Source organism: Colossoma macropomum, unplaced genomic scaffold (assembly GCF_904425465.1).
Source record: "Colossoma macropomum unplaced genomic scaffold, Colossoma_macropomum, whole genome shotgun sequence".
NCBI classification, from domain to species: domain Eukaryota; kingdom Metazoa; phylum Chordata; class Actinopteri; order Characiformes; family Serrasalmidae; genus Colossoma; species Colossoma macropomum.
Window position 1 is genome coordinate 32478289 of NW_023494790.1, and position 135910 is coordinate 32614198.

The 135910-nt window shown below is 40.2% G+C and overlaps 2 protein-coding genes across 2 annotated transcripts in view; one reads left to right on the forward strand and one right to left on the reverse strand.

Moving 5' to 3' along the window:
- Window positions 1-19859, reverse strand: part of LOC118809636 (synaptic vesicle membrane protein VAT-1 homolog) — a 33422-nt gene extending 13563 nt beyond the window's left edge. The window contains exons 1-2 of the mRNA XM_036573112.1: window positions 19229-19859; window positions 9825-10032 (exon numbers count right to left, since the gene is read on the reverse strand). Coding sequence (XP_036429005.1) covers window positions 9825-10032; window positions 19229-19675 — 655 coding nt within the window. The 5' untranslated portion in view covers window positions 19676-19859. The remainder of the gene's footprint in view (window positions 1-9824; window positions 10033-19228) is intronic.
- A 5941-nt stretch (window positions 19860-25800) lies between these two features.
- Window positions 25801-97522, forward strand: LOC118809637 (rho-related GTP-binding protein RhoN-like). Its single transcript, XM_036573114.1, has 5 exons — window positions 25801-26163; window positions 26796-26883; window positions 72514-72623; window positions 84347-84481; window positions 96477-97522. The coding sequence occupies exons 1-5, from the start codon at window positions 26062-26064 to the stop codon at window positions 96729-96731; spliced, it is 690 nt and encodes a 229-aa protein (XP_036429007.1). The 5' UTR covers window positions 25801-26061; the 3' UTR covers window positions 96732-97522.
- The last annotated feature ends 38388 nt before the right edge of the window (window positions 97523-135910 follow it).

A 135910-nucleotide genomic window follows, 5' to 3' on the forward strand; every position in this document is an offset into this window, starting at 1 on the left:
AATAATTAGAAAGAAAAAGTAAAATAGTACCAAATTCCAGATTTGTTCAGATTTCAAATAATGCTATAAAATATTAAGAATTAAACCTTAATAACATTAATATCCAGAATGAAGTTCTAATAAAATTAATAGGCAGCATAAAGTTTAAGAAAAAATAAAAAATATATGTATTCAGAATGAAGTTGTAATAGAATTAATATCCAAGATGTATTTATAAAAAAGGACCATCTAGAATAAATTCATAATAAAACTAGTACACTGAATGAAGTAATAATGTAATAATGAAATTAATATATAGGCTGAAGTTCTAATTAAAATTAATACCCAGAAAGAAATTACAATAAAATGAATATCCAGAAGGAAATTCTAATAAGATTACTATCCAGAATGAAGTTCCACTAAAATTAATATTCAGAAGGAAATTCTAATACGATTAATGTCCAGAATGAAGTTCTAATAAAATTCTTGTCCAGAATGAAATTATAATAAATCTAATATCAAGAATGAAGTTCCAATAAAATTAATAACTGTGAAAAAATCAATACCAGAATGTATTTCAAAAGTGGTGATTAAATCTCTGATAACTTCACAAGAAAGGACTGTAAATATATAATTACAACACATTATTTAATGATAATTAATCATTATTCCAAATTACCTGAAATATGGAATAAAACGTCAAATGCCTTCTGGAATCTAGTTTGTAATATCTACAATTTCCAATCTACATTTATAAGTTATTATTGTGCACGCAAATACAACAGTTATGAATATGAGAAGTGATTCCACACTTTTGAACAGTCTTATTGTACAGAAAAGAGTTAATATCAGCAGAAACAAATATGAAAGAGGATCTATTACACTAAAGAAAGAGAAAGTATGAAGAAATGCTGTGGTAAGAGAAAGAGAGGGAGAGTGAGGGAGAGTGAGGGAGAGTGAGGGAGAGTGAGTCAGTGAAGCTAAAAAGCTGCTGAAATCCAAAACAGTCCCGTGAGCATTACTCAGCATCCAGTACTGACCAGAGAAAGCACTCAGAGCACTCAGAGTCCGGTCAGTCTCTGCTTAGCTCTGCACCAACACAACAGCCTCATACTGACATCAGCTGAGATTTCACACCCAGACTTAGCAGCTCACTGAACCGACAACACTGCATCTTCACAGTACAAAGAACACCAGTAATACAAGTGGGTGAAATCATCATATCATTATCATAATAAATAATATAGATATCTTGTATATGTATATATTAAATAGGAGGTTTTGTTACTGTGCCTTTAAGACTGATATATGTAATTGACCTCTGTTCTGATTGGCTGCCCTGTGTATATATATATATATATATATATATATATATATATATATATGTACAATTTTTTCTGTTAAAATTTTTCCGTTCCACCTTAAATGGTGCAGCAGTTACATTCTGGCACGTCAGGCACCAGTTAAGGTGGAATGGGAAACTTTGAACAAGAAGCTGGTGAATGAGAAGCAACTTCAGTCTCATGAAAAAATCGAATGTTGAGAGACATTTTGCAAGAAACTATTCTAATTTGCGGAAAAGTTTCCTCCCGAAGATGCGAGAAAAGCAGCTATATCTGAGCTAAAGCTTAAAGCAGAGCAATGTAAGTCTGTGTTTTTGTTTATATTATAATTATTAGCCTACACTAGCACATTAGCACATACTGAGACATATTTACAGGCAAGACAGTAAAATGGACATAAAATGTTGTGGCTCCCAAGGTGGTTGGAGTTTTGCTGAAAGGACAAAATGGCTCTTCTTAACATTTGGGTTGTCGAAATATAACATGATATGTGTCATGTACTGTGAAAATGTGATACGCTTTTTCTATATTTTTGCCATTTCATTATTTACTGAAAATTTTTTATTAAACACATTTCATAACATTTCATCATACTGTATGTTGTTGCCATTTTTAGAAAACAATAAGCCACTCGAGGCCATGTTTTACAGTGATTTAACTTGTGCAAAGGGTTTTTAACAAGTGTGGCTTATTGCTTTATCAAATTACAGTTCAAATTTATTTGTTTTCTGATCAATTCTAAAGAAAACATCCTTTTTCTATATTAAGATAATTGAAAAATGCCATTTTCATGTTTCAAATACTAACATCATATCCAGAATAATGAACCTAATATGGAACAAATGGCGACAAACCCAACTATTGAAAGGTAAATGTCAGTATTCCAGTTGGTTTCAAATGTCTTTACATTCAAAACTACAAAAACAAAAGAGCTCTAATGACCAAAGACGCTAAGTCACGTTACTGTAAGTAGGTGACTAATAGCTGAGTCACTGCACATTCAGCTGATTCAAAACCACATCGCTTAATCATATTAGTAGTTTTCTATGCACAAGCAGTTTTAAAATCTGCAGATGGACACAGTGCCTCGCATGTGATGGGAAGTTGAGAAGATCATGTTCTTCATGGATGAGCTGTGAACGCATGTCTTGTGAGTGAACGTTTGTTAAGCATGAAGGAAAAATCAGGCCTCTCAGTGGAAGATAAGTTACAGTATCTTTCTTTTTTCCCCACTTCCAGATCAATACAATATACTTATTCAGGACAAATGTTCTCCATCGATAATCCCATTAGAGCAGTAATGGCACTGGCTGTTCTCGCATAATCAGACAGGAATGGGCTTTTTCAGTGTGTTTGTAGTTAAAATTAAATTACACTGTGTTATAATATATAATTTAGAGGTGCAGATAATGGGAGAACAGAAAAGAACATAAAAAACAATGCTAACTAGGCCTCTATAGCTTCTATTATATGCTAGCCATTATAAGCTTTGAGCATAGAGCCCTGGGCTGGAGAGAACCTTAACTAAGGGCAGGCTAACCATTTAATGAGGATTAAAAAGCCTCAGGGAAAATAGCTTCATGGGAAATCAATGGGGGTAATCTGTCCATCCAAAGCATAGCTGTCAGATCAAGGCCTTTTTAAAAGAGAATTACCCTTGTGATACACTGGTCACTCTGAGACTGCAGAAATCTTCCCCAACTACATTCTAAATGATGATTCATTTTTCATTTTCTTAAAAATGATGACTTTGTTATACAACCTCTTTTGCAAAAAATTTAGGATGCTGTGCAAATTGTAAAATTAAATAATGAGCAAATAATTTAAACTCTATATATCTACAACATATCAAATGTTGAAAAGAGAAATGTGTTTGTTTTTTTTAAATATATGCCCATTTTGAATTTTATGCCAGCCCTTGTGGATTTTATCATCTACAGTGCATATTATCATTAAATGTTTCAGAGAATCCAGAGAAGTCTCTGTATAAAAGGGACAAGGATAAAAACCAATATTATCTGGCTGTGATCTTCGGGACCTCAGGTGGCACTGCATTAAAAACAGACAAGATTCTGTAGTGAAAATCACTGCATGGGCTCAGGAACACTTCTGAAAACCACTGTCTGGGAAAACAGTTCATCACTGCATCCACAAATGCGAGTTAAAACTCTACCATGCAAAGAAGAAATCATATATAAACAGGATCCAGAAACGCCACTGCCTTCTCTGGGCCTGAGCTCATTGAGACTGGGCTGAGACGAAGTGGAAAAGTGTTCTGTTTCAAAATTTGAAATTTTTTTTGGAAATCATGGACACTGCATCCTTTGAACTAAAGGCCACCCGGTTTGTTATCAGTGCAGAACTGTTGAGCAGCTGAAATCCTATATAAAGCAAGAATGGGAAAACATTTCACTTTCAAAACTACAGCAATTGGTCTCCTCAGTTCCCAAATGCTTATAGAGTGTTAAGAGTGTTGTAGAAAGAAGAGGTGATGAAACACAGTGGTAAACATGCCCCTGTCCCAACTTCTTTGGAATGTGTTGCTGGCATGAAATTCAAAATGGGCATATATTTTTCAAAAAAAACAACGACATTTCTCAGTTTCAACATTTTCAACATTTGACATGTTGAAAATATGCTATTTTCAATTAAATGCAGAGTTTACTTAAATAAACATAATGTATTCTATTGTTATTTACATTTTATACAATGTCCCAACTTTTTTGGAAACAGTGTTATATTTTGGGTACACTTGGGATAAGAGGAATATTCCAGAGTCACATACATATATTTGGCTTGCTCACCTTTGAATAACCTTTGTGCTAACTGCTTGTTCACTTGACACCCGAACACATTTTGGAGAGCAAAACATGCAAACATGCTCTTTCATTACAATGCTCAACATCCACAAGCCAACAGAAAGTTTCTATAAATATTTAAAATATTTCAGCACATCCATTATAAATGTCAGCGGGGATATGAAATCACTTCCTGTGAAACAGGAAAATAAGTCTGCAATTCTTTAAGAACAATGTGTTTATTTTTGCAGAGTCCTGTCATGGTGTATCTGTTGGGAAGAGGGTTTTCACGTAGAGGCGAAAACCTGCTGAAAAAGACTACATCAAGTCCTCATAGGAAGGTCTGTCCACTCGGCGGCCTCTCAGCAGTTATTTCCAGATGCACTTGAATTAGGAAAAACCATTTGGCTCAAAAAATGCTCAAGAAATGTGTTTTTTCAGGTTGTTTTGGCTCCTATGCATGCACAGAACAGCACAATGAGGGAGTCCTTTTCCCGCTTGTGGCTTTACCAGCAAATTAACTGGCTCTTTTTATTGAAGGGTAGGACTTTCAGCAGCCATCCTGAGTGTTACAAGCGATTCCGTTCATATTTCAACCAGGGAACCGTCTCCCCAGCTAAATTAAAGGCAAATGTTGCATTGAAGTAAATTAAAAGAAAACGTTGTGCTGAAGTAAATTACTTTGGAGGCTCAAGATTTGACTTGCAGTTTAGAGACTCAGACTTACAGCTAAGACACTCAAGACTCAGACTCGCACCTCAAAGGCTCAACTTGGACTTGCACCACAGAAACTCGAGACTCGCCTCGTACTCGTACCTCAGAGACTCGAGACTTGCCTCTGACTCACACATCAAAGACTCGGGTTAACCACAGACTCCCACCTCAGACTCACGACCTGATTCGGACTTGCACCACAGAAACTCGAGACTCGCCTCGTACTTGCACCTAAGAGACTCAAGACTTGACTCGGATTTGCACCTCAGAGACTCAAGACTCGACCCACGCTTGCACCTCAGAGGCTCAAGACTTGACTCAGACTCGCACCTCAGACACTTGAGACTGGACCCCTACTTGCACCTCAAAGACTTGAGACTCGAGACTTGCAGTTGTGGTAACACTGCAAAAGTAAGTGCACTAAGACCATTTTTTGGACTTCTGGACTTCACAACATCTTTTTTGGAATTCTGAAAAGTTTTCCTTCAGTGTTAATCATAAGCAGTTCCCTTAACAGAAGGTTGTTAAACAACCTGGAAGGGGGAAAGCTAGCATATGGTTCCTCCATTGCTAGCCTATTACCACCCACTTATTATTATAGCAAAAATAGATTTAGTTTGATTTGATGCTAAACGCTATATACAATATGTTGGCTAGCATTCCACTGCATGAATGATTAGAGACAAACTAAGACATCTCTCCCACCTACTGACAGCTTGTCCAGCTGTGGATGGCAGTGGCATTGACGCAAACAATTTCAGAGGCATGATCTTTATTTTGGCCATGCTACTCACAAACTGACCAATCACAAGCTTAAAAAAAGAAAAAAAAGGAGTATAGCAATTTTGAATGTCGTAAAAAGTTTGAGTAAATTCATCCCAGAGCACATAAAAACATTTCACCAAAATATTTAAACACAGCCATGTCATCAAGGTCCATAAAGCTCTCAAGCTGGATGGCCCTCAGTATCTGACGTAGTGAAGCACGAGCACAACATCTGCATAAATTACAGCGCTAATTCCTCGTAGCAGTTCTTAGCGGATAGAGCCTGCTCCAGGCAGAGGCTGGACTGCCTCTATAACTCATGTGGATGTTTGAGGATCCTGTGGTTTCAGAGCTAAAGCCGAAGCCGAGGGTTCTACGTCTCCGCCGAAGAATGAGGGGCTGACCTAGATCCGCCGGCCAAGACAAACGGAAATGTGGCAAAAACACACCACTCTCTGGTGGAAACCAGAGGCCTAGCGCTGCAGACGGACACTCAAACACAGAGATATATGAACACACACAAGCAAAAATACCAAATGTGACCGCCACCCAGAGAAAACATCAACATCTATTCAGTGATCTATTCAGCTTTTGTTTACTTTCCTTCCCCATAGGCTTTCTGTGGTCAGTAATGTAAGCATGTAGTGGATATTACTTATCAACAAATGGACATAGCTACCATATGTTGATATCTAAGCAATAGAACCTGAGAGGGAGTGTGTTATCGCGAAATAACATCACGGCTGTGATTTGGTTGCGATAACACACAACCTTGAGTGTTCTATTGCTTTTATACAACAGTTAAATAAATAAAGTAAGAAATTAATAAACTGGGCTGTGAACACAGCGTTTAATATGTTTTAATGTTCGCAGTTCCTTCCACCAAATTATAGTTCCTTAAGAAGCAGGTTGTTGCTACGTCAGAGTAACGAACTCCGCTAACTCGCTGCACAGTCTGCTGTAAGCCTCGCCCTCTGAAGTACGGACTGAGCCATAAAACTACCGCAATATCAGGTTTAGCTCAGTTTTGTCAATTTTTACTAGATCAGTCTTAATGTTGTTTTGTTCCAGCCAGTCTGTAAAGCATTTTACAGCCCATTTTGTTTGGCGAATGGTATTCCATTAATTTCTGGCTAATTCCAGGTTGTTTAGGTTGTCACAGCTGCCAACTGAAAAGCTGCTCAGTGGTGATGACAGTTTGGGAATTTAGTGTAGTCTCATTTTCAGAGTCTGACCAAATTGGCTGTCGGTCAAATGTGATTCTAAAAGTGTCCATTTTCTGTTTGTGGCAAAGTAAGAAGTAAAAACACTGAAATGGCTTGAGCATCTCCTACAGCTGTCAAAGTCGTTGCTTAGCAACGGCGTCTCAGTGGAGTGATACAGTGTTTTTGAAAAAACTGTGCTGTTATGGCAAAATATCAGTATGGTTAGAACGTTTCTCAACCAATCAGCTTGCGTGGCCGGAGCTAATTGTTGTATAAATTATTGTAAAGATTCATAATTGGGCCATTACCAGACACAAACACACTCTCCCTGCTAGCAGACTATCCTAGCTAGCTAGCATGGTAAGCATCCTTACTTTACAGTATTACTAGATGTCAGTCCTTTTAGCTAACTAAACTTACAGCTAACCCCAGCTTGTCACCTGACCTTAACCAAATGCCAAACTCCATTAACCTTTACCCATTACCACTTTGTATTTGGTCCTCCTTAAGGTTCACTTATAACATTTGTGCGGTTCTAGGTACCACAGTCATAATTCACTATAATTTTCTTTATACCTTTCAACTAAACTGCTTTTGTTGCTGTGCCTTTAAGACTGATCTCTGTTTTGATTGGCTGTTCTGTATTTTGCCAACTGCAAAAAGCTGTCCAGGCTGAAATGGACGATCATTGTAAACGTGTTCATGGTTGTGATGAACTTAAACCACGGCAGCTTAGTGTCCATAAGAACTGAGAACTGAAGAGTATATTTTAACTTTGGCTTCTTTTCCACTGTAGAGCCAAATGGTTCTCAGGGCCTTACTGTTCCGTTCTGCGCTAGTCCAGACTCATCAGACTGGTTAGGGTTTCCATCTGCTGTTCTGTTAAACCAGAAACAGGAAATACAGAAAAAAACTATACAAAAGAGTGGCTAACTGCTAACAGGCTAATAACCATACACACACCACCCACCATTAATTCTGTCTGTCCCTCCGACACCAGTCTCTCAGCGCGCTCTCAGATTCTTTATCGCCTGAACTGGTGTTATTAAGTGTCAGTTACTGAAACCGAGCCTGCACTGCAGTAGGCGGCAACCTATGCTCACATTAGCTTAGCCTAGCAGTCTATAGCTTAAATCACGACAGAACAGGTTCGATTTCGGCTTTTTATCACACCAACACCAGTCAGCTGACTTTTCTCTCACTATTATAAGTTTTTATCATCTATATTTGTGATAGCAGAGCATCTGTTAGTTGAATCAGACCGTTCTGAGGTGTTTGAATCTCATTAGCTAAGGAGAGAGGCGCCAGCTAGCATTAGCTACAGCTCCAAACACCACAGAACAAGCTTTATTTGAGTTTTCTGTCTTTGTAACACAAGCCGCTCGACTTGGCTTCCTCAGAGTTGAGTTATTATCATCCAAACTTGTGTCAGTCAAGCGTTTGTTAGTCAGAATCGAACCTGTTCTGTGTAAGCAGATCCGGCAGCATGCTAGCTAAGCTAATACTAATCAGCTACTCTCTCCTGGTTAGCAGCACTGTTTAACATTTAGAAATTGGTGTTAGATTGAAACTTTGATGTTTATTGAATGATGGATTTAAAATTGTACACTGCTTTCATTTATTTGGCATCCATGTTAGCGAACTGAACTTATGGTGGCAAAATACCAACATAAATGGGAAACCGTGCTCAGAACCGTTTGGCCCTGCAGTGGAAAAGAGACCTATGTGTACTATTGTGACTCATGCAAAAAACTGTCTGAATTATACAGATTCTTCTTGGGTTGTGTAAGTTGTTGTACATGTGCTTTTCATGTTGAGAAGATAAATATGTGACCAAAACTCTAATAGATGGGATTTAAATCTGCTTTAAGCATGCCTTAGTTGTGCTCACCAGTCACATTGTTCCAGGGATGATAAAAACAGTTAAAAAACGTAACCAGAAACTGTTTCTAATTTAACTTTATAAGTGGCATTTTTAAAATCAAATTTCTACTGCCAACATAATGCTAATTTCCACTAGCCCGTCAATGGGAATTCCCATGTAAGCTAGCATTAAGCTAATGACTGTTATACATTTTGACTATAAGTACTATTGTGACTCATGCGAAAACAGTCTGGACTGCACTGATTCTTCTTGATTCTTCTTATATATTCCATATGGCACATATTCTTGTTATATATAGTCGGATGCAAAACCTCTGCACATTTTAAGGAAGAATCATTTGATTTTAGTTTATTTGCTAAATTGATCATATTGTATAAATACATGAAACATAAAATGTGGCCTTTGCAAAAGTTATAGCGCATTATTTCATAGAAGGGCCTGGGTCCGATTCCCGGCCGGGAAACCAGTCTCCTTTCTGTGTGGAGTTTGCATGTTCTCCCCGCGTCTGTGTGGGTTTCCTCCGGGTGCTCCAGTTTCTTCCCACAGGCCAAAGACATGTGGTCAGGCCGATTGGACAAGCTAAACTGCCCCTAGGTGTGAGTGTGTGTGTGAATGTATATGTCAGTCCGTCTGCACTGCAATGGACTGGCGACCTGTCCAGGGTGTTTTCTGCCTTACGTCCATTGACTGCTGGGATAGTCTCCAGCTCCCCCCACGACCCAGAAGGATACGCTGGGGGGGCTGGTTAGGTTAAACTCAGCAAATAATTTCAAATTGTGCTCTAAAACTAAAAATGCCATATTTAAGTTTCTAATTATGTGAATGTATGAAGAGTTTCACTACCAAATCCTCTGTATCCAATATGTAACAATATTGTAACAATTTTGGATATAACAAGTTTTTGAAAAGAATAATAGCTGATATATAATAAAAAAAATGAAATTCAGGTGGTATTAATCATAATGTAGCATTTATATTTCTTAAAGAAAATTCTTAAAAGTGGTCAGTAATGCATTTTGGAATTAAACACTTCATATGTACATATGGCATATTATTATTACATATGACATATATTATGTATGATGCCAGATCCTGACATGATATAAAAACAAATTGTGTGTAATTGTGTTCTTACCTGCTGCCATATGAATCAGGACACTTTTATTGGGTCTGATGTTGCCCATTTCGAACAGCATCATGTAAGCAGTGATGTAGTTTATGGGCAGAGCGGCGGCCTCCTCGTAGCTCATTCCATCTGGCATGAGGAAGCTGTGGTCAGCCTTGACCACGACCACTTCCTGCCACAGGCCACACCTACCCAGGACCAACACACTGTCTCCAACCTGCAGAGGAACATGGTGTTTTATGCTTTTTTAAACATTTCATTACACACTCACTATATAAAGTTCATATCTATCTCACAGAAGTTTTGGAATGAGTTTCTGTTGCAGGTAAACATGAATGTTTAAAGTTTTGTTGATTTTTAAAGGTAAAATAAGTTGACACATCCTCTACAGAGGGGCATTTTTCTTCAAAAGTGCACAGTTTCTGTTTATTTGCTGAGTTTAACATGTTGGAAGAGAATAAAATCTAAAATAATAAATGTGCATAACATTTATTTTATGCTATATTTTATGCCTTTTTGCCTATTTGATAAATTCAGCAAATAAACGTTTGCATATAACTGTATGGAACTTTAGCTGCTTTTAGCTCAATGTTTTTTAGCGTCATGAAACACATTTACATCCCATTATCACCCAATTCAGTGCACAGCAGCTTCCATTCACAGCGAAGTTATAAAGAGTGTTTCAGCTTGAACTGCTTTTTGAATGTGGCGCAATACAGGGCAGCCAATCAGAACAGAGCTCATTTACATATATCAGTCTTAAAGTCTCAATAACAAAAAACAGCCTGTTTAATTCTAAGGGTTAGAGAGAGAGGTTGGAAAATGGTCTTGATCCATTTTGATTGGTTGGTGTAATTCTGTGCTGATTTGAATGTAACCAAATAAGTGAGTGAGCGTGTGATGGGTGGGGAGGTGTTGATGCCTGACCCCCCCGCCCCTTAATTAAAAAAAAAAATTGTACGGTTCATGTGTTTGCGTGCGAAAACTGTTTATCCCTTTTACAATCCCACATTGTCTTTTTCGTCGAGATGCCTTTTGTGTCACGTCCCCGAGATGACAAATGAAACAAACAATGCCGGAAGGGAATTACAAAGAGAAAGGCGGAGAGAAAGTGTGTTTACTGCTCTGTGTGAAGGCGCTCCATCAGAGCTGAGTGTGCACTGCAGAGGAACAGTTTTTCTCGAAATGTGTTTTGTTCACAGGTCACAGGTGACTATGTCTATAATCACTTCCCCTAACGCCTCTACTGGGACTGGGACCAACAGCCAACAGACTACTGAGCCCAATGCTTCAGACCATGTGCTTCCTTTAAACACTCAACATCAGCCAAAAGCGCACGCAAAAACTTTTCTCAGGAATAGGGGTGGGTGATATGGCCAAAATCATACTGTCACAATCATATTGTCATATATTTCGTGATATAGGCAAGTTTATTTATGTAGCACCTTTCATACATGGCTGTCATTTAAAGTGTCTTGCAAATGAGAAAATACAGAGTCATTTAAAAAGTAAAGGAGAGTAGAAATAAACATGATTGAAACAATAGATTTAAAAAGAGAACTACTTTAAATTGAAAACCAAATTAGAAATTAAATTAGGATAATAAAGTGTCGTTACAGAGAAGGACTAGAAGAGTTAACAGTGTTTTAAACTGAGCGGAAACCTGCTCAAATAGGCACGTTTTAAGTCTGGATTTAAAAGTGTCTGGTGTTTGCAGCCCTTTCAAACGCTCTCTGTCAACCGGTTCCATTTAAGAGCAGCATAGTAGCTAAACGCTTCACCTTCACCTTTGGCAGGACTAGAGTTCTGCTTGGCTCATATCGCTGCAGCAGATCAGATAAGTACCCTGTAGATCTAAATATCATCTGCATAGCTGTGGTACGATATCCCATAGTCTTGTAGTATTTGGCCAAGAGGCAGCATGTATAAATTAAATAAGAGTGGCCCAAGAATTTAACCCTGTGGCACACCACAGTTCACTGGCACTCTCTCAGGTCAATATTATTTTCAATTTCCACAAAGTAGTCCCTTCCTTGCAGATATGAACTGAACCATTTTAGGACAGCTCCTGAGAGCCCATATACAATAGTGAATGATATTTTGACAACCAGGCACAATGCATTATTAGTGCCACATTTAAAAATCCTTGGTATAATGGTTTTTATTCAACTTTCCACATCCTGTACTGGATTAAACCCAATTTAACAAGCCTTATCACAATAACGATAAAATACTACATTGCCAGGTTCCAGGTTCATGCATGTATCTATAAGTAATAAATTATAATATGTCCCACTTGTGAAAACTAGATTGAAAAAGCTATTTATCTGAACATAAGCACATATTTGTTTAGAAAAAAAGTAATGTTACATTGAATACTAATAACTTTAATACTGTAATTATAATAATATAAACCCAAGTACTAGTTTATAAAGGTCAGTGTTTCTGTTTTTCCCTTGTGGCAGTGCAGCATGTACTGTAGTTATTATCCAATACCTGATTAATGATATTTAACAAATTCACGTTATGGGGTTTGAGGAGAAATCTGAGAGCAAACTTTTTTCTTCAAATTAGCTAACAAAATATCAACATTTTAAAAAGAGGAAGTGCATGTTGTTTTCACTGCATTTATGTTTCTTTGCATTTTTTTATTTCCTGTTAAAACAGCCAAGATATTCACTGTGAGATTTGATATAAGATAATCCACTTGAATACAAAAGAGGAAAATAACTAAACAGTGTCCAAAAGAAAAGTCGAAAACATTGTTGAAAGTTAGAGATAAAATGAGACTCCTAACAACTGCCTGCAAGACACTGGTAGACCACCGAAACTACCACCATCAGGTAAACAGCACTTAAAGCTTTCGTCTTGGAGAGAGAGGAGAAAATCAAGCAGCTTCAGATCTGAAAACATCCACAGGTGCTTCTGTCCATCCTTCCACTGTGAGAAGACGACTCAGAGCTATGAGACTGAAAGGATGTGTAGCTGTTAAGAAGCCATTAATGAGAAAAGGAAACAGATACAAAAATTTGCACAAGAACACCAAAACTGGACATTTGAGATTTGGAGTAAGGTTTTATGGACTGATAAATCTAAATTTGTAATTTGGGATTATTTTGGATTGTGAGAAGCAGAAAATGTAACCAACTTCTAAGATTGAACTTTGGAGGTGTGGCTGCAGATTTCTTTAAAAAACTGAAAGTGAGTCTCCTGAAAAGAATGGAAGCTGTAATAAAGATAAAGAGTGGACATATTAATACAGAACAAATTGATATTATATTTAATTGTTGAGGCTTCTGATTTGTCTGGAACTGAAATTCTAATACTTAATTGCTGTTTTGTCTGGAAGTTAAATAAATGAAAAGGTGTAATATGCCCTATATCTATTATATATCGCTGCTCTTGGAAACAAAACCTTGTATCAGCATTTTTGTCGTTTTTCAGTTTTTGACAAAATTTGAAGATGCCTGTTGGCCTGTATGTTGTGTGTAAATTTCGTGATGAATAGACCAAAAGAAATGACCCAAAATGACATGGAAAAAAGTCTGGTTCCATTGACTTACATTAAAAGTAAAGTATGTTTTTTCTTTCTCCTGTAAAGTTACCATTTTGGAGATGAGGTTTTGTTCCGACAGCAGCATGTATGTAAGCATCTATTAGTAGTAATAATATGCTTTATAATCTGACACTAACCTTCACCTCAGTAACCAACAAGAAATGATTTAGCTCTTGAAGTTTTAAAAAAGCAAAACATGGAGCATTTCTTTGTAAAAGCCCTTTACAAAATAATTTCAACGTCTCAAAAATATACAAAAACTCACAAAAAACGCAGGCCAAAGCCTCTGAGTAGGAAAAAGTGGAGAGGCAGATTGAACGGCAAGAGTGCAGCCACCTCCCACTAACCCGCACAGTCTCTCTCTCTCTCCCTCCCTCTCTCTCTTCTCCCTTCCTTCTCGTTACCCATCCATCAGCAGCCCTCCTTCCCACCAGCATTGCTTTCTTCTCCTCTTCCCTCTCTTAAGCAGCACACAAAGCGAGGAAACCCCGTCCTCCTCTGTTAGCTGCCAATGGGAAACTGTTCTTCAACGTTTGCTGTTCAGTCCCAGCGACCTTAAAGCGATAGTTCAGCCAAAAATCTAATTTACACAGTTTTCTCCCTCAGTCCAAACGTAGTCGATCAGCCAAGACATGTTTGGGGATGAAAGTTCGCTTCTCTAGTTTTGCACTGACGCTATGAGTATAATGTAGCTAACAAGTAATGGAAGCTTATGATCACCAATTAGCATAATGCGGACTAATGTGGCTTATTGCCTCAATCTGTGTCAACTTGTTAAGTAATCTCTATCAGACTTGCCTGTGTGGTTTCTGACGCTGTATGACACACTGTTATCTATAAACATGGACAAAAGCACCCTGGCGCCCCTGTTCAAATGACATATTCTATTGCTTATCTACATGAAAATAAGCAACTTGCTGCTTATTTACTGATTTTAACATACTAGAAAAAAACAAAACATCACATGTGGCCTGTGCCAAAGTAACGCCACATTTTATATTTTATTTTTTGTTAAACTCATAAAATAAACTGAAAACGTGCACTGAAATGCAAAGAAACGCCATATTTAAGTTGTAAAAATAGCCTCGATGGCTCAATGCAGCAGGATTTGCTGCTTATTCAAGCTTCTACCACCATTTCCAGGGGCCAGATCCATTACTCAATAATATTTTACCGTATCCAGATGAATGCAGACTGACTGGAATCGAGGCTAACCCCATTAGAACTGTACCCGTAATCACAGAAACAGCTGCAGCGGCCTCAGATCAGGGCTGGACGATACAGAGACCGCTCCAAAGGCCAAGACAAACATGACCATAGCGAAGCAAAGCCAAGGCTGCACTGCAGTGTGTTTTTGTTATTTTGTTTTTCGGCCCACTGTGTTTTTGTTTGTGCAGATCTTTCATGACACTGTGATCTACTGCGGCTCTTGCAAAGAAACGAGCAGAGAGAGAGAGAGAGAGAGAGAGAGAGAGAGAGACAGAGGTAGGGCGTCCAAAATCCTCGGGAACGTGACGTGCGCGGATAGCGATTTTGAGTGTGACGGCGCTCAGTGCGTGTGCAGTTGTGTGTGTGTGTGTGTAGGGGCGGGATAGGAAATACCAAACTGACAATGTTAGACAAAGGAGGATAATTATGCTCATATGGGACTGGGCTGTGCTCACTCACACACACTGAGTAATGGGGGGAGAGAGAGAGGGAGAAAGAGCGCAGTGTGACATTGAGTGATCGATCAAAATGATTAAAAATGTTTTATATATGGATAAGGTCAAAAAATAAATCAATATCATAAACTAGGGTTCATGTTTCTGTGCAGGACATTCCTCAATTCCTCAAAATCTGTGATTTAGTATCGCGAGAGTCCCTGCCTTTCGGTCAGCAACAGGTGTCAGCGCTCCAAATGCCTGTTTCTATCAGGAGACTCTTTGCCTCAGCTTCATCGTCTCTCCCATTTCCTCTCCGACTTTCTGTCGCCATGGCAACAGGTGTCATAAGGCAGATAATGGGATGTCATGGGAGGGTCTGCCATAGATGGGAGGCCCTGCTTCCTCAATATCAGCCCTACGGTATGAACGAGCTGTGACTGGTATCCAAGCAATATGGCGTAACCGAGTTGTGTAACCCGTAATATGACGCAACCAGGCGATATAAGCAACAATTTAGTATAACCATGAGGTGTAACCTGTAGCATCTTAACAAGTACTATGGCATAACTGAGTGTAATATGATGTCACCAGGTGGCATTACGAGTAATACAGTATAACCAAGTGGCATAACATGGAAGCGTAATAAGTAATACGGTGTAACTGGTAACATAGTATAAGTGGCACAACCTGTAATAGGGTGTAACTGAGCACCGTAACAAGTAATATGGCACAACTGAGTGGTGTAACCCATAATAAGATGTAACGACACCATATAACTGGTAATACAGTACAACTCCATTACCAAAAAAGTTGGGACGCTGTGCAAAATATAAATAAAAACAAAATTCAATGATGTGCAAATTATTTAAACCCTTTATTTAATTGAAAATAGTACAAAGACAACAAATCAAATGTTGAAACTGAGAAATTGTGTTATTTTTTGACAAATATATGCCTATTTTGAATTTGATACCAACAACACATGTTTACCACTGTGTTTCATCACCTCTTCTTTTGACAACACTCTGTAAGCGTCTGGGAACTGAGGAGACACTGCTGTAGTTTTGAAAGTGAAATTGTTTTCCCTTTTTTTCTTAACAGTTCAGGGTCTCCTTTGTCATATTTTTCACTTCATAATGTGCCAAACGCTTTCAGTGGTGACAGGACTGGACTGCAGGCAGGCCAGTTTAGCACCTGGACTCTTTTAATATGGAGCAATGCTGGTGTAATACATGCAGAATGTGGTTTGGCATCGTCTTGCTGAAATAATCAAGGCCTTCCCTGAAAAAGACGTCGTCTGGATGGCAGCATATGTTGCCAAAACATGTATATATCATTCAGCAATAATGGTGCCTTCACAGATGTGCACATCACCCTCGCCATGTGCACTAATGCACCCCTATACCTGGCTTTAGAACTGTGCACTGATAACAAGCTGAGTGGTTAGAGAAGGCGGCGGTGTTTCTGGATCCTGTTTATATAGGGTTTCTTCTTTGCATTTTAGAGTTTTAACTTGCATTTGTTGATGCAGCGACAAACTGTTTTCACAGGCAGTGGTTTTCAGAAGTGTTTCTGAGCCCATGCAGTGATTTTCACTACAGAATCATACCTGTTTTTAATGCTGTGCTGCCCAAAGGCCCAAAGATCACGGCCAGCAAATACTGTTTTTTGGTCTTGTTCCTTGCATCTGGAGTTTTCTGTAGATTCTCTGAATCTTTTAATGTTATTATGTACTTTAGATGAGGAAAACCAAACGTTCTTCGCATTGTTCTCAGACTCTCTGGGATGCTGTTTTATACCCAATCATGTTACTGACCTGTTGTCAATCAACCACCAGGTATTTCTTTTGCATTACACAACTTTACCAGCCATTTGTTGCCCGTGTCCCAACTTTTTTGGAACGTCTTGTTGGCATCAAATTCAAAATGGGCAAAATATTTTTCAAAAAACAATAAAATTTCTCAGTTTGTCCTTATTTTCAATTATCGTTTAAATGATTCGCACATAATTGCATTTTATTTTTATTTACATTTTTCACAGCGTCCCAACCTTTTCGGAAATGGGGTTGTAAAACCAAGCGGCACAACCTGCAATATGACGTAACCAGAAACTGTAACAAGTAATATGGCCTAACTGAGTTGTGTAACCTGTAACATAATGTAATATAATGTAATTTAATATAATGTAACCAGGCAGTATAAGTGGTAATGTGGTATAATCAAGTGGAATAACCTGTAATATGGCTAACCGAACAGTGTACTGAATAATATGATATAATCAAGTAGTGACACCCATAATATGGCACTGAGCATTGCACTAAGTAGTATGGCATGACTAAGCAGTATAACCTGTAACATCGAATAACAGCGCAAACTGTAATATGATGTAACCGAGCGATATTACATGTGATATAGCATAACCAAACATTGTAATACATAATATAACCTAACCATAACAAGTAATATGGCACAGTCAAGAAGTGTAACAAGTAACTTGACATAACCAAATGGCCTAACCTGTAATATGGTGGCCAAGCGGGATACTGCATAATTTTATATTATATACTATATATTATAAGAGATTATATATGGTAACTGAGTAAGTAACCCATAATATGCCGGAACAAAGCAGACTAACCTGTAATATTCCGTAACCGAGCTGCGTAACCCATAATATACCATATCTGTCTGGATATAAAGTAGACATTGTGGGAGTTTGTGTTGAAAGTTCAAACTTCGGCACTTTCTGCGAGACTAGACTTACAAAAAAGCCTTAAGATTGCTCTATTATGACAGTGTGCCATACAAATTATTATTATTATTGTTGTTATTAGCATCATAAAATGGAACACTGTCAAATAGGAGCTAAATGAATTAAGCTTCCATTCAAATTCTATACATATGCCTAAGTGAATCACCATACAGCTGGAGACAACATATTCCAGTAAGCTGCTATGGGTGTTCATTCTATAAACGTCTATAATTAGTCCATAAAAATTTTGGAGATGACAGACGAGGCCTTAAATGAAACCCTCTTACCCAACACATTTACAAAGAATACTGAAGAACATGCTGGAGAAAGGAGATGGTATTAAGATCTATTAAGGCACGGCCTATGAAAAGGAGCTGCTGGCTCCTATTGATGTTCTCTGAATGCAAACCTCGCCCATGCAGTCCCTCCCCAGAGCCCAGTGCCCGTTAAATATGATTACTGAGGATTAGTCAGCTCTGTTTATCTGATTCTCCTATACCACATCAATCGTTCATAAGAACTGGCTTTTTATTTAAAAGCAAGCCTATAAGCATATACAGCCGAATTAAAGAGTTTATATATGTCCAGCTACCTATATATGTTAATACAACACTATAGGTGTCCAAACTGAAGAGTTCATTTGACATATTCATTCAACATACATCAGATATATAAGGGCTGGGCCTTATTCTAAGTATTAAGATCTATTGATGTTAATTAATGTTAATACTATATACAGTGGTCAGCCATAACATTAAGACCACCTCTTTGTTTCTACACTCATTGTCCATTTTATCAGCTCCACTGACCATACAGGTGGGTTTTGTTGTTTTACAATTACAGACTGTAGTCCATCTGTTTACATACTTTGTTAGCCCCCTTTTACTCTGTTCTTCAATGGTCAGGACCCCCACAGGACCACCACAGAGTAGGTACTATTTGGGTGGTGGATCATTCTCAGCAATGCAGTGAGACTGACGTGGTGGTGGTGCTGTGCTGGTATGAGTGGATCAGACACAGCAGTGCTGCTGGACTGAGAATAATCCACCAAAAATATCCAGCCAACAGCGTCCTGTCACCACTGATGAAGGACTAGAGGATGACCAGCACAAACTGTGCAGCAGCAGATGAGCTATCGTCTCTGACTTTACATCTACAAGGTGGACCGACAAGGTAGGAGCGTCTAATAGAGTGGACAGTGAGTGGACACTGTTTAAAAACTCCAGCAGCACTGCTGTGTCTGATAGGGGGCTATAAAGTATGCAGAGAAGCAGATGGACTACAAAGTGCTCCTATATGGTAGGTGGAGCTGATAAAGCAGACAATGAGCGTGAAAACAAGGAGGTGATTTAAACACTGGATATGTGAATTCATCAACTCTGCTGCGCACTCCCAGCCCCCCATCCTCCCACCAGCCCACCCGCCAGAGCCCCTCCATCCTGGCTGTGCTCCACACTCACCTGCCGGTCCTGCACTCCCTCTCCCACAGCCTCGACCACCCCCGAGCACTCCATCCCCGGGGTGACGGGTGGAGACGGTAGCCGCTCATAGAGGCCCTGCCTGCCGAGCAGCTCGGCGAAGTTTAGCCCGCAGGCCTTCACTCGAACCCGCACTTCCCCTTCCCCGGGGCTCGGGAGGCCTTTCTTCAGCTGGAGCTTCACTTTGTCATAGCCGCCGTAGCCCGTTAGCACCAGGGCGCGGTACGTGAACGTATCCTCCTCCTTTTCTTCCTTCTTTTCCTCCTCTTTCACCTCCGGCGCCTTGTCTTCCGGCGCCGTCTCGGACACCGACTCGCTCTTCTGCTCTTGGGCGGGTTCGGGTGCCTGATCCGCGGCCTGCGGCTCCACCTCCGCCCGCTCCTCAGCCAGCGGCTGCTGGGCTGCTGCTGCTGCGTCTTCAGCGGACATACTAACGGCACGAATATGAAGGCAACGCGGAGGAAATAAAACGGAACAAACTCGGGTTTAATTCCAGAAAGCGGAGTTTAAATACGCGTAAACTGGAAATTAGAGAAGTTAGAGGCTGGAATCGGAGGGAGAAGCGAGGAGCGCCGTTGCTGGGAGACGCGGAGGCTCGAGCGCTCTGGCCAGATGTGAGAGCAGCAGGTCCGCGCGCTGCCAAAGGCGGCTCCTCATTGGCTGAGCGGACTGCGGGAGAGACGGAAATCCTGGAGACTGGAGTTTTAGGGGATTTTCCTGGGAAGCTTTGAATTAAAAATCCTTTGCCAAACAGCAGATTTCGTGTTTTATTTTTTTTACTTTAATTAATAATTTATTTAACATACTTACATTATCGTTATTTTTCACATGTAATGTAGATTAATTTAGTTATTGTTAGGAAAACAGAACCATTATTCTTAACCAAACAGGAAACACTTTTTTGTTTTTTCTTTTTCTTAACAAGATGAGATTACATGAACAGAGGAAATTATTCTGATTCTTTTATTATTTTTTAGAAGGAAACAAAACAACTGCTTTTTACCAAAGCCACTACATCTTTATTTAAATCATTTAAAAATAATTTTTACACAAGACGTTATCATTTGGAGAGGGGAAAATATCTATGGTGCTGTGCAAAATCAGAGATCACCCTTTTGTTTATTTGATTTCCAGTCAAAATGGCTAATTATTCATTTTTTGGTGTCAGGAAAAACATAGAAAAAGTACACACACACACACACACACACACACACACACACATACACATCTTCTAAGCCACTTATCCTTCTGGGGGGCGGGGGGTGCTGCAGCCTATCCCAGCTGTCATTAGGTGGAAGGCAGGATGCACCCTGGACAGGTGACCAGTCCATAGCAGGGCAGACTGACAGACATACATTCACACTCACTCACACCTAGGGGCAATTTAGCATGTCCAATTTTCTATAGTCCGGAAACCGGAGTATAGAAAAAGCGGAGAACACTTATTAAACAGAACATTTTTACACAGCCCACTTTATTTTCAGTATTTAGTGTGTCCACCTACCTTTATCACAGCTTCCATCTTCCATTCTTTTCAGGAAACTCATTCAGTTTTTCAGAGAAGTCTGCAGGGACTTATTTCCACACCTCCAAAGTTCAGTCTTGGAAGTTGGTTTTGCATTTTCTGTTTCTCATGATCCAAGCAATCCCAATGGCATTCAGTGATGTTGAGGTCTGGAGTGGTCAGTCCATAATTCTGAGAACACCAGCAGCTTTCTTTGTTTGACCAATAACACTTGACCCTCTCTGGGTCGTTGTCTTGCCGTAACATAAATTTCTTCCCAATCAAACATTTTTCCAGAGGGTTCTGCATGATGTACTAAAGTTTGTTTGTATGTCAGAATTCTTGATGCCTTCAGTCAAAAACAAACCACCAACTCCAGATGTTGTTACACATCGCCAAACCTGCACTTCCTCCACCATGCTAGACTGATGGTTGTAGGTGTGGTCTGAAGAATCTTTCATTGCTTTTGGTGACACATACTGCGTTCTGTTACCTCCAAAAGTCTCCAATTTGAACTCATCAGTCCATAAAACCTCACTCCACAGTTTCAGTGTTCTTGTGCAAATGTTCTTCTTTTGTGTCTGTCTCCTTTTCTCAGTGAGGCTCCTTGGCAGCTACACATCGTTTCAGACCCATAGCGCTGAGTCGTCATCTCACAGTGGAAGGATGGACAGAAACACCTGTGGATGTTTTCAGATCTGAAGCAGCTTGATTTTCTTCTCTCTCTCCAAGACGAAAGCTTTAAGTGCTGTTAATCTGATGTTGACAGTTTTGGAGTCACATTTTCAAGTATTGGGAAGTAATAAAATATAAAAAGTGCCATAACTTTTGCACAAATGTGTCATTTGACCAGGGGTGCCAAAAGCATACAACTGTCTTAAATGTTTTGACAGTAATAGGCCCGACCGGACCCCCTAAAATCTTTATTGAGGCACTCAACACCTTTGGGATGAACTGGAACATCAGTTGTGAGCCAGGCCTTCTTGTCCAACATCAGTGCCTGATCTCACGAAAGCTCTTTTGACTGGACACACATTCCCACAGACACACTCCAATATCTTGTGGAAAGCCTTCCCAGAAGAGTGGAAGCTGTGACAGCTGCAAAAGGGAAAACTCCAGCAGCTCTGCTGTGTCTGATCCACTCAGACCAGCGCAACACACGCTAACACACCACCACCACGTCAGTGTTACTGCAGTGCTGAGAATGATCCACCACCCAAATTGTACTTGCTCTGTGAGGGTCCTTGGGGGTCCTGACCACTGAAGAACAGGGTAAAAGGGGCTAACAAAGTATGCAGAGAAACAGATGGACTACAGTCTGTAACTGTAGAACTACAAAGTGCACCTATATAGTAAGTGGAGCTGATAAAATGGACAATGAGCGTAGAAACAAGGAGGTGGTCATAATGTTATGCCTGATCGGTGTATAAGTGTGATGGTCAGGTGTCCACATACATTTGGCCATATAGTGTAAGCAGACAAACTTAACTTTAGGTTAACTAGGTTAACGTTAGATGCTAGTGGATGGTATGGGTTGAGTGCAACGGCAATGGTGAATAAACAAACAAATTATGTGGTCATTTTTATGCAGTGAAAGTCTTTTTTATACAGGGCTGTAAATTGTTTGCACTGGGGCCCATAAGATCCTAGTTACGCCGTTGTGTCTTAATTAGAATCATCTGTTCTAAAACATAAAGCTGAACTCCTGAATGGTGCATTTGAGGGTGACAGTCATTAGTACAGAGGATGTAACTAGAACCGAGCTGTCGCTGTCACTCAGGCTAAAGGAAGTGTCTGAGAGCGATTACGATGCCTAAAGGGTGGGACAGGAAATGCCATAGCAAACAGAGAGAAAAGCCACTGTATCACTTCCTGCCATACAGTCTGATGTTACAGCTGATGTATGTCCCAGTCCAGCCTTACACTAATGTAGCCATCATCCACTTCCATATAGAGAAAAAAGAGCTCATATCCTGCGTTTTTCCTGTGTTCTGTTTACCCTCTGAGGTCTTCATTACAGCCAAAAAGTCAGAATTCACTTTTACATGCTATCTTTTTCAAAGAGTCTGTTTTTGTTACTGTGCATTTAAGACTTATGTATGTAAATGACCTCAGTTCTGATTAGCTGTGCTGTATTGTGCTTCATTGACTTCATCTCAGGAGCGGTCAGTTTATACACCGATCAGGCATAACATCAAGACTACCTCCTTGTTTCTACGCTCATTGTCCATTTTATCAGCTTCACTTACTATATAGGAGCACTTTGTAGTTCTACAGTTACAGACTGTAGTCCATCTGTTTCTCTGCATACTTTGTTAGCCCCCTTTTACCCTGTTCTTCAGTGGTCAGGACCCCCTTTGACAACCACAGAGCAGGTACTATTTTGGTGGTGGATCATTCTCAGCACTGCAGTAACACTGACGTGGTGGTGGTGTGTTAGTGTGTGTTGCGCTGGTACGAGTGGATCAGACACAGCAGTGCTGCTGGAGTTTTTAAACACTGTGTCCACTCACTGTCCACTCTATTAGACACTCCTACCTTGTCAGTCCACCTTGTAGATGTAAAGTCAGAGACGATAGCTCGTCTGCTGCTGCACAGTTTGTGTTGGTCATCCTCTAGTCCTTCATCAGTGGTCACAGGACGCTGTTGGCTAGATATTTTTGGTCGGTGGACTATTCTCAGTCCAGCAGTGACACTGAGGTGTTCAAGAACTTCAGCAGCACTGCTGTGTCTGATCCACTCAGACCAGCGCAACACACACTAACACACCACCACCACATCAGTGTTACTGCAGTGCTGAGAATGATCCGCCACCCAAATAGCACCTCCTCTGTGGTGGTCCTGTGGGCGTCCTGACCACTGAAGAACAGGGTAAAAGGGGGCTAACAAAGTATGCAGAGAAACAGATGGACTACAGTCTGTAACTGTAGAACTACAAAGTGCACCTATATAGTAAGTGGAGCTGATAAAATGGACAGTGAGCGTAGAAACAAGGAGGTGGTTTTAATGTTTTAAAGTGACCCCATACCGGTGCCAGCAGCAGGGATACTTCAGTAACTGTACTTTGTTAATATACCATTTTGGAAGATCTGTTTTTTACTGAAGTGTCACTGAATTTGAATGCAGACACGGCGCTCAGAAGAGGAGTCAGGAGAGGCCATGATCTATACTTAAAGTTGCTCTTTAAAAGAAAGGGAAAAACAAAAAACCTAACCCAGGCTAGGCTAGCTCTCTTTTTCTATCATAAAAACAATCCACTCTCTCTCAGAAGCCTTCGACCACCACACACACACTCCTAAAACAATAAAAGTCCCCAAAGTGAAACAGCTAAAGAGAAGCTACGACAGGGATAACTAAGCTAAAACAGAACGCAGGCGTAAAACGGCACCACAATACTTTTTACCTACATTACTTACAGTTTCAGTTACAGTTTTGGACCTTCAAAGTTATTTTTCTCTCGCTAAACTGTCGACTTCACTGTTATTATTATTATTTTTTTTTTAAACATTCAATGAATTTCACATCATGGTAAAATTAAACTGCCCACAACTGTGTTTTTAGGCTGTTCTTTCCACCTCTGAATATAACAGATTAGATTTTATTGCAAAAAACACTGCTATAAACATTTAATAGGCTCTATATGAACCACTTAATGAATAAACTATTAATTAAAGTCTTCAAATGTTTTAACACGCTAATTTATTACCTTTTGCATGTTTGGAAGACGCGCTCCAGCGCCCCATTGTTGTGGTAACGCTGACCTCTAGTGGCGAATGTGGGGCAGTGCAGCGTTCGCTCACATATTCATTCATTTCTATGTTATTTGGAAGTGCATTCATTTAATCACCAACACAAAACAGTATACAGAGACAGAAACAGAGCGTAATGAGCAATTCTGCCTGCACAATTCTATCTTTTATATGGTTCATTACTTTTTTGTTACAGATTAGTTCATTACACAGTGTTGAAACTGGCTGGGAAAAACATACATGACATAATGTTGGGTCTACAATGAAAAAAAAACAAACTAAAAATTGTTTCTGTTTAGTTTGACTGTAAATATTTTGTTGCTTTTCATATTTTTCGTTAAAAAAAAAAAGAAAATCCAAAATAATAATCTACAAATAGACTTGTGCGAGGACTGATGGGATTAAGATTTTGTTGATTCTATTGCTGCAAAATAATACAAAATACAATGTAGAGATTGTCTAGAGAAAAATTTGAATAGGGTAAATAACTCTGAACTGTTATACATCTTTCTAAATGTGAATATTTTAGAGTCCTGCATGTGGTTCATATTGATAGAAGACATTATTATTATTATTATTATTATTATTAAAGATTCTTCTACACAGACACATGTGATGAGAATAAGGTCCTAGAGGAAGATTTCAGAATTAAAAAAAGTATCTGCACAGGATTTCAAGGGATTAGGGTTGTAGATCTCATTAATCACATCCCTGGCCATGAAAATCGTGCTTACACTACGTGATCCACAGCCGTCCATCATCCACAGCCTAGAATATACACAATATCAGTGTCTACATTAGTGGAACATCAGCCTCCCAAGTCTTTCTTCTCGCCTAAAGACGCAGCTCTGCTGCCGCACAGCACTGTCAGTTCTGACTGCGGCCACTAGATGTCAGTAAACACCGCCATTTCACGGTGAGTCAGTGACGCCTGTTTTCTGTGCCTCAGTCGCTTTAATTCACCAAATAAAACATAAAACATTTTTCGAATATGATTTTAAACTAAAACGTAGACGATTCACACTGAAGACGTGAATATAAGTTTGTTTTTGTGAGGAAAAAACTCTGAAAAACACATTACCTACGTTTAAAGCTTCCCGTCGTTATTTACATACATGAATATTCAGCCAAAGTTCTGAGCGCGGCGTTTTCATTGGAGCCTCGTGAGAAAAGCGCCGCTCAGTGTGTTTGTACTCATTTAAATACATGAATATTCAACCTCGACGCCGCGTTTTCATTGGATGCAGGCGCACGGTGGGCGTGGCCTGTGGAAGATCCTCGGCTGATCTCTCCTGAGCGAGGTGGAGGTTTCACTCCCGAGCCGGAGTAGCTCCAGAAACGCATGTGAACGCGGGGAAACCGATTTTTGGGTGTTTTTGAAGGATTTTCACCCCAGAAACTGGAGCTGAAGAGCAGCGTGGTGGAGCTGCGCGGTCACGTGCGCGCGAACCGCTGGAGTTTTGTTTTGTTTACTTTTCTCTTTTTTTGGGCAGGGAGAGTAACGAAGTTTGCGCGGGAAAGCGGATGCCGATCGCGATCTTACTGTGAAGAGATTCGGATCGATGGAGGGCAAAGGTAGCCGCTGCAAAATTGTGGTGGTGGGCGATACGCAATGTGGGAAGACCGCTTTACTGCATGTGTTCGCCAAGGACTCCTACCCGGAGGTGGGCTTCAGGAGTTTTACCAGTTTTTAACCAGTTTTGATCAGTTTTATCATATTTTAACGTGTTTCAATGCTAGCCTGCTAAAGTTATAGTGTGCTAACGCATGAATAATTATAAATCATGGTCATAGTCATGTTTCAAACTCAAGATAAGACAAAAATAAAGGCTGGTGAAACAGTTTCACACTTTTGAGTGCTAAAATGTCTAATTCTGTTTAGTGTAAAACAGAGTTATGAGAAATTACAAAATGCTAATTATAAAATTATGTGATGAATATAATTATGTTAAAGGCTTTTGTCAGATCAGTGTTTATAGCCATGCTAAATTTGTGCAAAAATTGCTCAAAGCTGTTTAATGTTGATGCTTTATTTTGTTCATAGTGTTTAATTTGAAGAAACATGTTCATCTCAAGGTTTAATCCAAACTGGTAGAATTATGAAGAGCCTAAAAACTGCTGGCACGTTTTGCATTTTTGCTTACAGATGGTTCAGATGTTGTGATTTGTTCTCTAAGCCACCCTGAGGCACTTTCTCAAAGATTAGAAACTGCAGCGCAGATTAAATCAGGTAGCGCAGGGCTGTTTATCACCGTAATGGGATTCTAATCCGCTCCAGTGAATTGTCACATTTCAGACTTATGTGCCCACGGTGTTCGAGAACTACACGGCCAGCTTCGAAATCGACAAGCGGCGGATCGAGCTCAACATGTGGGACACTTCAGGTAAGTAAGAGATGTGGTCATTTCTGTGCACAAGAAAACACAATGCCCACAACCTTTTGCATATATCTACAGTAAGTATGCCAGCATAGTTCTCTAGAAAGATTAGTGTGTTTAAAACCGCAGTGTTCCTCAAACAGTAGATGCAAACAACCAGATGCTGAGCTACATTCGGTCAGGATCCAAAGTGTGTCAACACAGGACACTGTTCAGTCCCTTAATTCCAGCAGTACTGAGGGTCTGACTTCTGAGGCGGTCAACTTTGAGAGGATGGCAGAAACACTTAATAACAGGGTGTTGGACTGTTGTACTTTGTTTACATCATAACTGTTCAGAATTCTAACTACGTTTTTGCTTTATATGAATTCAAAGCTGTGGCACTTAAATGCTGTGTTTGAAGTAAGCAGGAATTCATCTGTGAATAAATTTGTATAAGAATGTAGTGTTGGGCCCAATCCCATTTCACCCCTTGCCCCCATCACTTAGCCCTTACCCCACCTTTTGCGTGTTCACACCTAGGGGGTAGGGTGTCCTGATGTGTGTTGAGATAGAGGGGTAGGGTGAAGTGTTAGGGCTACATGGCCCTCCAAACTCAGGTTTTTCTGAGAAATTACAGTAATCATTGTATTATTTTAGTTGTTATGAAGAAAAGAACCGTAATGTATTAAAATGACATTACGTTTTAATGTATCATGGTCCTTTTCTTCATAACAAGCTTGAAATGGCTAGTAGAGCTGATGTCTCCATAGCTAGCTAGCTGAATTTCCCGTTCCACCTTAAATGGTGCAGCAGTTACATTCTGGCGCCTCAGGTGTCAGAACTGCCGCTCCATTTAATGTGGAACGGGAAAACTCGAACAAGCAGCTGGTGAATATCTGACTTCAGCTTCATATCACTGAAGAATTAGGGGTGGGTGAGAATAAATAATTGTCACCCCTCTTTGAAAGCATATGATTCACTAAGTGTAACTAAAGTCCAGCAGTGAGGAGCTGAACTTTACCCTCCTCTGCTGTCGCTGCAGACTGTCGTCTACAGAGCAGCGCTAGTAGCTGTTAATGAAGTAATGCTCTTTTTTATTTGAGGGTCCCATTTCAGAGAGGAAGATTTCAACCACTACACCTGTAACTCAGTTCCAACGGCCAAGGTGACACTCGAAAACAAGGGGTAGGAGTCAAAATAAGAAATGGGATTGGGCCTTGGTTTCAGAAGTGGAGGGCCGCTATGCAACTTGGATGCTGTACGCATATTTGCATAGTTAAACAAAAGCAGTGATATTGACGTTAACACTGATAGAAAAAAAATATTCATCAAATAATTTACATCACCTTTCTGAATTTGTCCCTTCACCTTAATGATGTATGTCAGTACTTGTAAAGAAGTGTAGTCTAACCTTGGAAAAGACGGTAGTGTAAGTTTAGAAATGGCTGAAATGTAGCCATGGAAATGGCTATAGTGTAACCTTGGTAATGACTGTAGTGTAACTTTGGTAATGACTGTAGTGTAACTTTGGTAATGACTGTAGTGTAACTTTGGTAATGACTGTAGTGTGACTTTGGAAATGACTATAGTGTAACCTTGCAAATAGCTGTTACATAGGAAATGAAAAAATGGAGTGTACTGTAACCAAATTCTGTTTAAATCATCCAGATTATGACAGCTGGTTAGTAAGAGTAGACTTGCACTATTCAGCGATTCTTTGAGTGGGAGGGGGGCAAACACTGGATATAAAACGCCCCCCTACACTACACACTCATAAGTGTAGTCTCTATCGGGGAGGGGGGCGTTTTATATCCAGTGTTTGCCCCCCTCCCCGATAGAGACTACACTTATGAGTGTGTAGTGTAGATTTTATTGTATTTTGCATGCAGTTCACAGACTGTCAGTGAGTTGTTTTGGACCCCGGATGTGACGCAGGTGCACCAGTCTCAACACCGGCTGCAAGGCAGATGGTCCAGTTCTGGCGCTCTGAGCCACAGCGCAGGAGAAACAGATTAATCTCGGTGGCATTTTCTAAATGGAGCTGAAAGATAAAGTCTATCAGTTGAGTTCGTTGTAAAAAGTTTTACCACTGGCTGAACAGCATGCCAGTTGGACATCTGGCGCAAATCGTGCGTTGCTGTCACGTTGTTAGTCAGGCTATTATGAGAGAAAGTCCTGACAGCATGGCAGCTGACGTTGATTTATGGTGTGATTAATCATTCTGGTTCTTGCATGGCGCAGCCGTTCCTGTCTGGGCTGTATTAAGCGTATATATGTGTAAGTTAAAGCTAGTAATGTTAATATTAGAAGAAATCATAAACCAAGCTATTGCTAACTGAATGAACGTATAGTAATAGAGCATCTATTAAACTCTAATGGAAGATCAAATGTAAACCCCAAGTCATTGATATTTTTGGTTATTAAATGTCATAGTATGGGGATAAAACTATGTGCTAAAGCATAGGCTAAACCTACAGCCTAACAAATAGCCAGTAGTTCTAAGCTGCTTAAAACTGCTGTCTAAAACATAGGCTAAACCTGCAGGCTAGAAAATAGCTGAGAATTCTAAACTGTTTAAAACTGCCATTTAAAACATAGGCTAAATCTACAGACTAGAATATAGCCAGTAGTTCTAACCCTTGTGTGGTGTTCAGGTCTGGGGGACCCATTTTCAATGTTTACCAAAAGAAAAAAATGATGTGAAATATTCTTCTTTTTATACTTCAGCCATTTCATATATATGCTTAATACAACCCAGACAGGAACAGTTGCACCATTCCAACCCCTGATTTCTTGGCCTTTACTCATTTTCTGTGAAGAACATATAAATAACCCATTTTCAGTGTCTTCACTCTGTTCACCCCCCACACATTTATATTACACATGTGGTGTTGGGCTGAACCCGTGGGGAATGAAAGTGTGGAGGTGCTGTGTCCTTCACTCTGTTCTCCTCCTACATGGCCTGCTGTTAGTGTGTGTGTGTGTGTGTGTGTGAGGGTGGACAACATGGACAGGCTGCTGACTGGCTACAGCTGCTAAAGGAGAACCCTACGCTGGACACTTGCGATATTTTAAACATCTGGTATTTTTACATAAATTGTTGTGGCTGTATTGATTTAAATAAACAGTAATGTGGTGGATCCACCAGACCACTGAGTAACAAACACATCAGTTTACCATTAAAAACTATAGGCTAAACCTACAGCCGAAAACATAGACCATAGTTTTAACACCAGTTAAAAACTATAGGCCGAAACACAGGCTGAACCAACAGGTAATAGCAGCCTGCAGTTTTACCATACATGCTCTTTTGCCACCTAAAGGTGTGTCTGGATGGGATTTCCAAATTGTCTAAAAGACGTCTTTGCTTGCATGTAGACATTTGATTTCTATAGTCTGCCCCGTGCTGCCCTCCTGCCCCCAGTGTCTTTTAAAAACTAAAATGTGGCCATTTAAATCTACAGGTAGAAGTGCCGATATGGCAAAATGCAGTATTACAAGACTATACGATACATTTACGATACATGATGTGTCACAGTATTTATTATTTCTGACATCTCATAAGTTAGGACAGACAAAGTAGTGCTACGTTTTAGAAATACTATCAAAAACTATGAATCCAGTTACTTGTTTTCAACGTTTCACACACTGTGCTGCACTAAATCCAACTAAACAGGACTAATCATGCTCTATTTTAATCAAACAGTACAGTTTGGAAGTGATTTTTAAATACTGAGAATATCCACAATATGCTCAGAAAAGATTGTGATGTAATTTATCACAATAACAGTAAACATTGTCATATTGCCCAGCTTTGCCTACCGTCGAAAACAGTCTGTAAAACAGCACTTATAATGGTCTCTTTTAAAGAGCTTTGCGTTTACATCATTCCTCACTTGTCCCGTCACTAAGACACAACGTGAGATACCAGTGTGGATTGTGGGGCCAAACCCATTAACACATATGCAGCCTGTCAAGCCTTCAGTTTTGAACGTTGAATTCGGAAACAGGTTTGTCTTCATGCTAAAACTGGGTGTGTCACAGTAGCCAGCTGTAGTTCAATTTAGAGCCTTGTTTTTGCAGTTATATGATGAGAAGTTGGTCTGTCCAGTGTATGTATTGACCTCATGCATTTATATTAGAAAAGTCTAATTTAATTTTGATCAGTGGGCTTTTGGTTTAAGTTAATATTAATGTGAAATATCAGTTTTTAAGAGTCAGTAGTGTGTATAATGTGAAGTTGGTGCAATGGTGACGCAGCTCTAAAGGCATGTTTCTTCAAAACACACATGCACAAACTAGTGTGTATTAATGTACACACAGTACAAATGTGCTTCTGTGCTCCACCTAAACCAACCCTGACCCTGAGAATTTCTCTGTAACCGAATTAAATCATTAAGAAGTACTCAGAGTGGTTTGACTTGAAATGCTCAGTTCTAGAGAAACTTACAGAGGCGTTATTGTTCACAGTGGTGGTGATAGGAACCAGACGTCTGAAAAGCTCCTTCACAGCAACTTATTACCTGAAATTGTTGTGAATGCATTGCCTGATGCCTGACATGTCATGATAGTTTTGTCAGGTTTGGGGTTTTGGTCTAAAATGTATTTTGTAAAATACAGTGGTGGGTTTGTCACACTTAAATGTTTCAGATCACCAAACAAATTTAAATAGTAGACAAAGATAACACAAGCAAACACAAAATGCAGTTTAGAAATGAAGATCTTTATTATTAAGGGAAAAAGAAATCCAAACCTACAGGGGGCCTGTGTGAAAAAGTGATTGCCCCCTTAATCTAAAAACAGGTTGGGCCACCCTTAGCAGCAACAGCTGCAATCAAGCATTTGCGATAACTGGTCTTTTACAGCACTGTGGAGGAATTTTGGCCCACTCATCTTTGCAGAATTCAGCCACATTGGAGGGTTTCCGAGCATTAACCGCCTTTTTAAGGTCATGCCACGGCATCTCAATCGGATTCAGGTCAGGACTTTGACTAGGCCACTCCGAAGTCTTAATTTTGTTTTTCTTAAGCCATTCAGAGGTGGACTTGCTGGTGTGTTTTGGATCATTGTCCTGCTGCAGAACTCAAGTGCGCTTCAGCTTGAGGTCATGAACAGATGGCTGGACATTCTCCTTCAGGATTTTTTGGTAGACAGCAGAATTCATGGTTCCATTTACCACAGCAAGTCTTCCAGGTCCTGAAGCAGCAAAACAGCCCCAGACCACCACACTACCACCACCATATTTTACTGTTGGTATGACGTTCCTTTTCTGAAATGCTGTGTTACTTCTACGCCAGATGTAACGGGACATACACCTTCCAAAAAGTTCAACTTCTGTCTCGTCAGTCCACAGAGTATTCTCCCAAAAGTCTTGGGGATCATCAAGATGTTTTCCGGCAAAACTGAGACAAGCCTTTATGTTCTTTTTGCTCAGCAGTGGTTTTTGTCTTGGAACTCTGCCATGCAGGCCATTTTTGCCCAGTCTCTTTCTTATGGTGGAGTCATGAACCCTGACCTTAACTGAGGCAAGTGAGGCCTGCAGTTCTTTGGATGTTGTTGTGGGGTCTTTTGTGGCCTCTTGGATGAGTTGTCGCTGCGCTCTTAGGGTAATTTTGGTCGGCCGGCCACTCCTGGGAAGGTTCACCACTGTTCCATGTTTTCGCCATTTGTGGATAATGGCTCTCACTGTGGTTTGCTGGAGTCCCAAAGCTTTAGAAATGGCTTTATAACCTTTTCCAGACTGATAGATCTCAATCACTTTGTTTCTCATTTGTTCCTGAATTTCTTTGGATCGCAGCATGATGTCTAGCTTTTGAGGATCTTTTGGTCTACTTCACTTTGTCAGGCAGGTCCTATTTAAGTGATTTCTTGATTGAGAACAGGTGTGGCAGTAATCAGGCCTGGGTGTGGATAGGGAAATTGAACTCAGCTTTCCAAAGATGGGATAAACCACAGGGGGGCAATCACTTTTTCACACAGGGCCCTGTGGGTTTGGATTTCTTTTTCTCTTAATAATAAAGATCTTCATTTCTAAACTGCATTTTGTGTTTGCTTGTGTTATCTTTGTCTACTATTTAAATTTGTTTGGTGATCTGAAACATTTAAGTGTGACAAACATGCAAAAGAATAAGAAATCAGGAAGGGGGCAAACACTTTTTCACACCACTGTATATAAATACAAGTTAATTTTTCAGCAGACATTTCTGAAGACATTGGATATGAGATAGTCCACTTCATGTATGTGAAAAAAGAAAAGTTTCCAAATCTGGAGTTCAAAAAGTGGTTCAGAGATACTCTTAGCATCAGTGAAAGACCTGGAAGACCACCAACAGTGTCGCCATCTGATAAACAGAACATAAACAGTGATAAACAGCTTGCGTCTTTGGGAATAAGGAAAAAATCAAGCTCCACTCTTGCTTCAAATCTGCAAAAATCCTTTCCACTAGGAGAAGATGACCCAATGCTATGGGTCCGAAAGGAGGTGTCTGTGGTAAGAAGCCAAAATTGATAAAAAAAATGCACTAGACCAGGGGTCGGCAACATGCAGCTCTTTTACTGGCCTGTTGTGGCTCCGCAGCAGAATTCAAGTTTCAAGAATTCTCCTTTGCAGTAAAATAAAGCTCTGCTGATCATTCAACACAGTTTTAACAATAAATGCTGGAGTTAATATAGCCTACAACTGCTAATCCACTGACCTTTAACCCTGAAGATTGGCACGTAGACTGCTGGACACCATAGCAACACATACAACAGCTTGCCAAGCTAGTAGCTAACAAAAAGGCGAAGAGAGAGATTTAAGACAAACATCGGTAATTTAGAGATGAACAGACTGTTTGTGTTAATAATCACTCCAGCTGGTTTCCTGATACGTTTATTCAGCAGTGAGAAACTGACAAACACTAAAAAGTCATACAGCTGAAGTCAGTTTCTTGTTTGAATTTTCCTGTTCCGCCTTAAATGGTACAGCAGTCACATTCTGGCGCCTCAGGCACCATTTAAGGTGGAACCCGGAAAATACAAACAAGAAGCTGGTGAATGAGAAGTGACTTTAGCCTCATAAAAAGTTGAACGTTGAGAGACATTTTATAAGAAACTGTTCCACTTTTGTGGAAAAGTTTCCTGCCGGAGATGCGAGAAAAATGGCTAAAGCTGAGCTAAAGCTTAAAGCAGAGCAAAGTAAGTCTGCAGTTTCATTTACATTTTATTTTTTAGTCTATATTAGTACATCAGCACATACTGAGACATATTTACAGCCAGGACGGTAAAATGGACATAAAATGTTGTGGCTCCCAAGGTGGTTTGATTTTTGTTGGAAGAACTAAATGGCTCTTAGTGTTTGGGTGGCTGACCCCTGCACTAGACCGTCCAAACCAGACATATGAAATGAATTGCAGTTTTGTGGACTGATTAGTCTAAATGAGTAAGCTGATATTATTTGGTTTGCAAGGAATAGTAAAAGCAAACAAACTTCTAAGACTGAACTTTGGAGGTGTAAAAATTATAGATTTCTTTGAGAAACGGAAGAAAACAAGGCAAAAGACGAAGTGTGGCCACTAAATATTGAAATATTTGATGTTGTATTTAGTTGTTGAGGCTTCTGCGTAATTTACTGTGAAACATGTTTTCTTCTTTTCTCCTGATGCTGAACTTGTGTGTTACGTCAGTTTTGGCTGGTAATGAAATAAATGAAGGGTCTCTGACTTTTGCACAGTACCATGTATTTTGTCAGCCTTTTCACTGTGAAACCAACCAAACCGAATGAAAAATGTACAACGTTGCTAAAACTCAAAGGAGCTATGTGTGAAAACAGCCTAAAACACTCGTTCTTTGTTGCTCCTGTAGCGCTGCTGGGTCCCTGAATGCAGCTCCCATTCTAACACCCCTCACAGCTCTCTGGTGGCAGCTGATTTGTTCAATGTCAAACACATTAGTCTGGCAGGATATGATGTGCAGCGTGAATGTGTACTTGTTTTTGTGAGAGAAAGAGAGACAGACGTGTAACAGTGGTTTGTCAGGTAGTATACAGCTTTGGCCTTCGCCTTGACTTGCCATTACTGAGTGTTACGGGTATAAAAGGCAACAACGTGTCATGAATATTTAATGAAGGATGTGCATTTGCTGGTCAAACTATGCATATCTTCCAAACATCTTCATGTATTGTATTTATACTCTACATTCATCTGCTGTGTAGGCAGTACCTTCAGTCCCATTTATGTATTTGGTGTAAAAATCATTTTGAATTACACCGAAATAAAGCTGGAAGTGGAATGAATTAAATTGCATTGAATTGTTTACTTAAGAATTCTAGTCTAAATAATTGCGGTGATCCCCTCTTTGTGGATATGCTACCAGTCAAAAATTTGGACACATTATCATAGAACATTTTCCTTATTTTTAATCTTTTCCCACATTTTAGAACACGTGTCAGGCTCCAGTCCTCGTGGGCCAAAACTCTGCAGACTACAGCACACTGCCTCATTAAACACACCTGATTCAGCTCCTCAGCTAATTAGCAAGGCCCTCATGAACTGAATTCAGAGTGTTAGATGAGGGTAAATACTAATCTCCACAGCACTTTGGTGTGGAAGGTCCCCAGTTTGACATACCTGTTTTAGGATAATAGTGGACACCAGTACTGTGGAATAACATGGAGCGCCTGCAATGACCAAAGAAAGGTTCGAGCTAGCTTCTACTTTAGGTTCTTGTAGAAATAAACCCTCTTTGCCGCAATACAATCTCTGTCAGCTTTGTGAGGAGCCACCTGAGATGCTTTTCTAACAGAAATGAGGCCTTGTTGCTGAAAAAAAAGACACTTGTCGGGGGGGCATTATACAAATAAACATATATTTTTATGTCTTGAAGGGCAATTAAGATGTTTTCTTTTGGAAATCATTTTGTAAACTTAACTATTTCAAGGTTCTGTTTTAAATAAGAACATTTTATCATGTTACCATGTAATCGTTGGCCCTGTCATCAGGAGATCGCAAATTTGATCCCTGGTGATGCTACAGCCATCCATAGCCGGGAGTCCAAGAGAGCACAATTGGCCTCGCTCTCTCTGGGTGGGTCGGATGGCCCCCCATCTCCCCCATCAATCAATGCGATGCTAGTCAGCGCAGGCGACTGCTAGCTGACGTAACAGATGTGGCGGGTGGCGCTTTCCTCCGAGCGCGTTCGGCTGTCCAGTGACATTGTGCGAGCGGCAGTTCGAAAAGTAGGGTGGTGCTTCGCAGGTCTCGGAGGAAGCCTGTGTTAGCCTTCACCCTCCTAGCACAGGTAGTATTTTGTGACTGGGGGAGTCCTAACTAGCGGGTGGAATTGGAGACGACTAAATTGGTGAGAAAATTGGGTAAAAAAACAACATTTTCAAAAAATCCTTTAAAAAGTGTCAAGTTGTGGCGTTAAGCCACCAAGCTAACGTATTTTAGCATATCGCTGCTAATCCCCAGTTTGAGTATCCATTCATACGTTGTGTAGTTGGGAAAGCTGCAGTGTCGCCTGTTGACAGGTATGTGGGCGCTGTGTTTGAATGCCTGGTAGAGTGAAGTTAACGTGGGACCCTGCCGTGTTACGTCCACTGACGCACAGTACTGAGTGAACATTCTCTTCAGATGTCCCGATGTCCATAAATTGGTGGTAAAGCTAATGGCTGTAAGATCTTCTTCTACATAAGAAGTTAGGTGAGCAAGTGTTAGTCCTGAAACATGATCAACTCAAGTACACGAACGCAAATGACAGCGCTGTCTTTCTGTACAAACTAACCATGCTTTCTTACGTTGCTGTGGTGGTTAAAACACTCAGTACTCAAGGGGGCGATAGTGAGCTGCTTTACCTGTTCTGTTCGAATGGAAAGGTGATAGCGTGACATACGTTTGCTATATTTCCGTGAGACTCAACTGCTAGTCTGCAGCTGAGAAAGCATGCTGGCAGTACAAGACCCCTGTAAGGGTGCCCACACGCTGAAGGCTGACGCAGCATCAGAAACTCAGTCCTCCAGTATATTTCAGTTGGGACACTAGAAACGTGCCTGTATGTAGAAAAAAGTTCAAACCATTTCAACTTCTGTTGCAATGGATTCTGACGTGGCGGCACGTCAACCAATAGAAGCGTGGATGGGCGGGCACAGGCAGACAACGGATGAAAATCCGAGATGGAGGAGAGGCTAATCTTAGCAACACTGTGAACACTGCAGAAAATGGTCAAGTGAAATGATCTTAATTCTAGTCAATATATCTAACATTTCCCATTTTGAGATAGTTTTGCACTTATTCTAAGATTTTCTAGCTTATTTCCAGAAATTTCTTTACTTGTTTTGAGTTATTTTATCAAGTAAAATGATCTCACTATACTGGAAGATAATGTTGCTGGTTTCAAGCACGTCTCTCAAAACAAGCAAAATTATCTGCCAATATAGTGAAATAATTTACTTAATAAAATACTTAAAACAAGTAAAAAACGTTTAGTAATAAAGTAAATAATTTGAAATTAAGCTTACAACAATCTCAGTAGGAGAAATATTAGATTTCTTGACTAGATTTAAGATCATTTTACTTGACAAGATACCATTTTTTTGCAGTGAACTCTTTCCTGTTCTGTATGACTTTCTTGCCTTCATACTTGTTCTCTGCTTGGCTCTGCATACAGCCAGCGACAAAATTTTCTTTCGATGGTCCATTTTTCTTTTTTTCTCGTTTCTGGATTTCGAACTGTACAAACTCCAGCCCGCTCCAGCCGTTGTACATGCCTTATTGACGGACAAGATGTTCATGCACGTGTCTACAGCTCCACCCTAACCGTTCTGCGTACAATAAACGCCTCATCAAATATCGGTTTGAAATATTAAATCTAGACTTTGGCCCGATGCTGCATCCCTACATTTAAGCATAAGTCTTTGCTTTAAAATGTCTTTCAGATTATGCAAAAAAATGCATATTCAGTAAGGTGTGTTCCACCTTTTGTCTGGTGTTTTCTGCATGCATATTTAATACAAATCATGCTGAAGAAAGAAGCCACGTGTGAAGAGTTTTGCATTTGTTTTGCAGCCCATTCAGTGCAAGACGGACAGAGTGTGTCAGAATATGAATGTCAAAGCAGAGGCTAATTGCGGCAGCTAATTTTGCTTGTTGGAAGGTCATTCATTTTATTCAGTGTCAGGCTGATGTATGTGTGAGTGAGTGCAAAAGAGCGTGCGTGTTAATTTGGCATTAGCAAGTATAGCGGAGGCATTAATTGAGCGTTAGCGCATGTAGCCAAGGGAAGCAGAGCGCAGCAGTGAGTGTGTGGCCAGTCCAGAAAAGAGACTGTTGGGAAGCTACAGCCTAAACTCTGGGTGTGTGTGTTTGTGTGTGTGTGTGTGTGTGTGTGTGTGTGTGTTTGTGTGTGTGTCTTCTTTAATTGGATCGTTATGACTTCTGCTAGCAAGTGTATTAGCGCTTTTAAAGTATTTATAAGTGCGATTTATGTACTGGTTCACGGCTTAATTGCTACAATCCATGAATTTTTCACAGGCTGGGATTGAAGGGCTGGTCCAGCAGGGAAGTGGCCAGCTGTTAGCTGAATTAGCTCGTCCTGCGCCGCGGTCCTGAAGGACGGGTGTAGAATGATGACTAGCCGCTAACCTCTGCGTCTTTCACACTCGTCCGGCCTGCTCTCTGTCTCTCTCTCTCTCCTTTGGTTCATTAGTCTCGGAGGCAGTTGCAGGCGAAATGGCGCAGAGATGAGGAGCGGAGGGTGATAAGAGATGGATGTAGGGGACGAGTGTTGGAGTTGAGTTAATGCTGTCCGTAAATATGTTACCGTCCGATCAAAAAAAGTTGCTAAACTGTCAAAGGCAACGTCAGTGTATGTTTTCAGCACCGTTTGTTAGGGAACATGATCTAAAATACGTCCATGAACACCTCAGAATAGACTAGTCCGATTGAGGCCATTCGGAATTCCTATCTGATTGAACGAGGTGGGTAATCCTGTAAATAATCTGTTAAATAGAAGAATAATAACCGTGTAAACGCCTGTATCTGATTACATTCCCAATCGGAAAGTTTAAGTCCGTTCTGATCATGTTCGTTGCGTCATAGTGAAAGTTAATACCGTTCAACATGGCGCAGCAGAAACTGGTCTGCAGAGGAGACGAAGTTTATGTTCTCATCTTTTAAAGACGGCGGTGGGACGGACGTCCAGCTTATGTGTCTCAGAACACGACGTCTTCCTCTCGGCCTCCTTTAATAAGGACACGTAAAGGACGTTTTCCTGAGTCTGACATCATTTTAAAGTAATTAAAAACAGAAGCACTGCTCACTGCTGCTCATCTCACTCTGACTGGACTCACGAGATGCGCGTTGTCATGGTAACGCCTGCATTAGGCGGTTCTCCACGCATGCGTGTCATTTTGGATCTGATTACTTGTAGTGAGCATGTAAACAGCGATTTTCCTTCAGGTTGTTAAGTATAGTGAGCATATAAACACCTCAGTCTTAATCTATGATCGGAGTGAATTCAGTCGGATTGGCAAAAATCTTTTCCTATAAACAAAGCCAGTGCTAACTTTGTAGCTTGACCTTGCTGGTGCACAGTTAGAGACTGTAGCCTGTCTGTTGATCCACAGAGAGTGTTATCCATCCTTTAGCCTTCATTAATGATCAGTTTACGACCACTGAGATCCTTTTGACTGGATTTATTTGATAGTGGCCCACTCTGAATCTACCAGTGACACTGCTGTGCCTGATACACTCGTACCAGCGCCACAAAGTCGTCCGCTTGTGCACCTGCAGCATTAAAGTCAGTGAAATCTAGGTGGGTTTTAAGGTAGGGATGCAGATGATGTCGGAGAATAGAGCTAATATAGTGTAGGTGAATTGCAGCAGAGGGTCACACGCGGATATGAAAGGACTTTCAATAACGTGGCTTATGTCGAAGGGTGTTTGAGATAATTACCACCTAGTTTCATCGTGTAGTTAATTATCAGAGGGACAAGGGAGGAGAGAGAGAGAGAGTGGGAGAGAAAGATCGATGGGAGGAGTAAAAGAGAGGGACAGAAATAGAATACCCAGATCATGAAACAGAAAAGCAGAGTATAGATAGGTCCGTAAGTATTTGGGCAGTGATGCAGGGTAAGTTGTTTTGGCTCTGTATTCCAGCACAGTGGATTTAAAACAATGGTACTGAGGGTACAATGCTGAGCATCTGCTATAAAGTGAATTTTCACTGATTTTTAATTCAGGAAACTGACTTCTTTACAGTGGTGATGATAGGAACCAGGGGTCACAATGTCTACAATGCAAATATAGACATTTTAATTATTACTATTACTATAATGATAGTAAATTGGGGTTGGAGATACAGAAAAATTGGTATATTGCGATACTTTTTTCACCATGCATAATACATATCACAATATTTTAACACACAAACAAAATATGCTAGTTATGTAACGTTTAAAAACTGCTGAAAAAATCACAATTATTCACCATTTCACGCAGTGCACGGCGCTAAATCCTATTGAACAGGACTAATTATGCTGTCTTGGTAATAAAGCATGCAGGTGGTCAAGGCTTTTTAATTATTGACATTATATATAAATATATGACAAGCTCAGAAAAGGGTGTTGTGTATCATGTTAACAAAAATGATCTAAATAATGCTAAAATGTTATCATATTTCCCACTCCTAATAGGAAATCTGAAAAAAAAAAGTTTTTTCTTTGGATAATATTTTGCCATACAACACCCTGCATGTATTGCTCCACTTGACAATGAGTATTAAAAATGCACTGTAGGCCAAAACCTTCTCTCAAATCTATTGTAAGGAATCAGGCAGTGTATTTATAACCAGTTTGTATAAGATTTTTCTGTGAGGGAGCTTTTAGAGGCATTGAACGCATGTCTGGTTTCTAACACCACCACTTGAACAACTCTAATTGTAAGCTTCTTCTAGAACGTTTCACTTGGAATGAGTTGGTTTACAAATCTATGACATCTTGACGATTTAAAGTCTGGAATTATTCTTTAATTGGGGTGTATTTACATACATTTGAGCACAATTACTGTCACCAAAAGCTGGACAGCCATTACTAGATGCTAAGTACCTTCCCTAATGGTGCTTTGCCAACCTTTTTCCACTTACCACTTTCTACTGCCCTGAAAGACTCCTTAGACTGCATTATCATTGTACTGCTGCAAGGCAAAGCCACACCCACTGCTTTCTGAGGCATTTGGTTGGATCAGATGTTCAGTTCATTTTAGATGCTACATATGACATCTCTTGTAAGGAAAGTGAGCCAGTTACAGTGTCAGGGCCGTGACACTACCTCCGCCATGTTTCGCAATTAGACGGTATGCTTTAGATCATAAATAGCTCCTTTGTCATCCTCACTTTCCTCATTCCATCACTGAGACAGGTTAGTCTTTATCATGTCCATAGCATTTTGCTTCAGTGCTCTGTAGGGTGGTATGTGCTTCTTATCAGCCTCTGAGTTGTTTCTTTTCTGTTCTCAGGGCTTCCCAGTGATTTGTATCTTCTGGTAACTCTTCAGAGGTCATGTAGATGTATTTTTCTGTGTACATCCTGTACAGTGTTCTTTGTTCATGAGAAAGTTTTTCAGCCGTGGTCGTCTATGGCCTTTGTTTCTTAGCAGGAATACGACACAATGTTGCGGCTCCGTCTGAGATTGATTTATTGAGGTTCTTCAGCCTGATGATGGCTTGCTTTACTGACATTGACTTTCTGTGGTTCTCGGGTTGAGAGACAACAGCAGCAGACTTAAGACACAAATACTATACCTAGAATCATCTAGAGCTTTTCTTGTGCTCAAGAACTAGTTAGTAATGTATTGACACGCAGATAACTGAGCCGTCGAGTAACGTTAGGCCTCCTAAAATGGAGGAACGACATATAAAAGGGAAATATTTCCTGCACACGTTAACTGATGTGGACATAGATACTATTGAATTAATACTGACATTTTGAACTTTAACCACATGCTCATCATTTCATTTCAAATCCAATACTCTGGACTACAGAACTCTCTCTTGTCCACCTCCAAAACTCCCATCCATCTTTTGTTTTCTTCCTATTTTCTCATTATTTAACCTTTCGCTCTTTGTCTTACATGCTTACTTTGCCCTTGTGTTTCATTTTCATCTGTTTTGCCCACCCCATAGTCCTTTCCTTCTCACTCTTCCCTTGTATTGTTCAAACTCACCCCCTCTTTCTTCCTCTTCTCTAATTCTCGGAAAGTGTACCAACCTGTCCGTCCGTGAGAATTAGCCGTCGGTCTTGTCTGTGGGAATTCTACACCGGGCTGTATCCTCTTTGTAATTGGAGAGTGTTGGTCTGCTATAGTATTATAAAGCTCTCATTCGGAAGCCATTGTGTTGCATCCTAAGTGGTGGCCTGAAGTGCTGCTGGTGCAGAAGCTAAAGCTAATCCCACATTGGAATCCCCTTAGGGTCATGACCCTTTTGACCTCTGACGGCTGCCTTTAACTCAACGGCTTGAGGTACAGCCTTGGTCAGGCGCCAATTATGAGCATGAAAGGAAACGGTCGACACCATGACAGGTGATGTAAATTACAGCCCTGTGGACATACAGGAAAGGTGTGACTCACACGTGTAGCATAAAAATTAATGTGTTTACTTTCTTTTTAATCACATTAAAAAAGTTCAGTTCATATTTTAAGTAAAAAATAAATTATGGAACCCAAAACTTTGCCAGGCAAGGGAACACACCCTTTATTATAGTGAAGCTTTAGCAACAGCTAGAAAACTAAGATAGCTTAGTTAGCTCTTGTAGCCTTAACCTAGGGTTCATCTGAACGATGGGATCCACTTGCTTGCCAAAAAAAATATATTTGAGTTATATATATCCCTTAAACTCTGTAAATGTGTCTTAAATGTTGTAATTTACTTTGCTTAAAAACTATTTTGTTATTATGGTCAGAGCCAGACGTTCCTTCTACTAAGATGTGGTTAAATCAGATCTATGAATTTGGTCTCTTTTACAGTCTTATTGTCTTGTTTTTGTTCATTAGCATTTAGTAATTATTTCTCTTTTTTTTCATACAACCATTTTTATACACTGTGGCCAAAAGTATGTGGACACCTCTCCTAATTATTAGAAACACCCATTACTAACAGGTGTAAAAAATCAAGCGCATAGCCTTGCAACCTCCCTAGACAAACAGTGGTAGTAGAATGTGATTAGTCAATTTTTATCCAATAAAATTGTGTTATAATTTAAGCTCTGCAAGTTTTATTACTACTCTTGTGTTTTTGTAAAGTTTTGGATGGAAGCAAAAGGCTTAAAGTCTTGAAAAGCCCAGTGAAAAAGTGTCCAATCATGAATTTCTCTGTGGTATCTAGGTATCTATAACTAAGTGAGCTCTGCTATTGGTCAGGACCTCAGGAGCTGAAGAGAAGCCGTAGCATGTTAGATGTGAAGTGACAGAGGAACCAATCACGTTTTGATTTGTAATTTCATGAGAAAAAAGGTTACTCTAGACCTGCTGGAAGTTCTAGATACATCGCTGACTGAATATGAGCAGCAACCTAGAACAGCCTTTTTCGATGCTTTCTTCCCACCTTAAACGCTGCAGTAGTTACGTTCCTAAATTCGGCACAATGTGATCGCTGTGCTGTTTAAGGTGGAACGGAAAATTCAAGTTAACTTCAGCCTTGTCGTTAAGTGTTTATGTAAATTGCCATTAGCTTAGCGTTAAACAAACTATTCGAATCCTAGAGGTGTAGCATCAGGAAGGGTTCTGCTGTTGTTACAATGTCAAGCTTGTAACAATAGAAGAACCTTTTTGGTGCTAAATAGAATCATTGTCAAAAAGGTTCTATATAGAACCATACACAACACATTCTCCATCAATCTGAAGAACCATTTCACCATGCAAAGAGTCATTTAAGCTTAAAATGGTTTTATATAGAGCTCAGGGTTCTTAATTGAGCCATTACTTTGATTAAGGAACCCTTGAAGAACCATCTTTTTTGGTAGTGTACAGTGTCTGTGTGTCTTTCTCACGTTAAATGAATGTTTTACTCCAGAAAGGAAACCAGATATTAGCTATATGGCCCAGTTTCTGCTTCTTTGTGCCCAGACACCACACATACACACACACACATACACACACACACACACACACACAAACACACACACACACACACACACACACACACACACATACACACAGGAGGGGAAATGGTATCACAATATTGGCACAGCAGCCTATTATTAATTGATGAGGACGTTTTCCTGAGCTGTATCGGATGTTGCTCGCAGCTGCACCAGACACAGAGAGCGAGGGACAAAGACAGAGAGAGAGAGAGAGAGAGTGAGAGCGCACCTGGATCCATTACCACAAGAGTGGAAGGATGGGATTTAGATTAAAGTGGGGGTGTTGGGGAGTCGAGTGTTTGTGTGTGTGTGTGTGTGTGTGTGTGTGTGTGTTTGTGTGTGAAAGAGTGGGAAAGCTAAGTGCTCGTCTGTACTAACTCACTACAAAAAAGCAGACGGTGCAGCTAGAATTGTGTTTGGATGTAAATCTCTGACCTCACGACGGTTTTATTATAAATCTTTAGGAAACAGTTTGTCGTCTTAAACGTTATTTTAATTCACATTAATCACATTTTATTAGGTATGTTTTAGAATTATATTTAAAGTGAATTAAATATACAGTCACATCCTCCTTTCACCCTGGTCCACAATGGTCAGGACCACCACAGAGCAGGTACTATTATGAGCAGGTACTATGGTGTGTTAGTGTGTGTTGCGCTGGTACGAGTGGATCAGACACAGCAGTGCTGCTGGAGTTTTTAGTGTCCACTCACTGTCCACTTGATTAGACACTCCTACCTTGTCAGTCCACCTTCTAGATGTAAAGTCAGAGACGATAGCTCATCTGCTGCTGCACAGTTTGTGTTGGTCATCCTCTAGTCCTTCATCAGTGGTCACAGGAAGGCGTTGCCTGGATGTTTTTGGTTCTCAGTCCAGCAGTGACACTGAGGTGTTTAAAAACTCCAGCAGCACTGCTGTGTCTGATTCACTCAGACCAGCGCAACACACATTAACACACCACCACCACATCAGTGTTACTGCAGTGCTGAGAATGATCCACCACCCAAATAGTTCCTGCTCTGTGGTGGTCCTGTGGGGGTCCTGACCACTGAAGAACAGGGTGAAAGGGGACTAACAAAGTATTCAGAGAAACAGATGGACTACAGTCTGTAACTGTAGACATTCTAACATTCCAAAATTTATGCAGTTGAATCACCAACCCGATGAATTTTTATTTATTTATTTATTTATTTATTTATTTTTGCTCTCAGTAACGATCCTGATCTGGAGAGCACCATCCTCAGCCACTTGAGATCATATAGAGCACAAAATCAATGCTGCGCTCTTTCATTTTAAATCAGCATCATTAGCTTCCTTGTAGACCCCCTGACCCTCCCTGCCCCCCTTCCCATACACACACACACACACTTTGTGTAATCCACCCAGTAGCTCAGTGCTCAATAGTTAATCATCATCCCCCAGCCTTCGAGTGTAAGAGGCACTCAAAACCCAACAGGGACTTCAGCAGGCTCCTGCTGTCCGGCCACACGCACAGAGAGAAAGAGAGGGATCTGACTGATGGCTGTGCATCCTGCTTTACTTCATCTATAATTCAGCAGAAGTCAGGGAGCACCAGGCTACAGTGGCAGTGTCAGTGTCTGTATACTCCCATCAGCAACAATAGCAGGGGGAGTGATGGGCAGGGTGTCTGCAGGTTTCTTAAGGTTAAATTTAAAGGAGACAAAGCAAAGAAAACTGCATTTTTTTGCCAGATAGCAAACACATTACTTGTCATTGCATCTACCATCTGAGAAACTGTGAAATGTGAAGTCCCTGCTGGTTTGGTGTGTTTCTCTTTTACATGAAGCATGTGATTCTAAAGGCTGTTAGAAATTGCTGCTTAATTCTGCACAGGATTGGGATGTAGTGGAATACAGGGATTCAGAATACAAAAATGAAGTGTGTAGTGAGCTCTGCTAAAGCCTGAGTAGATTGATGAATCAATGTGATGATCAGTTATTAATCTCAGTGTTACAGAGCTCTGCTAAAGCCTGAGTAGACTGATAAATCAATGTGATGATCAGTTATTAATCTCAGTGTTACAGAGCTCTGCTAAAGCCTGAGTAGACTGATAAATCAATGTGATGATCAGTTATTAATCTCAGTGTTACTGAGCTCTGCTAAAGCCTGAGTAGACTGATAAATCAATGTGATGATTAGTTATTAATCTCAGTGTAACTGAGCTCTGCTAAAGCCTGAGTAGATTGATGAATCAATGTGATGATCAGTTATTAATCTCAGTGTTGCTGAGCTCTGCTAAAGCCTGAGTAGACTGATAAATCAATGTGATGATCAGTTATTAATCTCAGTGTTACTGAGCTCTGCTAAAGCCTGAGTAGATTGATGAATCAATGTGATGATCAGTTATTAATCTCAGTGTTGCTGAGCTCTGCTAAAGCCTGAGTAGACTGATAAATCAATGTGATGATCACTTATTAATCTCAGTGTTGCTGGATGATTGAACTCAACAGTCTCTTTAGTAGTGAAACATGTTCAAAACTGATGATCTTAGCTTCAGGGTTGTACTGGGCTGCTTGCATTTCATGGCAAAATACACATATCATTAACTAAAAATCCTATAGCCATTATAGTCAAATTTGCTAGATTATGTTATTGGGATTTGGTTAATAGTTTGCTTAGTTCATCAGACGGCAGTGGGATTAGTTTGTCCTGCTTGTGGATTCTCGTTACAGTGGAGGCCCTGAAAGGGAACTGGAGCTTTCCACTATGCTGATGCTTTTCTTTGTTTGCTGCCACTGTCCAGCATAGTCTGCAGGAGGTGCTAAAGGTATTACTTTAAAAGATGTTTAAATGCTGTATTTGAATGAGAGGAGCGCAATTGTGTATTCTATCATAGTAACATACAGCCGGCTGCAACTTGGCTTCAGCTTGGAACTATGATTACAAATAGTTAGTGGATTTAATGGGTTAATCAAATCAAATTATTAGCGTGTTTACAGCTTTAATCTAAAGCTTTGTTCACAAGACCAACTTAAAGTGGTACAAATCCGATTTTTTGCCTGAATGTGACACAGATTAGGTTTTCTGTGTGAACACTGAAATCTAATCTTTTCAAGTCAGATCCGAGCCACTTTCCTGCGTGGTCCTAGATCGGATACATGGCCTTGATCAGATTCGTGGCCATACTGCCTTAATGAGGACCATCAGTTTGGAATCCAGGTGTTTTTTTTCATAGCACATGTGCCATCATTCAGTGTTAACATGGCAGCAGTGCCTAACTTGAAGTTGGTGCCATTAAGCAGTGCAGAAATTCATGTTTGTAGTGCGAAGGCAGCCTAAAGCGTCATCTATAAAGACACTCTTGGAAATAATGTAGACCTGTTTGCAGGTGGATGTTCGCTGCTTGTTCTCATTTAAGTCCTGTTTAGAAGCACTTGTCTTTCATGAATCCTCGACACGCTGTGCTGCTTCTGTTCTTTCCCCTAAACTGAAGTATGGAATTTCAACGATGCAGTTTCGACGGGGACTTTTTGGTCCTAATTTCCCTCCATTAAGAATTCAGGATGCCTCTTTTGTGATGTCTGAGAATCAAAACTGAACATAAACGAAAGAGCAGAGCCAGACAAAACACAGACTGCATTCAAAAGCGAGAGGCAGAGGAGCTCAGGCAGAGCAGTAGCAGATGTAGGAAGTTTTACATGGTGTGGCAAAATGGTCATGTTTGTGTGTTTCACTTGCAGGGTAACATCTGTCTACCAACCTAGAACTTCTATATTTTGACAAAAATAACAGTTTCTCATTAGATTGAATGGGATTTTTGCCAGTGTTCTACAAAGTTTATTCAAACTCGCATCAGTAGCTATGAAAGAACACAGTTATGAATGGAGCATGTAGTAGTCAGGGGTATAGGCAAAAATGTATATCTTAATATAAATAACATTACTGATGAGAGTTTTGGAATATATCATGGTATGGTATGTTTATGTATTTTTTTTTCAAATAAAACCATTTTGGGTGCTCAAGTAAACCTTTCTTATAGATTAAAAATGGCAATTTATTCTGGACATCCCTTCACTTTTAAGACGAACTGTATTTAACAACTGAAGTAGATCTAAAATATTTTTATTGGGCGAAATAGTAAAAACAGAAATGACCAATATTTAGATAGATGTCAATTTTGCGTTCTAACCTTGACAAGATAAAGGCGAGTGCATGTAAAGCCCACAGTGGCTTCTCTGAGCGAGGCAAAAAGAAAGCCAGTCTCTTATTCGCCACCTTCTTATTTGAATGTCTGTGCAGCACCATTTAAGTTGGAATGGGAAAATTTGAAAAAGAAGCTGGCAAATAGGAAGGCAACTTCAGCCTCGTAAAAATAGTGCTGAATGTTGTTTAACATCTGAAAGTCATTTGTCTTATATATGCTTCTCTTACACTCAAGTTTTAATCTATGACACTGCTCGAATTTAGTAAATATTACAAGTCATTCACACCATCAGTTTTAGCTGAGAAGCTGCGGAGCCTCTTTGTTTATAGGCCAAGACTGTGGCGTCGTCCGAAGCAGCTGGCTGAGTTTGGAGCGCCATAGGCGGCCATGGTGCACATGGAAAGCCGACTGGTCTTCATGCTAGGCTAATGGCTGATGGCTAACCCCAAGAGACTGGCTTCATTCCATTCTGTTTACCCGCCGTTAACTCATTACAATCTAATATCTGCTCCTTTGACAACTAACTGGACTAACTAACCTCATTCAGTAGCTAAAACTTCGTGAGCTCTTTCACTCACAGCTAGGAACCTTGTAAGTCTGTTTGAGCTGCTTTTTTGAGATGTAGCTCCACAAGGAATGAAGCACAAAACAACCAGGCTGAATATCTTCAAGTGCAAATAAGATCTACTTGGTTGTCACCATGCCAACACCAGAGGCGACCATGATTGGTTAGTGTGTTCAAAAACAGAGGGCGAATAAAATCAGGTCACCATCCGAAAAATTGCATTTGGTGTGCAAGATACCATAGGTTATAGATATGGTTTAATCACAATAGTCGTCTGAATATTGACAAATTGTCTGACCACAAATCCACTCGTGGCTGAATATTTTTTGCTGGTAGACCACTGTCAACCCAGCAGTGACACTAGAAATGCAGATGTGGTGTGGATTGAAAATGCACTTTCCACACAATTTCTACACTTGTTTCAATGAGCAACAAGTGAGAAATAATTCATATAATAGCACAACTTTTGTTCGTACACAGTAACACCATTAAAAAACATCTGCAATTTTTTTCTTCTGCTGGAAATTGAAACGTTAGAGGGGAATGAAAGGGAACCGTGACTTCAAAAAGATTTCAGGAGGGATGCTCGTAGTAAAGCACACAAGAGGAAGTACATGGCATGAGCTTGTAAAGATCTGACCATTTAAAAGTGCATTCCTGGAGCTGAACCCATTATTTTATGTTAATGTAACCAGGGCAGATCAGAGATTGCCATTTTCTTCATGGATTGTGTTTCTTCCTCCACTACGTGAAGACGTTTTACTTCTTTTGGAGCTTACTGATTCATCCTGTGAGCTGAAAGCTCTCTGCTTGTGGCTGGCAGACTGTTTATGTGTGGTAGAGCTTTGATGAGTCAGGCAGACGATTACCATTTTGTTTTTGGAAAAATAGGATTTTTTTTTTGTTTTTTTGTTATTGTTGGAAGGGGCATTCAATCAAAAATGTTCAATACCAGTACTGATGCCTCGACTCTCATACCGATTCCTGACAATTTTAGTTTTCTTAGGATTCATGATAATATCAGAATCAAATCAATATCGTCACATAATTGCTTTCAAAAGTGGATAGATGTTTAGATTCAAACTTATATGCGATAATGTATATGTTGTACAAAGTTATTGTTATTTTAGCTGTCTACCCGCCAAAATGGAGATGGAATTTAAAAAATGAGCTCAAAGTGTTGACTCAGATTTAATTTGAGGGTATTTATGTCCAGATCAGGTATACGGTTTATGTATTACAGCCTTTTCATGCATACATAATCATAAACTAAACTGTCATTTTTTTGTAATTGGTTGCAAGTCCTTTTACAGTCAGTGTCTGCCTGAAGTCTGGAATTCATCATCAGATGCTGGGTTTCTTCTCTAGTCATGCTCATCTAGGCCTTTGCTGCAGCTATTTTCAGTTCCTGCTTGTTCTTGGGGTATTTCACCTTCAGTAAGTGAAATGCATGATCGATTGAACTGAAGTCGGGTGATTGACTTGGCCATTACAGAACATTCAACTTCCTTACTTTAAAAAAGTCTTAGGCTGCTTTTGCAGTGTGCTTTGGACACTGTCTAACTGCACTGCAAAGCAAAAATCATTGAGTTTTTAAGCATCTGGCTGAATCTGAGCAGATGACATAGCCCTGTACACTTCAGCATTCATCCTGCTGCTTTTGTCAGCAGCCACACTATCAATAAATCGAAGGAAGCAGTTAGCAGTTCCGTTGACAGCCATACATGCCCATGCCATAACACTACCTCCACCATGCTTAAAAGATGAGGTGATATGAGGTGAGGGGACCATGAGCAGTTCCTTCGGTTCTCCATACTCTTCTCTTCCCATCTTTGATCTTTTGATCTGTACAGGCTTTTTTTTAGATTTTTTTTTGGCAAACTCTAACCTTGTCTTCCTGTTTTTAAGACTTAAACCCTCTGTTTTTAAGAGTAAACCCTCTGTGTTTACTCTGGTGAAGTCTTCTCTTGATTATTGACTTAGACAGAAATATACCACCTGTAGGGTGTTTCTGATCAGGCCAACTGTTCTGAAAGTTTTTTTTCTGCACTGAGGAAAATTTTTTCAATTATTTTTTCATCCACCACATTTGTTTTCCGTGTTCTTCTGGGCCTTTTGTTGGCCTTTTAGCTCACCAGTGCATTTCTTATTTTTATTTTTTTTAAGAATGTACCGAATGGATGATGGCCGAACCTATTATTTTTGCCGTCTCTCTGTCGAGTTTGTTTTGATTTTTCAGCCTAATGATGGTCTGCTTTACCAGCAGTGACACCTATTTGAGTTAACAGCAACAGATTCTAAATGCAGATGCCACACTTGAAATCAACACCAGACTACTTGTTGCTTTGCTGGTGGTTAGTGAAATAATGAGAGAATAACATGAACCTGAACATGGAACAGCTGAGCAGCCAGTTGTCTATTTATGCTTTGGGCCCCTAAAAGGGGTGTGGGGGCCTCAAAAATAATTGGACAGTTGACTGCCCAGGCTGCTCAGGGGGCTATGTTAAAGCAATAAGCCACAAGAGGCTGTGCGTTACTGCACGTGTTCTTAGGCACGACATGAGCCGGAAAACTTCCTTCCCCGTGATAAAATCGCATGGCCTCAAGTGGCTCAGTGCTTTTGTAAAACAGCAGCCAGCATATAATAAAATACACACGTTTCCAGAAAATAATTTAAGTTATTGTTTAAAATAATCAACATAAATAAGTATTCAGCCAAGAAATTAGTAGTTCCTTTCAGCGTATGATTTCGTTGCCAAGCAATCATGGACTGTTGAAAGAGGAAAAGAACGTTCGGTCACCCATCGCTGTATGTTGCAGTTGTGTACTATTTGGCTATAGAGGCTAGAATTTCTGAACTTTCATAGCTAGCACACCATTTAGGGAGTACAGAGCCGTACTCCCTAAATAATTCATCACAGACTTGCTGCACAGACTTCAGCTTGGGTTTGACGCTACTTCCGACTGAAACATGCAAATTTGAAGTTTGTAAGTCAGTCAAGTGACATTGTTTAGTGTTTTATATTGCTGTTTTACAGTAAATCATACCGTACGTACTTTAATTCAAGCCTGTGATGTTAATGATGGAGTTGTTTAGGCTGTAAGCTGTCTTTTAGCTTGTTAGCTAGCTGACCAGCCTAGTTCTAGTTAAGAAAATAAGTTGCCAGCCCCTCAGTTTAAACAAAAACCGGCTTCTTACTTCATCAGTCACATGATAGTTCCTCCAGCAGCACTAGAGCCAAAGATTATTCCATTAACAGCACTAAGAGTTTTTCATGCCGTGGTGTAGTAATACAGAGTTCAGTGGCTGTGGGGTGGTCATAGGTGTGCACATATTGTGAAATTTTACAACGGCATCAAACGTGGCTCAGCCAATCAGATTTTAGGACCATTTGTTTTATATAAGAAAATAAGTAATTCCTTCATGATTTACCTGATTTGGATGTGAATTCCCTCCAATTCAAGCTGAAATTCTGCATTATATTTTTTGCATATTTATTTTTGAATCTCCAGTAAGCAGTAGTAGACTGCTAATATGAAAACTTTCTGTTCAATGCTGCTGCCATGGTAACGCTGAATGATGGCGCAGTGGAAAAAAGCGCACGAAATTCCGATCTGAGCTTCACTTTAAGGTCGCATGGCCACGAATCGGATACGTATCCGATCTAGGACCACATATGAAAGTGGCTCAGGTTGGATTTGAAAAGATCAGATTTGTGTAGACAAGGCTCTGAAAACATCGGATCTGAGTCAAATTAGGGCAAAAAATCAGATTTGTGCAACTTCAGCCTGGTAATGTGAACGTAGCCTAAAGTATGTCACTAAAACAGTACCATGCTAATTGGTACTCCTGAGTTTCCAGGTACTTGTTAGCTACGTCAGCCTTGTGTATTCAGTATAAAACCGAAGAAGCAGACTTCAGACACCAAACATGTCTTGGCTGATCGACTACATCTGGGCTAAACAGGGAAACTGTGATGTCATTTCATTGTCTAGAACGTTGTCTATGCATTCCTCATTGTTGAACTGAAACAAGTCAAAATAATAAAGCAAATGCACCAGAAACCAACTCACTGCATACTTCCCAGCATGCCCATTACAGCAGTCGTTTCCGTTTGATTACAGACCTATTAAAGTGCTCTTATAAAAGTAGACAGAGACTGAACCTTCGTGGATGTGCTGTATTGTATAATGGCCTAATGGATGGCACACAATGCTCCATTGGCAAATTATTCATCCTGGTAATTACTGTATTAATATATTTATGCTGGTGGAGAATACCGCAGCACTCCGCCAGTTACTGTATGACAATGCTCTGTACGAACACGAGCTTACAGCCAGCAGGGAGAAGTCAAACTGGGGCCAAAAACGCTCAGTATTTGTGGAATTTCAACAGCTGAGATGGTATCTTTGTTGGAGGAAATAGACGCACCCCAGCGACTATCTCCTGCAAGACAATAATTTGATAGATAAGCAAGAATTCATGAGAACTCGGACATTTAGATAAGTGAGATAGCTCATCTTGAAGGCTCATTGTTTTTTTTTAGAGAGAAAGCTAGTCCTGCTTTGTCATTTCCAGTCAGATTATTATTTTTTTTGGCCACGTTCATTGGGACTGCGTCCATTTTTTGGAAATGAGGCACAGTTTCATGGTACCGATTTGAGCAACTCATACTGTGAGTCATAGAAAGCAAAATCATTAAAAATAGCGAATTTCTTTTACACTAATACTGCTAAACATCTAATTGCTATGGAATATTACACTGCAAAGAAAATGACTTCGGTCAAATAATTGTAATTGTAAGAAATCCCAAATTTGAGCCAGAATCATTGAGTGCGTTTACGTGCACTCAATAATCCGATCATAATCAGTTGTCTGCAGTTATCTGTTTATTCAAATGGTCATGTAAAAAGCACACTCTGATTTCCTAGACTGGAGTAAGGTCTAGACATCTAATTAAGAAATCTGATAAAGAGATCTGGATTTTTCTCAGTAATCAGATTTCTCAGCGCATGTGAACTCTTACTCTGGAAATAAGTGAGCAGTGTTGCTGTGAGACGCAGTAAAACACTTTTGGACCAGGGCTGAAACCAGTTACAAGCTTGACGAAATAAAGGATTTAAATATTCTTCATCTTTTAGATGATGTAGGTTCATATTTTCAGGTAAAGTGGCTCAACGTTCACAAAAAAAAAGCCTCGGCATGAAGTTTGAGTTTACATTACGTTTACGTCACGTCTTCTTCTGTGAGTTTATTGGCCGGTTGCAAAGCAGAAATCTGATTACTGTCTGACTCATGTAGACCTGGAGTTTCTCCATTATCTGATTACTCAAGTGCATATAAACGTATCGATTGGATTACTGAAAATCTGATTTTCTGCAGTTATCAGATTATTAAGTGCATTTAAACTGCGTCATTGTTCATCATCGGTTTAAATTCAATGGGGAAATATTTTTAGCAGCATTTCCTTCGTAGCGGCAAACATGCTTTAAACTTCTCCTTCTCTTGAAGGTGGCCATACGTCGTCTTTTTCCAAAATTGTACACGTTTCTTTTAGAAAATATTCAGTCAACATTATTGAAGAAAATATGTATAGTGCAAAAACTGAGGGACCTCCAAAACAGGCAAAAACTGCTTTTTTATGGCTACGATGAGAAAGGTTTAAACTCAAATAAACAACAGAAACTCAGTCTTAAATAATATGTGTTGTAGCACTGCGGGTGGCGCCACCCAGAGGTCTTTGCAGTTATGATTTCCATTTATTATCTGATATTGAGTTCAAATCTCTGCAATGCCATGACAAAAAAATGTAATTATCAGTAGTATTTTTTCCAATACTGATAAAACTTTAGGCCAATATTATCAGCCAATCGATACATCAGTTTGAGTCAGTCTGCAGTTGCGTAACTTGAGGCGCTCAGTAAACCCCTCACATCCCTTCACACCCGCTGAGTAACAGGTTACGTTCCGTCATCCTGAGCCCTGCAGCAAACAGGTGTAGCTTTACCTGCACTTCCCTCTTCTACCCCCAGCTAATGTCTCCTGTGTTCACCTGCAGATAGACAGAAGCGTGTTATACCTGTTCTTCAGCTTCTGTGAGCGACTCTCACCTGGTTTCTTTCAGCACAACAACAACAGCAGAGCGTAACTGGCACATGACAAGATGGACCTGCAGTGTTTTCATGACGAGTTGGTTTTTCAGGCTGGTTGTTTACATTCATGCATCAATAATCATACCCTATTTGACACTTAGACACCGTGACTGCCACTTTTGGTACTAGCTCGGTCTAAAAGTAGGCCATGTTAACCCTGCTTGGTGCCCCGTGTTGTATCACACTTAAAAAAAGGATGGTTCTTCAAGGGTTCTTTAGTAAAGAAAATGATTCTATATAGAACTATGAACACTCAAAGAACCTTTTACATGATTGAAGGGTTCTTTGCATCATTAAATGATTCTGCAGATTGATGGAGAGTGTTCTACATGGTTCTATATAGAACCTTTATGAAAAGGGTTCTGTATAGCACCAAAAAATGTTCTTCTGTTGTTACAACTTGGCAGCGTAACAAGAAGATCCCTTTTTGGTGCTATGTAAAACCCTTTTGAAAAAGGTTCTATATAGAACTATCTACAGCACATTCTCCATCAATCTGAGGAACCATTCAATGATGCAAAGAACCCTTTAATCATGCAAATGTTTCTTTGAGTGTTCATAGTTCTATATAGAACCATTTTCTTTACTGAAGAACTCTTGAAGAACTGTCATTTTTAAGAGTGTATATACATTCATATGCCCATATGAACTTTTAAAAAACATGGTTCTTCAAGGATTCTTTAGTAAAGACACTGATTCTGTATAGAACCATGAACACTCAAAGAAACGGTTCTTTGCATCATGAAGTGGTTCTTCAGACTGATTGAGAATGGGTTGTATGTAGTACTATGTAGAACCTTTTTGAAAAGGGTTCTGTTTAGCACCAATAAGGTTTCTTCTGTTGTTACGGTGTCAAGCCTGTAACAATAGAAAAACCCTTTTTGGTCCTATATAGAACCATTTTTATAAAGGTTCTATATAGAACCGTATAAAACGCACTTTCCATTAATCTGAAGAATGCCTTCACAATGTAAAGAACCCTTTAATCATTTTTTAAGCACCAAAAAGGGTTCTTTTAGGGTTCTTGTGCCATATAGAACCTTTTTCAAAAAGCATGCAAAACGGTCTTTGTGTTCATGGTTCTATACAGAACCATTGTCTTTACTAAATAACCCTTGAAGGGCTGTTTTTTAAATGTGTAGTGTAGAAGGAGAATGTAATGTAACGTAAAGACATTATATAACATTGTTATTAACTATGTAATTATATAATTAAATTTAAACAAACATGTTATGTAAAACAAATGTATAGCAAAATACCAAAAATAACTGCACACTAAGGACCAAGGAATGTTTTTTATCTCAAATCTTTGGTGGATCTCTCATTAGGGATGCACCGATACCACTGTTTCCTGTCCGATACTGATACCTGATCCTTAAGTATCTGCCGATATTGAGATACCAAAACCGATATTAACTACCTAAGCTAACCTTACTAGCCTAATATTCATTTATATATGTGTTTGTGTGGATAGACACATAACCATACAGTTATATAACCATTTTAGATACCAAAGACAATCTATTTACTTATTTGTTGTTTACATATATATATATATATATATATATGTATATATAACAATTTGTCTGCCCCCTTTTATCCTGTTCGTCAATGGTCAGGACCCCCACAGGACCACCACAGAGCAGGTATTATTTGGGTGGTGTATCATGAGCACTGCAGTAATACTGACATGTTGGTGGTGTGTTAGTGTGTGTTGTGCTGGTACGAGTGGATCAGACACAGCAGTGCTGCTGAAGCCTTTTACACACTCCTATCTTGTTGATCCACCTTGTAGATGTAAAGTTAGTTGCTGCACAGTTTGGTCACAGGACGCTGCCCACAGCCCACAAAATGGCTGGCAAGTTGCTATGCTAAAGGCTAAACCTTGGCTAAAGGCTTTCAATACCCCAAAAGACAGGTGGTTCCTTCTGTATGTCTCTGTAACATTGACTCCCTTGATGACAACCTGGGCTAACGTTATCTTCACAACCTCCATAGTGTTAAAATTTACATTTTTACAAAGGGTCCCTTTTTTTACACATACCTGCTTGTTGTTGTTGTTGTTATTTTAGCATGTTTTACACTGTACATTGTTACCTTGTTGTTTAAATTGCTTTATGATAATCTCTTTTGCCATTGCCAATACTGCATGTAAGTGCCAGTAGCACCTATATCAGTATTGGTACAACCATACTTTAAAAGCAGATGGGAAATGGGAACATTCTACAGTCTCTCCTCATAGAAATCACATAACCAGACAAAGGAATTGGAATCAAAAGCTTAATTTATGAAAACAAGGCAGGCTGCCTTCAAAACAGACCCAGGAACGAACCTCGGACAGCTGGACCTCCGCCAAGGAGCCGCCTACCAGAGTCAAGAGTCCTGCCAAATAAACAAAACAGAACAGCCTCATAGACGTTAGCAGCTGAACGTCGGCCCAGGTGGGTCCACAGAGGTGGCTGATTCAGAGCAGCTTTACAAAAACACTTGCGGAACAGCCGTTGTGGTCAAGCTGCAGTGCTCTCCACCTTTATTGGCACAGTCTGTCATCTGTAAGCTAAAAAACAGCTTTGTTGTTTATCAACTTGATCCCACACTGACCACATGAGAGAAATCAAACATTTCAGAAAACTTTGCATAGAAAACATGAAAAAACATTTTTGTTCGCAAGAATATTTTTCACAACTGCAGCCTCAGTAGTGTTTATCAGAACAAGGCTGTGAAAATTGGCCTTTATTGTTTGGGTCATCAAGACCAAACTGTGATTCTTCACACTGGAACAACTGAAAAAAAAGTTGTATTTAAATATTTATTCTTCTTATGATTTACTGTAATCTCAAGATATTGGACAGGATGACGACATATCTTGACACTTGCTTAGTAACGGTTCTATACACTTCTATAAACTTTTGACTTTAAAAATGTCCGTCCTGTTATGGACATGAATGGAAGTATTTTCAGTACATTGTAAGTGTAAAACTTTACATTTGTACAAAAGATTGGGTCCGTTTTGTTGTTGTTTTTGTTGTTGTTATGTATTATAATCAGATTGCAAATTTTATGCATATCGTGTACTGAACTACAGGTAAGGTATTGTTTGCAAAGTGTCACACAAAGAAAAAGGCCGAAGTCTTTTATTATTTTATTTATTTATTATTTTTAGATTTTTTACTTAATTATTACACATCCAATTATTGATATTTGACAGTGTAACTAAGATATTTTTAAAAAATAGACAAAGTGGACTGAGGCATCACAGCATAGACTGACCTATAACAGGGTGGAGAGCTACAGACAGTTGAGTGTAAGTCTACACTGTAATCTATAATTGATACAATGGTTTAAAATGTAAAACATTCTATTGATAAATATTCTTTCATTGATACTATAAATCATATAATGATTCACAAAATGTTATCAACCGGTAGGCCTATCACAGTTATTACATTATGATCAAAGTTATTTTCCACATTTCTTGACCTATCAACATGACAGTGTTGTCTGGACAGACATTTCCGGCCTATAATGTTACATTAGCATGTGTAACAAGGTGAACAGTAACAGGGTGGACTTTTGCAGCTAAAAATAACAAACATGGGCCACAAAAAAGGTCCAGAGTGTGCTAAGAAAACAGCCCCCACACCATTACACCACCTTCACCAGCCTGGACTGTTCACACAAGGCAGGTTGGGTCCATGAATTCATGCTGTTGGTGCCAAATTCTTGTGTGATGCAGAAATTGAGATTCACCAGACCTGGTTACATTTTTTCGATCTTCAGCTGTCCAGTTTTGGTGAGTCTGTGCCCACTGTAGCCTCAGCTTTCTGTTCTTGGCTGACGAAAGTGGATCCTGATGTGGTGTTCTGCTGTTGTAGCCCATCCACCTCAATGTTCGATGTACTGTGCATTCTGAGATGCTTTTCTGCTCACCGCAAATGTCAGAGTGGTTATCTGAGTCACTGTAGCCTTTTTGCCAACTCAAACCAGCTTAGCCCTTCTCTGTTGACCTCTCTCATTGACATGGCATTTCCGTCCATTCTGAGTAAACTCCAGAGACTCTAGTGTGTGAAAATCTCAGGGGAGCAGCAGTTACAGAAATGCCCAAACCAGTCCGTCTGGCACCAACAATCATGCCAAGGTCAAAATCACAGAGATCACATTTTTTCCTCATTCTGATGGTTGGTGTGAACATTTCCTGAAGCTGCTGGCCTGTATCTGCATGGTTTTATGCACTGCATTGCTGCCAAATGATTGGCTGATGAGACAATTGCTTGAATTAGTAGGTGGGCATGTGTTCCTAATTAAGTGCTTGGTAAACATATGTTGGGAGGGCTTTTTTAGTCTGGAATGTCCAAGAGAACATCTGAGTTGGGTCTCCTAAAGAGGAGTTTGAGGTGTGTTACTCAGACAACTTTGCTTCATCACACAGCCTGAGGGTATCAGCTAATAGGCTAATGACCTATTGGCCAGGCTTGTGTTTGCAGGTCAGCACAGCTAGGTCAAGTGTGAAAGTCCTTTCAGTGTTGCCTGATGTCCCCATATACCCATGCTCTATATGGCAGTCATGGACGTATTGAGTTTTACGACACTGCATGGTAATGATAGCACTAATGTGCTCTTGCAAATCATGAAAGAGGTTTTAACTCTGTATTTATTTGCGAGGCAAAGTTTATAGGAGCAAAAATGATCGAAAAAATACTCTGGAATTTTGTTTAGTAGGACTATATGGTTCATGCAGCAAGCTAGGATAGGAATATTAGCAAAAAAATGATTTATTATTTCTTTCACAACTTCCTCAAAATATTCAGTCCTACTTTTACTCTCAGCAAGTGCACCTTAAGCACCGCTAGGTCAGTAGTGTTTGCTACTTACTTATTTTGGCATCTGTTTGCTACTTATTTATGTGCATTATTATCCTATACACTGTACAGCAGCAAGCTAGCAAAGATATATTAACAAAGAATGAGTGTCCTTTGCAGTTTCCCCAAAAGTTTCAGCCCACTTTTTCTCCCAGGATGCGGACCTTTAGCACTGCTTAGTCATATTTATGTCCGTGTTTACCCTGCATTAAAACTGTACACTGAACTGCAGCAAACTAGCAAAGTAATTTTAGCAATAGATGAATGCCTTTTGTAGTTTTCCCCCAACCTTTCTACTCACTTTCCCCTCCACTATGTGCGCAAACCATTTTTATCTTGAAGGCTATATAAAAAAAGGCCCCTTTCCAGCACTCTGACAGGAGGGTAACTCAAGAGCTGGCATGCTGGGGCTTCTCCATGGTAGCGCAGTGGACCCGAACGACCATTACTTATAAAGACCTGCCAAGGGGTGGAATCACTTTTAGCCCTTTCCAAGTTAAAGTCTTTTCTCCTCTTGCAGCTAACCGATTAAACTTATTACCATTATAAGGCGAAAAGAGAAGAGACCACCGCATCCCTCTCTGTCCGTCCAGGCCTATAGCGGGCATCTCTCTCGACTTCCTTAACCTCCCTTTTTTTTCCCTTCCTTTCTCTCCCCTCCACCACCTTCATTCAGGGTTGCACAAAGAAGCCTTTTAGCTCTCTCACCAGGGTTGCCATGATACAGTTTCCTCAGCACAAAGTCGTTCTCTCTCAAAGCTCCCGAGGAACCAAAGCCGAAACATGTTTATGCGTGTACTAAAACAAGTGGAGGGCGCAGAGAAGTGAAAACAGATAAATATCTCGTTTCCCGGTGGGAGAGGCGCGGGGGGTAATGAGTGGGATACTCTTCCTCTAATTAGGCCGCTGGTTCATGCCAGATGATTCCTTTTTCTCGCTCATGTAAAGTGCTGCTTCCCAAACACTGAGGGCTTGACTTGAACAAGAAAGCAGACTTTTCGCTCTTCTCTTTTATAGCAGCAGTAAAAAGGAATTAAACGTAGGCAGTGCTTGTTTTCAGCATGGAACAGATTAATGGAATTGGTTAAACCGTTTTTTTTTTTCACTTTTTGTTGCAATGCGCTCTGCGTACGCTGCGGATTGTGCATTTTAATTGGCTGTTTCGTAGACGGCTATAAAAGTACATTTACGAACAGTTCCCCATTGAGGCACATACACAGTTGTTTAGACCTGTTAGAAGACGTTGCTCAATATAAGTCAGTTTCTTAGCGCCACAATTAGCATTGGTTCCTAATTAATTAGCCAAAACCACTAGTTTTGTCAATGCTACCAAAACTACCTTTGCTACCTCCCCTCTGTCGTGGTCCTCTCCTCCCTTCCCCCTCCCCCTGGGCAGGATATTGCCAAAGTGTCTTGGCTGTCACTGCCATCATGTGGGACCAATTAGAGGCATTCCTGCGGAGAACCGTCATGCCGTTCAATGCCAGGCTACATGGCACATTCAAACAGCCATGAAGAGTATTCTCTGAAAATAAATCTGCAAGGTTGAAGCCTGGCAGGCCTTGTTAATGCAGCATTCCTCCTAGTTATTATATGAAGGTTTGCCATAGTGCATAGCCTAGCTAAACATATAGCACACATTCTTTCAGGTGCTGTTGAGGGGGTGGAAACGTAGTGTAGGCAGCATTTGATATTTTGTTCCTTCCGCATTCGGCCTGGGTGCAGAACATCGTGTTTTACAGCCGTGTTTCGGGTGATTGGTTGGATGTACAATTTTGTGAGAAAAAAACATCACTCTGAGCTTTCTAGAAGTTCTAGATACATCACTGCCTGAACACAAATGACAGCCTTATCAGTGGGTTGGTAGAAACTGAGAACAGCAGCGGCAGCTCTATACCAGAGCTCTCTACTGATTCACTGTGATGCTGCCACAAGAAGTTTTGAGTAAAACATTTGACGTGTTATAGAAGTTTCAGAGGTCTGTGTTTATCTAGGTTAGTCATAATGGCATTCCAAAACCATCGTCTTTAATACGGAGTTGGTTCTCTTTTACAGCTACAACAGCCTTTTGATTTGGGAATTTGTGCCCTTTCAGTTAAAAGAACATTGGTGAGGTCAGACACTGATATTGGAAGAGAAGGCCTGGCTGCAGTCAACGTTCCAAGTCATCCCAATGGTGTTCAGTGGGGTTGAGGTCAGGGCTCTGTGCAGGCCACACTAAACTCATCAGACCATGTCTGGAGCTCACTTTGTGCACATGGGTACAGTCATGCTGGAACAGGAAAGAACCTTCCCCAAACTGTTGACAGTAATTTTATAATATGTCGGCACCCAGATTGTCCTGGATTCATCCATCAAACTGCCAAATAGTAAAGTGTGATTTATTACATCAGACAACATTTTCACTGCTCCAAAGTCCAGTGGTGTGCTTTACACCACTTCAGCCAACACTTGGCATTGCGCATAGTGATCCTAGGCTTGTGTTCAGCTGCTCAGCTGTGGAGTTACATCTCATGAAGTTCCCGATGCCACGTCCAGAGACGGTTTGGAATTCTGTACTAAGTGATTCAGCAGAGGATAGGCCTTTTCTCGGCAGCCCTATTCTGTGAGTTTGCATGATCTCCTGATTTTTGGTCAAGCTGATGCCCGTAGACGCTTTAATGTCAATAATAGCACTCATAGTTGACCGGGGCAGATCTAGCAGGGCAGAAATTTCACAAACTGACTTGTGGTGTCCCTGTGTGGCAGAGGCGAGATGGCTAGAGAAGCAGCATCTAGTTTCAATCTTCTAGCGTCTAGGTACACTAGGCTTTAATCAATGAATTTCTAGGTCCTTCAGGAAACTAAAATCAAACTGTTCTGCAAGCTAAAATATTTGTTTGGGTGGTTTAACTGAAATATGGCATTGTACGCCTGAATAAGGAAAAACCTGCAAGTGAAAACATGTCTCAGCTCTCGTTTAGTAGGAGAAATAAGTGGTCACAAACTCTTAGACAGTGAAGTGTGTGACTTTGGCAATTCTGTTCTTTCTTACTAGATTAAATATGATTAATTACAATTTATAAATAAGACCATATACTACAACACACATGGTAGCACTGTGTTTTTTCCCACATCTGCTTCAGTGTAAGGGACCATTGGAGAATTATCAGACAAAATGGTAAGGCAAAGCACCTTCTCTCTTTTTAGAGCTTTCCCAAAAGTTTCAGCCACTTTTCCCCCAAGAAGTGCATCTACTACATATTTTTAAGGTGTCTGTATTATACCATCCTAATGCACTAGCCATGGTTGTACGGCAACAGGTTAGCATTAGCAAGCCTTGACTGCATCTGACTGTCTTTTGAGACAGGAAGCAGATTAAAATCCTACCCTCTTATCCTTTTCTGTTTGACTCTAACTTCAGCTGAGTATATTTTTCATAACTGCTTGAACTGGGTGTCTTTTTTCGAGCAGCTTAAACAAATTTAACAATAGAAGACTCTTTATATTCGCAAGTCTTTCTGAAAACAGCTAAAAGGCCCGAGCCTTTCTCGGTAAAATAAAATGGCCTTGACATGGACAAATTCCGTTTTATCTGAGAAGGAGGAAATGCTAGCTAGAGAAACCCCTCTCTCTAAAGCGAAAAAAATGTTTGTATTCAGTGTTTGGCAAGAGTGCAAGAAATTAGGTTGTTTTGGAGCCATTGGAGCTTTTAAAAAGTTCAGAGTCCCGTTTTATAGCTCACTCTTCCTCCACCAGCTCTAGGATGAGGGCATTGAGAGGTTGTGGTGTTTTCTCCCTCCTTTCTCTGTGTTTTTATTTTGCGTACATGAAAGCGCTCGTGGCAGCTGGTGAGGGAGGCACCCAGATGCCACCGGATATGCAGAAGACCGGAGTTTAATGGGAAGCTTTTTTTGTTGTTTGTTAAAGACCACATTTTTTTGTGCTCTCACCATGTGCCAACGGAGGTACCTACATTAACATACGCAAAGGCTGCACAATACATCATTTGTAAATCATTATTAGGATACAGAGTTTTGCATTAATAAGAGTCTCACAATGTTTTGTGTGCTGTGAGCATCATGACAGATCTCACTTCCAGAGGAGTTTCTGTAAGAGCCTATATGAGTATTTACATAAATGTAAACTGACTGCCCACTTCATTAAGTGCACCTCCTTGTTTCTACACTCATTGTCCATTTTATCATCTCCACTTACTATATAGGTGGGCATCTGTTTCTCTGCATACTTTGTTAGCCCACTTTCACCCTGTTCTAGTCAGGACCCCCACAGGACCACCACAGAGCAGGTACTATTTGGGTCGTGGGTCATTTTCAGCACTGCAGTAACACTGACGTGGTGGTGGTGTGTTAGTGTGTGTTGCGCTGGTACGAGTGGATCAGACACAGCAGTGCTGCTAGAGATTTTAAACACTGTGTCCACTCACTGTCCACTCTATTGGACACTCCTACCTTGTCGGTCCACCTTGTAGATGCAAAGTCAGAGACGATAGCTCATCTGCTGCTGCACAGTTTGTGATGGTCGTCCTCCAGTCCTTCATCAGCGGTCACAGAACGCTGCACACAGGACGCTGGATATACACTGACGTGTTTAAAAACTCCAGCAGCACTGCTGTGTCTGATCCACTCAGACCAGCACAACACACACTAACACACCACCACCATGTCAGTGTCACTGCAGTGCTGAGAATGTACGAGAATATATGTATAAACCACTTTAGGGTCTTTATATGGCCTATTTTTGTTTATTTACCATATATAATTGATACTATTACATAACTAGTAATAAGAGCCATATTTACAACATAAAAATGCAAGTAAACGTAAAATACTTTTGTTGCGCAATACAGTTAAAAACAGCAAAAACAGAACTGAACAGTATATGGATAAACCTGTGGTGCAGACGTTTATGTAATTAGTATATTATATACTTTAATAATAAGAACGATATTTACAACTAAAACATAAAATATTTTTGTAGTGCAAAATGGTGCGTATGTGTGAGCACGCAGTAGCTTCTCTGGCTTGACAAAAATGATTTGAAAACAATGATTTGAAAAAAATCATTTGTCTCATATGTGCGTTCCTTACGCTCACGCTTACATCTCTGGGTGTCAGACTCGACTGGAGCTCAGTAAATATTACATTTATGCTGTCAGTATCGGCTGTTTTTGGCAAATTTCTTGGATTGATGGAAGCAACAGGCTGTGAGACCACGCTGCTGTGATGCAGTGTACCCTATGATGCGTAAGGCTATTGTTACCCCAAGAGACCGGCTTTTCCTTCCATATATATCTCTCTCACGTTCACTCCATGCATATATTGATGACTAATGATGAATGATTGAGACGTCAGGTAAGCCAAACACCGAGATGGCTGTTAAAAACTCAACTCTGCAGCTAATCACCAAGTGTTTGTGTTAGAGCAGTGAAATTAGCAAACTGTGCTGGACTCCAACCAGGGCCTAAAGTTTGGCTTCATTTCACGAGCTTGTGAGCACCAGCGCCAGGTTCCACCAGCGTTCACTCTGGAGATGAGAATGCTCCCTGTCTCAAAGACAAATGTCCTCTCTCCAGAGGAGAATAAAGCAAACCCACGCACAGACAGAGCCTGTTTTGTACTGCTGTTGTATCTGTTACACAGCCAGCACTCGCTGTGGATGCGTTCAAAGCAAACCTTAAGGTAGATGCATTCAGAGAATTGTGGAACTCCACAGAGATTTCAGTCTACTCGAGTTTGGACGAGCTCGAGGAGCAGCCATGACGCTGCGCTCACAAGTTTCAGATTGTACAAATACAGGTATAGTGTACATCTTGCAAAGCTAGTTTGCAGTATGATGTAGACTACAGAACACTGAGTATATCACCTTATTTCAGACCTCGAAGGTTAAAGGCAAACACCTCATTTCCTTTCTGCTGGAAACTTACTGACCTCTGTTTCTGTTCCAGAGCTCATCCAGCTCACTGAGATAAAAGGACATTGGACCAAGGCCTGTTTTCGGCACAGCTCGAGTCTGACCACAGAGTCACTCTTCCTGATGAAGGCTAATGCCAAAACACACAGTGGGGCGAATGTTTAACCTTTTGTCCATTGCCACGACATGATGAGGGCTTGCTAATGTTTAGTGGAGTGCAGTGGAAATGAAATGTTGTACTTTTTGAATCTATATCCATAGAGCGCTTTCAGTGCTCTGTAAACCCTTTGGTAGCACTCTGTACTCTGAGTTTTGGATTTGGCCTAGAGCCAGTTTAAGGGGAGCCTGGTCACTTGTTTTCGAGCAAAATCTTGACAAAATGCAGGAGGAAGCACGCAAACAAGTCTTAAATGAATGGGGTGAACGTAGCTAAACATCTACAAACGCTAATTCAGTATTTTTCTAGTCTTTCTCTGAGAAATTTCATTTAGTTTTTGATGAAGAGTTTATTACACCAAACAAATCAATGCAAACTTTACAGTGTCTTTTCCGTTTTTCTACAGGAAACAGATTTCAGGCAGTTAGACACTAGCATTACTGCTACTAAGTATTGATTGATTGATGATTGATCTAGGGGTGTAGCTAAGTGGTCTCTAGGGGTGGTCAGTGCCACCCTGGAATGAAATTTGGCCATCCTTCTGGCCTTCCCAGTTATGGAAAGTGGGACAGTCATCCATCATCAATTATGCTTTATTGTGAAAATCTGTCATTGGGGTAGTTATGAGAGTCTGGTGATACTGCATTTAATAATTAGCATATCTTGCTGTGATGGGCTAATTTACTCAGTAAACAGGTGAGTGAATGTGTGCTGGGTCCTGTCAGCAGTGCTGCTCTGTGAAATACATTATGATGTAGGCTATTCGATTGTTAGATGTGTTAACTATCAAATTTTAGCCAGATATTATCAATTATCATACAAACTAATTACTTTTTACAGTTGAATACATGTATATGCTGTAGGTTATCTTATACAGTGCTGTCTGGCTAGCTTTCTCATCATTACTCATGTATTACTTGTAGTGAATGCAACCTAAATGAATAACGTCTGTGGCTCGTCTATAGGAAATCTCTTACGTTGTTAATGTTGTGCACTAAAAATGTGATGCATATAATTCACTTGATTCAAATACATAATTTCCTCTTGAATTACTAAAATAGTGGGTAGCGCTGTCACATCACAGCAAAAGGGGCCTGGGTTCGGTTCCCCGCCCGGGCAGCCAGGGTCCTTTGTGTGTGGAGTTTGCATGCTCTCCCCGTGTTTGCATGGGTTTCCTCCTAAATTGCCCCTTGGTGTGAATGTGTGTGTGATTGTATATGTGAGTGTGTCTGCCCTGAGATGGTCAGGCGACCTGTCCAAGGTTTATCCTGCGCTTCGCCCAATGACTGCAGGGATAGGCTCCAATGCATCAATTTGTCATTATAATACAGTTACGCTTTCTTTATTTTTAGCATTGTGCCTAGCAAATAAAATCTCTGGGTCTTACCTGACCACCCCATTCTAAAAGTTTTAGGGCACCTTTTTAAAATAAGACTATCCTTACAAAGCATTTATAAATGGCTTAAAATTAATTTGTTAATGGTTATTAGTTAGGTCGTAAACACTTTAAAAATCATTACTAAGGAGTTATAACACATTAATAAAATGGCAAAAGGGCGCTGTTTTATCTGAGTAATGTTAAGGTCTTTACGAGCTAATTAGTTACTTTAATAAACTAATTTTAAACCATTCGTAAGCCCTTTATAAAGGTAGTCTTATGTTAAAGTGGTACCAGTTGCAGCTACGGCCCTGGATTGGTTGGCTCATTTGCTCACTGACGTCAGTGTACATAAGGCACCATTTGGAAGTCCTGTAACTACGTTTAAAACATAGCAGCAGTGTTGACGTATTTTACAGTGTGTACAGATTACAAGTTCATGACTGTGTTTTAGGGCCACTGTTAAAGAAATTAAAAATAGTAGACTTTGAGAATAAAGTCGTAACATTTCGAGATAAAAAATCGTACAGTATGATATTTTGAGAATAGTCATAATATTTGAAGAATAAAGTCATAATATTTTGACTTTACTTCATAATACTTTATTCTTGTAACTTTACAACTTTATTATTGAAAGATTACGACTTTATTATTAAAAGATTACGACTTTATTCTTGTAATTTTACAACTGTATTATGGAAATATTATGACTTTATTATTAAAATATTATGACTTTATTCTTGAAATATTATGACTTTATTATTGAAATATTACAACTTTATTCTTGTAACTTTACGACTTTATTATTGAAGTATTACGACTTTATTCTTGTAACTTTACGGCTTCATTATTGGAATATTATGACTTTCTTCTCGAAATATTACGACTTTATTGTTGTTACTTTACAACTTTATTATTGAAATATTACTACTTTATTCTCAAAATATTACGATTTTATTCTAAAAATCCGACTTCATTATCAAAATATTCCGACTTTATCCTTTAAATATTGCGTTTTTATTCTAACCCATTTTCTACCAAATCTGCCATCCACTTATGTTCCAGAGCTTGTCAGGCATACATACAGAAGAAAAGCTCTGCAGTTCTAAAAGCCAGGGATTTGGTATTTTAGGGATTTTCCTACCTTGCGCACTTAATTACAGGTCTGTCTGATCATGACCTGTGCATTATATCCAATTTATTTTACAACCAAGTGAAGGAGTGGGTGCTTAAAGGATTTGGCAGCACAGCTAAGGTCAGGGCAGAATGGATTTCCTGCCTCTAAACTGACACCTAGTTGTTAATCCTCAGATATTGTGGCAGGTGGTGTACAAGCGGTTCCTTCTTAAGCCCTTGGCTCACGAGGCGCTGTTCTGGAAGTGAGCTGGAAGTTCTGACAGGCCTGTAGAGCCAAATCAGCAGCATGTGTCATTGTAATGTGTCTGGGAAAGATTGATATTGGCCCAGTCGAGATAGTCTGACCTCTCGACATAATCTGGCCTGCCTACAGGAGGAAGCATGTCAGTGTTTGACTCTGTCACACTTGAAGAAGCCCCAGCAACAAGTGGGTTTCTTCTGTGTTCAATTACACACATCCTGACCTCTCCAGAACAGGCAGCCTCACTTCTGTGGGACGGCTTCTGATGAGGATCCATATCATGGAAAGCTGAATTGTCCTTGATTTTGTGAAATAAAAACAGTGTGAGGTAGTAAACTTTGTGCAGTCCATCTGTGGGAACTGAGGCGCTTTTTACATGTAAAACCCTGGACATTATCCTGATACTTCTAATGGTAATGGTCATTTACACATGCAGCCTTTAAATGGTATTTTACCGGGATGCACACATTCATATTTGCTGTGAAATTCCTAGTAAACCAGTGCTCACCAACCCTGTGTGTGTGATACACAGACACAGTTACAGTGAGTGTGTTTACATGCACGTTATAATCTGATCATAATCTGATTTCTGCAGTTATATGATTATTCAAATGTAAGGAGTAAGGTCTAGAAATCCAATTAAGAAATCCGATAAAGAGAGCTGGATTTTAGCTCAGTAATCAGATTTCTCAGTGCATGTAAACTCTTACTCTGATTTCTTTCGGAATTTCCAGTCTGCCCATGTGCGAAAACAGACTTAAGGAATAAGTGAGCAGCAATGCTGCACGATGGCAGCGAAACACTTTTGGAGCGACACTGAAACCAACTACATTCTCAACGAAATGAAGGATTTCATTATTCTTCATCTTCTAGATGATGCAGGTTCACAGTTTCAGGTGAAATCCACAATGTTTTTAAGAAAAGCCATGACATGAAGCTTGAGTCCTATGTTACGTTTACGTCACGTCGTCTTCTGTATGTTTATTGGCAGGTTGTAAAGCAGAAATCTGATTACTGTCTGACTCATGTAGAACCCGGAGTTTCACATTATTTGAAGAGCATGTAAACTCGTTGATCGGATTACTGACAAAATCTGATTTTCTGCAGTTATCGGATTATCATTAAGTGCATGTAAACGCACTGAATGAAACTAAATAGTATTAGAGCTGTAAAATGCTAATTTCTTTCCATCTTGTTTTTGCAGTAACTGCATGTCATATCAGGTGCTGACATCTGTTCTTCGGAACAGTGTGGCTGACTGCACTGAACTGATAACTAAATTTAGGGCTGCTCGATTATGGCCAATTATTTGAGTCAGTATTGATATTACGATTATTTAACGTCATCATTCATTGCCTGTAGAAACTTTTATATATTTACTGAACTTTAAAAAAAAATGTAATTTTAACAGTGAATTTCCTTGAACTTTAAATACAATTAAACAGAAAAAGTTAAAAAAAAATGGATAAATTCTCACCGTAAAACAACTCACCATAGTGTAAGGAGCCAGTCAGCTTGAGCTAAGCTCAGCATGGCATGTTGCTAACTTGCTAACGGCTTACAGCGTACGGCTTTTTAAGTGGAACTGCGTGAACTTGTGAAATCTGGTTCCGCATTATGTTCATCAATTTTCAAACACATAGGCTACCGTGTGTTCTCTGGACAACTGCATGCACCAAACCACCAACGTCCATGCCGTTTGGGACGAATACATGTACCGTGACCTAGTCTACACTAGTCTACCTAGTTTTCTTCCATGTTTTAGCTCAGACTGCTTGTTTAACGAGGCACAGTTCAATCAGAACACAGCACAGTAACCAAGACAGCCTGTTTATGTAAGGGATAAATAAACAGTGATAAACTGTTGTTAAACAGGTTTAAAAAACAGTCATAAAACCACACAAATCTTACAAATAGACTCAAGGGAAAATATTACAAGAAAAAACGTAGAAAATTGGGCCTCTAAAAATGAAACAAGCTCAACATTTTCCATGTACCGATACAGTGTTGTCCAGTTGTCCAGCTGAATGCCCATCCATGCTCTGGTCTTTGCCCTGGACTGTAGGATGGCACGTGGACAGCAGGACCTTATCCGGCCCTGCATTCCTAACTCAGAACAAGTTAAGCACAGTAAAACCTCCAAACAATGCAGCTCTGCTCCTCTTTGTATCGCAGCGTTTTACCCCCTTTGTCACTTTTAGTGGGGATTTGGACCCAACAAAGGGTTTCCCTCGGGGGGAATGTGCAAGGGCACAGCTAATTTTAGCACTGGTGGTCGCACACACAAACACGCACTCGTGCGAAGCATGCCGACAGCAACAATCACGATGCTACACTGCTCTCCTGACATCAACGTAGCGTACTGTGTAGATGCAGGACTACTGGAACACGAACCAAAAATACATGCATACAAATATTTCATGAATTCTCTTAAAAACAATGAATTTGTTCACGGTTTGGTGCACTGCAGATCTTTCATGGTTACATTCATGCGAGTGTAATCTGGCTTTACAACGTGAAACACCCTCTTCATGGTCCTGTTTACGCTTTAACCCCTTTTCACAGTAGGCGTAGCACACACTGTATTTTTCTTAATTTGGGGCTTTACAGAACCATGAGCTAACTATATATTCGTCATTGTAAGCCAGCAAGCAGGTCAACGTTTTTAAGGTGTTTTAGTTGTGTATAAATGTTTTTTTTTATTGTGGCAGTTGCAGGGCCAAAGTGGGACTTGTTTTTAGACTGGGAGTGATGTAGTTATGCAGACCAGCCCACCTTAAACTCGAACTGTATTTCTCCTATTATAAACACATGCAGCATTACCTTCGTTCAAAATGACTACGTCTCATTTATTATTTATATGCTGCACTGAGATAACAGGTCACTTAGTAGTGATAAAATGAAAACTGATAATGTTTTAGCTTAAATGTGACACAATTATGACAGTAAATATGCTGCAAATGACGTTAGCTAAGTAACTTCGTCAGCACGTCTCACTGTCCACCTGCTCGGATATGTCCTCATCCTCCTTAACTTTTCATTCCCATCTTCTCGGTGCTGCCTTGGTTTTTTGCAGTTATTGCCACTGCTCTCCTTCACATGATTCACGTATGAAAATTGCGAAAACATTAATCAATCAATCAATCAATCAATCAATCAATCAATCAGTCAACCTGATTGATTCAGTACATTAAGTCCATTGAGGGAGACCTTCAATGTACTCAATGTACATTGAAGGAGACCCTCATTTACAATGTAGCTGAGCCAATACAGAAATCATGGATTGAGAAGTTGAACAGTAAAACCATAAATGCTAAAAAATGATAATGAATTAATAATGAATTAATTATTAATTACTTAAACTCATAGAGCACTGTCTGATGTGTTAGCTATTACTAAATTACTGCAAAAAATTAGTTTCAGTTCAGATTTGGGCCACTTTCATATGTGATACACAACAATATGACCCCTGTCTGGACAGTCAGATTGGAATTCATGCAACTTTTACACCAACTTACAACTGAATCTTCATCCTAATATTCTTATATTTTATTATGGTCATGGGTTTTGTGGTCACACTTTGCATCTTCCTTCGCTTTGGAGGACAAGTGAGACGAGCATGGGCAGCGTAAACAAATAAGCACACCGCTTTTTGACGAAGAAGAATCAAACTAACAGCTGCTCAAAATCTTGTTTATTCGCGTCGGCCTTAAAGAATCAATGTTTTTAGCCTTTTTTACTGTACCTGAAACCCTAGACCTCTGTGTTATGATGAGGTGCCATGTAGAGTCTTTATTTTAGAGGTGGGTAGGGAAACCACAAGTAACATTACAGAAAAATAAAACTTAACATACATTATGGAGAATAAATGCTAAATGATTATATGGAATAATGCATATTTGCGGTGGTTGTTACCACTCTGAAATGTTTTGCACTGTGCACAACTCACTAATAATGTGTGTTTGTATTTGCAGGCTCCTCCTATTACGACAACGTTCGACCACTGGCCTACCCGGACTCGGACGCCGTCCTCATCTGCTTCGACATCAGCCGGCCAGAGACGCTGGACAGCGTACTGAAAAAGGTACCCACTCGCTCTGCAGCTCTACAGCTCTATAGCTGACACAGTAGGAGTGTAACAGTAGACACACGTTCAGGTTTTATACGGTTTCCAGTTCTTGTTTAGTTCAGTTCTTGAGTTCTTATCATTCATTTTACAGATGTTTTTATTTGGAGTGCTGTAAAATTACTATGGTAGCGTTAACATTACCGTAAAGGTTAGTTTTTCAATACTGTGTTGAAATCGTTACACCTTTAGCTAATACTCACGCACACAAAGACAAACAGGAAACTTTTGGAAAGAGATCTAAGCTAATGTCAGTTAGGGTCAGCATGGCTTAGGTGTAATCAGTGATGGTGGATTACTTGGCCAGCCTGTTAGAGCACTGCAGGCTTAAGAGACATGAAATGACCGCACTTTCACAGCAAATGTGCGCTGTAAGGATTCACCGATCATGATTGTCATGACTAGTTCCATTTTCTTTTCAGCAAAATTGGCTGATAGATTTTTTTTTTTTTGGGGGGGGATTTTTGTTAGCTTTTTGTTTGTTTGTTTGTTTGTTTTGGTTACTATATAAATAAAAAGTTACTATATAAATAACTTTGTTGGCTCTTTAATGAACCAAACTGGCATTTTAAATGTGTAAATGGAAAAAAAAACAGCTTCATATTTAAAGCTGCACAATGTAAGATTTTTCAAAGTATAGTAATCATTTTCTGATTGGGTCAGTTCTCTCATTTGGGTCCTGGGGTTAAAAAGTTTAAGAAGCCCTTTTGCTTTTGTTCTTCATTAGCGGTCAGTTGCTGACCAGAGAGCCACTCTTGGCTGTATATTTGTGGTTGTGTGTGGTACGACCCTGTCAGTGTAACTGCTGTGCTGAGAATGATCCACCACCCAAGCAATATCTGATCAACAGTGGTCCTGTGGTCAGAGGACGGTTGATAAATTGTGCAGCAATGGTTGGGCTACAGTTTGTAACTGTACACCTATATGGAGGACCTCTAAAGTAAGTGGAGCTCATAAAGGGAAAGGGAAAAACGCACTGAGTATAGAGGACAGATATAGCATTCTGACGCTACTACATGACACACTATATGGCCAAAAGTATGTGGACACCCCTCTTAATTATTAAGTTCAGTGGCCAGTAGTCCCTGACCACAACCCCCATTTAGTACGTTTTGGATGATTTGGAATGTTGATTGTCAGTACTGACATTCCAATTCTTCTCGTTCACGACCTCATTAATGCTCTTTTGACTGAATGGACACACAGACACGCTCCAAAATCTTGTGGAAAGCCTTCCCCCGAAGAATGGAGTCTGTTATAGCTGCAAAGGGGGGGGCAACTCCATATTAATGACCATGGTTTTGGAATGGGAAGTCCAGTAAGCTCATATGAGTGTGATGGTCAGATGTTGACATACTTTTGACCATATAGTTGATACCATTTCAGCAGTATTATAGGGGCTTTAAAATACAGCACACTATTACAGCACACAGTGCTTTCTCAGTATTTCCATGTATGCCCTTGAAACAAAATAGCTTTCCGTCTACGTAGATCCAATATGGCCAATTGGAGGTCATCACACCCTGCATTGACTATTCAACCTTTGGCCTGACCTCTGGCCTGATGCTCAGCTAATCTGCCTCCAGCTGCAGGGGTCGTGGAATGAGGCTGATTGGACATGGCGTGCGACCCTAAAGGTCATGAGGAAAGCTGGCGATACAAAGAGAAGCAACATAAGGCACTCGGCCAACAGAGCTTTAGAGCATGAACTGAGACACTCATATACACCCACATCAGAAAAGAAAAGAAAAGAAAAGAAAGAAAGACAGGCCTCCACTGATTGACTCCTTGACACTGCATCACCTGGGCTTGTTAGGGGAGAAATCCATTATGTGGCATTAAATGAATATTTCATCAAAAAAAACAAAAATTAAACTTAGCTAGCTAGCATAGCAAGAATTTGGTCAATACCCTTCAGGCCAGATGAGGCAACCTTAAAGACTAAGATCTGCCTGAGACAGGTTTTCCAGATCTTGATGGGCAGGAAGCTCAACACTGCATCACACTAAGGCTGTGTTTACACAGCAGGTAAAAGTGGCCCAAATCTGATTTTCTTACCAAATCCGATTTTTTTGCCTTAGGTTAAATGTGACCTGTATGCAACATCAGTCTGAACAGATCAGCTCCTAAACCGACCCGCATGCGCAAACGAACAATGCTCATGTAGCTCGTCCAGAGGTAAACAGTCATGACGGCCAGCAAACGCCTGTCGCTCTCACAGCTTCCAGTTTCGTCTTCGCCAGCATCACAGGAGCGAGTATAAAGTTCCAGTGGTTGACAGCTGGACTCATCACCCACAGGGTGTTCGAGTTCACCGTAAAAAGGGCGCGTCATTCGGCCACTTCTTTGGTTCGCGTCCTCGGATTCTTTAGACTGTTCTCTGATGCTGCAGCCTTGGTCTCCTCCGGCCGCGCTCGGCCGTTTCGTTCTAAACCTCTTCAAGCACGGAGCGGTTGCGATGAGTCTCTTCTAGTTTTTTGGTACAGAAACATCAGCCTAAATGTTTATGAGTCTCAGCAGCGTGAAATTATGATGAATGTCGAGTTGGACTGACGTAAAAGTCGCATGAATTCCTATTTGGCTGTTCAGACTGAGTCGAATTGCCGTAGATCGGATATGGATGGGATTTCAGAACCACGTGAAAGCGTCTCAAATCGGAATTGAAAATGTCAGATTCAGTGTGTTTTTGCTGTTCACACTGACACACAGATGACACATTTGTGTCACATATGAAGGAAAAGATCAGATTTGGGCCACTTTTACGCGCTTTGTAAACGTAGCCTAAGAGCCTGTTTACACGTTGCATTAGCACATGTTTTGAGTCCGGATTGTATCTGGATAAACTTTGGCCAGATTCAATTTACATATTTCATTAAAATGTGTCCCCAGTGTGACCAGTTGAGATCTGATTTTACTTTCCCTGAAGAACGTCAACACATAGCTGTTTCTGTTTTGCTTGTCTACTTTTTCCTAGTTATGATACAAGTGGACAAGCTTGGCTTGGACGCTTTCATGGCCTGGAGTGCAAGAGGCCTCTTAGTTTGGCAAGAGCTTCAGCCTCGCAGCCTAGTAAAAAATCATTTTACTTGAACAAAGGCTGCTCACAAAGAAAATGAACCAAGTTTCTGCATTAGCATTGCTGTATAATGGGCTGCACATCTGTCACCTTGGTGATTTTATGACTGTATGTTTTACCAATATTATATCGCTGCTGTCGGAAGAAAACCTTGCATCTCCATTTCTGACGTTTTTCAGTTTGTGACTTAATTTGAAAATGCCTGATGTCCTTTACATTCCATGTGAATTTCATGATGAATGGACTAAAAGAAACGACCCAAAATGACTTGGAAAAATGTCTGGTTCCATTGACTTACATTAAAAGGAAAGTAGGTTTTTTCCTTTTCCTGTAAAGTTACCATTTTGGAGATTTGGTTTATGTTCATTATTGCAACATTATTAACCCAAAAGCATCTTCATCATTTTCTATAATATTCATAATCAATGATTAAACAGTGTCTGAAGCAACAGTGGTATATCAGACTTTAGCTCGGAGCTCTTCATGCTAGCCTTAAAACCTGCATTAGTTTCATGCTTCAAGTCCAGACCCTGCTAGTAAATAAATGAGTGTGATTTAATTTAAATGGGTTTTTTGGGGGTAGGACTGACCCCCCACCACCACCACCACCCCCGCCCCCCACCCTTGGCTACGGCCCTGATTGATAAAGGACAAAACGATGACTAATACAGATGGTGCACAAAAGGTAGGCCTCACTTTCTTTATCTGTGTAACTGACACTGTGTGTATCAGATACACTCGTCTGTGTGTTATCGCCTCAGGACACGCAGACACTGCTTAATCCGCCCCTACTTACTGTTTTGAAACACTATCGCTGTGTGAGAAGGAAGGAAACGTGACATTTCAGCAGGCAAATGAGAGAAGCATGATAGATTATGGAAGCAACTTGAGATCCTTTATATTTCACGCTTTCTCAAAGTTCTGCTTGGGGCTTCAACTCCTAAAATCCAGAGTTGATATTGTTTCGCTAGCCTAATACACACTGTGCACGTACTGATTGTGCCCAAAAGTATGAGTAATGCAGGATGTGACCAACATAAATTTGTTCAGTATGCCAAAGATACCTGGATGACGTACTGCTCCGGCCAAGTATTCCAGAACGCAACCAGAGCAGTGATATAGTGCATCCCAGGGTCATTTCAGGGGGACGTAACCACTGACGTAACCACCTAGTTTGTTTGAACAATTTAATAACCCCAGATTCAGTCTTACGTGGATGCATTAGTAGATCTTTTGTCCTGCTGCTGGCCCCCCTCAGTTTTCTCTGCTGGTCCTGAGGTGCACTCTGGTTTTTCATGGGCTCTTTTGTAAAGAAAATGGTTCTATACAGCACCATAAACACTCAAAGAACCCTTTACATGAATAAAAGTTTCTTTACATCATGAAAGAGTTCTTCAGATTGATGGAAAATGTGCTGCAGATGGTTCTATGTAGAACTTTTTTGAAAAGGGTTCTATATCCTAGGGTTTCAGTCACGTGATCTTTCTGTTGTGGCCGCCATATTTGGGGCCGAATTTCTTTGCTGCTCCACACGAACGTAACTAGAGGTGAAAGATGGCGAAAATTACTCTCCTTACTTTGGAAGAGAAAAAATGTTACATCAACAAAGTCGATAAAACAGTTATATTTATCTCATACTCAGCCCCTCTCCCTATTCTGGAGTCTCTCACAGCATTTAAGAGCACAGAAGCCCACCGGCTCTTCACGTCAGGGTGGGTAAAGGATCCCATGGTGTTGCATAAAGAGGAGAAAAACTCTGTCATCATAGGAGGGTAACGACATCAGCTAATTAACACAGATGTGAACAATGCTGGCCTTTAGATAACTTTAGCTGATGTTAACAGCGAGAGATAAACAGTCGCCCCCTAACGGAGCTGCAGACAGCTGGCATAACTTTACTCTCTGTTTCTGGAGATTTAAATGATGTTTAAATGGAGAAACATAAAAGTTAAGTATAAGTCTGAATGTCGTGGGTCGGAAAACTGCGCTATGTTTCAACAGACGTGATTCGACAGACCCCTGACAGACCCCCGACAGACTCTTCTTTAAGAGCGTGGGTTTGCTGGTTTCATGTATTTAATAAAGTTAAGTTACTGCATAAATAACGTGGTTAAAACAGTAATTTGGTCTCAACCAAACAGTCTGCACAGCGTCTGCTTTTGAGGCTCATGTTTGGAGTCACACCACTTATTATTTAGTTAGAATTCAAACCAGCTCAAATTATCAACTACGAATGTAATGAAAGTAAAACGACTGAAACAGGAAAATGTAAGTGTCACACAGGTTTACCACACAGACCAATCCAAAGCTAAAATTCAGTGGGTTTGGAGTCGCAAAGAACACTGTCCACTCTGGCATGGTATCTTCCAAAACTCAGCAGGCACCTATCTTGACTGTGCTGTTAAAGAGCCAAAAAGTGGCTAGCAGTGGTTGCTAAGCAGTGATTGGAGGGCTGAACAAAATGAGGCAGGTTTTTAGATGGGTCTGATTGGCTCAGTCGCGGATGTTGACAGTATAATCGAGCCCCTGTCCTGTAGTACTGCACTTAATTAAGTCCACCTCCTTGTTTCTACTCTCATTGTCCATTTTATCAGCTCCACTTACTATATAGGTGCACTTTGTAGTTCTACAGTTACAGACTGTAGTCCATCTGTTTCTCTGCACACTTTGTTAGCCCCCTTTTACCCTGTTCTTCAGTGGTCAGGACCCCACAGGACCCCGATAGAGCAGGTACTATTTGAGTGGTGGATCATTCTCAGCACTGCGGTGACACCAGAGCATGTGAGTGATGTGGAGTGGGAGTGGAGTGACGTGATTTTGCTCGGAGCGCCGAGCAGCTTTTCAGAAAGTCAGAGCATCAGTGTTCTCTCTGGCTCCAGTATCGCTCCATCCCGCGAGCCAGACAGTGACATGAGTGATTTGGCAGCGTGACTGCGACAACTTGTACATAATGGTCATTCACAGTGTCTGAGCTGTCCAGCAGACCTACATACTGGCAATTCTCACCGATCACAGCAAAGTTTACACAGATTCAGTCTCATGTCGTCCATTTTGCTACACGAACGATAAAGAATATGATGTTAAAAAAACCATTGGCAGTTTTCTAGCTTGTGATTGGGCCGTCCCATCAAGCAACCTTCTGAAAAAGCCTGTGTAGCACAGAATGTTCTGATGTTTCATTTAATAACGGCCATAAATGTTGTAATCAGTGAAACAAAGTGTGTCTCATCCATACATTTAAGATATAAAATAAACATCAGAATTAATGATGTGGAGCGGACATGGTTTCTCTGATGTGTGAGTGAGGAGTAGGAAATAGAAAACCCGGAGCGGAGCTGGAGTGGAGTGATTACAGAACACCTCTGCTGCTCCACTCACATACTCAGAGTGACACTGATGTGGTGGTGGTGTGTTAATGTGTGTTGTGCTGGTCTGAGTGGATCAGACACAGCAGTGCTGCTGGAGTTTTTAAACACCTCAGTGTCACTGCTGGACTGAGAATAGTCCACCAACCAAAAATATCCAGCCAACAGCATCCTGTGGGCAGTGTCCTGTGACCACTGATGAAGGACTAGAGGATGACCATCACAAACTGTGCAGCAGCAACAGATGAACTACTGTCTCTGACTTACATTTACAAGATGGAGCAACAGGGTAGGAGTGTCTAATCGAGTGGACAGTGAGTGGACACAGTGTTTAAAAACTCCAGCAGCACTGCTGTGTCTGATCCACTCAGACCAGCACAACACACAAACACACGACCACCATGTTAGTGTTACTGCAGTGCTGAGAATGATCCACCACCCAAATAGTACCTGCTCTGTGAGGGTCCATGGAGGTCCTGACCACTGAAGAACAGGGTAAAAGGGGGCTAACAAAGTATGCAGAGAAACAGATGGACTACAGTCTGTAACTGTAGAACTACAAAGTGCACCTATATAGTAAGTGGAGCTGATAAAATGGACAGTGTGTGTGGATACAAGGAGGTGGACTTAATGAAGATGGTATACACCACACAGTAAGCTTTTTTGAACACAGCCAAAGGCAGGAAAAATTCAAAAATCAGCAGAACTAACAGTGCACACTTGGAAACAAGGCTAAGAATTACACAAAAACCAGAGCCAAACTAACACAACAAGCCGCAGGTGTTGGTGATAATGAGGAGGCAGAGCCAGAATGTTCCAAGGAGATCCAAGAGATTTTCACATACAGCATCATGAGACCTACCATCTTTGCCTCGTCTTAAAGAACAAATCATATCACGGGTATGTCGGTAAAACTGCTCCTTTTTTTAATTAAAGTTTTATTAGATACTTTTTTCAAATTAAGAGTTACATGTAAAGATTGTTAAAGTTTCAGAATGTACTGTTCATTCCCCAGTCCAGAGGTCATGTTAAGAAGACTCATTTTGTCCTTTCAACAAAAATCAAACCACCTTTGGAGCCACTTTATGTCCGTTTTACCATCTTGGCTGTAAATATGTCTCAGTATGTGCTGATGTACTAATATTTGCTCTGCTTTAAGCTTCAGCTCAGCTATAGCCGCTTTTCTCGCATCTCCAGCAGGAAACCTTTCCGCAAAGTCTAATAGTTTCTTGTAAAATGGCTCCCAGTGCTCATCTTTTTACGAGGCTGAAATCGCTTCTCATTCACCAGCTTCTTGTTCAAATTTCCCATTTCACCTTGCCCTTCCATTTAAGGTGGAATGGGGAAATTCAGACAAAAAGATGGCGAGTGAGAAGCGACTTCAGCCTCACGACTTTTTAGTGTTTGACAGTTTCTCGTTGCAGATTAAACATACGTAACAGGAAACCAGCTGGAGTGATTATAAATGCAGAGAAGTCCATTTATCTCCAAATTGTTGATGTTCGTCTTAAACCTTTCTCTTTGCCTTGTGTTGTTGTCGTTTTGTTTGTTAGCTACTAGCTAGGTGAGATAATTTTCTGCGTTGCTATGGTGACCAGCAGTGTGCCCGGCAACCTTCAGAGTTAAAGGGTGAATTAGCAGTTATACACTAACTCCAGTGTTTAAGACCATTTATTGTTAAAACTGTGTTGAATGATCAGCAGATCTTTATTTTACTGCAAAGGAGGATTATTTTATGTTTACATTAAAATAAATACATTATACATTGAAAGAGCGGTATGTGGCTCCAGAGCCACATGTTGCCGACCCCTGCCCTAGCCGGTACAGTCATATGCAAAATACATTAACCACTCTACGGAGAACACACTACTGCACATTTTAATGCACAACTACTGTTTATCTGCTAAATTTAACATACTAGAAAAAAACCATAAAATGTGGCCTGTGCAGAAGTTACGGCTCATTTAATATGTTGATTGTGCGTTAACATTTGCTGAAAAATGCCTCATTTAAGTGTGTTCCCTGTAGAAGATTTCAACCTATTCTCGCTTAGAACATCAGCAAAATGTGTCATTTGACCAGGGGTGTTAAAACTTTTGCACACAGCCGTATATGGAAACGGAGCTGCAAAAACAGCCTGTTTTCAATTCAATTTCTGTGATGTCACAAGGGATAATCATTTAGGCTACGTTCACATTACAAGCCTCACTGCTCAGATCCGATTTCTTGCTCAAATCCGATCCGATGACAGGATGATTCACACTCATTTAGGTAAGTGATTCAAACCTGAAATGACCCGCATGCGCAGATCCTACTCAGTAAGGTCACGTGAATGAATCACGTGTGTCAAATGTGTCATCAGCAAACAGACTAACGAGCAGAACGAGCTTCGCTGAGAAGATAATTAACTCTGATCAGCTCTCAGCTTCATTATTAGAGCGAGACGAAGGAGAAAAAGGTGAGATGTGATGCTTTTCCACCGTTTACAGGCTTTAACTTCTGTTTGGCGCTGCTGCCATGGTAACGCTGAATGATGGCGCACGCGCAGTGGAAAAAAAGCACATGAATTCCGATCTGAGCGTCACATTAAGGTCGAATGGCCACGATCTAGGACCACATATGAAAGTGGCTCAGATCGGATTTGAAAAGATCAGATTTGTGCGTCCGCACAGCTCTGAGAACATCAGATCTGAGTCACATTAGGGCAAAAAAATCAGATTTGGGCCACTTCAGCCTGGTAATGTGAGCATAGCCTTACATATAACCACTGTTCGGCCTACAGCAGTTTAGCCCCGCCCCCTTTAAACGGTAAGAAGTAATTGAAGGCACAGCAGAAACAGTCGTTTTATTTGTAAGGAATAGAGAGAGGTTGGAAAACTGTTGTAAAAAGGAATTATGACTGTTTTTGGAACATTAAACGTGACACTGATTTGTTCTCAAACAGCACATCACTACTGAATACACTCCGAGCTATTTGTGACGTTCTTTACGCACCAACAATGATTTGTTTGAATCATTTGTTTTTAATAGTTGACTTTGTGCGTAACTGACATAAACACAGACTGTTCAGTGCAAACAGATACATCTTCCCCATCTCTGCTGTAGCCTCACACACAACCTCAGCTTTGTCTCAGCTCAGAGGAATGACAGCGAGACAGTCAGTGTTTACCAGTGTGTGAAAGAGTCATCAGTCCTGAGACATCATCATACACACACACACACACGCTCAGTACGACGCCAGTCACTCACACTCACACACACACACCACACTCGTCCTTTTGTCTTTCTGTGTGAAAGGAATGAATAAGTAAGTGAATAAATAACCCGAAGGAAAAGTCAGAAGAAGTGTTCGAATGAAATGTCGCAGCTGAAAAACACAAACTGTGACCTCCAGCCGCAAAATGACGAGTGTTATTCCGCCGAAGGGCCGGACGCGTCCTTCTCGGCTGATCCGGGAGAAATGACCTCGACTCAAAACCCTGCATTTAAGGGCGTAGATCAAAAATGAGATTTAGCCCTTGTGTGGTGTTGATGTGTTTGTTACTCAGTGGTCTGGTGGACCCACCGCGTTATTGTTTTTTATATCAATACAGCCATAACAATTTATGTAAAAATACCAGATGTTTAAAATATCACAAGTGGCCAGCGTAGGGTTCTCCTTTAGCAGCTGTAGCCAGTCAGCAGCCTGTCCATGTTGTCCACCCTCGCACACACACACACACACACACACACACACACTAACAACAGGCCATGTAGGAGCAGAACAGAGTGAAGGGACACAGCACCTCCACACTTTTATTCCCCGTGGGTTCACCCAACACCACGTGTAATGTAAATGTGTGGGGGGTCAACAGAGTGAAGGCACTGAAAATATGTTATTTTATACAGTCTTTACAGAAAATGAGGTTGAAATAATAATAAATCACATTATTTTTTCTTTTGGTATACATTGAAAATGGGTCCCTCAGACCCCAACACCACACAGGGGTTATAAATGAGGCTCATGGATGTAAAGCTGTGGTTAGTGTGGGAGTTTTTCCAGTTTTAGATGTACATGCACTTGGTTGTGCCTTAAACTCAGTTCATTGCGTGGGGGACTGGTGGGATGGGGAGGGAAACGGGATTGTTTTTGGTTTGCTTCAGTTCAGTAGTGGTGTGATAAAGTGCTGTTTGACTAATTAAATAAAATTTTAAAAATGATCACAAAAAATATACAGAAATGTAGTCGATCAGCCCAGACATGTAGTATCTGAAGTTTTCTTCTTTAGTTTTGCACTGGAGCAATGAAGCTGCGAATACCCCACCAATCAGGATCATGCAAACGTTGTGTACCTAAAAAAAATCACACTTTTCTCGTGTTGAGTTGTTTAGTAATCTCTAATAGACTTTCAGTTATGTGTGTGAAAACTCATTAGCTACACTCGTAGTGGTTCTTTAAGGGTTGTTTAGTAAAGACAGTGGTTCTATATATAACTAAGAACACTTAAAGGTTAAATGGTTCTTTTCTATGATGAAAAACATTTTATAGTTCTTTAAAGAAACAAAGTTGTTATTTTGAAATAACGAGTTAGTTATCTTATTATCTTGAGATAGCAAAAGTTCTTATCTTGAGATAGAGTTAATTATCTTGTGATCTCAAGATAAAGTTAATCAGATATTGCAGAATATTCACCAGTTGGCATTTTTAGATGTTTTTTTTTTGCATTATGTCAAGAATTCAATGAATAAAAAGTGAAAAAATGATAATATACCATAAGTATTTATGTGTCATTTTTTTTTCCTCCATGTTTGAAATACATTAAATTAAGTTTATTATAACTTCATTCCCAGTGTTCTACAGCTTTTGCAGCTCTGGTCATCACTCTGGACATTTTATTTAGTGCTTCCTACCGTCCTGCTAATTATTTAAAGCCTGCAGGACCTTTTTGTATTGAAAACAGTGATTCCAAACACTTGGGTATATGAAGCTGATGACTGACGTCAGTCAACAAACATGTCCTGCCTGATTGACCACAATGGGAACAGTGTGGAAATTTGATTTTTGGCCAAACTGTTGGCCAAAAAGTAGCCAGAGTGAAAGAAGTTGTGTTTCTTATCAAGTAGGCAGTGAGTGTAGAACAGTCTGTGGGATGTTTATTTTGGCTGAATCTTTTTTATGTAATTTCTCTTTAACATTCCTTTTGTGTGTGTGTGTGTGTGTGTGTGTGTGTGTGTGTGTGTGTGTGCGTGCATGTGTGTAGTGGCAGGGAGAGACGCAGGAGTATTGCCCAAATGCTAAAGTGGTGTTAGTTGGCTGTAAGCTGGACATGAGGACCGACCTGAACACGCTGAGGGAACTGTCTAAACTACGTCTAATACCAGTTACACACGAACAGGTGAGATGTGCACACACACCATCATAAAACTGACCTGTAACCCTAAACCAGGGATTGTCAACCCAAATGTTTAGAAGAGCCATTTTGTCCTTTCAACAAAAATCAAACCACCTTGGGAGCCACAACATTTTATGTCCATTTTACCATCCTGGCTGTAAACATGTCTCAGTATGTGCTGATGTGCTAGTATGGGCTAAACAATATAATATAAATGAAAACACAGACTTACTTTGCTCTGCTTTAATCTTCAGGTCAGCTATAGCCACTTTTCTCGCATCCCTGGCAGGAAACCTTTCCACAGAAGTAGAACAGTTTCTTGTAAAATGTCTGTAAACGTTCGAGTTTTTACGAGGCTGAAGTCGCTTCTCATTTGTCAGCTTCTTGTTCAAATTTTCCCGTTCCACCTTAAATGGTGCCTGATGCGCCAGAATGTAACTGCTGCACCATTTAAGGTGACTTCAGCTTCGTGACTTTTTAGTGTCACAGTTTCTCGTTGCAGATTAAACGTATCAGGAAACCAGCTGAGAGCGTATAAAAGCAAATAAGTCAGTTTGTCTCTAAATCATCAATGTTCATCTTAATTCTTTCTCTTTTCGGGAAATTATTGTCTGTGTTACTATGGTGACCAGCAGTCTGTGCACCAATCTTCATGGTTAAAGCTTGGTGAATTAGCAGTTGTGGGCAACAACAGCATTTAAGACCGTTTATTGTTAAAACTGTGTCAGCAGAGCTTTATTTCACTGCAAAGGATGATTTTTTTAATTTTTACCTAAAAATCTAATTCTGCTGTGGAGCCGCAACAAGAGCTGCATGCGACTCCGGAGCCACATGTTGCTGACCCCTGCCCTTAACTCATCATAATCCAAATCCTGACCCTCATGTGAAAGGGGAACGGCTATTATTGGCTATCATTAAAGTTTGAGGGTGCTGCGTCACTCCAGAAGTTTTAAAAATCACAGCCTTTAGTAACTACGTTTATGTCATGCCAGTGGTTGAATATTGGTCTAATGATTCGATTGTCATGGTCTAACTAGGGTCATAGTTGACCAACATTTAGCATGATTAAAACATGTGGTCCAGACTGATATTGGCCAGACTATTCAAGACTGATTTAGCCTTGTAAACGCTTAGATGACCTCACTGATTATCATGCATACTTTTCCTTTTGCAGCCCTTTCTGCATGACAGCTGTATGACACCAAAACAAACAATAGTGGCAAAAGGCCAAACGGTTCACCCTTTTCCGAGAAGAGACGCCCTCATGATAAACCGTTAGTCAGAAAACGACATTGGATATTTAAATCGAAGGGAAAAAAGGCAGAGAAACTCATAGATGGAGAAATTAGCATCACGAAAGGGACGTTTAACATTCTACAGTTAAACTTTGCCTGCATGCTTACAAATGGGCCTGTAAAGGGGTGTTTTATACAACTTATGCACACATTGGATGGATGAGCCTAGCAGCACATTTACATGTTGAGAATTTAAAGAGGATAAGTACACATTTAAAGTACAAACATTTCATTTCGAAGCGATAAAAGGAAAAACACACCACCATAAGCCTGTTAGTCTATGAGCTCAGCTTATCAATGCAAAACGTATTTACCTCAGCATATTTCAGGAAACTTTGAGGCAAACATTAACGTTATCAAGCGAGAATTCCTTTTAGTATTTAATGGTGTCGTTTGTCTGACTGGCAGCAGTCCAAGGAGTTTAGTTTGGAATTGGTGCTTGTCCAAAAATCCAGTTTAAGCAGTTAACACACACAGATGTTCCTCAGTACGTCTAATGGTGTGTTTTTGTCAAAGTTCACCAGCTGCCAGCGACTTTTTACATCTTTCACATCCTTGTGCGATATAGACAGGCTTAACTTCCTGCACACCCTTTAATGGCATTCACTGACTCAGAGTAAAGACATTTGTTCATTTTGGAGATAAATAGGTCTTTACCGAAGTAGCAGCTCCAGTGACTCATGGTAGATGAGAATCCAGTAATGCTCTGCACTGTTTTGGTGAGAATGGAGCCTCCATTAAAGACAGTATTGTTAACAAGCTAGCCAGCTAACGTTAGCTAGCTTTGGTTAGATTTAACAAACTGCTGTGTCTGCATGTTGATGAATCTAAAGCAAATACTACTGAAATCTCGTTTAAAAGTAGAGAAGTGGCACACAGTGTGAGCAGCCATGTTTATTTCATGTCAGTTGTACTTTTTAGGTCATTAAACGGGGTGTTAGGAGGCTAAAAACATGACTAGCACCAAAATGTAGCTGCTGGCTAAAGAACGTATTTGAAAAAAGGTTTTAATCAAAAATAACCAAAGGAGACTGGTAGGTTTTTGTGCTTGATGAGTAACAGAGGCTGCCTCTTTAGAAAGGGCTAATGAGCTAATGCTACAGCTAACCGATACAGCGCTGGATGCTAATGAGGACTCGTTGTTTTCTACATGAGGTCTTGTCTCCTCAGAGGACGATGTGCCAACATGTTAGTTTATCAGAGGAACACATTTTCACCATTTTCGCTGTTTCTGGGCCCAGCTAACATCAGCTAGAGTAGTTAGCATAGTTACCAAAAAAGCTGAGCTATCTTAGCTTAGTTAAGTCCTCAGTGCACTCATGTATTACAGTTCTGTTGAAAGGAATTACTGTTTATTGAATGTCTGGCGTATATTTTCTCTCTGTTTTTCTGTGATGGAACGTAACAGATACCTGAATAGTGATTTCAGTGTTTGAATATTGCACCTCGAATGGGTCACAAACTTTAGTCGAATGCCTGAAGTAACTCACCTTCGCTAAACCCAAACAGCACAAAAGAACTCTTGAAGATGTAGTAATAATATATTGTAGCACCCAGTTCAGTAGAACAGTTCAGTATCTCTAGCTAACTATATCTATACCACAAAATATCTTATGATCACAGAATTGAGTCTCTGTCAACGGTAACTCAATTCAAACCAAGGGATTGACGAAAAATCTAATTTACACAATTATGAGCTGATCCAGATGTGGTTATTCAGCGAAAGACATGTTTGATGTCCAATTTTTGCTTCTTTTTTAAGCACTTGAGCTATAAGGCTAACGTTGCTAACAAACACTAGAAACCAATAGTCACCCAAATTTTTCCTTTAAATGCATGGTCAAAATTTAACCCACTTAAACTACATCCAGCTCTTTTGTTAAGGCTGTGCTGGTTTGTGAATGTGGTTTAGGACACAGTATGACTCACTGTGAACTACACCAATCAGGCATAACATTATGACCACCTCCTTGTTTCTATGCTTATTGTCCATTTTATCAGCTCCACTGACCATATAGGAGCACTTTGTAGTTCTACAGTTACAGACTGTAGTCCATCTGTTTCTCTGCATACTTTGTTAGCCCCCTTTTACCCTGTTCTTCAGTGGTCAGGACCCCCATGGACCCTCACAGAGCAGGTACTATTTGGGTGATGGATCATTCTCAGCACTGCAGTAACACTGACGTGGTAGTGGTCATGTGTTTGTGTGTGTTGCGCTGGTACGAGTGGATCAGACACAGCAGTGCTTTGTAGAACTACAAAGTGCACCTATATAGTAAGTGGAGCTGATAAAATGGACAATGAGCGTAGAAACAAGAAGGTGATCATAATGTTATGCCTGATCAGTGTATAAAAATGTGTTTCTAGTGTTAGTTAGCAACATGAGCCTCATAGCTCCAGTCTTGGTTGATGGACTGCATCTGGGGTAAGTGGGAAATTGTGTAGATTCAATTTTTTATGCTTTAAAATGCAAAAACTGCAGCATAATCCATACCATTAGCAAAAAACGCTTCGCCGTGACTTCTGACAAAGCACGTTTGTAGACAAGGATCCAAAAAAACGTTAAAAAAATCACATTAAAAAAACATCTGGTGCTGAAAGAAGTGAAAGACAAGCACACACACTCCTTTTTTTTCCGCTGTGATCCCTTTTTTTAAAGAAGCTCCTGCTCTTCCCATCCAAAACCATCTGCTTTGTGCAGATTAATGCTGGTTAACACACACACACACACACACACACACACACCCCTCCAGTTCAGGTAGGAATCATCACACAGTGCAGAAATGCTGACATTAATCCGTATCCCTGGAGACCGAAGTTGTATTTTTAGCATCTGTCGCCGTCTCATACTTCACTGACAGTCCGTCAGAAAGGATGACAATGAAAAAGGAAACTGCTCCAGGTATCAAAGGCCTTTAAAGAGACGGGTGTGAGGGGAGAGAGGTGGGGGGGGAGATGGGGTGAGAGAGAGAGGGGGGGAGAGAGAGAGAGAGAGAGAGAGAGAGAGAGAGAGAGAGAGAGAGAGATGGCGATGAACTGGGGATGATTTTAATTGTTTGTTTGCGATGTCCTCTAGCAGTGAAATCACTGGACTACCAATGTGTGAATTTTAATAGCTCATTGTGACGCTAATGTTGTTTTTTCCCCCCTCAATGCTTCATTTATACAAATCCTTCAGCTCCTCTCATCCCTGCTGAAGGACAAGATGAGCTTTGGATGCCAATCAGCTTTCTGATGAGAGAGAGAGAGAGAGAGAGAGAGGGAGGGAGAGGGAGGGAGAGAGAGAGAGAGAGAGAGAGAGAGAGAGACACGGATAGCTTGCATATTTGAGGCCTCAAATGACACAGCATGCTTACTTTTATACACGCCCAGGTTGAAAAGTTTCTAGAACTCGTAGAACCTGTTAAACTGGGCCAGAACCATCAGGAACAAAGCTCTAGATCACTTAAAAGGGGAAAAATCTTACTCTAGCTGTTCGTTAGCTGTTCAAGCTAACTTAAGCAAATTTAAAGGGCAGTTCTGCTGGTTTTTTTAAACGTCCTCAGTATGTCAGTGGATAATATGTAAACCAGGTCACTCAGAGTGGTTTGACGTGAAATTGTTTTTTGTCGAGAAACGTAACGTCTCTCCACAGTGGTGTTGATAGGAACCAGGGGTCACAGTGTTTGCAATGCATTTTATTTACTTTCCAAAATGACCGGCGGAGAGACACGTCTTCGGAGTTTTTAAATGTAAATAACGTATGAGTACATGTAAAAAATAAAGTGGTAAATCTAAACAAATAAATTTTCTCTGGGGACAGTTTTGCCTTACAACACCCTGCATGTACCTCTCCCCATTGAAGGTATTTAAAAAATAATGTTTTAAACCAAAATCTTGTCTCAGATGTGATTGTAAAACAACGTCTTAGACATGAAGAAGCTTATTCATAATCATTTTATTAGTAGTTTTCTGTGAGGGAGCTTTGGAGGCTTGAAATTCTTTGGCGGTCTGGTTTTTATCACCACCACTGTGAAGAATTCGGACTTTTTTCTGCAACAGCTCATTTTACGTACAATTTAATGCTTTAATTATGCAAACATTTCTAAAAATTAGTGGAATGTACACCATTGAACCAATATTTAAAGGGGAATTCCACCAATTATTTCTCCATAAATTGAATGGTTAAGATGTTAATAAAGCTATTCAGGGTTGTTTGATGTGAAATGCTCCGTTTTGGGGAAACTTACAGAGTCAGAATTGTTCACAGTGGTGGTGATAGGAACCAGATCTCTGAAGAGTTCAATGCCTCCAAAAAATTCCATCACAGAAAGTTTTTGCATTAAATAGTTGCCTGAAACAGAGAGAAGGTTTTGGCCTAAAACGTAATTTTTTAAATCTGTTCATGGTGGAGAGGTACATCAAGGGCACTGTAAAGCACAATAGTGCCCGAAGTTACTACTTTACCATCATCAACATTACATATAAAAACTCGTGTATAGGTTCACTGGTGGTTCTGGATTTTAAATAAAACGGCTATATTTGTGTTGTACACCTTGTGACACCTGGTTCGGCTTGGCTTTCGTGCTGTTCTGGTTAACATACAATATGTGCAGATGAAGTTTGCTTAATGTTAGCCCATATAAGCTGAGAGAGAAGCTCTACAGTTTAATGTTAGCTAGCTAACTAATGCAGAACTCATTGATCATTCAGCTCACTGTCTTACAAAACCTGCGTAAAGCTGCAGAAACCCATTCATTTATACAAACAGCTATAATGAATCATAAGGAAGGCCTTTAAGTCAGAGCGCGTGTGTTGGAGTGCGAGGCCTGTGAGAGCAGACTTCTTTAAGCGAAATCAAATGCAAACAGTTAGCGACTCGCTAACCCAGGCTTAAGTGAATTATAGGGGAATGTGGCTCTGTTTATGCTTGGATCTTTGGACTAAATCCCTTATTCAACATCCAAAGTATGTTGAAGAAAGTCCAAGCCATCAGCAGCAGTCAGTACACACTCACTGTCCACTTTATTAGAAACGCCTACATTGTACTTCCACTCACTGGACACTTTATTAGAAACACCTACGTTGTACTTCCACTCACTGGCCACTTTATTAGAAACACCTACCTTGCACTTCCACTCACTGTCCACTTTATTAGAAACGCCTACTTTGTACTTCCACTCACTGGCCACTTTATTAGAAACGCCTACCTTGCACTTACACTCACTGTCCACTTTATTAGAAACATCTACCTTGCACTTACACTCACTGTCCACTTTATTAGAAACGCCTACGTTGTACTTCCACTGACTAGCCACTTTATTAGAAACACCTACCTTGCACTTCCAATTCACTGTCCACTTTATTAGAAACACCTACCTTGCACTTCCACTCACTGTCCACTTTATTAGAAACGCCTACTTTGTACTTCCACTCACTGGCCACTTTATTAGAAACGCCTACCTTGCACTTACACTCACTGTCCACTTTATTAGAAACATCTACCTTGCACTTACACTCACTGTCCACTTTATTAGAAACGCCTACGTTGTACTTCCACTGACTGGCCACTTTATTAGAAACACCTACCTTGCACTTCCACTCACTGTCCACTTTATTAGAAACACCTACTTGCACTTCACTGCTGCCACTTTATTAGAAACACCTACCTTGCACTTCCACTCACTGTCCACTTTATTAGAAACACCTACCTTGCACTTCCACTCACTGTCCACTTTATTAGAAACACCTGCGTTGTACTTCCATTCACTGGACACTTTATTGGAAACACCTACCTTGCACTTCCACCATGCATGAGAAGATGAGTCAGTGACTTGAACTTGGAGCACACTCAAGTTGTATGTTGACTGACTTGTGACTCGAGTCAGGCTCGCCCATAACTGACATGAATCGATACTGTTTCAAAATGCAGGACGCATGAACAAAACTGATTAAACCTTAAAGCTGTTCATTACCAACAGTACATATGAGACTTGGCCTGTCAGTTATGCGCAGCTTCAGGTTCAGTATGACGTTAAACCGTGAGCCGTTCATTGTCCATCGAACTTTACAGTTTAGCTCCTTCCATTCCTATTGAAGTGATGTGGAGTGTTGTTCCTGCAGACAGTCTGTAGCAGAGATACTGGAGTAGGAGATGTGGGAAAATGATTAAACGTTGTGCTGTTCATGGCTGACAGGAAGCAAATGGATCATTACAACCTTCCAAAGGATCCCAATTTCCAAAGGGGGTGAATAAAATTTCCTTTTTTCCCTCCTGAGGATTTCAGACTGTTCCACGTTTCAGCTTGGACTGCTTTATGGATGAGGACAGTCAGCACAGAGCTCATTTACATACATGACTCTTGGAGGCACAATAACAAAAAGAGCCTGTTTAATTCTAAGGCATAAAAAGAGGTAAATGGTTGGGTATTATACTCTTTTTGGTGCATAAAAACCTCACAGATATTCTGAGTGGACATCAGGGGGATAAAAGGAATATAAAAAATGTGGAATATGGGCCCTTTAAAGAATATTACTGCTTTTATTCGTTTGCTAAGGACACATTCAAACGTGAGAGCACTTTGCTGTGATGTGAAAGCATCTATCAGGGCACAAATAAGCTCAGCCACTGTCCTCAGCCGGCGATAAATGTGTGGAGGAGCTCCCGATTTGACATTCATGAGTTTTTCGGCTCTAAGCGGCGAGGTCATTATGTAAAGCGCGCCGGACGAGTGGCATTTAGAATGTGGAGACCGCCTGGGTTTGAATGGGATAAACAGAAGGGTCTTTTTTTTTTAATGGTGTTCTCAATGGCATGAAATACCAAGGCAACAAAATCACAGGTAGACGTCAGATAGAAGCAGCTGTTTTTTATGCAGAAAACAAAATACAGAGCCAGTCTCAGGAGATGCCCAAACACAGCGTTAAAAAACATGATGACAACATTTTATTTATTTATTATTTAAAAAAAAAACAAACTATCCACTAATAAACACAATCGGCTCATTCTCGAATGATATTTACACGAGATTATGATTAGAGCGGAGTATTTGTAGAGGGATACTTTGAGAGAGAGAGAGTAGTAGAGAAAGAGAGAGATGAGATAGAGAGGGAGATGGACAGAGAAAGAGTGAGAGTATATGTAACTTAAAAAAAAATAGTGTTTCATATGTGCTACAACGGGGGGGGATGGGGGGGGGTGGACACGGGAGGCAGGGTGGATGTTTCAGCGGACTTTTCATTTTATTTTATTATTTTATTTCTTTTACACACAACCAACACAAACTTGAACCAAAACTGACACTTCTCAGTGGCCTTTACTCTAACTAGACTTTTCAGTCCTTCTCTGACACAAGCTTTTCTGCTGTCCGCTGTCTGCTAGCTGTCTTTCTCTCGTTGGCCTCTCTTTCTGTCTCCTTGCCCTCTCCGCTCCTTTTAAAGGTGCCCATGCTTCCAGTGCCAAATCAGTGTCAGCTGGCTCTCGTTAAGGGCAGCATGAGTGCCTGAGCGGGGAGGGAAAGAGAGGGCTGGTTGCTCTACCTCACCGTCAGCTTCCCTACTCCACAGCATGGCCACCAGGTTCAAATGCCAGGGCTCAAGAGGTGGTGCTTGGGCGGTGGCATCATGCCGCTTTCTGTGGCTCTTGTTGGCACTCAGGGCTAGGGCGCCAACCTCACACTGCTTCCTGCGGTTCTCGTTGGTGCTCAGGGCTTGGTAGATAACCTTACCTGGTGGTTTTCCTTGGTGCTTGGGTACCGTCCTCACACCATTTCCTGCAGTTCTTGTTGGGGCTCAGGAGCCAGACTTATGCTACATCCTACAGCTCTTATTGGTTCTTGTTACAATATTTTATTCACACATTTTGACACAATTTGAGGAGCAGTTTTGTTCAGACAGTGACTATATATATATATACACATACATACATCATCTAAACCGCTTATCCTTCTGGGTCGCGGTGGGGTGCTGAAGCCTATCCCAGCTGTCATTGGGCGGAAGGCAGGATACACCCTGGACAGGTCGCCAGTCCATCGCAGTGCAGACAGACAGACATACACATTCATACACTCACACCTAGGGGCAATTTCAGCATGTCCAATCAGCCTGACTGCATGTTTTGGGACTGTGGGAGGAAACCGGAGTACCTGGAGGAAACCCACGCAGACATGGGGAGAACAGGCAAACTCCACACAGAAATGACCCTGGTCACCCAGCCGGGAATCAAACCCAGGCCCTTCCTGCTGTGAGGCGACAGCGCTACCTAAAAGTGTACCGTTGATTTTCACAGAGTACTTAAATATCTATTTATATTTATTTGCTGAGTTTTACATACTGGGGGAACAAAAACATAAAATATAGAAGGTGCCACAACTTTTGCACAGGCCAAATTTTATGTTTGATTTTTTCCAGTATGTTATATTCAGTAAATAAACAGTAATTGTGCATTAAAATGTGCAGAAGTATGTTCTCTGTAGAGGATGTGTTAAGTTATTTTCACTTAGAGAATAAACAAAACATGTAATTTGACCGGGGCACCCAAATTGTTGCATACATGTATATATGAATCCTGCAAATCATTTCTAATTTTACTGAATAAAAATGAATAACGTACTCACTGGCCTCCAGATAAGAGGCTTTTTCATTATTTTGATTAGCGTTTCTCTCTCGAACAGGCACATCTTTGATCACTGTAGGCATAACAATGAAAATAATTCTCAATTAACAAAGAATAATAACGAATTATAGTGTTGGTCTGTTTTGGCTGTATGTAAAGGCCCTAGGCAGTTTCTTCCAAAGCGAACAGACAGACAGGACAAAACACACCAACACACACACTCACTCACTACACAACCACAAACATACACACTCTTCACTTAGCTTGAGGCCGCAGAATTGCTGATACCCCCAAGAGCCTTACGATGAAATAATCATGAGCAGCGTTAGCGACAGTGCTATCAGCAGAGAGTGTTTAGATGGACACACACGTCTGATATTGCAGGATGGATGCATTATTGAAAACTACAGTTGTACACTTCACATCCATCACCTCAAACTATCTGCTTCTCTCTCTCTCTCTTGCTCTCTCTCTCCTCAATCATTAGCTTTCTGTCTCTTCTTTTAGCATGCACCCACCTGAACTGCAGCGACCCAAAGGGCTTGAGCACAGTAGCAGTAAAGAAGCTACATATGGATGCATATGGAAATAGTTGCTTGGATCAAAGAATATAGAATTAACTGACTACTTAATTTGGTAGACAGCCAAAGACTTTAAGCCACCAAGCAACAATAGAGCAAAATCGATCGTTGCATTTCAGTTCGGTCAATGTGAAAGAGGGGACTTCTTTCTCATGCCCTCTTAATTTCTATATTCTGTAATCTAACTGCATATCCTTAAGAGAGTAGCTAAAAAAATGATAAAGGATAAAAATTACAAAACATTAGCGAGGCAGGTGTTTCCAGTAAAGTGGCCAGTGAGTGGAAGTGCAAGGCAGGTGTTTCCAATAAAGTGGCCAGTGAGTAGAAGCACAAGTCAGGTGTTTCCAATAAAGTGGCCAGTGAGTGGAAGCACAAAGTTTGTGTCTGTCCATCTGAGAATATAACACCACCTACTCTGCTCATAAAAGAAGTATTATAAAAGAGAAAACTTTTCTGAGGCATGTTATGGACCGAGTGAGAAAAATGTGTCTGACAAAAGGAGGTATTTATGATCCAAAGCAAACCTCGTCATCTGAAGCATGGTGGAGGTAGTGTAAAGCTGCTCACTTGTCTTCATTGATGATGTGAGGGTGTGAAGATTTCTTAACAGATGTTAACCGAAGCATCTGAACTCAGATCCAGCCAGTTGCCTCAAACTCACTGGTGGTACTTTTTCCGTATCCACACTTTAACATAAGTATTTGGACAGGATTAGTTTTAGGGGGAGGTGGGATAATGTAATTATTACCAGTGTTTCTGAGTTCCATCATGTCAGGATTTTTTTATTTTAATTCTCCTGTGTCATCAAAGGTTGTCCTAGCTTTTATCTACTATAAAACAAACTAGAAATATTCCCATATTCTGTTAAACCTGTTATTAAAAACAAACAGTAGAAATAAACCCAGGTTATTTTGATGTAATGCAAATTGCCATGTCAGTAAATACACAATAAAATCCTGTGGAAATTTTGTTTTTCTTAAATATGGAGGCACTCAAAGAAGCATGCAATTGTATTCTATGTGGGGTATATTTCCAAGCTAATGACAAAGCTTTTGGCATGTCACATTAACTTAAGAAAGCTAGGTAGATGGTTAGGGGAACCAAAATTACAATTAAATTAAAGGTTTGGACACGTTTTCTACATATGAGCAGCTGAACATAATGCATGTGGAACTGTTTTGATGTGAGGGCAGTGCGTAAATTGAGTAGCCATTCTCATCTCTGCAGCTTTTTACCAACATTTCTTCTTATCTGAATGGAATTGTGTGAATCAGTCATAAACAATCAGTAAAATTACATTACTCAACCCAAAAGGAATCCTGTCCGAATAGTCATTTAGTCTCATTTCAAATCCAATATTTTGGAGTACAAAATGCTGGAGCCCAAACAACAAAAACTGGGTCATATTCAACTTACCTACCCACTACGGACAAGACTTTACTGAGATGCACAAGGTGCTGAGACCAGGTGGGATGTTAGCCTACTGCGAACAAAATGCTAACACTTGCTAATCTCTCTCCCTCCTCTAGGGCACTTCCCTGGCCAGGCAAATTGGGGCCGTGGCATATGCCGAGTGCACATCTAAATACTCCGAGAACAGCGTGCGGGACGTCTTCCACGTCACCACAGTGGCCTCTGTGGGCCAGCTTCAACGGCCGCCGCTGAAACGCTCCAACTCCCGCCGAGGCCTAAAGCGGGTATCCCAACAGCCCCAGCGTTCCGAGATCCTGGATCGGCCGCCAACCATCCGGAAAGACCGTGCCAAGAGCTGCGTGATCATGTAGAGGACATGAACCTGACCTGGGATCTGTTTTCGCCACTGTTACTCACAGGGGCTTGTGGTCCGATGGTTTGATTAGCTGCGCTAGTTTAGCGCTAGTTAGCAAGTTAGCATGTTCAGTTGCTGGTTGTGCTCAGCAGCCTGGTTGGTGTACAGATATATCACTACACAAAGGCAGACCTATTTATTGACTGGGATTATGCTTTTTTAATGTTTATGGCTTTTCTTTGCACCACTAAAGATGAGTTGGACTTAAAGGACTAATAACGAGATGGATTTTGTTTTGTTTATATATATTTTTTTTATTATTTTGCTCAAATTATTCGGAGGAGGCTGGTGTGCAGAGCAGGAATGAAACAAGAAAAAAAATTTGTGTATAAACTTAAAAAGGCGTCAAAGTTTTGCTTCAAGAATCATAAAAGACATGAAAATAACAAATATATGAGAAAGAAAAATGAGGCTAAGGACTGGATGATTGGGAGCTGGTTTGTGATGTCATTTCCTGTCTTGAGAAGACCCCCCCCACCCCCTGCAGGTTATTTCATTTTGCTTTTGAATATTACAGTGAACACAGCACAAAGAAAAATGCACAAAATGTATAGTACAAATTCTTTAGCTTTTCAAACAGACGCTCAGCTGGATAAAAAAATCATGTTCACTAACATCATTTTGGAAATCTGTTGTCACGTGGGAAAGAAGGCGAAAAGGGAACGTGGATGTTTATGGATATTTTATATTTGGCTGTATTTGTGTGACGCTGAAATAAACAAACAGTTGCTCTGCTGTCTGAAACTGCTTTATGTCGAATAGTAGTTATTTAGCACGGCTCAATATTGAGCCTGTTCAGTATTTTCTCACTGAGGTCTATTATTCCAGTTACTAGCCGTCTGAAGATGGATTTGGGATATTCTCCTGCAAGCTGAAGTCCACTTTTTGGAGTCTAGTATTGGACATTCTGATCCTTTTGGCAGCTAGAAAAAAGAAATTCAGGGATCAAGCAAAGAAATCTCAAGTAATGGTCACTTTCATGTTCCGGTAGCATTGTTATCATAAAGGACATTTCAGTTACACACTGACAGAAAAGCATTCCCAGCTTGACTACTTTGAAAAACAAACAAACCAAAAAAATCTGGACCTGAAAAAATAGCCTGGACTACATCTATTGTTTCATTCAACATCTAATTTTCACACAAAGTAAAGAGCAGGAGCTGTCATTAAATCTTAGGTTTTGTCCCAACAGCAACAACATATGATAAACCTCATTTGGAAATAAGAAATTAGAGTGCTAACAAAACAAAAATCAAGATCATAACATCACTTTAATATTTCAAAAGCAGTGTAAACCATGTTAGGCATTGTTTATGGTCCTACCCTGTAATAGCTATAAAAAGGAAAATTGTTGCTTTTTGCTATATATCTGCATTATTTTAGGTCTTATATTGCTAGGTTGGCATGTGATAAAGCCTTTGGCAAAAGTTGGCTTTCATATGCTTTTGTGTGTTTTCTAAATTAGCTTGAAAACTGGTAATTGAATTTTGCACTGGCACTCAATGGGAGTCAAGACTCTGATGCAGTTCAAGAAAAAACTGGAATGGCATTTTGATAGGAACAAAAATGAAATGAAAAATGTAATCATACTTAACTTTTTCCCAGCTTGTGGCCTAGTCAGACTCAGCTGTCACCATACATAGTCCCTGACTTGTGGCCTAGTCAGACTCCACTGTCACGTACGAAGTTCCCATCTCGTGACCTCATCAAACTCCACTGTCACATGCAAAGTCCTCGTCTTGCGGCCTGGTCAAACTCCACTGTCACGTGTGAAGTCCTCGTCTTGCGGCCTGGTCAAACTCCACTGTCACGTGTGAAGTCCTCGTCTTGCGGCCTGGTCAAACTCCACTGTCACGTGTGAAGTCCTCGTCTTGCGGCCTGGTCAAACTCCACTGTCACGTGTGAAGTCCTCGTCTTGCGGCCTGGTCAAACTCCACTGTCACGTGTGAAGTCCTCGTCTTGCGGCCTGGTCAAACTCCACTGTCACGCGTGAAGTCCTCGTCTTGTGGCCTGGTCAAACACCACTGTCACATACAAAGCTCTCATTTCAAGACCTAGTCTTATTCCAGTGTCAGAATGCAAAGTCGCTGTGATCTAGACAAACTGCACTACCATGGTGTTAATGGGTAAAGAGCCAAGATAACAGTAAGTTGAGCTTTCCTTCTACGATAGAGTATGCTTTAGATAACCAAGCTTATTTGTTGTGCTGCACATTTGAGAATGACAGAAAAACAGCTTATATAAAAGGAATAAAAATATTTTTTTTTCATTTTGCAGCCAAGCTAACAATAAACTGAGCTTACCTTAATATAAACCTCAATAAGTTGGAGTACGCATTAAACAACCAAGCTTATTTGTTGTGCTGCACTCGTGAAAATGACAGAAAAACAGCTTATATGAAAGGTCTGAAAATAACCTTTTTTCCATTTTGGTTTTGAAACAACAAAAACATTAAAATTCTACTAACTGAGTAAACCGTTTCTTTTTCATTCCATTTATAAACCCTGCAGGAAATTGGGTAATTTTTTACTGCAAAGCAATTTGGTCTGAACAATACACACACATCCACACACACACACACACACACACACACTTAGATTTGTGTAGTGCCAGGACATTTCTCAATGTGTGAGAAAACCAGAGTGTGACATTTCACAGCGCTGTGTACGAAGGTCGGGATATGTGCTCTAGGCAAGGCCAGCCAGGACCTGCTCACACACACTAGTGTTTTGGTGTGTGTGTACTGTTTCCATGGTCTTCTGCATGGGTGTATGTAAATGTTGTCTTGCTAGTATATATTTGTGTTCCTGTATTTAGCCCTTTTTGAGGACCTTATTAGGGATGGGCATTTCAGTCAAATTTGATATTCAAATCTGTTGGGAATTATTATTAAACATATTTGAATAATGAAAAGCACTGTATTCCACACCCAATGCCAACAGAGACATGTTGCTTGAAATTTACTTAAAGAAAAGCAAATCTAGTCTTTAAGATAAACAGACAAATGTTTAATGTTTAGATAAACAGACTGATGCTTAGTGAAAACGTGGAGAGACTCTTTCAGCTTTTATGCTTCTAAACTGTGGAAGTCAATTCCACCTTTTATTAGACAGTCAAGCTCAGCTCACACCTTTAACAAACATTTGAAAACGTGTCCCTTTAACTTAGCATTTATTTAAACTACATCTTTTCGGTATTTCTTCGTAACCTGATCTGTCAGTATCAACATTATCGCCTGTAAAGCACATTGAGACTGCCACCGATAAAGCAATGAAAATGTGCTGTTGGGTTCAGTTTTGTATAAACAGATTAAATAAATTTAGGTGTAGGCCAGTTTAACTCTGCATGAAATAAACATGGAAAAACTATAAGCACAAGTTACAGGTTCCATAAAGAACTTACTCACATGTTATGCGGTCCTGCAGAGATCGGCTGCTTCTTCCAGTTTATCTTAGGAATATGGAAAACTGTATCCAGAACAGCAGGATTTATAAGAGGTGGGATTTCGTTTGTTCATTTTCGGTCACACTACCCACGTACACACCTACACCTCTGCCTTCTACGCTGTAGACTTGCGTTCAATCCCCTGCCTGGGCAAACACCCTGCACTATGCCAATAAGAGTCCTTGGGCAAGACTCCTAACACTACCTTCACCTGCCTGTGTAAAATACTCAAATTGTAAGTTGCTCTGGATAAAAGGGTCTGTCATAAAATGTAAATGTCTTTTTTGACTGCCTTCAGTGCTGATTTGTTCAAGCGCTGGCATTAATAGCTCTCAGTCCCCACAGCAGAGACAGTCGTCCTGGCACTTGTTGGAAGTACACCTCCAAGTTCCTGTCGTACAAAGTGTCGTAGGTATGTCCAGGTGCTGGTGGGTCAAGCATCCAACTGAGGCATTTCCACACACATATATACTCAGGTTGAAAGATATACAGTTGAGGCTCACTGGTGCTGAAAATGAGGTCGTCATAATTGTAATCTGACATTGTTTTGATTTTCCAAGTATGCTAGTTTAGCTTCTCTGCCAAGTCTTACAAATCTGTCGTCATGTTTGGTCATCTTGCGCAGAATGATACCACATACTGTGCCAAGGTAAAAGTGGGTTATTCAAAATGGCATTCCACTAAGCAGAGTTTCTGTAGACTAAATTAATTCATACCAGGGCTATTACTCTGTCATTAGCTTAGCAGCAGTTTACTCTCAGTTTAACACCAGTAACTTCAGAGGTTTAACACACAGCTGTGTGTTGAATTAGACTTGATTCTTCTGTCAAAACAAGCCAACTGATCCACCGCTAAACTTCCACTACATTTATGGCTTTCGGCGGACGCTCTTATCCAGAACGACTTACAATTTGATCATTTTACACAGGGAGGTGAAGGTAGTGTTAGGAGTCTTGCCCAAGGACTCTTATTGGTGTAGTGTAGGGTGCTTACCGAGGTGGGGGATTGAACCCCCGTCTACAGCGTAGAAGGCAGAGGTGTTACCCACTACACTATACCAACCACTTACACTAAACTCGATGTACTGTCAAATTATGTCATGTTAAGCCCAACTAACACAAAACACTGCATAATGAGGACATATTTTTACTATTAAAAGCTTTCAAATTCATCAGGCAATATATTATAATATTTCAGTATATGTATATAAAACTTGCTTCAGTTCACTTGCAGCACACAATGACAGTCTGTATTATTTCAAGCCTAACCTAAGATAGCAATACAAATTACACAAAATCTGTGCATGTCACTGGACCTCACTGTGGACAATGCTGTGTCTTTTATTTTTATCAAGGTACTTGTAATTTAAAACGCATCGACCAAAACATTGTGTTCCCAGCTTCTCTGAACAATACATTCTACAAAAAAAACCTTGAGACAGCAGTGATTAATGCTTCCTCTAGATGAGTTTGGTACCTTAGTGTGTGTTTAATTATGCAATATATCATTAAATTAAAACCTGCCATGAAATCCACAAACATTATACAAAAGTTATATGAGCCTAACTATGGAATATTAAAGGTTTAAGATTAGCCTCAGTTAAAGCTGAGATACAGCGACATCTAGTGGCAGATGTGTGATTTTTAAATGACACAACAATTGGGTTTAGTTTAACCCACAGGTGTGCTTTAAACTGTAGCATTCAAGGACACAGCAATGAGGTTTAAGAGCCTCATTCAGGTTTAAACTTGAGTTAAACTCAGCTAAGCTAATGAAAGGGCAATTGTCTCCTCATGTTCCAAACCATATCAGTGTGTCTGTGGGAAATTGTCACGGATATGCAAAAACTTTTACCTTTTTTACTTATTATTTGAAAACTCCAGTATCTCTTTGCAGTGTGTTTCATTTTTATGTTGAGTGACCAACGATGGTACATTTACATTTGCAGCATTTAGCAGACGCTCTTATCCAGCGCGACTTACAAAAGTGCTTTGTTGTCAACTCAGAGAAAGTATCTTAGCTAGTACAAATAGGCTAGAGTAAAGCTACTCCTGAGCTCAGATACTGCTAGAAAAAAAGCCTATGTTGATACATAGAGAAAAGAACCAGAATTAGACAGTGCAATTCAATACATTTCAATAAGTACAGTACAATACAGTTCAATAAAGGGATGTGTCTTCAGTCTGCATTTGAAGACCACGAGAGAATTTGCTGTTCGGACACCCAGTGGGAGTTTGTTCCACAACCTGGGTGCAAGAATAGAGAAAAGTCTTGATGCTTGTCTTCTACGCGTGTTGAAGGATGGCGGGTCAAGCAGAGCTGTACTTGAGGCTTGAAGGGCTTGAGGTACAGTTCAAGTCTTGACCATTGCCATTAGGTAGGGAGGGGCTGGTCCATTTTTGGTTTTGTACACATCAGGGTTTTACATCTGATTCATGCAACTACAGGAAGCCAGGAAAGTGAGCGCAGCAGTGAAGTGACATGAGCGAACTTAGGAAGATTAAAGACAAGCCGTGCTGCTGCATTCAGGATCAGTTGCAGAGGCCTGATGGCCCGCAAAGGAAGACCAGCCAAGATTGAGTTGCAGTAGTCAAGCCTTGAGATGACGAGACTGAACTAGCACCTGGGTGGCCTCTTGAGTGAGGAAGGGTCGAATCCTCAGGATGTTGTACAGTAGATACCTGCATGACCAAGTCAGGTTCGCCCATGGGCTAAGAACAATAACTGTCATTCAGAATCACACACGAGACTTCTTGCATCTTTAGATGGAATGACCAAAGCGTTCTCGAATGCGATCATGATGAGGACCTGCAGGGATGAATAACAGCTCAGTCTTGCTAGGATTGAGCTTCAGGTAGTGAGCTGTCATCCATGAGGAGATGTCAGTAAGGCATGCCGAGATGCGACTGGAGACCTGAGTATCCACCTGCGTATGGTACAAAATTACTTGGAAAAAATCTGGTTATATTAACTTCTATTACAAATTAAGAAAGTTTTTCCTTTTCCTGTAAAGTTACTATTCATGAGATATGAGGTTTTTTTTTTCAACAGAAATGAAATGAAGATCTGGATGCATTCTGAGCAGGTTGAAAGACGTGTTTTTGCGGAGATGAGTGACAATTTAAGGCCAGTGTTTGTTTGCAACATTAGCCAGGCATCTCTCGTTCTTTGGATATTTAAGATACCAAACATATCTTGGCTGATCACACTTGGTTGATTTTTGACCGAACTATTCCTTTAAGTTCTCCACTTTACTGAGAGATCCTGCTTTGTAAAATACCCCCCAGGTCCCCACAAAGAGATCCCCAGCCACCTTTTGTGTTGCAGTGAGCCTGTTTGGGTGAGTAATGTCAGTGTGTGAATATGAATGTGTCTCTATGTGTACAGCTGAATAATAACAGTGTTAGTGTTAGTAAATATGTGACTCAACTCTCACTCTCACACATCCACCACACCTCTCCTCGCCTCTCTGCACGAGTGTGTGTCCGTGCCCCACAGTGCCGTCGTGTCGCTGCTTTGTTTTGAAAGGAGAATAAGTACAAAAATAATCCTGTCGGTGCAGATGACAGCGGGACTGTGACGAATGTGTGCGTGAGGGGATGACACAGCCGTCCTCTCTTGTGCCTCCCAGCTGTCACAGAGTTCAGACAAACAAACTTCAGCACTTCGCCACAATTCTCTGACTGTCTGACCCACCAGCACACTCCACACTTCATCATTCAGCCTCCAGTGATCCTGCCTCAATCTGTATGCTACGTAGTTCGCACAGAATCCTCAGCAACTAAACGTATCATTTTTCAGAATTTAGTGTGTCCACTTTTTACCTTCTATTCTTGTCAGGAGACTTGCTTTCATTTTTTCAAACATACCTGCAGGGATATTTTTCCACACCTCCAAAGTTCAGTCTTAGAAGTTGGTTGCACTTTCTGCTTCCATGATCCAAGTAATCAAACACATTCAGTAATGTTGAGGTCTGGACTCTGGGAAGGCCAGTCCATTGTTCTGAGAACACCAGCAGCTTCTTTGTTTGATTTATTTTATATGTTTCCTTTTCTTAGTAAGGGCTTCTTGACAGCTACACATCCTTTCAGACCCTCTGAGTTGTCCTCTCACAGTGGAAAGATGGTTGTGGATGTTTTCAGATCTAAAGAGTTTGATTTTCTCCTCTCTTTGAGAGATGAAAGCTTTAAGTGCTGTTTACCTGATAGGGACAGTTTTGGTGTCTACCAGGTTTTCCAGGTGGTTGTTAAGTGTCCCATTTTCTCTGTAGCTTTTAATCCTTTTTTGATCTCCAGATCCTGAAACACCTAATTTTCCTTTCACTTTTTTCCTTGTGCAAGTGGATTATCTTACATCTAATCTCCAGGTGTTCCTGTCCATCCTTCAACTGTGAGAAGACAACCCAACGCTATGGGTCCGAAAGGATGTGTAGCTGTAAAAAAAAGACACCAAACAAAGAAGCTGCTGGTGTTCTCAGAACAATGGACTGGCCTCCCCAGAGTCCAGACCTCAACATCACTGAATGTGTTTGATTACTTGGATCATGAGAAGCAGAAAGTGCGACCAACTTCTAAGACCGAACTTTGGAGGTATGGAAAAATATCCCTGCAGCTGAAAGCAATGTGTTTGGGATTACTTGGATCATGAGGCGCAAAAAAAATGCAAAGACTGAACTTTGGAGAGCAAGTTACCTGACAAGAATGGAAGCTGTAATAAAGGCAAACTAAATACTGAACAAGTTTGATATTATATTTAGTTGTTGCGGCTTCTGTGTAATTTTCTGTTAAGTGTATGTTTTCTGCCTTTTCCTGACACTGAAAAATGAATAGCTTTTACTTAATGTCTGTTTTGACAAGAAATGAAATACAACCGTTTGTGAAAAAGTTGGGATGTTGTGCAAATTGTAAATAAAAACAGAATGCAATGATTGTAACCCTAATTTAAGTGAAAATAGTACAAAGACAGCATATCAAATCTTGAAACTGAGAAATTGTATTGTTTTTGAAAAATATGTCCATTTTGAATTTGATGCCAGCAACATGTTTCAAAAAAGTTGGGATGGGGGCATGTTTACCACTGTTTCATCACCTCTTCTTTTAACAAAACTCTGCTGTGAAATTAAGTGAAATGTTTCACTTTTTTTGCTTGATATAGGATTTCAGCTTCAGTTTCATAAAGTGCCAAATGTTTTCACTGGGTGACAGGTCTGGGCTGCAGTCAGGCCAGTTTAGCACCTGGACTTTTTTACTATGGAGTCACTCCTAATTCCAAGTCACTCCTAAATGCAAGTCACTCCTAATTCCATATACAGAAATGCACCTCTACACCATCACAGATTTTTTTACTGTGCACTGATATAAAGCTGTACCTAGCCCAGAGGACGTGGTGTCCATGATTTCCAAAAAGAATTTTAAGTTTTGATTAGTCAGACCACAGGACACTTTTGCACATCGGCCCAGACCATCTTACATGAGCTCAGGCCCAGAGAAGGTGGTGGCGCTTCTGGATCCTATTCAGTACAAAATTGTGTCTGGTTGTAATGCAGTGCTGCCAGAGGGCCTAAAGATCATAACCATCCAATATTGATTTTTGGCCTTGTAACTGTCCCAACTTTTTTGAAACATGATGCTGGCATTAAATTCAACATGGACATGTATTTTTCAACAAAAAAAAATCACTTCCAACATTTGATATGTTGTCTTTGTACTATAGTTAATTAAATATAGGGTTTAAATGATTTGCACATCACTGCATTGTTTTTATGTACATTTTGCACAGCGTCCCAATTTTTTTCCAGGGTTGTAAATGAGGGGTGGTCTCTGACTTTTGCACAGTACTGTAGGTCTTTTTTTATGAATCTGTGCATTAACTCAGTCAAAGTGTCATTTTCTGGTCTCTGGTTAATGAAGCCTTTACAGCAGCTTGCTCCAAATTTGTGTCTGTATGTGCATGTCGAGCCCATCTTGCCTCCTGCGTGACTCACACCCTCGACTGTTCTTCCCCCGCCTCATTAATCGATGCCTTGCTCTCTTCCTCCGATTAGGATGCCGACTGCTCTTCTGCTGGGACAAACACATTTACTCTCCCCTTCATTTCCATAACGCTGGCAAGACAGCGGCCTAATGTATCTCTTCTACACAGAGAGAAAATGTCAGCAGACTGAAATGCCAAAGATCACTTTCACAATCACTTGGCCAAGATTTCACACAACTGACCTATCCATTCTCTGCCCACAAAGACCTCCTTTCGTGGATACTGGCTCTAGGTTGGACAAGGTAGGCAGCAAATCTTTACAGCAGTGGTCACCAGCCATGGTCCTGGAGACCTACCTTCCAAACACAATCTGCCACAGCTAATGCTACAGCTAATAAACTTCTTCAGTAAACTTGATTGGCTAGATTGGATAAGTGTTAAATAAGGGGAGGACAGCTTGTTAGATGCAGGTTGTTTTAACCTAGTGGCTAAAACAGTTCTTGAGTGGTGCCACCGTATAAGCCAGGCATGTCAAACAGGGGACCTTCCGGGCCAAAATGCTGCAGAGATCAACGTTTACTCTCATCTAACGCTCTGAATTCAGTTCATGAAGGCCTTGCTAATTAGCTGATGAGCTGAATCAGGTGTGTTTAATGAGGCAGTGAGCTGAAGTCTGCATTGTTTTTGGCCCATAAGGACTGGAGGCACATGTGGCCTAAGCATTGGTGCTAGAGACAGCATAATTGTCCTCGCTTTCTCTGAGTAGGTAGGATTGCCCTTCCACTAAGAAGTTAGCACTAACTTAGCTCAGTGTTTCTTAACCCTGGTCTTGGAGGCCCTGGTGCCCTGCACTTTTTATTGTTTTCCCTGCTTCCAGTACACTTGATCTGAACAATCAGCTTATTGACAGCTTATTATGAGTTAAGGTGGGTGTGTTAAAGGAGGAAAAGCACTAAACATGTAGGGCAGAGGGCCTCCAGGACCAGGGTTGAGAACACTGACTTAGCCTTTGCCTTCAGTGAAGTTGCAGACAGAGCCAGCTGTAGACTTTTGTGGGCCATAAGCCTAAGCAGGATATTTTCAGGGGCCCCATCATCTCACTAGCTGATTTATTGTAAAATTAGAGGTTTATAACCATGACCACCCAAGCTGTCTAAATTATTTACATTTTTAACTGGCTAATTTGTGTATGGCTGATGATTGGATGCATGTTTGGGATTCTAGAAGTTACAACTGAAATTACATATAAACCTTCTCAGCATTCTCAATCCAGAAGTCTCACAATGCAGTATTTCTTACTTACCCAGCTAACCCTGGTGGCAGTGGTACGTGTTGCTATTTTATCATTGTAAAAGCTTTATTTTCTACAGCTTTAGGTAGTATGGTTTCCTTTTTCATTCTTTGGCGGCTCCTTCTCATGTTTCAAACGATTCACTGTTTGACATAAGCATCATGTTTTTATTTGCACGCGCACAAGAGCCCCCAGAAGCCTAGAGCCAGCCCTTCCTAGGATAACAGAGCAAGTTGTTAGCTGCTGTTGTAAAATGAGTAAAACTGTGTCTGTATTGGGGGCCCCCTGGTGGCTGTAGGGCCCTGAGCTGCTGCTTATGTCGCTTGTTAGATAGAGCCAACACAGGTTGTGGTAGTGGAAGTTCAAAAAGATGCAGTGGTGCTTTGAGTCACTTGGAGGAAGTAAGTATTAGCCAACTGTACTCACTCTCTGAGCAGGTGGGATGGCTCTCCCTGTTCCCCATTACTCAGCAGTTAACCTTACATTGCATTCAGTGATGTTGCGGTAGCAGCAGCTTGGAAAGATGCAGTGGTGCTTCATGTGACTTCATGTGCTGGCTTTGGCCCTTCCAGCTTGGCAGCATGGTAACAGTGTAACCGTTCACACGCACACAAAATAAATCTACTTAGAAATGTCGATTTAGATCCTAAATTTCAGTATTTTGATGAAACTTTACAGGAAAAGAACAGTGTTCTGTAAAGCTTGTCCAATCTCATAACAGAAACAACAAAAGAATGCATTTGTGGGTGGAACATGGATGGGTCAGTTTCTCTTTTTTGTGTTATAGGTCCAGAAGTATCCAGACACCTATCACAAGTGCACCCATTGCTGACACAGGTGTTCAATTTTGAGTATACAGTTTATATCATCTCCATAGAAAAGCACTGATCAATAGAACAGGATGCTCTGCACATGAGCCTAAGGTCACCATTTCCAATGCCAAGCATCACATAGAGGGGTAAAACCCCCAAGCATTGGGATGTGGAGCCATGGAACTATGTTCTCTAGAGTGATGGAGCTCCATTCAATATCTATGCCATGAGTTGGAGTGACCAGAACCAATTATCCAACATCAGTACCTGACCTCACTAATGCTTTTGTGGCTGAATGCAATCAAATCCTCACAGCAATATTCCAACATCTAGCAATTTCCCAGAAGAGTAGAGGCTGTTACTGCAGCTAAAGACAAGGACAAACTCCCTATTAATACCCTCGATATCAGAAGAAACGCGGCATAGTGCCTAAAAACCTTTAGGCACGTAGGGTAAGTTCAAGGTTTTAAAGCTACAGATACCATCAAAAGGCCTTTATTCTTGGAGGTCAGAACACTAACGTGGTTAGCATCCACATTACAGAATGAGATGCAGGGATGACATTCATTCAATATTTATGCTGCTGAATAGGGCGAGCCAGTGTCAAGTCCATTTTCAAGTCCGAAGGATTTCATAAAGGTGGACACAGAAAACAAGCAACCTTATGCTGAAGAAAATGGGCAAAAGCATGTATCTATTCGGTGATCCACCAATCAATGCAGCGGGATAAGTAAAAGAGAAAGGTGAGGGTCAAAGTCATGTCTTCATTCTCAGAGTTTAACAGAGCAGGAGAAAATGTTAGAACAGATTTTGGATGTTTATAATATCTTCTTATGTATATATAGGAAGTTACTTCAATCACTTCAATGAAATTAAAGAGCAGTTTTCAAAACTGCACAATTCTGTGTTTATTTATACAAAGTATAATAAAAATGCTTATATAATAAAAGTGATTATTCTTATATTTTACATTTAAATTATAATGTTAGAATTATATAATATAAATATTTTTTATTTTTGATATATATATATATATATATATATATATATATATCTTTAGATACATACAGATAGATAGATAGATAGATAGATACATAGATAGGTAGGTATATCTATCTATCTATCTATCTATCTATCTATCTATCTATCTAATGCTTATATATAATAAAAGTGATTATTTTTATATGTTATAATTATGATAATTTTTATTTTTGAAATCTCTCTCTCTCTCTCTCTCTCTATATATATATATATATATATAATTACTAATGTTCATATATATAAAATAATATGCAATTAATAAAATGCCAAATATTTATTATTATTATTATTATTATTATTATTGCTTTTGCTGCTTTTTATTGTTGTTTTGGTCCTTTTGTAATGAAAGGTGCCACTAATTCTGGACCTGTCTGCATTTGTAGTGTGTAAATCAGACTAATCCTTTGATGTCATTATCAGTATAATGACTATGGGCTTATCACACCTAGCCAGCATTCAATCCGGTTAAAATGGCAAGCAGAACGTTCCTAACCAAAGAATGCAGCCTGGAGTGTTTATCAGGCTTTCTGAAGGCATAACGCTGCCAGTGTTAGTGCTTCATCTGAAGAGCGCGCTGGGCTCTAAACCAAACGTCCTCTCGTAACCAAAACACACCAGTCCTGAGCTCAGCCGGGCCAAGAACGCACAAGTGTTTAAATGTTTCTCTTTCTCGTATTTCAGTGATTCAGTCGTACGGCCGACTGCATCCCGTAAACAGAGTCATTTCCACTGAACAGCAGCTTCAGACAGCGGGATTTAAAAAAGGCCTCATTTTGAATACGGCTACTCTATGAAGTCTTTGTGAGCAGAACTTCATCAACTGCTGGTCAAAGGGCTTTTATCATTAACTTATATTGTAAACAACAGTTCCGTTCAGCAGTCTGATTGGTTTAAGAAGCGTTCTAGCTATGTTGATATTTCTGTTAACATGTTTTTTTTTGTAATCAACTCCTTGCTTTTCTTTTTTTATTTATTTAATTTATTTTCGCAGAACTACTGTATAAAGCAATGGAACAATCGAGGCAATGTGTGTAACTGAAAATATGTAGATCTGCAGATATATGCAGTTATTTATTATTAGTCTCATTCTCCCTTTCTTTTGAACTTGGTCTTGACTTGGTCCTGCTTTCATTTGGTCTCAGTCTTGATTCAGTCCTACTTTCATTTGGACTTGATCTTGATTCAGTCCTACTTTCATTTGGTCTCAGTCTTGATTCAGTCCTACTTTCATTTGGTCTCGGTCTTGATTCAGTCCTACTTTCATTTGGACTTGATCTTGACTTGGTCCTGCTTTCACTTGGTCTCGGTCTTGATTCAGTCTCACACTCATTTGGACTCATCCTTGCTGACACTTGGACTCAGCTTCACTTACATTTGGTCTCGGTCTTAATTCGGTCTCTCTCTCTAAGTCTTGGTCGTGACTCTGTCCCGCTCTCCTTTGGACTTGGTCTTGACTCAGTCCCAGTCTCATTTGGACTCGTCCTTGACTCAGTCTCACTCTCATTTGGACTTGGTCTTGACTTGGTATAGCTCTAATTTAGTCTTGGTCTTGACTTGACCTTGCTCTCGTTTCGACTCAGTCTTGACTCACTCTTGCTCTCATTTGGACTCGTCCTTGACTCTGTGCTGCTCACATTTGGTCTTGGTCCTGACTCTGTCTTGCTCTCAATTAATCTTGGTCTTGACTCAGTCCCAGTCTCATTTGGACTCGTCCTTGACTCAGTCTCACTCTCATTTGTATTTGGACTTGCTCGCATTTGGTCTTGGTCTTGACTTGACCTTGCTTTCGTTTCAACTTGGTCTTGACTCACTCTTGCTCTCAATTGGACTTGGTCTTGACTCTGTCCCAATTTCATATGGTCTTGGTCTTGACTCGGCCTTGCTAACATTTGGTCTTGGTCTCGACTCAGTCTCACTCCCATTTGGACTCATCCTTTACTTGGTCCTGCTCTCATTTGGACTCATCCTTGACTTGGTCCTGCTCACATTTGGACTCATCCTTGACTTGGTCCTGCTCACATTTGATCTTGGTCTTGACTCAGTCCCAGTCTCATTTGGACTCGTCCTTGACTCAGTCTCACTCTCATTTGTATTTGGACTTGCTCGCATTTGGTCTTGGTCTTGACTTGAACTTGCTTTCGTTTCAACTTGGTCTTGACTCACTCTTGCTCTCAATTGGACTTGGTCTTGACTCTGTCCCAATTTCATATGGTCTTGGTCTTGACTCGGCCTTGCTAACATTTGGTCTTGGTCTCGACTCAGTCTCACTCCCATTTGGACTCATCCTTTACTTGGTCCTGCTCTCATTTGGACTCATCCTTGACTTGGTCCTGCTCACATTTGATCTTGGTCTTGACTCAGTCCCAGTCTCGTTTGGACTCTGCTTTTACTCAGCCTTGCTCTCATGTGCAGTTCACCTCCCTTTAGACTCTTGACTTGATTTTGACTAATTTCGACTTTGTCTTGGACTTGACAAGGGTGGTCTTGGCCAAAGTCCTGCTTTGTAATAAAGTGGCCAGGGAGTTTAGTTATTGAATTTTCCTCTGTGATTAAACCCACAAACAGCTTAGTGGAGTGTTTGTTTAGCCCCCAGCCTCTCATCTCTACATCCGAACACTAATCTACTGCTATTCTCTTGCACTGAGCTCATTCAGGAGGCAGTGGAATATTAAAACAATAGCACAAATTATTGCTTGAAGCAACAACAAAGCAACAACAAATGCTTCATTTGAATGACATTTTCCTTCTTTCTTCTGAGTAAATATGTTCCTGTTCCTTTTTTTATAACTCAGGTACTTCAAAAACAGCTTTTATGAAACACGTTATGGGCAGCCGAAACTGTGTGTGCCAGTACTATTGTATTTAAGGACTACCAAGAGAAATTGTATGTGTGCGTCCAGTTGTAGGATGAAAAAGAGAGTCAGAGTATGAGATAAAGAATTAGAAAGCAACAGAAAGTAAAAGAGTAAGTGAGTTAGGGAGAACGAGAGAGGATGACCAAAGGTACACATTTTACATTTGTGTAACACAATCAAATGCAGTAGCTCATATAGCAACTAACAACAAAAAACAGCAACATTAGACCGAAGCTCCAGCACTCAATAAACCCGTCTCATTTATGGTAATATCCAAAACTTTGATGGGATACTTTCTCCTCATCCATTCTTTGATGAAAAGTAACTGGCTTAACAGCAGTATTTTTGGTTGGAACATCACCCTGCTGGAAAAACAGGAATAGACCAGCATGGCAGGTCACCAGCGAAACCAGCATATGGGTCATTCTACAGAAACGTCCACTTGTCTATGTATCCATAGGAGTCACTGGTGTTACTGATCCTCATTGGTGTTACACATAATAAAGGAAACACCAGAGACATTTTAATGAAAAATGCATTTTACAAAATGTCTGCTGCAGAGCATCAAACCCATGTTGTCAATCATGGAGTATCCACCAAAATATGTAATTTAATCCATTTGTATTTTTTCACAGTTACCTCAGAATAAAGCCGGTCACACCAGTGACTTCAGCTAAAAGCTTCATATGAAATCATGAGCTAAATGAGAAAATCTCTGATAACTGAAAGACACAGTGGACTCACCATGTACTTTTCTTCAGAGATCCTCAAAAAACAGGTAAAAGGAAATAAAGTGATGTCATCAGTGTGATTTTTATTTCAAAATAAGAGTTTTTTGTGACCAGTGACTCGACTCAATTTGTTTTCTTTGTCATTTAATTCATATATTTCATAGTCATATATAGATTATTGTAGTTAAAATGGCTGAAAAACGTGTTTTTTTTCTTAAAAATATGGCCTCAGCCTTCACACATGACTGTGAGGACGAGGTCTTCTGTGGTGCTTGGAATTCTAGATAAATGATTTAAAAACCAATATTGCTAAATTGATGCTCAGGAAGATGTATTTGTTAAATTAACTGGGACATTTACTTTGGTCCATTCATCATGATATTTACACACAATGTAAAGGGTGACAGGCTCTTTCACATTATGGCAAAAACTGAAAAATGATAAAAATGGAGATACGAGGTTTTGTTCCGACAGCAGTGATATGCAGATTTTGAGCTAAGCAGAAATGAAGAAACTGTCAAAAATGCTGCGACGCATTGCACAACACCATGTTTGCGACTGGTGTAAACTACTTTATTGACTTTAACTGGGAGCATTTTGGATTTTCCTGTTCACTGTTGCAACGAGGTGTAATGTTAGCTAGCTAAACAGTTCTGATAACAAAGGGAGTGAAACTTAGCTAGCTAATGTTAGCTAATGTTACGTGACCTACCTAAACACAGTTCCGCCCGAACCACCTGAACCTTTAGATAGCTAACATTAGCATTAGAGACCTCTAAGGGAACCTAAATCTGTGTTTTCTTCCTAATTATGTTAATCTTGTTCTTGCAGGCAAACAGTAAACATGTATTAAGTATACCATTTCAGTAATGACCAGTATATTTCATGCTGTTTCATTCCTCTCGATGTAAACAGTGTGGTCCTAATCGCTCATAAGCATTCCCTTGACCAATCACAAGGCTGACGTCTCTTGCCCCGCCCACACAAAACAGTTTAAGAGTCAGAGAAAGTTAGCAAGCTAAAGCTAACCCAGCATAATAAATAAGTTCAATCAATTATCCATATGCGAATATTGTTCACCAATCCACTTCATTTCTATTTACGAGGTGCTGCTTCGTCCGTCCATCTGTTTGTCTGCACGTCTGTTCGTCTAACCCTTTGTGTGTTGCTTTGTCCATCTGTTTGTTGATCCGTCCGTCCGTCCATCTGCACATCTGTTTGTCTGTGAATTGTTTTGTCCATTTACCGTCACATAAAAGCTCGATAATGATTTTCCACTTTACATACTACTATTATTGTTATATATTTTCACTCATATTTTCTTGTTTTTATTATTGTTTTACTGTTTCTTCTTATTATTATAAAAAGGTTTTATTGCTGTGTATCTTCTTTATTATTTTTAAATGTTTTCTTTTATTATTTTATCTTTACTTTGGAATCTTTGTTTTAGCAATCTTAATTTGTTATGTGTTTTTTTTTACTCTTTCTGTGGCTCCTGGCTACATTGTAAATGAGGACCCCCCCTCAATGTAAACCCGAGCTTAAATAAAGAATGATGATGATGATGATGATGATGATGATTTTAGTTCTGTATGAGGGGTGGAGCAGGCTAGGAGTGCTGGACAGAGAGCTGTGAATCAAGCTGTTCATTAGCCACGCCCACACAGTTATCAGGTCTGAACTGCATTTTTAAGCTGTGTTTTATCATATTTATGTCATATTTTTCATTCAGGCTTTGCTGGATGTTTAATATAACACTCGAGTTTAGTATCATACAAACCTCCCTGGGAATTTAACTAGCATAGAAACTTACCTTCATAGCTGAAGATTTCATTCTTGAGGAAGATTTTTTACCCTTTACTGCTTTTTTACAGCTGTGCTGCTGTACAGTCCAACCACATCCCACATCTGACTCATTATTCCATATGACATTTTACGATGTACTATATATTTAGTATTTTTGTAACCACAAGCCTATGTTTTTCAAGAAAAACAGACTTTGTGGTCAGAAACCAGTACATCACAGTTTTTACCGTATTCAGTATGTGTTTTCACATTTTTGGATAGTTCACATTGATTATAGGTATAATTATCTAGTGACCTCAGCTACTCCTGCGCTTTCTCCTCTGATCACTCTTCCTCTTCTCCCTCCACCCTTCTCTCTCTGCTTTTCACTTTTGTCTCACATCTCTACCTCTCTCACCATAGCTCGGCCACTCTTCTCTCTGTCCATACCTAATCAGCCTTTACTATACTTAAACCTAAGGTAGGCAACATGACACGCGTGAAGGAGAAGTATGTATGCACTTAATGAGTAATACACTGCGGAATGGGTTCAATATAGATGGAGCTATTTTAAAATATGTGTCTGAGGTGCTCCTACATGCACTGCCATCATCTCTGTCTCTCTCTCGCTTCCTCTAGCCAGTGATACAAAGCCCTCCGTCTTATCTTGTCTGACATACAGCATGTGTATATAAGGTAACCCTCACTCATACTCAACATCCGTCCTTTCTTCATACCTGTGCCAAACTTTAAAAAGCCTTCCAAACTAAGAACCAAAAAACAGTTAAAATCTGTAAAAAAACTGGGAAAAGACAGTTTCACATATACAAATTGGAATATATACAAAAACCAGCCACTTCATTAGGTACACCTCCTTGTGTCTACACTTACTGTCAGCTCCACTTATTATATAGGTGCAGTGTTTTGTGTGTGTGTATGCATTTATACATCGCTGCTGTCGGAACAAAACCTTGTATCTCCATTTTTGTCATTTTTCAGTTTTTGACATAATTTGAAAATGCCTGTTGCTCTTTACATTGTGTGCAAATTTCATGATGAATGGACCAAAATAAATGGCTCAGAATTACTTGGAAAACATTCTGGTTCCATTGACTTACATTATAAGTAAAGTACGTTTTTTCCTTCTCCTGTAAAGTTACCATTTTGGAGATACGAGGTTTTGTTCCGACAACAGTAATATAGACGTAGCTTTGTAGCTCTGTAGCTTAAACCAGCAGTGAAGATGATGCAAAGGGGCCTGTATTATGTCAGTGGCTTTCCTCTTAATTTGACTAGTTGTACAGCTTTGATTGTTGTGCCAGTTATCTTGCCTCCCTGACTGACAATAACCTGGTCTTGTTCTCAGCAGTTAGGAAGCTGTACCAAGATTTTATGTTACAGAACAGCACTGATCTGGACTGTGTTGTTGTAGTGCGTTGTTTGTGTGATTTCCAAGCTATCTAGTGAGTTTCACTAGTAATTGATTAGCTTACTGTTCACATGTTAAGTAAACAAAAAATAATTACACTTACCTAAGCGTTGGCCCTATCATGAACAGATTGCGAGTTCGATCCCTGGTGATGCTACAGCCATCCGTGGCTGGGAGTTCAAGGGAGCACATTTGGCCTCACTCCCTGGGTGGGTAGGATGGCCCCCCCGCCTCTCCCCATCACTTAGTGCAATGCTAGTCAGCACAGCCGTCTGTTAGCTTTCCTCCAAGCGTGTTCGGCTGTCCGACATTGCGTTAGCAGCAGTTTGAAAAGATTTGGTGGCACTTCACGGGTCTCAGAGGAAGCCTGTGCTAGCTTTCGCCCTCCTAGTGCTGGTTGCATCGTGTGATTGGGGGAGACCTAACTAGTGGGTGGAATTGGACACGACTAAATTGGGGAGAAAATTGGGAAAAAATCAAAAATAATTACACTTACCTCTATCAAACACTTTTATCCAGAGCAACTCTTAATTTGATCATTTTACAGGGATAGACAAAAGTAGTGCTAGGAGTCTTGCCCAAGGACTGTAATTGATATAAAGTAGGGTGCTTGCCCAGGTGAGGGATTGAACTCCAATCTGCAGCGTAAAGGGCAGAGGTGTTGCCAACTTTTGCCTGGGGGGGCCAATTCTGAGGCTAACCACCAAGCATACGTTTTTTGCTCTAGGTATGAGTTGCCAAAGAGCATTTCCATGCATTCTAAAAGAAGGTACAGGCAGTCAGGGGGTTGACACAATTCCAATATGCTGTCAGGCCATGTTTGAGCAGTTATTTTCTCAACGTTATTGGTTATTGCATTGCACACTGATCGTGATCAGCAAGACTGCCATTAAAGGCAATCACTTCCTACAAAGGCCCGAGCTGTAAATGCCATGAAATCCAATTTGTACAAGACTTTTCACAATAGACATTGTCTTTTGAGTGAGCTCAGTGGACATAGCAGGAAAATGGCAGGAGGAAGAAACCTTTAGAGGATAGTAAGGTTTACACAGGCAAAAAGAAATCGATAAGGCAGTTGCTGCAAGAAACGGTTGCTGTAGGCGACTCAAAATGCAAATGGTAAGGAAAGGAGGTGTCGTTTGAAATAGATACTGGAATCTGTTGTATTTCTGACAGTTAGGATACATATTTGTCATGAGGTATTAAGGTAAAGTAAGGAATTCGCACTGAGAGTCTAAGCAGCAAATAGACTTTCAATGGAATTTTGATCATGTTGTGCATTTTGTTCTTTGACTAACCAGTAGGTGAATAGAGGAATTGTTGCAACATAATGGAAGTTCATGAAGCTAAAATGCACATCCAGTTCACTCCTAGTGTACATCAATTGTAAGTTAGTGTGTTAATCTCTGAAGGTAAAGCATATGAATGAACTTAGTCCCTGCGAGTCACATATGGATATACTTGAGTTATAGTCATAAACTGCTATTACTGTTGCACAAACCGATTTAACTTGTTACCCTGTTTGAATGAAATTAATTATTTTTATTTTCAGCTGAAAATACATGTTGAAACCTATATTAAATCATATGATAGTTTCACATTGTTATTATTTCATTTATATGTTATGACTTGTCAGTAGGTAACACAGTGCAGCATTAATTTCTCATCCAACTACTAATATAACCAACCACAGAGTTTGTAGCCTAAACTGAGCCGCTGTCAGGCCTAGGCTAAAGCATACTGACTTAGCTAGCAAGATTAGTCCAAATTAAAAAAAAACAACTAAATGTAGCTTGTATTAATTATCCTTATGAACCCTCACATTTTTATCATTGCATTGTCATTTGTTAGCCTATACTATGTGTGCTGCATACCCATACCACTCAAGAACTAAGTCACTTGGGGTAGTGTTAGCATATTACAGAGATATACACAGCAGGCGGTTAAATCTAAGGCCAAACCACACCTGTTCTGTAGTCAGCTGAGAACCAGTCACTGCTTTTCTCTGTTTCCACATGTTATCTCATACAACCCTTCTGAAACTGCCAGGCCCACTTGTTAGTGTCCTCTTGCTAGTAACAAACATGACGGGTGCTGATAATTACTGAAGGCTTGAGGCAATGGCAGATAGCACTGATTGCAGGGCTGAGAAAATAAGGTGGAGCTTGGTGATGAGTGTAATGATTTTGATTGGCCATAATACAGTGACAGCACTCGCAGAAATCAGTCTTCCACTGATTTCCAAATTGACCTAGGAAAAAATAATTAACAACTTTTCTGACAGCCATAGAGGTATGAACCATCTGTTATCTATTGCACACTAAGCTCGCCACATCTATCAGGATTTTGGCAGCTGCATTCTGATTGGCTATGTTCACAGTATAACATCTTTAAAAGTTGCACTACAGTATTTGCTGAAGCATTTCAAAGCTAGTACATGAGATATACTGGAACATACCAGTTTGATTCCTGTGGGTCTGTTTTTGCTATAGCTAGGTTTTGAAAATCACCTGACCCTACATGTCACACACAAACAACTGTGGATGGCCACTTCACAAGTCAGCAGGATGGTCCTTTCCTGTCAAAGTAGGTAGTTCTTCACTACTTTAAGTGACAAAATGTATTCGATTCTCTGACGATAGGTAGAAGTCTGGCTTGCGAGACTATGTCTGACCTGGCTTTCAGTACAGGATTGCTGTCTCTATAGTGAGTCACTTGGCTAAAAAAGGATCTATCGTGACATTGAGAACTCTGGATTTAGCATGTTTGCTGAAAAAAGTAAAAACAGTCATTCGACTTTGTGGTTGACTGGACTGCATTATATGCAGAGGTCCAAGCACTGCATGCTAGAATCCTATTGATTGTGTTGGGGCTTTTTTTATTTTTCTGATACTCCCTTACAACAGAAGTAGTGTATTGTAAACAACTGGGTGTCAAATTGTCATATAATCCCCATTAATAAAAAAGCATTAGCAGTAGGAGGGGATACAAGCTCATCATGCTCAATGTTTCATTCCAGCACTTTTGGTATGAGTTGGAGTGTTGAAGTTCATTAAAAATGTCTGGGATGAGTTCAAATGCCGAAAGCTTCATCGAACACCCCTGGGTTGACTTGGAGTGATGAAGCACCATCAAATAACTAAGGTATGAGTTGGACTGATGAAGCTTCAGTGGTCACATTTGGGATGGGTTGGAGTAATAAAGCTTCATGGGTCACATTTGAGATGGGTTGGAGTGCTGAAGCTTCTTTGGTCACCTTTGGGATGAGTTGGAGTGGTGAAGTTCCAATAAACATATCTGGGATGAGTTGGAGTGATAAAGCTTCATGGGTCACACTTGGAATGAGTTGGAGTGCTGAAGCTTCATTGGCCACATTTGGGTTAAGTTGGAGTGATGAAGCTCCATTAAACACCTTTGGGTTGAGTTGGAGTGATGAAGCTTCATTAAACACCTTTGGGATGAGTTGGAGTGATGCAACTCCATTCAACACCTTTGGGTTCAGTTGCAGTGATGAGGTTCGATTGGTACGAACACTTTTGGGTTGAGTTCCAGCACTGCTTGTAATTTCTATTAATACCCTTGATTTCAGAAGAAATGTTGGAAGAGAAGCTGTCTGGACACTTTTGAACATATTGTGCAGGTTAAGAGTGGCCCACCACCTCAAAATATCCAGCAAAGAGTGGCTCTGTGGTCAGAAACTGACCAATGATGAAGGGTAAGAGGCCGGTTAAGACAAATTGTGCATAAACAAAGGAGCTACATTTAATAACAATACACTGGAGCTTCAAGAAAGGGGTTTCTAATAAAGTGGCCATTCAACTTATGTGGACAGAAGATACTAACGTCTAGTGAATTTGCTACATATCAGGAATGTCTGTGCTGCACAAATCACACTTTTATTCATGCCAGAATGTAGCACTATCTGTGCGAGCCAGACTGGGGAAGTACAGAGACTAAACAAAAGAAAAAAGAAAGGCAGAGAAAGACTGGGGGGAAAGCCAGGAAGTGCTTATGAGGTAAAGGATACAATAGTTCTGCCAAATGCTCGGACCTGAGAGCAAGAGAAAGCGAGAGGGGGAGTTAAAAAGGATCGTATGTGCAAAAGAGAATGTCAGCGTTTTTAGTAGGAAAATGTTATGATCTGCTGTTCATCTTCAAACATTATTTGAACCCTTAATGTCATGAACGGCATGTTTTTGCTGATCATGATCAGTGTGCTTCATAAAAGCTTTTTCTTGGCTTGTGTAGTGCATACCTCAACCTCTTCTATGATTCTTTGTCTCCTCCAATTAACACAGTCCATTCCTTAAACATAAGAATGTTGCTAACAAACATATGAATGTTGCTCAAATCATGTTTTCATACTGAATTACAAATGCTGGAATGTCTTATAAGCCACTTTTTGGAAGGATTTTCTTTTTTACCCAGTTTCATCCCAATTTAGTCATGTCTAATTTCTTCCACTAGCTAGGTCTCCCCTATCATTGGCTGCTGGCAAGCTGGAAGGGTGAAAGCTAACATATCGCTGTTGTCGGAAGAAAATCTCCATTTTTAACGTTTTTAGTGTTTGATATGTTGCGAAAATGCCTGTTGCCCTTTACATTTTATGTAAATTTCATGAAGAATGGACTAAAAGAAACAGCCCAAAATGACTTGGAAAAAAGTCTGGTTCCATTGACTTACATTAAAAGTAAAGTAGGTTTTTTCCTTCTCCTGTAAAGTTACCGTTTTGGAGATACAAGGTTTTCTTCTGACAACACAATATGCTTCCTCCAAGACAAGTAAATCTTGTAAAACTGCCTAAAAAGGGATGTACTTGTAATGCTAACTGCACATTCTTACAACATTACAACAGCTAACAGACACCCATGTTGACTAGCATAATGCTAAGCGACAGGCCGTTCTACCCATCAGTTAAGTAATCTGATGAGGAAAAACTGTGTTCCTTTCATTTTTCACCAAACCATGATGTAGAACACACACCAGCCGTGCTACACAGCTCCTAAAAATCATAACCAATGTTTTTAATGAAGGTACACAGACTGCTACACTGACATTCACTGCTGACAAGCACCCACGCCTGACAACTCTGAGCACTGTTCAGCATTTTTCTACTACTGTATTAAATTAAACCCAGAACCAGACCAAAAAAGTGATGATAGGTAACATGTGGCTTAAAATGTACTACGAGAAAAGCAGTTAATGTCTTTATTATAAACAGACAAATGCTAAGCGTCTGTTACCTCAGCTGACGGCACTAGCCAAGTCGACTCATATCTTTTAGCTTGAAAAAGCAAATTAGTGAAGAGCTAATTTGCTAACAGCAAATGTGATGAATTCACAAAGCGATGTTGAAGGTTTTATTCTATCAAATCTGTATGAATAGGAAAGTGTAAAATGAGCTTGAACTTAATGTTCATCAGTGACATAGCTGTGTGTTGTGCTATTTGCTACGTTGGTCTTCAAAGGTTTCGATTACTTGTTAGCTACATTAGCCCCAGCCTCAGTAATGCTGAATAGCATCCAGAAGTGGAAAATTAACAGGGGATTTGTAGCTTAAATGTGTATATAAGCTACAGCCATGCTACTATACTCAATACTTTTTTTTAAACAATGTAATTTGAAGCAAATATATAAAGATCTTGGCACAAATTGTGGAAAAAGTTTGGGTAACTATTGACTTTCAGTGCTTGTTAGCGCTGTTAGCCAAGCAGCTTCAGTTTCAAACTAAAGAAGCAAAATTTGGACACCAAACATGGCGGTCTTGGCTGATTGATTGCATTTGGGGTCATATTGATGAACTTTTTCACCACACTATTCCTGTAATACATTTCAAATATGGAACAAATGTCTGAATGCTACTCCTGAAGCAGTAATAGTTACTATAGTTAATATACGGTTGTAATAGTCTTTTCACCCCCCTTCTCCTCGTCACTGTTTACCTTTTCTTTTTTCTTCTCTTTCTTTGCATTTTACGTTCTTTGTAATCTTTATTTGATTTTCTGTGTTGTGTTCTGTGTTGTTTATTCCTCATATGTTCAATGCCTGAGGGAAACTACGTTGCACACCTTTGGGATTCTTTCACTCTTTACTTTCAGTCTTTTTTAGCTTACTTCTAGTTTTTGTCCTTATCATGCAACAAAAAAAGGAAGATTTCTCCCACTCTACTTGCACAATATTGCCCGCAGATCAGCCTGCGGACCCCGGCCCTTCAACTGAACCGAAAATAACATACACCAGCTCAGCCACTTTTTCCAGCAGGCTGACTCAGACTGGACACGGTCCAGCAACACGAGCTACATAATCTACTCTGTAGTACAACTTGACCTATTTAAAATGAGCAGTTAACACACAGATATAACATTTGAACTTATTTTAACCCGCTTAAATCCCTCATGGTGTTCCTTCAAACACCTCCTCTTACATTTTGAATTATTATTGAATTATTTCTCGCTCACAGCTCATTACAACAAATAGAAAAATTCTGTGGGAAGTGCAGATTCCAAACTTTCAAACCACACTACAGCTGTGTATGTAAGTATGTAAGTATGCTGTGCTGGGTAGCAGTTTATCCTTGACCTTTACTAAACAACTTAAACCCTGATCCACACCCTGGTCCTAACCCTTACCTTAACCTCAACTTAAACCTAATTTCAGTCCTCTCATTGGTCCAAAACCCTAACCCTAGTTTAAATGTTTACCCTAATCTTAACCTCACCTTAAAACCTATACCCAATTCTCACAGAGGTCCTCACTGTAAAGCCATGACCTTCAACCCCTTAGATGGCACTGCATTAAAAACCAGCGTGCTTCTGTAATTTAGCATATATGGCTCGGGAATTCTATTACAGTCAATAAACACTGTTGCTGCATCAACAAATGCAAGTTAAAACTGTAGTATGCACAGTGGAAGACATTTGTTAACAATGTCTAAAATTGCTGCCGACTTCTCTGGGCTCAAACTCAGTCTTTAAACTTTTGTTTATTGAAATAATGGATGGCATGTTCTCTGAGCCAAAGAAGAAAGTGACCGTCCAGATTGTTACTAGCATGAAGTTCAAAAGCCAGGGTCTGTCATGGTATGGGGTATTAGTGCCTATTGCATAGGTAACTTGCACATCTGTGAAGGCAGCATTAATGCAAATGAAAGATATATACACATTTTAGAGCAACATACATCATCTTTTTCGGGGACATCCATGGTTGTTTCAACATGACAACAGCTTGGCTGTGTAATTCGAGAGGGTGGGTGCAGGCCTGTCTGCAGCCAAGACTTCTTTCCGATTGAAAACGTGTGACACATTATGAAGTGCAAAATACAACAACGAAGGTTCCATATGGTTGCAAAGCTGAAGGCTTAAAAAATCCTCTTTGAAACTTGATTTATTTAGTGTCTTCAATCCCTAAACAATTGCTAAGTGCTGTTAAATTGAAAGGGGTTGCAACAAAGTTATAAACATTCTCCTGTTCCAAAATTTTTTGGATCTTGTTGCAGGCATGAGATTTGAGATTTGGCACAAGCTTAAATTTGGAAAAAGTTAATACATGAAATATTGTGTTTTTAATTTAATACAGGTCAAACAGAATTTACTAATCACTGCTTTCTGCATTTTACAACTCTTTGAGAATTGAACTCAATTGTAACTGATTATGTACTTTACTTAAACCAGTGAGTGGAAGTACAAGGTAGGTGTTTCTAATAAAGTGGCCAGTGAGTGTTAGTACAAGGTAAGTGTTTCTAATAAAGTGACCAGTGTTATTACAAAGCAAGTGTTTCTAATAAAGTAGCCAGTTAGTGGAAATACAGGGTACACACTCGCATACACACACACTAAACACTCCAGATGACTTCCAAGAGTGCTCAGTGTGGATTTCCACACTGACACTAAGGCCCAATTCCATTTCTTCTTTTTACCCCCACCCCTTGTACACGAGTGCCACTATAACCACCTTGGAACTGAGTTATAAGGGGTAGTGGTTGAAATCTTGCCCTACGAAATGGGACCCTCAAATAAAAAAGAACCTCACTTCATTAACAGCTACTAGTGCTGCTCTGTAGGCGAGCCAGCTTGTCTTCAGTGATAGCAGAGGAAGGTAAAGTTCAGCTCCTCACTGCTGGGCTTTAGTTACATTTGGGGAATCATATGCCTTCAAAGAGGGGGGCAATTATTTATTATCTCCCACCCCTAATTCTTCAGTGATATGAAGCTGAAGTCAGATATTCACCAGCTTCTTGTTCTAGTTTCCCCATTCCACCTTAAATGGTGCAGCAGTTACATTCTGGCACTTCAGGCATCAGAACTGCTGGACTATTTAAGGTGGAACGGGAAATTTACCTAGCTAGCTCATTGTGAAGAAAACGACCATAATACATTGAAACAACATTAAACTAAGATAATACAATGGTTATCATAATTTTTAACAGAGAGAATTCTCACATTTGTGGGTTTCTTTGGTCACTTGTTCAGCCATCTTGCCAGTCTCATAACACTGTTTGGAGTGTGCCTCTAAAAAACCTCCGTTTGGAGGGCCATGTAGCCCGAACACTTCGCCCTACCCCTCTATCTCACTAAAATCAGGCCCTAACCCTAGACGTGAATGGGCAAAACAAAAGGCTAAGGGCTAAGGGCTAAGGGGTAGGGGCAAGGGGTGAAATGGGATTGGGCCTAAATTTTAATTTTTGGGCCTAAATTAAATTTTTGGAGGAGATGTCCAGCAGATTTCATTCTTCTGACTCACCCCATGTGAACACTAGCAACTTAGCAAATGCACACCACCATAACCAGCAAGCCCAGTCACACATATTATATTTTTACATTAAAGTAGACTACTCACCAAGCTTTGATGAGGAGTAGTAATTGTTTTAGCAAACTTCACTAATAGCAACGTAGAGGACGGTACAAATACCAGTGAATTAACATTCAACTGTGCACTGGAATTCAAGCGAACTCTTAGCTGAAGTATGTGTAAAAAATAGTGGGTTTCGTGGAGCATGATGATTGGTTAGTGGGGTATTGCTCCACTAAATGATCCCCCCAACTGCAGGCCTACCACCATGGACTTCCTCCAACACTTGTGAGGTACCACCGCATCTATTCAATCAGCTGCTAATCATCCTTGGACAGCTCTACATGCTTGGAGGAGAACACTAACTGCTAATTCTGTCACATAAGTTAACAGATGCCTGTGTTGGCTAGCATCTGAATGCTGACAGGAGAGGGAGGATCATCCTACCCACCCACAGAAAACAAGGCAAATTAGGCTCTCTTGGACTCTTAGTCCCAATGCTTAAAGCCAATTGGATGTCCATTTTTATAGATAGTGTGTCCTACAGTGTCCGAAACCACATAAGCAAGTCTATTAGCAATTACTCAACATGGACAAGTATGTGATGATTTAAGCACGCAGTTCGCATGATGCTAATTGGTGTACATAGGGCCAAGCTACATTAGCCTCATATGTAAAGCCTCCAGTGCAAAACTAAAGCAGCAAACTTCAGAAACCAAACCTGTCTTGGGTGATCGATTAAATTTGGTGTAAAAGGAAAAAAAAACTGTACACTTGGCCAAACTATTGCTTTAAACTCATGCTGTTCTCTACTACACAGCTGCTTGCAGAAGCTGCCTTCATTCCCCTGTTTAATGTTCTGGAATACAGGCCTGCCTGATTCCTCTGGGCCCTCCCTTACATTCCGAAATGAAGGGTAGCACACCTTACAGAGATTTAATGGCTGATTAAATTCTGATACTTGAAAAGTCTGCTGCTTCTGCAGTGTGTCTTCCAGCTCTGGACAGGCAGAACTGCATTAACTTTACCTTCAGGAACCCAATGCACCAGCAGAGTCAGTTCTTCTCTAAGGAAGCAGATCTAAATTACTTTCCCAAGAAGTCAAGTTAGTTTTGTCATTTTGCTGTACCTTTGATTTCATTTACATTATTATTTAAATGTAGTAGTGTAGTTACATAATGAATCGCATTTACATTCAATACATTTAATTACTCAATCAAATTCAATTCTAACAAAATATCTCTTTATCCAGGAAGAGGGGTTAATTGTACGAGATGGAGGGGGTAGTAACATTTAAAGTATAGCAAATCAAGGCAAATACAATTTAATACAATTCTCTGTTGACTCTAAATACATTCAAATACATTATCGCTGTCAGAAAAACAAACAAGAAGTATCTCCTTTAGGGCAATTTTCATTTTCTGTAACGTCCTGTCTTGCCCTGCCTTGTCGTTCCTTGCTTCTGTCTTTGCCTACTTTTGTTTATCTTCCCTCGTACGTCTTGTCATGTGCTTTGGTTGTTGTTTTAGTTTGTGCCTCCACTCCCACTCCTGCCTCCTTGTCATTTGTCCCACCTGTGTGTTGTCTGTAGCCCCTGTTCTCTCATTACTCACAGATGTTTCTGGTTTGTTCCATGTGTATTTGTACACCTTGTTGTGTGCTTTGTGTAAGATTATTATTATTATTGTTGGTGTTGTGGTGAACCAGCAGGCAATAAAAGTGTGGAGGTGCTGTGTCCCTTCACTCTGTTCTCCTCCTACATGGCCTGCTGTTAGTTTGTGTGTGTGAGTGTCAGGGTGGACAACATGGACAGGCTGCTGACTGGCTACAGCTGCTAAAGGAGAACCCTACGCTGGACACTTGTGATATTTTAAACATCTGGTATTTTTACATAAATTGTTATGGCTGTACTGATACAATAATACAGTGGGTCCACCTGACCACTGAGTAACAAAAGCATGTAACGCCACCCAAGGGTTAAACTTTAGATTAAGACTGCGGACTTCTCTCATTGTTTACTTTGGGGGTCTTGGCTGTAAGAACTTTTTAAAAGTAACCCCAATTTGTGGAGGCTGTATTTTAAGGCCTTTCCACACTGAATGCATTTATTCAGACATCAATAAACTATTCAGAACCTGTGTGTCACGGATGACATCTTGCACACCAATCGTGATTTTTTTGGTGAAAATGCAACATTATTTTATTTGCCTTTTGCCCTTGGCTATACCATCTCTGTTGACCACCAGAACATCATGACTGGTCCAACTCAGTGCCATTCAAAACTTTTCTGGGGCTCTAAGCCAAACTTGACTAGTCTGGCTATGTTAGCTAATTTTACTGAATGTTTATAAGAACAGCTACCATAGTTTAGGTTATAAACTCATAACTGCTAACTTTGTCAACCAATCAACCAGAGAGGAACCCTCAGGGCCTTCTGGGAAACTAAAAAATGCCTGTCTGGAATTTTTAGTTATTTTTTACTCAATAGAATCATGCTTGTTTTTACACTCTGTAGGTACTACAGTGCTACTCTGGTTTCATTGTTAAGTAAACACTCTTAAAAAAGATGGTGCTTCAAGTGTTCTTCAGCAGAGAAAATAGTTCTATATAGAACCATGAGCACTCAAAGAACCCTTTGCTTGATTAAAGGTTTTTTTGTATCATGAAAAGGTTGTTTGGACTGATGGAGGTTGTGCTGTAGAGGGTTCTATATAGAACCTTTTTGAAAATTGTTCTATATAGTACCCAAAAGGGTTCTTCAATTGTTATGATGTCAAGCTCAAAAAGGTTCAATTTTCCATCAGCCTGAAGAACACTTTTATGATGTAAAGAACCCTTTAATCATGCAGTGGGTTCTTTGAGTGTTCATGGTTCTACATAGAACCATTTTCTTTACTAAAGAACCCTCGAAGCACCATCTTTTTTAAGAGTGTAGGTTGGAAACAAAGGGGTTAAATTCTTGAAAGATCCAGCAAGAAATTGACCAATGTGGACTTTTTTCCTATTTGTATCTGGGTAGATATAACTGAGCAAGTTCTCCTATTGGTTAGGACTTCAGGAGCTGAAGAGAAGTCTTAACATGTTAGACTAACTATCAGCATAATTATGAAGCAACAAAGGAAGACTGGAAGTTCTAGATATCTCACTGACCGAATACAATCAGTGGGTGGTTAGGAATGGAAAATAGCAGTGACTGTAGCTCTACACCAGAGCTCAAAGGGGAAACTGCAGTTCAAATATATGCTAATACATCTGTCAAAGCTTCAACTAAAACATGGAATGTTTTTTAGTACCTTCAAAGGTCTCTGTTTAATCTAGAACTGCCTATTACAAATTTTCCGTTCCACCTTAAATGCTGCAGCAGTTACATTCTGGTGTCTACATGTGTCAGAATGTAACTGCTGCACCATAGGCAGACTGGAAAATTTGAGTGAGAAGCTAACTTCAGCCTCGTCAGACAGCGTTCATGCGAATTGCCATTAGCTTAGCATTAATAAACCACCCAAATAATACCTGCTCTGTGGTGGGCCTGCGGTGGGCCTGACCACTGAAGAACAGGGTGAAAGGGGGCTACAGAGTATACAGAGAAACAGATGGACTACAGTCTGTAACTGTAGAACTACAAAGTCCACCTATATGGTCAGTGGAGCTGATAAAATGGACAATGAGTGAAGAAACAAGGAGGTGACTTTAATGTAATAGCTGATCAGTGTTTGCTGGTCTGTGCTGGATTTTCTAGCAGGTATTAAAACATTTGTTGTGGTTATTACAATGGTTCCAGCTGCCGGAGCAAAATGACACAGAACCACAAATTGGTTCTTGTTTGGGTGTTGTTTTTGAACGTGCAGTGGAAGAAGTGTGAAGTTACTGACCTGAGAAGGTCAGTTTAAAAAATGCTTTTGGTTAAATAAGCCTTAAATGACTCTGTTACACCAGGGCAGCACTACCTTCATTATTTACCCAGAGGTAAGTTCTGTGCTGTTGTGATGTAATGCTGATTTGTCCTATAGGAACCGACACTGGCCCAGCTCTCAATTGAGGTAATGCCATGCTAAATCCATGTAGCAAAAACCATAGCAGAAGCTAATGAAATTGGGATGATCTTCATTGGGCTAAGCAAAGTCCTTGGAACAGTGAGAAACGTGTTCAGAACTACTCAAGTACATAATGAGTTTTCAAAATAAATACAGTGTTCATTTAGTGGAAAAAAGGGCCAGTGATATTGGACTGGAACGCTAGCATAATTGTCATAATGAGCTAAACCCTCTCAGCATCAGATCTTATTTACATTCTTATAAGTTATTCATCCACAGACTGCGTGCCACTTTCTGAAAACCGCTGCGACGTACTGCGGCTGTGGCCCGGAAAGCCTCTGCTGGAGAGTTATGTAAGAGCTAAAGTGAAAAAAAAAAACAGCAGCTAAAATAATGTCCGCGGCTGGTTGGCAGTGAAACCGCGAGAAACGTTCAAAGCTGATCTGAAGTGACATAATGTCTGTCAGCTTTGAGCTTAGACAGAAAACAACAGAATTCACACAGAGGTGTGAGGTGATGGCCCAGACGTCTGCTGAACCGTCCCTCTTAGGAGATGATAACCAAAAGAAAAGACAAACTTAGGGAAAAAATAGAGTAATTATTTAGCTAATGGCAGCGTGCTAATGAGAAAGCCTTGGGGAATTAATGCGTCCCTGTGTGTGACGGAGAGCACGGAGTGACCGCGTGCATGGAGTGACCAAGCACAAGAAAGTACGCAACACAGAATGACTAATCTGTTCCACAACAAACAGTAGCAGTCTACCATGATACATCGCATGTACTATATGGTCACTTCTGTGGACACTTCTAATTATTGAGTTTAGGTGTTTCAGCCACACCCAATTCTACCAGGTGTATAAAATGAAGCACACTGTCATGCAATCCCCATAGACAAACATTGGCAGTAGAATGGGTGACTTAAAACGTAGCACTGTCATTGCATGCTACTATTGCTACAAGTTGGTTTGGAAAGGTTCTGCCTTGCTAGATCTGCCCCAGCCAACTGTAAGTGCTATTATTGTGAAATGGAAGCATCTAAGGAGCGACAACAGCTCAGCCATGAAGCCATACACTGTGCAAACTGGGTTTCCACGGCAGAGCAGCTGCACATAAGCCTAAGATCGCTATGTGCAATGCCAAGTGTCGGCTGGAGTGCTGTAAAAAATGCCGCCACTGGGCTCTAGACTAGTCTAGATCACTCTAGACTGGACCAGATTGCATAGTGCCAACAGTAAAGTTTGGTGGAGGAGGGATCATAGTCTGGGGCTGTTTCTCAGGGTTTGGGCCACTTAGTTCCAGTGAAGGGTAATTTTAATGCTACAGCTTACAAAGATATTTTAAACAAGCATATGCTTCCAAATTTGTGGCAACAGTTTGGGGAAGAAGCTCTTCTGTTCCAGCATGACTGCGCCTTAGTGCAGGTCCATAAAGACATAGTTTGACAAGTTTGGTGTGGAGGAACTCCAGTGGTCTGCACAAAGCCCTAACCTCAAACCCCTTGAACACCTTTGGGATGATGTGATGATGTTATCTGTGCATGTGCCTGCACCTGTCTACTGACCTAGTGTGTCTAAACAAAGAGCTGGCCTATGTGAGCAATGGAGGAGGAGCCCCTGCTGGACTTCTCAAATTATTGAGACAGTGATGTATCTCTAAGAGCCGACTAACATATGTCACATGAAGTATCTCAGCATCTTTAGACAGAGATCAAATGAGATGATCAAGCTGTCCCCTCTCTCAGCGTGGGCTCTGGGCTCCATGTCCAGCCTTACGTTGGCTTTTATGGCCATAGGTCATCCCTCCATGAGCAAAGAGCTGCAACACAGACTCACAGTTGGATGCAAAAGTTTGGGCACGTCTGGGCAAATGACACCTCTGAAGTATGTACACATTCTTTTGTTCATTGTAATGTAAAGTTACTGTTTAGCAGCTGAATTTAACATATTGATAGGGGAAAATATTAAACGCGGTCTGTGCAAAAGTAATGGCACTTTTGTATTTTACATTTTTATTTTTTTCCAAAAGTTAAAATTAGCAAGTAAGTTGAAATCATGCCACTGGACACAAACCACTGGAGAACTTAACAGTGCTGTAGGATTTCTGCAGTTACCTGATTATTGGTCATGTACACAGCATACTCTGATTTCTTAGATCGGATTAAGGCTTAGAAGTCTACATGAGAAATCTGATGAAGAGAGCTCTATTTAAGGTCTGTAATAGGCTTTTTCAGCCTATGTATACCCTTACTCTGATTTCTTTCGTTTTTCTCAGTCTGCGCATGTAAAAAAAATGCAAGCAGTGTTTACCGCAGCACCCACGAGATGGCAACGAAACATTTTTGGAGCGACACTGAAACCAGATACATGCTCAACAAAATGAATTAAAATATTCTTTATTTTCTAGATGATGTATGTTCATATTTTCCGCTCATTAAAAAAAAAGTGGGCATATGTTTACATCTTCTTCTGTGACTTTACTGGCTGGTTGCAAAGCACAGATCTGATTACTGTCAGATTCATATGTAGATCTGGAGTTTTCTTGTTGTCTAATTTCGTAAGTGCATGGAAACATGTTGAATGGATTTCTGACAAAATCTGATTGTCTGCAGTTATTAGATTATCTAGTGCATGTAAATGTACTCAATGTCACAGTACAATAATAATAATAGTAATGATCATCATAATAATAATAATCATCATCACCATCATTAATAGTAACAATATTAATGACTAAAATGACTAAATTCATACTTGGAAAAAAATATGGAACACTATGCTCATAGTCCTATATATATATATATATATATATATATATATCTGGTTTCGATCTTGTCTTGGTCTCAGCCAAACTCAGGCTCCACTACTACAAAGTCTTGACTCAGACTCGATAAGGTCTTGACTACGACCGCATTACTTAAAGAGTGCAGTTTGTATTCAAATGCTGGCAAGGAGCAAAAAAGTAAAGCTAAGAAGTTGCTGCTGCTGCTGTTCTGTCTTTTTGGCCCTCAGCCCACCATGAATAATACACTTTGGCCCCGAAAGACAAAATGTTTGGGTAAGGTTGGGCAAAACACTTTGAAAAAGTAGTGATGGCTGAATACAGAATGTACTGTCCGAAAGGTATTCAATCATGTATTCCATTACAACACCATCGAAAGTAATGTATTCACAATACATTTAGAACACATTTACAGTTCATCTTGGTAAGAGAGATGGAAAAATCTTTTTTTAAAACTTTAATTCATAGTGTTCCTCACTGTTACTGGTTGGCTCTTCATGTAAGTATTCTGTTAATACAATTCATGAAAAATTTCTTACCATTCAAGAAAGAAATTGTAACTTTTTCTCATTCTGCCTGCTTCAGTCCACTGCTGCTCTCACAATCCCCTGAGCAGAAGTCCAGTACAACACCGAAGCTAAACCTATTACTCACCAACATGTCCACTACTGAGGAGAGTATTAGTTTGATCATCTCTCCACACAGCTCAGTAACACTGAGATTAATAACTGATCATCACCATTATCAGTAAACATGGCATCAATTTCCACTGCTACGCTGATGACACACAGTTATACATATAAACCAAACCAGATGATAAACTTCAGCTTAACAAGATTGAGGACTGTATAAAAACCATAAAAGACTGGATGTCGACTAACTTTCTCCTACCTAACTCAGATAAAACAGAGGGTCTTCTTCTTGGTCCAAAAGCTGCTAGAAACAAATTGTCTAATTTAACGCTTAAACTTCATAGTTTCTCAGTTGCATCAGGTTCATCTGTAAAAACCCTGATCTGTCCTTCGGTGCGCATATAACCAATAATACTAGAATAGCTTTCCTGCATCTCTGCAATATCTCTAAATTAAGAAACACATTATCTCTACAGGATGCAGAAAAGCTAGTTCATGCATTTATTACTTCAAGCCTAGATTACTGTAAAGCCCTGCTGGCTGGATGTTCCAGAAAAAGCCTCAACAAGCTTCAGTTGGTCCAGAACGCTGCAGCCAGAGTCTCACAAGAACCAGAAAGTTCGACCATATCAGCCCAGTTTTATCAAACCTACACTGGTTGTTAAATTTCACATTGATTACAAAATTATTTTACTGACATATAAAACTCTAAACGGCCCCTCAGTAATTAGGTGAACCTTTCTCTTATTATGAACCATTGTGCCTACTTAGATCACAAAGTGCTGGCTTATTATTAGTACCTAAAATTAATAAAGTTACGTCAGGGGGGAGACCTTTCTCATACAAAGCCCCCCAGCTTTGGGATAATCTTGCTGTTAATGTTCGGGACTCAGACACAGCCTCAGTCTTTAAGTCTAGGCTAAAAACCCACTTGTTTAGTGGAGCCTTTGGTAATTAGTTTTCCCTGATAGATAAAAGGTGCAGATCTGGGGGTTCATGGACACAGAGTATTATGGTAAACTGGGAGTGTTGGTGCTGTCGTCCCGCTGCTCTCATGTGTTCATTCAGGTTTGTTGATGGTGGAGTGAGTTTTACTTGACTTGACATTGACATCACATTGATTTATCAGTCTACTCTGGCTTTAGCAGAGCTCAGTAACACTGAGATTAATAACTGATCACATTGATTTATCAGTCTACTCAGGCTTTAGCAGAGCTCAGTAACACTGAGATTAATAACTGATCATCACATTGATTTATCAGTCTACTCAGGCTTTAGCAGAGCTCAGTAACACTGAGATTAATAACTGATCATCACATTGATTTATCAGTCTACTCAGGCTTTAGCAGAGCTCAGTAACGCTGAGATTAATAACTGATCATCACATTGATTTATCAGTCTACTCAGGCTTTAGCAGAGCTCAGTAACGCTGAGATTAATAACTGATCACATTGATTTATCAGTCTACTCAGGCTTTAGCAGAGCTCAGTAACGCTGAGATTAATAACTGATCACATTGATTTATCAGTCTACTCAGGCTTTAGCAGAGCTCAGTAACACTGAGATTAATAACTGATCGTCACCTTGATTAATCAGTCTACTCAGGCTTTAGCAGAGCTCAGTAACACTGAGATTAATAACTGATCATCACATTGATTTATCAGTCTACTCAGGCTTTAGCAGAGCTCAGTAACACTGATATTAATAACTGATCATCACATTGATTTATCAGTCTACTCAGGCTTTAGCAGAGCTCAGTAACACTGAGATTAATAACTGACCATCACATTGATTTATCAGTCTACTCAGGCTTTAGCAGGAACTTCAGTTTGTAACAAAAGCTGTTTATTAAGCCCCTCTTCAGAGTTCGTCCAATGAGCATGTTTGCTACATGTTGTGCACTGATTTTAAAATAGTCAATAAACAAGCACTGGTGGTGTTTCTTTTGAATGTTTCGATGTGCATGTTATTGCTTGTATTGCATTACATTCCAACCCTGCATTTGGGCACCGCTGATCTACAGAGTTCATCTCAGGTACTCCGTGAACTCTAGTAACTGTGGAAAATGGAATTATTTTTATTGGCACGGATTTCAGTCAGGATTCTTTGCTGAACGGAGGCTGGTTAAATTAGAATCTCTTCATCCTGTGCTCATTGTTTTCAGCATAATCCAAAACCTAATGCTCTTTCAAAGGTTCTTGACCTTATTACACCGTTACTGATAGCTGCTCTGATCCCTGCATGATCCATTTGAGGTAATATCTCATTCTCAGCAGGGTGAGGAAGGTAGAATATTCATTCACTTCATAATTATAACTGTTTTAATGTGATCAGCATTTTTAAACCATGATCAACAGTTGGTTTCAATCTGCTGTACATCTTTAAATGTTTTAAAGAGCCCCTACTTTATTTTTCAAATAAAAAGCTGTGATAGTCATATGCAGAAGTCATATGCACCCCGGTCAAATGACAGTTTGTACAGATGAAAATAAGTGAACACATCCTCTGCAGAAATGTGACCTGTGCAAAAGTTAAGGCACATTTTAGATGTTAAATTTTATTTTTCTTCACTATTTTAAATGCAGCAAGTAAATAGAATTTTCATGATAAAATTCACACAGAAATGGAAATGCAAGAACATGATTTGTTAGTCAGCTGGGTTTGCACAAACACTAAGGCCCCAATTTGTACAGTCTATATACAAGACTAAACAGCAAAAAAGACCATTTTGAATTCATCATGGTTGTGATGTCACAATACAAGGTAGCCAATCACAGAGGCCATTTACATATCTCAGTCTTAAAGGCACAGAAACAGTCTGTTTAATTCTAAGGGATAAAGACAGGTTGTAAAATGGTCGTATAAAAATCTTGAGACTGTTTTAGGTTTATATAAGTGTACAAATGTTATAAGAGGACTTCAAGGAGAAATGCAAATAAAATACAAAAAAAAGAGTAAATGGGCCCTTTAAAGGGGAATTCCACCAACTTTTTGTGCATTAATAGTATGAAATTGGACAGGAGACACTCTAGAAGATCCCTAACAGGAACCTGTTACATGAAATGGTTATGAATATCTTAACTGATGCCAAGACTTTGTTTTACAATACTTTTAAAATAAGCTTTTGGGCCTAAAACCTATTTTTTAAACCCCTTTGGCAGAGAGGTACATGAAGTACCCAATAGCCCCAAAGCAAACATATTTTTTCAGATCTAACACTAGCATTATTTCATATAAAAACTCAGAAGGCACGTGTAGGTTCACTGGAGAGTAAATTACACGCCTATTTTTACATAAACACCCTGGTTCCTATCACCACCACTGTAAAGAAATCTGAATACAATGAACTATTGCACATCAAACCACTCTGAATGAGGTTGTTTATGTCGAAACGACTGAATCATGCATGAATGTTGCGGAACACCCCCTTAAATAAATACAGGGCACATTTTAAACCTCCAGTTTTGGGGACAGAGAGAAAAAGGAGAAAAAGGAGATGCTTCAAAATTCACATGCACACATTCCTACACAGATTCAATAACT

Coding starts and splice junctions, on each gene's coding strand:
- LOC118809637 (XM_036573114.1), top strand. CDS start 26,062: ATGGAGGGCAAAGGTAGCCGCTGCAAAATTGTGGTGGTGGGCGATACG. Junction 26,164..26,795: donor CCAAGGACTCCTACCCGGAG/GTGGGCTTCAGG, acceptor GTCACATTTCAG/ACTTATGTGCCCACGGTGTT. Junction 26,884..72,513: donor CAACATGTGGGACACTTCAG/GTAAGTAAGAGA, acceptor TTGTATTTGCAG/GCTCCTCCTATTACGACAAC.